Raw genomic sequence first — 144,179 nt, forward strand, 5'->3', positions numbered from 1 at the left:
GGATCAAGGACTTGTTGTTCTAGGTGTTTTGTAGACACAAAGAGAAGCTGGTCCCTGCCCCAAAGTATATGATGAGAAACAACTGGTAGACATAACAAACAGATGTGGAGGAATACAAGGAAACAGTGAGACAATTATGACTGGTGTAGTAAGCAGCGGTCACAGCACACGAGCTTCACTATCAACTCCCCATAAGGCCATTTTACCATATACACTTCAGAACTAAATCAGGCTGTGGTTGGAGAATAGTGTTAAGCATAGCCCTGTGAAATACTGATAGAGAAATGTGAAACCAGGCAAAATCACCAAGGTCTGGAGTTTTCCTGCAAACACAAAACTCATGTAAGTTTGCAAACAGCCTGCAAATTGAGTACACTTGGGTTGATTTTTTGTGCGTGGAAACTGTAAAACGACAAGGCGAGATGTGGCAGTTCAGCTTTGTGTTTTGGAGCTTTCAGTAGTAGATTGGCACCTTACCTCTGGGTTGCAGTGTGAGACGACGGATTCTGTCCTGCCAACTTGTGCATTGTTTTAATAGTAGAATCATAGAATATCAGGGTTGGAAGGGACCTCAGGAGGTCATCTAGTCCAAACCCCTGCTCAAAGCAGGACCAATCCCCCAATTTTTGCCCCAGATCCCTAAATGGCCCCCTCAAGGACTGAACTCACAACCCTGGATTTAGCAGGCCAATGCCAGTGAAAGCTCTTCTTCAGTCTCTGAATAAAAAAGTCACCGTTGTGCAATAAGGCACTGAGCCATCTGATTTGACTCTGCAAACCTTTTAAGTACGTGCTTAACTTTAAGTGTGTGATTAGTTGCAAAGAAGCCAATGGGGCTACTCATATGCTTAAAGTAATTTGCTAAACTGGAGCGGAGAGCTGACCCTCTTACGGGATGAAGTTGCCCGTTTTATGCTAGCAGTTCCTCACTTTCATGAGCAACAAATGCAAACCTATCCCATGCCCTTTTAGAATTTGAAGTAGTTTCCAAGAAAGAGCTTACAAGTTAAACAGGTAATAAAACTGGGTAATAGAGCAATGAGAAATCAGTGGAACAGCAGAAGTACTGAGAAAGCTGATAAGCAGCTCAACTAAAATTACTTTACACAAAAAAAGTGTAAAAAAAAAAATCCACAAATATTGGGCCTGATCCCACATTTCTTGTTGCACCCAAATCTCCTGTTGAACACTAAAGGAGAGTTTCAGCTGTGCATGGAATGTGGAATCAGGCCCTTATTGTGCAAAGAACACAGAGTATTTTGCAAGTAGAATAAATGAAGGAAATTAAGAAGAAAGAAATATTATCGAAGTTAAACTTCTCCATAGGAATCTCTGTTCATTTGGCTTTTCTTCATGTCTTCTAAACTATCAGACTGTTTTGATCTGCATTATACAGTGCAAAGCACAGACAGTTAAGTTAATAAATGACCATCAGTTATATGGCCTAACTAAAAGTGTAACTTTTTCTTACTCATTTACAGGGGTGAAAGTAAAATGCAGTGGTCATAAAAATAAAAGAGAAGGGTAACCACCTTTCTGTATACAGTGCTATAAAATCCCTCCTGGCCAGAGGTAAAACCCTTTCACCTGTAAAGGGTTAAGAAGCTAAGATAACCTCGATGGCACCTGACCAAAATGACCAATGAGGAGATATGATACTTTCAAATCGGGGGAGGGGAGGAAACAAAGGTTTCGTCTATCTGTGTGATGCTTTTGCCGGGAACAGATCAGGAATGGAGTCTCAGAACTTCTGTTAGTTAGTAAGTAATTTAGCTAGAAATGCGTTAGATTTCTTTTGTTTAATGGCTGGTAAAATAAGCTGTGCTGGGTGAAATGTATATTCCTGTTTTTGTGTCTTTTTGTAACTTAAGGTTTTGCCTAGAGGGATTCTGTATGTTTTTAATCTGATTACCCTGTAAGTTATTTACCATCCTGATTTTACAGAGGTGATTCTTTTACCTTTTCTTTAATTAAAATTCTTCTTTTAAGAACCTGATTGATTTTTCATTGTTCTTAAGATCCAAGGGTTTGGGTCTGTGTTCACCTGTACAAATTGGTGAGGATTTTTATCAAGCCTTCCCCAGGAAAGGGGTGTAGGGCTTGGGGGGATATTTTGGGGGAAGATGTCTCTAAGTTGGCTCTTTCCCTGTTCTTTGTTTAACACACTTGGTGGTGGCAGCATATGGTTTGAGGACAAGGCAAAGTTTGTACCTTGGGGAAATTTTTAAACCTAAGCTGGTAAGAATAAGCTTAGGGGGTCTTTCCTGCAGGTCCCCACATCTGTACCTTAGAGTTCAGAGTGGGGAAGGAACCTTGACAGCAGCTCTTACTGGTATGGGGCTGCTCTGGCCCCCCTAGAAGGGGTGGGGGGTCAGCGTCCCCCAGCCAGTCATCTGCGCTCCCTGGCCTGCGCTGCCAGGGGCTCCAGCAGCAATTTAAAGGGCCCAGGGCTACCGCAGCAGCAGTGGCCGGAGCCCCGGGCCCTTGTAAATCGCAGCCCCGGGGCAGCTACTTCGGCAGCTGAGGGGAGGGTGAGGCGCGGCAAAAGGGGCGGCGCTTTAACATCGCTGCCCCTTTTGCACCTCCCATCTAGGGTGACCAGACAGCAAATGTGAAAAATCAGGATAGGGGTTGGGGGGTAATATGAGCCTATATAAGAAAAAAGATCCCAAAATCAGGACTCTCCCTATAAAATCGGGACATCTGGTCACCCTACTCTCATTGGCTGCCTTACTGGGTCATCGCTGCCCCTTTTGCACCACCCCCCATTGGCAGCCCTGCTGGTAGGGACCTGGCAGCACAGCCGCTCGGGGGTGCAAAAGGGGCAGCAATGTTAAAGCGTTGCTGCGGCAGCGCTTTAAAGTCAGTGGTATGGGCTGGTACTGGCAGCTACCTTTTACCTGTACGCCGTACCGGCCTGTACCCCCTTACTTCCACCCCTGCTCATTTATAATATTATACTCTATTCCACAATTTTGTGGCTGGAGAATTTGCAACAGCATCTATTCATTACTGCAGAATCACTTATTTAACAAAACAAATTTCTAGTCCTTAAGGCTCTGAAGAAAAATGACTTGCCCCATAAAGTCTGACTCTGAAAATGAAAGATGATAATATTAAATGTCATCTTGTAGCCTCAAGATGAGCAGTGCAAATTTATTAATTGGTACACCAGCCTTTGTAAACCTGAGCAAACACCCTTAGCAAACACTTCATGCAAACTCACTGGTAAAGTTAAACAGTTAAACAGATTTATTGACTACAAAAAGATAGATTTTAAGTGATTATATGTGATAGGCAAAAAGTTAGAGTTAGTTACCAAAAGAAAATAAAACATAAGTACAGTCTAAACTCTCAACCCTATTAGACTGGGCAACATCTAGATTAAGCAGTTTTTTTTTTCTCACCCCACGGGATATTGCAGTTCATAGTATCCAGGTTTCACTCCTGAAACCTGGGCCGGTTCCCTCTGTTGGAGTCTTCAGTCTTTGAGTGTCCTTGTTGTTTGCAGCATAGGTGGGGGGAAGGAGAAAGGCCAAGCATGTGCCCACTGTGTTCTGTTTTATACCCTTAGTCCAGGGGTGGGCAAACTTTTTGGCCCGAGGGCCACATCCGGGTATAGAAATTGTATGGCAGGCCATGAATGCTCATGAAATTGGGGGGTTGGGTACGGGAGGGGGTGAGGGCTCTGTGGTGGGTCCAGTGTGCAGGAAGGGGCTCTGGGCTGGGGCAGGGGGTTGGGATGTGTGTGGGGGGGGGTGAGGGCTCCGGCTGGGGGTACAGGCTCTGCGGTGGGGCTGGGGATGAGGGTTTGGGGTGCAGGAGGATGCTCCAAGCTGGGACCAAGGGGTTCAGCGCATGGAGGGGGCCAGGGGTGCAGACTCCAGGCGGCGCTTACCTCAAGCAGCTCCCAGAAGCAGCGGCATGTCCCCCCTCTGGCTCCTATGTGGAGGCATAGCCAGGCAGCTCTGCACACTGCCCCATCCACAGGCACCGCCCCTGCAAGTCCCATTGGCTGTGGTTCCTGGCCAATGGGAGCAGCAGGAGTGGCACTTGGGGTAGGGGCAGCATGCGGAGCCCACTGCCCCTACATGTAGGAGCTAGAGGGGGACATGCTGCTGCTTCCAGGAGCCACGCAGAGCGGGAGAAACCCCCAACTCTGCTCCCTGACTGGAGTGCCAGAGTGGGGCAAGCCCCAGACCCTACTCCCTGGCAGGAGCTTGAGGGCCAGATTAAAATGTCTGAAGGGCCGAATGCAGCCCCCAGGCCATAGTTTGCCCATCCCTGCCTTAGTCCATGTGCTTGGAGAACACAAGTCCAGACATGTCTGGTGGGTATTGCGGAGTCACAAGGTGAAGCAATATCCTGGTGACTCTCCTGTGAGTGAGAGTCACTGAATTGTAACTCCTCTGCTGGACAATTGCTGGAGATGTCTGTTCAGCACCCACCTGGGTGTTGGTTACCTCCCTTGATATTGTCTCTGGAGAGCTAGTATCTGGGTGCCTCCCAAACCCACAGCATATTTTAGTGACAACCATACAACACATTCTCATAACTTCATATGCATTAATGATAGAAATATTTAGATAGAAAAATTACTTTCAGCAGATCATAACCTTTCCCCTGATACCTCACACTGCCTGCTATATATGCAATATCACAATTGTATATAAATGAGGAATATGCGGGTTACAGGATGCTCCCCCAAGGTATAGAATATTACACACTCTGAAGCACCTAGCATTGAAGAATAAATGGACACAAATCTGACATCAGGAATCATAACATTCAAAAACCAGTAGGAGAACACTTCAATCTCTCTGGTCACTCAACAACAGACCTAAAAGTGGCAATTCTTCAACAAAAAATCTTCAAAGAGAGACTTCAACGTGAAGCTGCAGAACTGGAATTAATTTGCAAACTGGATACCATCAGATTAGGCCTGAATAGAGACTGGGAGTGGTCGGGTCATTACAAAACCTAAACTTAATTTCCCCAATACTAATTTCTCCCTACTGTTACTCACACCTTCTTGTCAACTGTCTGTAACGGGCCACTCTCTTACCACTTCAAAAAAGTTATTTCTCCTCCCTTGGTATCCTGCTGTTAATTGATTTATCTCGTTAGACTGACCTCACACTTGGTAAAGCAACCCCCATCCTTTCATGTATTTATACCTGCTCCTGTATTTTCACTCCATGCATCTGATGAAGTAGGTTCTAACCCACGAAAGCTTATGCCCAGATAAATTTCTTAGTCTCTAAGGTGCCACAAGGACTCGTTACTTTTGCTGATACAGACTAACACAGCTACCACTCAAACCTATCGGAAGACAGGATCATTGGTCTGACCCAGTATGGCCATCCTTATGTTTTTATTGCAAAATATAGATCCAAGTTGCCTCTGATACAGGGGACCTCGGTCACGGTTTCTTTGATATGTAATAAAAAGCTAGGATGTACTTGTGGGGGGAGGGGTAGAACAACGAAAAAACCAGAAAGCCTAATATTTTGGGGGAATTATGTCTGTGACATACTTAGAGAGATTAAACACCACCCAGTAAGAAATATATAAATAAAAGGTATATTAAGGCCCATTAAACATCCATCATCAAGCTTGGGGAGTCTTTCAGGCAGATGTTCTGTTATGAATTATTGTTTGTATCAAAATCAGGTGACTCTAGAGGTTACCGTAAGTCTGCTCTTTCCAGATGAAACCAGATGTTGAGTGTGAATTACTGGTAGATGAAGAGGATAGTGTAAAATGGGGGTAAGATTATTTGTTTACCAGTCATAAATGGATATTCTGAGGATTAGATCATGTTTGTACATTGCTTAAAATTTAAGTAGCACTTTATGTCTTCAAAAGTATCATTATAAGACAAACAGACCCTGAACTAGTGGGTTTTTAAAGTATGAAAATTAGTTGTCAATTGGAGGAACTGTTAGCTGAAAATATTGGCACCAATCCTGAAAGATGCCAAGTCCTCTCAATTCTAACACTTTAGAAGGGATGTCCCTTCAATGGAAACCTTAAAATGTACACGAGGGCCACTTACAACCTCAGAGAAGGCAATATCTAAAGAAAGAGTAAGGATGATGGGACTGGAGAGCGGGAGGGAGGTGATGCTCATTATTTCCACTGTGATTTGTAAGGCTGGCTGGAAATCCTGCCCACTGATGGAAAAATTTGACTTTTTATAAAAATAAAAATCAAGATGTGACAATTTTCAGCCACAACCCCAAAAAAACAACCTTTCATCCAAAATCCCAAAATTTAAATTCAGACATATCATGGTGCCTCATAGGAGGTCTAGTTCAGATACCTCATGTCCCCATTCTCCTCTATGACCTGGGCTCCCTGGCCGGGCTACAACAACTAAGACACATCACAGTCTCCCATCTTCATTATCTGCTGAAGTGTATCATGGGAGATGTAGTCTGTCTGAGGAACCCTGCCAATTGAGGAGAGTGATAAACCCAAATTACAACTCCCATAACGCATCACAGTGGCAATTCCAAAACAGAAAATGTTCAGGTTTTGGCCCAAAATCAAACATGTTATAGTTTTTGGGTATTTGGTTATTCAATTAAAAGTTGAAATTTTCCACAGAAAAGCAACTTTCACAAAACAAATTTGCATTTAGTCAAAAACCCAACATTTTCATCAGACAACTTTCCACCAACCCAAGCAATTATATTCCCAGACAAAAACTATGTTAAAGATACAGGTAGGTTGAGCATATAGATCAATAATTTAGGGTAAAATGTATTACAGGAATGATGTAATAATCACAAAACCAAGCATCATCAATCCAGAGTTAAGGTTAAAATTTAAAAGAAATCCACACATGTTAAAGAGATAGTGATTTGGGGTGCCCATTTGAGATGATCTGACACTTTAAAGGGGTCTGTGATTCAGAAAGAGCTGAATAACCATGTTCTAAAAAATCAGGCCGTTTGTAGTGTCTTAAGTTAGGACGCCAAATCACTAATAGGTTTTGAAATTATTGATCCGATATATATATATATGTTACACAGACACCCCCCCCCCATATATTCATATAATACACAAAACACTGTAAAAACATTAAAGGTTGAAAAGTCAAGTCCTCAAAAGCTAGGAAATGTCAGTATTAAAGTTACCTGGGCAACCTTAATTTGTGCCCTTGTGCATATGCATATGATACAGTCTTCAGTTACATGATCACATTCTAGTGTTTCTACAGAACTGCCTTATTCAGTGCATAGGATGGACAGTGCTCATTTAATAGGCAACTACTCAATGTTTTGTTTTATCCTCATTTTTCCATGTGTGGCCTCATGCCTTATTTCTTGCACACTATTCACCCCTTCCTTATGGGATTTTCTCTGGCATTCATCAGTATAGTATCTGAATGCTTCAGAAACAATTTATCTTCATAAAACCCCTTTGAGGTGACAGAACATTATTATCCACCTTTTACAGATGAGTGGAGGAACGGAAATTAGAGTCAAAAGCATCACAAATTTTGGGTGCCTGATGTGAGATACCTAGGACCTGATTTTTTTGGAGTACTTAGTATTACGTTCAGCATACAGCTCCCATTGACATCAGATGGAGTTGTGTAAGTGCGCAGAGCTTCTGCAAATCAGACCCTCATGGTCTGACGTCAAACACACACAAAATGAGAAACTTACAATTAATGACCACCTCTGAAAAGTCTGGTTTAAGTGACTTGACACACAGGAACAGCGTGGCAGAGACAAGGTTAGAATCCAATTTCTCAGAGCAGCATTCAACTGCCTTAACCATGAGACCAACTTTTCTTCTTTCTGTAGTTCCCTGCCTCATTCACTACACAGCTTCCATCTTATGCAATAAATAAAGCAAGGGTTCAGTCAGACAACAGTCTCCTTCACTACACAACCTTGATCCATCCTGAAAGCCTGAAAGAAAATGTTCTTCTAACATTTTTCCTGTGAAGTGTCCTAGATTTTCATAAAAGCAAACTGAAAAAAAACAAACAAACAAAAAAACCACCACAGGAATTCCATCATGTGGCATCTTATTGACACTTACATGGATCATCAGCAGGGTTCGAACCTTTAGATCCAAGGCACAGTCCTCCACTTGAGATTTTGAGCTAATGGAGACTTGAGCTAAAGGAGAAAATGATAGGAATAGTAGGTTATCATTCTCCATGTGGACTGGCACTAGCGTGGGATGGGGCACACACATTGCCACTGGGTTTCACAGATATTTGCTCCCAGCAGAGCAATGGAGAGACTCAGGCATCTTGGGGTCCGCTCCAGGGGGGAGTGTGCTCTAGTTAACACAGACCTTTTGCTCATTTTTCCAAAATTCTGTCCCTTTTTATTCCATCCCCTCCAATTTGTCCCTGTCCTAGGCTTGTCTCTTCCCCACACCAGCTTCCTGTCCCAGTCTACCCAGTCCTATTCACCTCCTTCAGTCTCTTGTCCTCCCTTTTCCAATACCGGCCTTTTTGCCCAGCCAGTTCCATTTCTCCCCTGCTGCTACTCAGACCTCTCTCTTCTCCTCCCCCTCTGCTCGTTCTTGATCACAGTCTCCCTGACCAGCCAGGCCCAGTTTCCTCCCTCCAACTGTCAGTCATAGTTTCTCTCCCTAGGGTTGCCAACCCTTCCGGATTGTTCTGGAGTCTCCAGGAATTAATGATTGTCATATGATGAAACCTCCAGGAATAGATCCAACCAAAATTGGCAACACTATTTCTTCCTCTCTTTCCACCCTAATCTCATTAGAACCCTTTTCCAAATCTACTTCTTTCCCTCTCTTACATGGCTTCCTGCTCCATACTGCCTGGGTGCTAGCAGGGATAGCAGATCATTGAGAACACAGGGTCGACAGGCTCCTTATTCTCTGTGCCTGGCCGTTACCAGGAGCAGCTGGTAGCAGCAATTACAGGACAAGTCCTGCTTCATCTCTGTAGCCGTGGTCTGGAGCATATTCAGTTGCTCATGTGCAGTCTGGTCAGCTGAGAGGATGGACTTTGCAGATTTTAAGCTGTTAAAACTAAGAAATGTCTAGGCATGTGCAAATTGTGATTTTTCAAAAGCTTATAACTTGTCAAAATTGGGACAGATCTTTGTGGGGATGGCAAAAGGCACATCCATGATACAAAGGTCACCCCACCCTACCGATTTTCCAGTCCTTACTCTAAAACAGAGGACCCTTCAGTATTTCAAGTAAAAGGTCATTTTTAAAAAAAAAACATGTATTTTTCCCTGGCCTTATTCTTGGAACCAGCTGAAGTCTTCTAAAACAAATTCAGCCTGAGGCAGGCATCCAGCAAGGAAAATTTTAGCCCAGCCCATAAAAATTTAGCAAAGTTATGAGCAACTGAGAACAGGGTCTTATAATGGGAAGTGTCAGGCAACCCTAACAGGAAATGCTACCAGCCCCGCCTATAACTTCATTTTATAAATACACACAGAGCTTCTTAACAGAGAATCCTAGTGTCTCTTACACATTCAGAATACCAGAGATGTGCGTGTGTGTGTAAACACAAGTTATGACAGACCTTGGTCTCCTTTGAAGCATGTTTAACTGTTGTATCAGGGGATAATGGTTTCACTAATTCACACCTATATTATATTTTCCCATCTTAAAAATTTCGGTATTTTATAAATCTGGAGTTTTTTAAAAACAATTGTAATACAAAATTGCACCTTTCAACAACAAATTTGCACCTCTTCCTCTGAATTCTACATTGCTGAGCATACTGACATCTGATGAAGTGAGCTGTAGCTCACGAAAGCTTATGCTCAAATAAATTTGTTAGTCTAAGGTGCCACAAGTTCTCCTTTTCTTTTTGCGAATACAGACTAACACGGCTGCTACTCTGAAACCTGACCATTCTAAATGATTCATAATCACTGACTGAATAGCGAAGGCAGTACTTGTTTACTGAAGGACCCTACCCTGAGTCCTAACACTAGCCTGAGCTCTAAGCCAACTATTTCAAAAAGCAGCTTTACTTACAATCAATGTTTTGTTAAATCCCTTTCTTTGTTCATATCTAAACTTTATTTACATAAAAAATCCCAGCCCTTGACAAGATGGACAGTAAATAAAGAAGTAAATATTTTAAAATCTGTACTATTTTCTTAGCTTCACATAGTGCTTTTCATCTTAAAGATTGCTAAAAGTACTCACTACATATTTGCCCAAACACATACAAAACCTGAAGTTTGCTTATTGTGCCAAATTCACTCACTCAGTTATATGTCAATGAAGTTACTAAAGAGACACCAATGTAACTAAGAGCAGATTTGACCCATTGACATTTTTAACCTAGATAAATATAAACATGCAAAGGCAGAGGACCCAAAACTGTTAGAAAATGAAATTTTGAATCAAAATCTCTTGTGACTACTTAGTATCCATTTTCATCAGGTCCTTCAAAAAGGACTCTCAGCTGTTGCCTTGCTCAATAATTTTGCATTGGTAAAGCACAACCAAAGCGCTTTACAGCTTTTTACTTCAAGAAAGGAAGAGATAGGAATAACTTTGACAACTACTGAAGAACAGCTACCCCGATGTGAACCACATTTGTTTAGCAGTACCCTGCAACACTACACAATAGCTTAAGATGGGAAGTGAAGATTGCAGTACCAAAATAAAATAGCAGGAGAAATTTACAATGGCAAAATGTAATTATTACAGTTGGAATTTGTCGAGAACATACAGTTTAAAGCAGTTTGATAAGTACTAAATGTTGAAGTCCTTTTCATTCAAGGTTCATATAAAACAAAAGAAGTTCTTATTTAGTGTAGTAACTAAAGATAAAAAGGAGTCATGTGATTTTTATGGCTGGTTTCATGTTTAAGTTGATAAGAGTTCCAAGTGTACTTACATCTGTGAGAGGATCTGGGATTATGCACGAGGCAGGTGCTTGAATGACGTTGCAGTTAACATTTGGCATCACCTTCTCGTTGGTCAAATCCTTTCACACCCTTCTTAAACAAAGAGCTGGCACTAGACTGCACTATATTGCATAACTAGCTGAGATTATGTATTTTTCAGAAAACCCCATGTGCTAGCAGGAAGCTCTGTAAAGGAAAAAGGTTTCCGTCTGTCAGTAAGGTGCAATAAAGGATCATCACTGAGTCAACTCACGGACACTCTAGGCCTAGCCCTGCAGCCCTTGGAGTTGGGGCAGTGAGGGATGGCTCCCAGATGAGTCAATGGAAATTTTGCCTAAATGAATACCACAGTATCAGGCCCTAAAAGTTATGTCTAGGTCAACAAGGGTTTTAAAATTCAAGAACACATTTAACCAAGATTGAAAAGGAAATAATAAATGCATAATAAATATTAGGCATTAAAATCTAAACTGTCTCAATTCCACTGTGCCATGGGGCTGGCAGAGATAGCTCCATGTTACCATAAGTACAATAAAAACACCATGTTTCAACACAAGCTATTTTTTGAAATTCACTTTACGAAAATGTTCCTGTTGATATTAGGACTTGCACTTAAAAAAAAAAAATCTTAAATTTCAAGGCATAAATTACCAGAGAATGACACTTTGAACTTTAATAAGCCAGTGCAGATAAAGGTTTAAGTTTACCACCAATTCAACATACTAAAACAACCTGCATTTTGCTCACTCCTGCTTTGAATTCAGAACAATTGTTTTTATTATTGTCGGTGTTGTGTTCCACATTATTAACTTAGTCAGTCTCCATGGAGTAAATAGTTGCAATCCCCACAGAGACGCATAATACGAGAGAGTTCAGATTCCTGCTGTTAAGTAAAAGAAGAAAATGATAGTGGTGTGGGTGGAGACACCCTCTCAAAGGAAAAAAAAGAAAGCATTTTCACCGATTTCTATGCAGTCCTGGATGTGTCCAGGAGGCAGCCAGAACTTGCGCTGCTGGAACAAATCCCCCTTCAATTGCATACCACGGCAGCTTTCCTGTGGACACAGTTATCCTCTTTTATTAAACAGCTTTGTCATCAGCTAAGCAGATGAGGATGGAGAGAGTCAATGGAAATCAATACAAAAGCCTCCAAAGCAAGTTCAAAGTGACATTGAATAAATGCTTTAAAAAGCTTTCACTAGCTCTTTGGAGATACATATTAATGCAGGAGTGGCTTGAAAATACATTCCTTGCACACTCCAAACTCCCTCTGAAATGGAGGGGGGAGGGACAAAGAAGACAGGATAGGGCCCAAGAATAAGAAAGTCAGTAGAGCTCAATTTTAAACTTTCATCCATTTCTTTTATGATGCAAAGCTAAACATCTTATGTGGGCCAGACCCAGACCATGAGGAATTAGCGAATGAGGCACAGTATGCAGAGCCTGGGTCTTGCATGCTCTACACCTATGTGCTATGGTAATAGTAGTGTTAAAGTTACTTAACAGACTGATAATTACTTGTGTTGAGCAGAATGTACATTCCCAAAGGAAGGATTTCAGAGTTTTATTCCTTATAAGTGAGTTTTTGTGGCATTCAGGTTACACCAACATTTTTGCATTGCTTAGCTGTTTTAACACTATAACAAGATAGAGGGGTGAAGGCAGTTTAAAGATAGAATCAGAGACTCTCTAGTATAAGTCCATCTGTGACTGCTGTTCACAAATAAACATCACCTACACAAAGATCTCAGGCTTCTAGATTTTCTGGTTTAAATTCTTCCCAAAAGGATTTACAATCTTTACATATGTATTTAAAGAGCTGATGTATTTCTAAATTACTTTCCTGTTTTCTGTAGATTTTTTCAGTTTCAAAGTAATGTATGAGATGAACATGAAGGCAGGAATAATCTATTGAAAACAGCATTTGATGAAATTGTAAATTTTACAGAAAAGTAGTAAAGAATTTCCCTGCTAATTAGAGCCTAGGGAATCCAACATGGGAGAGAGAGTCAGAAACTCCTGCGTTCTACTTCAACTTCTGGTACTGACCTAGTATATGGCCTTAGACTGTCCTAAACAGTTTAAAATTAGGTACCTAAACCCATATAGACACCTCAGTGAATGGACTTATTTGCAGATCTGAAGATCCCATAACATTTTACCTCATTAACACAACTTTAAGGGTTGTATTTTGCTTTACTTGTCCTGTTGAAAGTGCTTTTTGTCATCTGGATGGTCTTTTAAACATTGGATCGGTTCCCTTTAAATATTTATAGTGACCCATATAGAGCCCCCAGGGTAGTACGCAGTACCAATATCTGGAAAGGGGCAAGGGAGAAGTGGTAGAGTAAAGAAAATTTGCAATAGTGGATTCTCCTGTTGGCATAGGTAATCCACCTCCCTGAGAGGCAGTAGGTAGGTTGACAGAAGAATTCTTCTGTCAATCTAGCACGGTCTACACTGTGATTAAAATTGACTTAACTTTGCCATTCAGACATGTGGATTTTTCACACCCCTGAGCAATGTAGTTATGCCAACCTACTATTCTAGTGTGGACCAGGCCTAAAGGGGACTGGGAAAATTGCTGCAAACAGAACATTTTGAGTTGAGCTACTGAAAGCAATGGTTTTGTAGAATCTGTGACAAAAAGTGAAGTCCTCCTTTATTAGATCAAGCTGTAATGCTTTATACATGTTAAAGTAATTTAGGTTCTGACTAAGTGCTGAGAGACACTCTTGCTTTGAGCTTGTAATGCATGAATATTGATTTTTCCCCCCTCATGTTGTGAAGTACTGTTTTGTTAACTACATAAAAGAATGTAAACCATTCCATGCTGAGTGGGAGTGTGATGTGCAACACAGAATTAGGTAGGGCAAAGGCAGATGGGAAAAAATGAAGATAATTTCTTTGCTCTGAAGTATGTTTATTTCCTCCACTGAAAATTAGAGTTTTGAACACGGTGCTCCATAGATTTAGTGTTTTACTGTTTTTCCTTTGCTTTCCTACATCCTTACTGTAGATTGCAGCAATACGATTACTTTATTAATAGATAAATGTGGAAATATTGCTGAATTTTTAAACTAATATGGTTTAAAATAGGCCTACAATCTAGTTACTCAACCTGGATATTCTTCCATCTTTCTAGCTGCATCTACACCAGAAATTAGATTGGCTAAACTCCAGGGCTTGATACCACTGAGTGACATAACTAGCTTGAGCTAAAATTTTAAGTGTACACTAGGACTTAGAGACAGCAAAGGACCACATTGCTTTGCTTCTAGGCTGTCTGCTTGGTTTTATCTCTGTGCGCTCTCTTTGTCCCTGCATGTCACTCCTTGTGCTGTCTGTTCCATATACCTATCCAAACAATACCCAGCTAAGCCCCACTGCTCAGCAGTGCAAATGCCTGGGCAGACTTCATTATGCTTTGTTTTAGGTGGGGCTTCTTAACAGTCTCTTACAGCGGTCTTAAATGAAGCACACATTCACACCCATCAGTTTCAATGCGGTTTAACAGAACCCATGACAAGATTTAACCAACTCACAATAATATTTTACAACATTGGAGTAGACCGATAGCAAACTTCACATCTGACCAATCTTACATCCACGGGCAGCGGGTGACCCGCCGGCTTGGGGAAGCTAGCCCCTGGCCGGCCCCAACCCACCCTCTACCCCCGCCAGAGCCCAGAGTTTCCCCCGGCCCCTGAGTGCCAGCGGGCAGCCCCAGCAGTCTTCCTCCTTCCCCCCCCCCAAGCATCAGGTGGCACAGCCCCAGAACCCAGGGGGGCCCCCAGCGCTAGGTGACCCCAGTCACCCCAAGTTCCGTCCTGGCTGGCTCCGGCCACTCTAGCCCTATGCTTAGGCCCAACCAGCATACTCCCCTTAAGAGGAGCAGCCATCCTGCGTGGGCTGGGACCAAGGGGGAAGAGCAAGCAGGACAGGAGGGGGCCTTCCGGACAGAGTGTAGGCAGGGCCATGCTGGGCTGTTTGTGGGAGGCATAGCTTCCTGCAGTCTACGATACATGCTGCCCGTGCTTACATCACACCTTATTTGGCTTATTGCACTGTCCATTTAACTGCAATGTCAAATTGAACCACGCACACAGGTTTTGGAACAAACTTCCACAAAACCTACCTGCTATAGAGAGGTTTCATTTAAAAAGAAAAACAATTCCAATTAAACAATTATTGAACAAATAAACATGCTCCTGTGTCACAGACTGTACCCTTACATTCACCACTTCTACAAGACTCTGATACATTTTGTACAAAGAATGCCTTGTGAGGTATCCTTTGAAAACTCAATCTACCGGACACTACTATCCTGGTAAAATGTGAGTAGCAACACTGCAAGTAAAGTTATAAGATTTTACTGTAGGACATTGCTGAGACATGTTCCAAGTTTAGAAAAGCAGGCACAGACCAGTTCCTCAAAGGCAAAAGGTTAGCCATCACCTCAGCGAGGTGTCAACATAATCAAATGGATTATTATTGGGTTGAGCAGGAAGAAGGGTGTGAGCGAGAAATTTACATCTGGGCAGCCAGACTTGCTATCGCCTGAACCTCAGTTGGAGAGGATTCTTAAAGAAGAGAAATGCTATAACAAGGGAGAACAGAGAACACAAGTCACCTCTGTCCCCTCATCTCTACTCACGGCATCCAAAATGTTTGAAAGACAAAAGAAGAATCACTGAACTGGGGGACTGTCCTGGCTGAAAGATCCAGCCAGACTGCTGTAAGCATATAGTGAGAGAAATATTAGCTTTGAGTTCACTTAGCTTGATAAATTAGGTATTAGTTTTACATTTTTTTTCTTTGTAACCAATTCTTTTATGCCTCATTACTTGTAATCACTTAAAATCTATCTGTAGTTACTAAACTTGTTTTATCGAAGCAAATCTGTTTGGATTGAAGGGCTTGGGAACCTCCATTTGAGAAACAAGGTTTGTGAATACCATTTTCTACTAATGAAATGACGGACTTGCTATGAGCTGGTAGTGCATAGAAGGAAAGAGCTGGGCAGTACAAGATGCACATTTCTGGGGACAAGTCTCGGACTGGGAATTTGCCGATGTCACTCTGTAATACGATTCAGGAATGGCTGGCTAGAAGCACTCCTATTCAGCTGAGAGTGATTTTGCGTGCTAGAGGCTGTGTGAGAACAGAGCAGGAATGGTTGTTCTCACCGCCAACCAGTGTAAAAGGCACCTCAGATTGGAGAGTTGGAGGAGACACAGCTGTTCAACAACCCAGATTGTACCCTGGGGAATGTCACACCCAGTAGCCCAAATACTGCAACATTTTGTTCATGAAGAAAAATGTAATTCACTCAAAAAAAAAAGTAAACTAGACTAGTCTATTTGCATTGATTGAGCTCAGAGAAATGCAAGAGTTTAACAAACATTTAAAAATGCTTGCAGTTTTAATGATCTGAACTGTTTAAATAACAGGTTAGGACTTTAAAAAAAACAGGTTTAAAATAGTACAAATGTCACAATACGTGTAGTATTTACTATAATTCCAAATGTATTTTATTGGTAGATTTTCCCATGGCATTTATCTGAGCACGTCTCAATGACTTTAGCCTCACAACATCCCTGTGAGCCCACAAAGATTCAGTGGTTTTCTCAAAGTCACAAAAAATAGAACGGAACCAAGAATAAAAGCCAGGTGTGTTCCAGTACCTTACCCACAAGTAGGGTGACCAGATATCCCGTTTTTATAGGGACAGTCCCGTTTTTTGGGACTTTTTCTTTTATAGGCACCTATTGCCCCACACCCCCGTCCCGTTTTTTCACAATTGCTATCTGGTCACCCTACCAAGGCCATCCTTCAAATAACAAAGAACAAAGGGATCAGCCTGCAGCTCATTGACACCAGAGTTCTGTCTGTCAGAAGAAATCATCAAAGTATCCCACTAAACGGTTGACAAAGGTTACAATACACTGTCGTCCTCCCCCCCCCCCAACAAAAAAAAAAATCAAGAAATCTTGTTCAGCAAGTTAAAAAAAAGAATGAGGTTTATTAAGTGATCATAAAACCATATTTAAAATACTAGTGTTTTAAATATCCAGATCAGAAAGTTCATGGAGCTTCATGGGAAAGGGAAAAGAGAATAATAATCAGTGTCAATTTGAAACTTTTGCCATGCATCTCCTTCCTCATTTCTACTTATAGCTTTGAAGCTGAACTTTCATCCCACAATATCCATTTCTGAGCTTCAAATGCAGCCTTGCTGGGTAAGGAATGGTGACTCTTGCATCCATTGCTGTAACCATGGTTATCACTTTGTAACTGAAGACTGTTGTTTCTATGGATTTGAGAGCTCATTCATCTCTGTAGGTCCAGATTCTCAGCTAAATTGCCGTAGCCCCATTGAAGTGAAGTCCAGTTTATATCAACCGATGATCTAGCTCAGAGTCAAATTTCTGACGTACATGTTCTGCCAGAAGCTGGTGTGCTGATGAAGGTGGCAAGGTTGGTACTCTGGCTTTGGCTCCTTTTGTGGACCACTTTGATCTGGTCATACAGCTTGCCATTTGCAAACTGTTTTCAGACTCTTCCCAGAGGATAGAAGAAAGTTATCACCCCAGTGACTTACTATTTGACAGGTTAGAGGTAGTAGTAATAATAACTGGACATATTTAACTACCCCAGCCTGTCAGGTGACTAATGCAGAGGTGCAATCGTGGGGAGAAGAAAGGGGGTGCTGAGGAAAAAGTAGCTGAGAATCAGAAGGTGCCATGGGTACTGTTCAGGCTGTTTTGAGCTTGATGAGAATGTCAGCATCTGCTATATCTCAGAAAGGTGTTTGGAGGTTTACTATTCGTGAATCATAAGCAAAACTAGTACATGGACAATATAGAATCTGTTACATTTTCTCTGTTATGTGAGTTTTGGCTTTGAAAACTGGGTTAATACCATAAGTCCTTTAATTATAACCTGCTTTGAATCAATCATATAAAAAAAGGATATAGTTTGCTCAAGAAGTCCCCCCCCCCCCAGAGAGTAGATGCTGTAGGGCCAATAAATGCCTGGTGTGGATGGAGGCAGCAAAATCTAGTGGATTAGAACACAGGGCTGGGCCTCAGAAGACCCATGTTTTATTCCCAGCTGCAGCCCGACTTAATGTGAGAGCTTGGGTAAGTCATTTAATGTCTCCTAGATTCAGTTTCTTCATCTGTACATTAAGGAGGAGAATATACTTATCCTTAATTTTGCATTTCCTCTGTAACAGTGCAACTATCCCATTTCACATACTGTACTTTCCTTTGTAGGAGCTTTGAGGCATTCCTCTGTTTACAACGATGTATCAGCTTACTGTTGAAAACTGGCAGTATTTCATCATAATGGCAAGAACGTGTTGCACCGTCACCATCCATGATTCCCAGTATCTATATGTGCTGCACTTAAAAACTTGATTTTCAAGTAGTTCCAGTTTCTCACTTCATTCCATCATCATCAGGTACTTTGAGAAAGGTCTTGTAGTAAAAGACATGTCCCATGCCTGCGTTTCTTTTCTCTTTTTTTTTTTTGCCAAATCCCAGTGAGATGTGGTCAATACGCTCTGAAAAACATCATTGCCTCAAGCTACACAGATTTGACAGGCAGAACTTCTGAGGTTCTGTCCTGATCCCAGGGCAAGTCTTGAAGCTGTGGTAAAAAGTTAACACTCCGGCTTGTATAACTTAGGTATAGTTCTGAATTTCCAAGTCAACTCATACTTGACTAGTCAAGGGATGGTTTCCACAGGCTAGGGAGGAAGGGAGCATAGCAGAAGATGGACTGTGAATTGGAGAGTGCCAAACAAAGACTATACTTCAGCAGAAGAGCTTGCACTTGAATTCTGTCTATGCAGCCATCTTTTAATATAGATACACACTAGACTGGAGAGGACTGGATTGCCCTGCACTTTTCATCTTCAGTTCACTGGTTCACATGTGGCATAGGTTGGTAGCAAAGAAAAGTTGTTACCATTGGCAAGCTGTGGTCCTTAAAAGGATTCTCCGATCAGATAAGAGTGCATGTGGGCATTGTGATGGTGCCATTCTTGTGAATGCTGCCACTGGCCATTATATTACCTAACAAACTTATCAAGCATTTCTTACAAGACAACATAAATTAACTCTCCACATCTAATAAGATTTGAGATGATCACAGAGGGGTTATTTTTATGAGAAAAGTTCAAATCCACTGTGAAATGCTTTGAAGTTCACAAATGTTTTAGGCACCTCCTCATCCATAATATAAGACTAGATAATGACAGTTATCCTCCTTGGTAAAATGCTTTGAGATAGATGGGCAAGTGTAATAAGAGTTACAGTATTATTCAATATTTCTGCCCACTTGCCATTATAAAATAGGTGGGACAATCAGCAAGACCTCTGGAAGGATGTATCCTAGTTTCTAACCACCACTGAACATTCATTGGACTGCACTGAATTAACTGAATGTGAAGAGTAGAGAGTGATGTCATCTGCCATTTTTTGTTTTATAGATGCCAAGAAAAGCACCAAACTGAAGCATCAGGAAGTACATGGGATTTAACAAAGCTGAAAAATTATTGAAAGTTCCTAAATAAACAGCTAAAATCACCAACACTAAATCATTGCAATAAAAAACTTTGTCAGTAGTTACCAGTATGTTGCACTGTTTTCAGAAACAAATCCTTGTTTTTGTTCCTGCACTATTTTCCCTCCAATCTGCACCTCTTTTTTGCAAGACAAGCAAGGCAAGAAAGCAACTGGGTTTGCCTTGTTCCATGTCACTGATTCCACGTCTGATTTTGGAAATGTGAAGTATTCCTCTAGTGCTACAAACTAGCAGGACAAAGTCCATTCTTTTGCCATGGCTGGTGATAAACACTGGCTACAAATCAGGAAAAGTTGGATTCCTAGCATATTTATTTTAAAAGTAGTCCCCAAGTATTTCATGCTTTGAGTTCTCACTGCACAGAAATCTGTGAGCAATATGCTACTCCTAGGTGGACTTCCTTATGTAGATGCCAGGAACCACCATTAGAACTTCTCCCTGATTTTCCCTTCTGGGTACAATAAGTAGTGTGATTGTTCCTTCCTCAGCACACCTGGCAGAGGTTCTACCTTCTGAGTTAGTAACTAGCCCAAGGAGCATGTGGATTTGGGGACATTGATGTACATGGAACACAAAGAACGCCTGGAGGCTCTGGGCCTCAGCACAGTTCCTTTAATGCTCCCTTCTACTATGGCAACATGGGTCTTGGAAATCAAGCTACCATGCATTCCCATTATCAGTGGCAGGGAAAAAACATACCTGGTAGAGAGGGAGAGTTGCAGATACATAGGCTGTTATTGCAAGTCACTGCAGCTGCAACTTACAGGTGGGTTTGAGACTGACTCATTATGGACTCTAAAGTAGCATGCCATAGAAACCAGCTGCTCCTCAGCTCCCCAAACCTGTAAAGATATTGACCAAATGGTGGAAGTTAAGAGACGAGCAAGAGAAATGATCCAGGGACTGGAGCGTGATATATGAAGAAATGATTAAGAGAGAAATATGCATAGCTTGGTTACAAAATGATCAACAGAGAATGGGGGGGCAGAAAGAAGAGGAACGTGTACAAGAGTCTACAAAAAGAAAAGGCGTACTTGTGGCACCTTAGAGACTAACCAATTTATTTGAGCATGAGCTTTCGTGAGCTACAGCAAGTGAGCTGTAGCTCACGAAAGCTCATGCTCAAATAAATTGGTTAGTCTCTAAGGTGCCACAAGTACTCCTTTTCTTTTTGCGAATACAGACTAACACAGCTGTTACTCTGAAAAGAGTCTTCAACTAATTTAAAGCAAGGAAAGTGATTACATAGCTCTAGCAGTAATGGACCTAATCCAAAGGCCAATGAAGTCAGTGGAAAGATCCCCATTGAATTCAATAGGCTTTAGAATCACCCTCTTAGGAAGACACTGGTGACAGTGAGATCTATTAGGACATGTAATATTCTCCCAGTGAAAAAGAGATGGAAGCACTATGACTTGTGTGTTTTAAACAAAAAAAATAGACAAGGTACTTGTCCATGGACTGTAGGGATCTAAGTCTGCACTGAAATGGAGATTGATAGATTTAACATGCCCATTGTCTGTAAAATTGTATATCTGATGTACATCTATAGAAATATGGTTGAAGACAGAAGCCCTTCTACAGACTTCTCTATGTAAAAAATTATGGGAGACATGTTATTTTAGGAGATACATTATATTATAGTGATGCTGTGATACCTAAAATAGCCTTCGAGACCAATCCCACTTTCATTGAATGCGATGGAAGTTGTGTCAAGGATTTTGATGGGATATAGACTGGGATCTCACTGTAAGCTAGATAAAAGAATGTAAGCCATCAAAAGCAATGTTTGTAGAACATGGTGCTGCTCTTAGCAATGTTTTTTTCCCATGCACCAAGCATCAGATCACGTACAGGGTTGTATTTACATTGTGATGTAATTTTACACAGAAGCTGGAAAAACAAGAAAGGTGACTCAGCATAAATCATACTGGACAGGTTTTCTGGCTGCAAAACAAACTCATAACTCAGAGCTAAAGCTATGTGTGTCAGACAAATGTCAAGTTAAGCAGCATGTGTATTTATTTTAATGTTTAGAAATTACCTCGTTACATATACATGTCTTGCCAGCAAAGAAAGGAGCTGGTGTTATCAAATGGATTTTCCAGGACAGAAAATTACAAGCTATTATTTCCCTAAATATAAACACAATCAATTACCTAAGGAGTTGAGGGTTTTTTAAAATATATTATGATTTATAAGCTCAGTACAACATTCATCCATCTTTAAAATAAGAATCTTGCATTGTTTTCTCAAAGGAACACCATCAAATTGAAATCTAGAGAGTTAAATGCATTTTTATGGGCCTGGTCTAGAAGCAACTCTACATCAACTAAAAGTTTATTTTAAACTGATTTAGTTAAACAGGTGCAACTTTATGTATGTACATTCTTAAGAGTCTGTTTAAACCTGGTGTATAGCCAGTGTTAAACTGAAAAGTGTGCCCAGGCAGGTGTCTGTGCCTGTTCAATTAGGTCTGTTTTCAAACTGATTTAAGTTGTACTGGTGCAACCTCTGAGTTAAGACAAGGCCATGCACTTGTAACCCACTGGTCAATGCACGATACAGATCTCCCTCTATGCTGATCCTCATAGGGAATAAGCTCATGTCTGGGAACCAAGCTACTGTGGGCCTCAGACCCTTTGGATGAACTTCCTTTGTCCAGAAGTAGTATGTGTGTGTAAACATGTCCCTGGGTGTGTAAACATGTCCCTATCTACCCAACCCACAGAAGATATGGGTCTGTTAGAGTGACAGCTACCAATCCCTGGCTCCTTATCTCTGTGAGTAAGGGCAATTTCCTGGACAAACCTTAGTGAAGTAAGTTAAACCATGTGGAATGAAATTTAAGTATTTTGGGAGCTGGTTGCATTACAAATGCAAATGTTCACTTACTATTGTGGGATATATGGAACTACTTTTGGAGGAAGACAGGATTAAGGCAATATTTGGGGTATTGTGAACTTCAAAACAAGACTATGTTGAACAACATAGCAGACAACTGACCTTTTGGGACAATGTGTGAAGTGGCATTCTTAGGAAATTCTGGGTTTCGTGGGGGAGGGATTGTAAACCCCCACTTGAACAGCCTTTGAAGGGGGAGACCTTTTGTCTGCTGAATATCTGTTACATAAGGATAGTTCAAAGACTCAAACTGGATTCTCCAAGGACCAACAGACAAAGAAAGGACTTCTGAATAAGTAGCCTGAGTTTAAGCTGACTCAGGGCCTTCTTTCTGATACGGCAGATGAACAGGACCTCTGGTCCACGGAGGGTTCCAATCCTTAGGGAAGGTTTGGAAGGACTTTGACCTTTGGAGGCCCTCATAAGACTGAGTTTTTCTTCTAAGCAAAAGGTGTGATTAACTTGAAATCACAGGAAAACCCTTGGGTGGGGTGTTGAAGAACTGCTCCTTCCAGAGCCCATGTTGGAGGGGGTTATCTCTGGTAAGCTTATTAGTATGCATGGAAGTTTTTACTGTTTTCAGTACATTTCCTCTGTAGTGCTTTTACCTTAATAAAAGAGGCTTGCATAGGAAATGATGTTTGGTACCTTATAACTGTAGCAATCACACTGTGTACCATCTCTGAGGAAAAAAGTGAAACGGGTCAGCTGAGGCAGACCCTCTTTAGCACAGTGAAGGCAGGGAACTGATCAGTCTGGAGATACTCCATTCAGGAGGGAGACACACAGGTCTCCACCCAAGAAAGGCAACAGCTGACACCTGAGAGCAGGTGCTCTTGCTTGGCTACAGAGAGGGACATTGTTGATAAGCTAAGCTGTGGAGGTCCCCAGGCCAAACCCTGGTGTGTCCTCGAAGATGCCCTGAAATTCTCTTCCCATTGTTTGTGGTTTTACAGCTACATTTTGAAAAGTTTTTCTCTACCCCTTGTTGCTGTGAGAGAATCAAACTAACATATAGGAGAAATGGACTATTCAGGAGAAATGGTGAAAGTGATTATACACCACCTATTGCCAAATGCACAAAGTAAATTAACTGAAATAAAAGAGAAATATTTTCTCTAGCCTTTTCAGTGATAGCCAGCTTGGGCGTTACTTGTAACCAAAGTAGTTTTAAAAAATGTTCATATGCAAGAGTGATTTCTTTAGGTTGCCCCTTTAAGCAAAGCTCTTTGCTACATTTTCCCTTCTCCTCCATCTTTTTTGGATGGTCAGAAGTAGACATCAAGTGTACATGCGACTTCACTAACTGGTGTCAGAAGATTGCTCCTAAGGTGATGGCTATTTTTCCACTATTGCAGCTTTATGGGTGAAATCCTGGCCCTCATTGAAGTCTGTGGGTGATTTGCTATCAACTTCAGTGGGGTCATTGTCTCACACAAGTCTTGATAGCATGGCAGCTACCAGCTCTTCAAGAAAAGAAGCAGAATTTCTTACCGTAGGTGCTGGAACTAGCGGTGTGAGGGGTGCTGCCGCACTCCCAAAGTGGTTTCCATTATATACAGGGTTTTCAGTTTGGTTCAATGGCTCTCCGTACCCCTATTATAAAAATTGTTCCAGCACCCCCAGCTCTCACACGACAGGTAGTCACACTGCTCTCAGTAACTGATTCACCTTAACTTCTTTACAATATACAAGACAAGCTGAGGAAGAGGATCTATTAAAAAACACAAAACAAAAAAACCCCGCACATTAGGGATTAATTTCTTTTGCATATGATTTAGAGCATTCTCCTGCAAAGCAGTGCTTAATTTGTGCTGCAGCTATCCAGGGCCGAGACTGGGCTTGGCAGTTCATAACTCTGGTACCTCAGGGCTTGCTGCATCAGTTTTGAAAGTAAATTAAATTGCTTGAGCCTCAGCACCTCTTTCATTACAAATTGCTGCAAAGAGCCAAACTTTCAGGAGCTCAACGTATACATATATGAGAAGTTACCTGGGGTGTCAGCTGATCTCTTATTAACATTGCAATAACTTGTAAATGCTTTTGAGGCCTATGTGTGGATGAAGACAAAGGACAAACTCCTGCTTCGGCTGAAATCAATAGTAGTTTTATTGCTGATTTCATTGGGAGGAAATTCAGGATCTAGGTCAGGCCCAGAGGCACCAAAATTTTGCTCAACTCCGCTAGTGTACGTCAAGCCTTTCTACGCAGATATTTCCTTGTGGTCCTGACTCCACACCCTCAGTCTCTGATCTCCGATCCCCATGCTGCCTCCCTAAGCAGACTTCCCATCTAGTCTACATTGCTGATGGAGTCCTTGATCAGCCACCTCCCAGTTGATTCATGGTTTATCATGGGTTAGCTGCTACTGCATCTGCTCCAAGGACCTTGAATGAATCCCCCCTGGCTGAGAACTGAGTTATTGGCATTTTATAATACCACAGTTTGTTGCCTTTTTTGTTTTAAACAGGAAGCACTCAAAAAACATTTCCACTTCAGGGTGTTATGTCCCCTGGGTAAAATACTTCTTCCCTATCCAGTCAGCACCACACACTTCTCCCATTCCCAACAATAAAAATCTACTCCATACTTTCAAATGCATCAGTTCTTCCCTACCCCAATCCTCTGTCCCAGTACCTTCCAACCCACTGTATTCTTTCCCCTTCCCAGCACCTCATGGAAGCTCCTGTAGGTAACTCCCTTACCTGGTAGCTGTTCTTTGAGACCCTCAGCAGTGTTGTCAGGTGGGTCATCCTGCAGTCTCTGGCTTGTGTTGGGTGAGCAGCTTTCTTACCTGGTTGCATCTGGATCATCACTCAAGTGGTGGGTGATTGCGGGGGGGAAAGAGATGAGAAGATTCTTGAGGTTACACTCCCAATTCAACTAATCTATTTTACACAAAAAAAGCAAGCAAGGGAGAGAGAGAGGGAGGAAGAAAATATATTTCACCCCTTTCTCCTCCTTCTCCCCCATTTTCCTGCTGCAGAGGAATCCTATAGCTCTCAATTTCTTTCAAATCTCATCATGTTGCATTGCTTATATATTCTGCATTGCTTATATATTCTAGGCTACCTTGGCAATGAAGAGAGATCCAGATCTAATTTTAAATGAGAGATCTTTCTTTTCAGAACCCAAACGAGTAGTCCTTTAACATAGGACTCATGTGATGCCCCTCCAGTTTGTCGGTGGAAAAAAATACTGAAGCTGGAAAATATTAATTGCTGTATGTGGTTAATGGGATTTTCTTTCTAGATGGTAGAAAACCTTGTCATCTAATTTCTCTCTCTCACACACACACACACACACTTCTACCCCCACAAACCTCCTTCTGAACATTATTGTTTCAAGAGACTTGCAGAGAGTCCTCTTTACCCTATAAAGTAGTGTTATATTGTGCTACAAAAGGGAGTCCAATAATTGTTTTTACACCCTATCCTTTTGTGCTTGAAGCTTAGACTGGACAGTCCTACAACAGATCAAGAAAGCCGAAAAAGGCATGTGTAACATTGCTAAATTTTCCTACTTTCCATGTACGAAGAACAGAACAAAGCACCACTGAAAGGAAATGTATAAAGCAGTTGACAGCACAGGGAAGCTTCATCTAGAAACAGGTTGAGGACTGATTGTCAGTGTCAGGGCTTCTGAGTGCCTATAACTGCCATAGAGTTCAGTTAGGGCTGTGGGTGCTCAACTGCTCTTAAATATATATTTAAAAAAAAATCAGACCCACAGAAACCTTTTGCCCCCCCCCCCCTTTTTTAAAAGGTAGTCTTAGATCTTCATTCTGTAGTTAAGAAGCTCATCTATGCTAAGGGTCTGGAAGCAGTTGAGGACGTAGTCAAGAAATTGTGTTGGGAAGGGGTAGAGAGATGGTGTTTCCATGCATTTTAGTTAGTTTCTGAGTCTTACCAAATCAGTTCCACATAGATGATGCTGTAAAACCCCTACTCCATGATGGTTAAGTGACTTCACAGAAGTAATGTTCCTTAAGGTCAACAGTGGAGTTCACTGCTCTGTTCATCTTCCTAGCTGCTAAAAATGTTATGCGACTGTTACACAATAGTACGAAGAGCCTTAAGTACAGCTCTTGAAAGCTCTGGGTCATTTTGTGAGGGCCAAGGGGATCAGTACATTCTACATAGACACTTATGCTACTGCTTTGATAGCTGAGCAGCTGCTCAAAAATGCAGAGACCACACACAACTGCAGTTGTAATATAAATACACCTTTTTTAATTAAAAACAACCCCTCACAAATTACCAAGCTGAAAGGAGTTTTGTAGAGAAAAATGTAGGAATTGTACTGGAGTATGAAGGGCTAAGTAAGCATTAGAGAAACCAACAACAACAAAAATCAGATGTAAACACACTGTTTATTACTTATGTATATAGAATAAATGTTAACGTAAAGGTATATACTAAAATGTCAACATAGCAAGAAGGGAACATGACCAGTTATGTTTTAAACAAGGCTCAGTGTCTGAAGTAATTTTATTATAAAGTCTTCTCTAAAGAGGAGTGTTTAAATTGTGGCTTCCAAAATGTTGGAACATTCCTTGCCCTTCTCCTTCCCTCCCCCAGTAGTAGTGCTGACCAGGCCTGCGCAAAGCAACAGATACTCAGCTTACAATACTTTTGTTATCATGAAAGGAGATACATCGGACATATTAAAATAGAGAGATTACAGAAAGAGCAGCGAAGGCTAGATTCTGTTCTCACTGAAGTCAGCAGGTCAAATTGATCAGACATAAATCAGTACTATAACCTAGGATGAGTTTGGCCCCATGAGAATTTTGCCACTGACATCAGTGGGAGCAGGATTCAACCTTTGCCTCTGAGGATCCAGGGCTAAAATATTAAAAACCTGGTTTTAGTTGTTTTCTGGAGCTGGTGAAAAAAGTGGAAATACACACACACACACACAAATCTTCGCATTCTCCCCACGTTTGTTTTTTGCTCAAATGTCATTGAAAATTTGCTGAAATTTGAAAAGTTTCAGCCAACAATATAGCTGGTCAAAAAACTGGAAAGACATTCATGAAAATCCTTCCCTGCATCAAACTGTAAACAAATATTACAGGACTGTATCTACAAGGTGTGTGTTCTTCCATTAAATTATTTTTTCTGGCCCTCAGCTGTTCCTTCTCACAGCCTCTCTCTCCTCTAAGAAGAGCATATTCCAAAAACATTCTCATTCAAATCCAAATATGCAAACCCATCGTGTGTGAGTGGATTTGAAGTTAACCAATAAGGTAACTTCATTTTGTCTATCTTTTTAGAGTACGCAGACAGTGTCTGTGCACTCTGTATAGGTAGCGAATAAGGAACTGGTAAGGGATGAGTGATCGTGTAAATACTTATTTACAGATTTATTTCTTAACAATCCAATAGTTGCAGGTGCGCAAAAAGGTTTGTGGGTTTTAGATGTCTGTATATTATACATGCAGCTTATTTATCAAATTAAAGCCCAGAGTGAAAATTCTTCTTCATAAACAGCTATGTGAAGATATGGAATGAAAAGAAGCTAGATTTAACTATTGTGTGGCCACGGTGGCACCACAAAAAATCATTGGTGCCATTTGTACCGAAGATGTACCTCAGATTGTTACTCTTCCGATTCTTAGAGCTGTATTAAAATTTACTCTCACTTTCGGCCTACCGCTTAAATAAAACTTGAGTCCTACGGTGTGCTGTGTTCTAATGAACATTTTATAAGCACTTCTAGATCAGTAAATATTTGCCTGTTCCACAGTACAGGTTAGTCTGGCTTTCAAAAAATGTAAGTAAACACTACAACATCATTGATTAGACAGGAAGTGGTTTATGTTATAAAAAATACAAATGGAGAAATTTATCCACAAATACTGGCCCCAATCCCAGGCCTTGCTCTGGCCACTTTTCACCATTTCACCAGCACAAAGCAGCCCTAAAGCAAACAGATCCAGCCCCTGCAGTACCTCACCTGCATAGGGAGATCTTTGGGTGGCACAGAGTAGCCATAGTAACTCTTACAGCACTATTCCACTCCCTGTGTCAGAATAGCAGGGGCAGCTGGGAGGAAGGAGGGTCCATGCCCCACCGCTATCCCTGGTTGTTTTAATGGCCCTTTGTGGCTGCTGCCAGCTGGCACAGGGTAGAGTAGTCTTTGAGCTCTGACTGCTGCGTGGGGTGACCCCAGGATCCCCGTGTGTTCCCCACTCCTTAGCTGTGCTAAGTGCTCCAAGGACGCAGCTGAGGCTCTACCCCATGAAGTTTGCTCATTTGTAGAGATGTTCATTTCATTCTGTTCAAAGGAAGTCAACACTCATGTGACCCCTTGATTTTAATGAAGGGGCCCCACTAATGTCAACGTGAGCCTGCCCAACTAAAGGTCTCACATGTAGACCCATAACAGAGAACAATGGGGAAAAATCAGAATCAAGTTTCTGCTTTCAGAGACTGGATACCAACATTGTTACAGACTGCAAGGAAAAAAAAAAAATGTTTGTTGCCTCTTTTACTTAAAAAAGTAGAAAAATGTGGCCTAAAAGGGGTTTGTTCATTTTTTAAATTCTGCTGCTTTTGTGTTGTTTTTAAAATATCAGTAATATCAGGTCTTCATTTCCCTGATTTTGTGAAAGTCTCAGGAGGATGGGAACATTCTCAAGCCTTAATGGAAGTGTTGTGATGTTGCATCTTTTCTACTGTTTAATCAGGAGTTACTGACAAAAAGTTTCACTTGCTTGATATCAAAAATATAATCCTGCCAGTTCTCCAGTCATCTATCGACACTTCCAGGGAAGATGAGAACTGGGTTTCTATTGTTACTAAAAAGTTCAGAGGAATCCTTTTGGGAAAAGCCCAAAGCAAAACCAAAACTACACACAAACCCCCTTTCCAGCCTTCTATAAAGAAGTTTAAAATGCACGAGGGCATGAGCTCAATTCCACACACTCCCTTTTAAAATATGCTTTAAATGTACATGAGCACTATATTATAGAATCCTTCTTGGAAAAACTACAGCAACAACTGTTCACTTCTCAAGGTGGTGTTTTACTTCAGCATACAGTTTCACTAATTCCCACTTGTTATCATACCAGTATTTTGCCAGCAGTACTCTGTGAAAGCTCTGATCCCTTTTCCTTTTGGCTTTTTCCAGTTAACAATATGTGATGCAAGCCCAGACTCCATTCGAGTAGGCAGTATTTTCCCTTTTCTTATCTGTATTAGTTCATTTTAAGAGTGCAGGAGTTTCTTGTAGCAAGTCCATATCAGTACTGAATTCATCTGACATCTTCAGGATGGATTTATGTTATGCCATTTAATGACAACCTTTTCGGGGTTTGTGATTGTATCTCTCCACTGATCTGCAGCTTCACTATTACTGCTATTAGAGCTTAGCCAGACCTGTGGTAAGAAAAGAACAAACAACACACCACAGCTGAGTTGTCATACAGATCACATTACTGGCAGCCTCAGCCAACCCCCTCAACATTGCTGATAATATGCTTGCTTTCATTATATGCATGCACAATAACTCGTCAGAAGCAGAGTATAATAAAAATCTGTCATAGTTAGTATGGTCTGGCCCTGGGAGCACAGGGTGTTAAAATACTGAGTTCAATTTCTGCCTCGGACAGTGACTAGGAGTTTGGTGGACTCATCATAGGCAACAACATACATATCTCCACTTTGCATCATGCAGCCAGTTGAGCATCATTTGCCATCTCCGAGTTCCATGGCTGCTGCAAGTCAACACTCAGGGGAAGTCTCAGAACCCATTAGGACTGGGAATGGCTCTACAGAACTTGCACAATACATTTACATTCACAATTAAAAAACAGATATGGCCTAACTGTGCACTCCATTGAACTCAATGGATTTCTTGCCCAAATGACCAGGTGGGTGAGGTAATCTCTTTTATGGGACCAACTTCTGGTGGTGAAAGACTAAGAGACAAGCTTTCAAGCTACACAGAGCTCTTCTTCAGATCTTGGAAAGAAACTCAACGAGTCTCAACTAAAGGCAAGGTGGAACAGATTGTTTAGCATAAGTGGTTAACACACAATCTAAAAGACCATTCCAGGTGAAGTGGCCAAAACAACACATGAAGGAATGTGCCCATACCATGTATAATCACGAGAGAAAAATCAGTTTGTCAGCAGTGTTCAAGTAATAGACAGCAGATACAAAATGAAGTGCAGAGCAAAGGAGGAAGTTTCTGTCTAATCATCTCTCTCCCACATACCACCCCCCTTCCATTAACAAAAGTTATTGGGATAAACAGAACTCTATCAATATTTATGAAGGCTTTTCCTTCTTTTCTCTGTGCTTCAGAGGACTATCTTTCTAATACAAATCCCAATGATTAAAATGTGATTTTTTTGGTCAAAATACACTATGCATGCCCAATGTTGGCTCTCAGGGTAGTCAGTGGGAATTTTGCCAGGCAGAGGACTGAAGGATTGGATCCCTTGTATACATAAGATCACTAAATAAACTCCTTTATGCATTAAAATGGTCATGCTTATGATCAAAGACATACCTACAAACAGCACAGTCTAAGCTTTAAGTTGTCTTCTAAGAATGTCATCCAATTAAATATCACAGTCTCTTAAAGAATGAAATTTCTGGACGTGGCTATATTCTTCTTTTTCCAGCTCTGCAGCCAAGTGCTCGCAGTACATTTTTCCTATGGCCATGTTTTGAGTCTGCCTGTTTCAGCCTAAACAAGCCTTTCCAAATCAGCTCTAAAGAGCAGAGGTAGTGCACTTCCCCCCCTCCCCTCAAAAATAAGATTTATTATTAAAAGCACAAATCAAGATGAAGTGACGAAGCTTGATAACTGCAGCATCATGCACATGTTATTATTTAACCCAAATTAAAATAGCTAGAAAGCACATGCCTATTTTTTTCCTTTTGTAATATAGTTTTACTAACAGGATCACAATGAGATCCAGTACACATGTGGAATGTTGCTCTGTCCAGCATGGGGAAGCTCACCTTACAATCACTCATGCTAGAATAGGACTTCCATAGCACTTACAGCTCTTCAGTAACTGTGCACGTTTAAAATGTCATAAGCCGAAGGTATACTGATACAATGGTAAGTTACATGTTTACTGTGATTAAGAGCATAGGACCTCAGTGGGATGTGAACATTATAAAGGTGGCGAGGCTCTCAAAAAAACCCAGACATTTTGGGGTTCTAAAATTTAGGTGCATGTGTTATTTAATGGCTCTCAGAGAGACAACTACCACTACCTAGCATTGAGGGCTCTGGAACAGATCAGACAGCACTGATAGTGGGTTATCAAGACTGACCTGTGATCCACGAGAGAAAGAAAGGAGGACAGAAGAGACAGGAAGTTGGGAGGGGAGATTTTAAAAAGCCAAACTAAAAACTCTTAGTTACTAAAATAATTGTGGCCACACGGTACCTTCAGGAAGGTGCAATGGAAACCACCAACTTTACCATAAAGAAAATATTGCATTCCCCTCAAGCATTTTATTTAACAGAAAAACAAATATCATTACGAGGTTCAAGATAACAACAGAACTGTGATTAGGTCTTGTGTACTCAGAACTGAGCTAGTTTCAACATCCATTGCAATAGATTCCTGAGTTTCCTGCTTCCCTTTCAGGGACTTGAAAGGGAAGCAAAGGTAACATTTAATGTTTAATAGTAGGGGACGAGAGGGAAGGCAGTCATTTAAGCTCTTGACATTTCCTTCTCTGCATACTTGCGTAAGCACTGCAAGCTGATACACCCTCTTTTTCTAGAGGCTATTCAGAGCCGCAGTGCTCCTGTGAATGCCGGATTTGCTTTACTTTAGAAAGTCTAAGCTATTGTCTACTCTACCAACCTTACAGTCGCACAGCTATGCTGCTGTAAGGTCTCCCATGTAGATGCTCTATGCCAGTGGGAGAGAGCTCTCCCATGAACATAATTAAACCACCCTAAACAAGCGACGGTAGCTATGTTGGTAGGAGAGCGTCTCCAGCCGACATAGCGCTGACCACACCAGCCCCTTTGTCAGTGAAACTTTTGTGGGTTAGGAGGGCCCCCACACCAACAAAAGAGGTAGTGTAGACAAAGCCTTAGTCGGTTAGGTATTCAGCAAGGAGGAGTTTATCTGTATGTATGTGAGTGAGAGAGAAAGAGGTATTTCACATGGTGGGACTCTGGGGGAAGAAAAATCAATGAGCCCAATCCTGTGAGGTACAAAGTGTCTTCTGAGGGGCAATGAGCACCCTCAACTACAACTGCATGGGCACTGTAGGAGCACAGCACCACTCAGGAAATGCTCAGGAAATGTAGGACAGGGCCCAAAGCTGCTACTGGCTGTTTAATCTCTGAATGTCGACCATTTTGTTCAATACATAATTTAGCTAAGCAGTGATCCTGTCAAGTAAATTTTTAACCTCTAGATTTCATGCTAGTTACCGGGGGTGGGGGAGTGGGGGGCAGAGAATAAAAACCAACCTGTCCCAGGAAGTGTTTTCTTCTCACTGAGGTCCTGCTGTAGAGTTTGATGAGAAAATTAATTCCTTGTTCATTCGGGCTAACTGGAAAAGTCATTGTTTCTCCCCACTTCACTCGTCCATTGGTGGGTTTCAATAGACGCGTCTTTTTCTTATAAATCAATCCTTCTGTACTAAACATTGAAACCTTCACAATGAAATCTAGGATAAAGGAAAAATGTGAGACACACAAAGCGGTTAGTCCACTAAAACCTGACAAGATCCAAGTGTGTAGTTTATAGTCTAATAATTACCTAAAAGCTGGGCCAAATGTGTTCATATTTACTTAACCATCGCAAGAACCATACAATAGCTTTCATTAAAATCACACATGCCTAATATATTCAACAACATTGAACTGATTAACACAGCATCCAAATGGCAAGGGCAGGCTAATGCTCTTGCATGTCCGAAATAATATTAGGACAAAAGAAAAACCCCAAACACACAAACACAGCATCAAACCAAACAACAAATTTAATCTAGTTTGACATCTATGGAAACGAATCTTGGCAATGGAAATCTACTGTGCTATGTAGTATTAGCTCGAGGTTTGTGTGGAATGCTATGAATTGCCAAGTCATTCAAGCAGTACTCTACCTGTTACAAATGCTTCTAGACAGGAGGTATGAGACAGCTGATGTACTTACTTAAAGAGAGCGGTGTGGATGAGCTTGGGAGGCTTTGGGCTTCAAGAATCTGTAACTGAATCCTGTTGTTTATTGCTTGAAAACAGGTTCCTATTTGAAGTTCTGCATTGCATACCTATAAAAAGAAGAATGTTGCTTTAATATCTGGATTAAGTTGCATATAAACTCATAAGTAAATGCATGTGTTTTATGTGGATATTGAAATAGAAACCAGATTTATTCCACCAGCACCCAAAACATTCTTTGGTGACCCTTTCCTCATGCATTTCTGTATACTGAGGTATAGACAGAAAAATATCACTTTATTCCATAAATACCCTGACACTTACCCAATGTGTTTATGGATGACCAGAGGCTTTGGGGTTTTACTATGTAGAATTTATTTCTTCCATGAACAAACAGTGTAAATGTAATAAGATCTCGGAGTTTAACGAACACTACACAAATGAAATGCTCAGGACAAACTTTAAGACTTGTTGGAGTATCTTAGGAAGCTCTATAAAAATAATGCTTATGATTATACATTATTTGCAGCATCTCTCCCTATTTTGAATTATTAGGCTGGAACTTCATGAACACAATTTGGAAGCTGCTACAGAATTCCTCCTGAAATACAAACCTCAGGAGTTGGCTCTTTGTGGGGCTGCTTGTGTTTAAGAGTTCATCTGACTCCTACTACTAATTTTTTAATGCTCTCTGATGTCACTCACACACAGAAGATTATCGAGTCATGTGAAGAATGAGGAGCATTTATGGTTATTCAATAATGATATCTACACAGGGCAAGTACCATTTACATTGGAACATTGCAGATTTATTCAGATGCAGTTTGCTTCCAAATTCATTAATTCAAATTTGATTTATAGAAAACATTAGCATCTGGGCACATTTTCACGTCAAACATATTTAGGGGGGAAAATCCCACAATGAAAATTAAGATGATCCTGCTGTTATGACACAGAGTTCTGTAAGAACTGCCATACTGTGGGTTTCAGAGTAGCACCATGTTAGTCTGTATCTGCAAAAAGAACAGGCATACTTGTGGCACCTTAGAGACTAACAAATTTATTTGAGCATAAGCTTTCGTGGGCTACAGCCCACCTCATCAGATGCGCAGAATGGAACATATAGTAAGAATACATATATTTTATACACACACACACACACCATGAAAAGGTTTGAATAGAGACTGGGAATAGCTGGGTCATTACACATTGAATCTATTTCCCCATGTTAAGTATCCTCACACCTTCTTGTCAACTGTCTAACTGGGCCATCTTGACCATCACTACAAAAGTTTTTTTCTCCTGCTGATAATAGCTCATCTTAATTAGCCTCTTACTCCACCTTTTCATGGTGTGTGTGTGTGTGTGTTCACATATATTCTTGCTATACGTTCCATTCTATGCATCCAATGAAATGGGCTCTAGCCCACAAAAGCTTATAATAAATAAATGTGTTAGTCTCCAAGGTGCCACAAGTACTCCCATACTGTGGGTGTGACACTGCACTGGGCTTGGGAATAACAAGTAAACAAACCCTTTATTGCATTTCTCAAAAGATCGCTTTACTGTAGTTTCTGATTTAGTTGGTCCTATAAATTAACCCAGGTTTTATTATTCTTTCCTGTAACACTTAACAACCACCTGCTGTTTATTGCTAAGTTAACTGCCTGAATTATTCTATTCAAGCTGCATGGTCTGGAGCAAACACATTTACATGGTAAAAATATCAATAAAGAGCAAGTAATGCTACTTAGTACTTTTAATCCATAAGAATTCAGGCCCTGTCTACTTTGTGTGAACAATAAAGATCCGAGGGATGAGAATTTGTCATTGGTCAAAAATTTCCCCAGTTGCCACAGTGTGTGTTGTTCTGTGTAACACCTGGTTGCAGCCCTTCACCTCAGAAGCAGCTGAGTTTCAGGAGCTTAGTTATAAAAAGCGTACAGTTGTAAAGTCTTTTGGAATGAAATACAAAGTGAAGGAAGATATTAATTATAACACTCATATTTCTAGAATTAGCCTTATACTTGTGATTTTACTTTTCTTCCCATTAATTTTCAGCTCTCTTTCTAGTGTATGTGATAACACTAGCTACCATGGTATATGGTGTGTAACTGGTGATCAGTCACTTACTGAAACTTTGGAAGCAGGCATTATATCCAGCCAATGATCCGATTCCTGTGAATTGAGCTCTCGTAGTGGCAGGGCACACTCTCCAATTGTTTTCTTCCGAGGAGTCTGAGTTTGGATTTTAAACACTAGTCTTACAGTCTGCAGAATTTGCAATTTGATAGTAAACACAAAGGTTTCCATGAATTCAATGTTCTAGAAGAAAGGACACATATGTAATAGAACAGTACAATCAAAACAATAAAGAGCCCTATACAGCATGAAACCCAGGAAAAAAAAATTCTGAGTCCTACAAAAGGTGTAATTGGAGATATTCTTAGGCTGTGTCTTTATTACCTAAAGAGGTGTTCTTTTATAGCTAGATAACTAACATGGACTACCTATCTTGTGTAAAATCCTAATGGAGACAACGCTCTGGATTTTTTACTGCAGTGTAACTAGGCAAGGTCAACTGCACATGAGAGACCAATCGTGTGATACACTGCAGTAAAAACTACATGCACCAAGTCTCACTGTAAAATTCTAGGAGACAATTAAAACTCCTTGGTTATCTCATCATAAAAAACACACCTTTTTTGGCAGTGAAGACAGAGCCTTACAAAGTTCTCAGTGAGGACATTCTCTGCCTGGTGCTGATTGGCTGTTTGCGCTAATCCCTCCCACCCCATCTCTCTCATTCTTTTCACTTCAGCCTCACTCAACCTGCCCTCCACACTCCCCTCTCTGCCCCACCTGTCTTTACCATCTCCGATGACTTTCTATATAGCTAATGCCCTCCTTACCAAGCTCCCAAAAGGAATTCAACAACAAAAGCAAACAAACAAAGACATTGTGGCACCAACATGGATGTTTACAAACCATTCCTCTGCTTGTATGTTACACTTCTGACTCCTTCCAGGTGTCTGACCTCTCTTTTAGACTATGAATCCTTCAGGACAGGGACTACCTACTACTCTGCCTATCCAGTGCCCAGCACAGTGGGGTCCCATTCTCAGTTGGCCTCTAGATGGTACCACAACATATCATTATGCTCTCACCGAAGTCAGTAGGAGTTTGAGGATTGGCTTCCACAAAGTAGGCCCCTAACTTTAGGTTTTCTAACCCCTTTGCACAAGCAAGGTGAGAGAAAGACAGGCCTAAATTCATGTAACCCTAAAAGAGAAAAGGAACCCTCCTGACAGGTTGAAGTGGACCCTCGGTCATTAATCAGCCAGTAGGACCCCCACACTTGAGAAATGCAGAGTAAAATTTAAGGCACCAAATGATACAGTCCCCAATTCATATTTGTACAAAGAAGCAGGGAGAAGGGAACTCAGAAAAAGGGTTAAATTGCACATTTCTCCAGAAGGGTTGGGATGATCTAGATGTGTTGGGTAACATTTCAAACTATGCCACTTTCTCCCTTCATGCCCAATTTTAATAATCAAATGTCACCAAAGATAGTCATGGTGAGAGAGGCAACCTTTTGAGCTTACACAGAGCTCTTCTTCAGGTCTGGGGAAAGTTCTCAGAGTGTCACAGCTACATATAAGGTGGACCAGATTGTTTAACATAAGTAGTTAATACATATTTCAAGGGACCATTCCAGGTGAAGTAGCCCGTTTAAGGCACCAAATGATACAGTCCCCAATTCAAGGCACCAAATGATAACACTTCCAATCATAAGGGAAAAAGGAAGGGGGTGGGAAAGAACCTGGCTTAGGGGGAGTTGCTAGTGGATTATAAATTGTTGTAATAAACCCTAAATCCAGTGTCTCTGTTCAGTTCATGATTTTTAGTGTCTAGCAGAGTTATGAATTTAAGTTCCATGGCTTGTCTTTTGAAAGTGGCGTGCAGGTTTCCTTTGAGCTTGTCTCTCTCACCAACAGAAGTTGGTCCAATAAAATACTCCTGGGAGAATTCTGTGCCAAACAATTAAAAATTCTGCTCACAATATTTTAAAATTCTGCACATTTCATTTCTCAAACTAATGCAAAATAATCACGCCGGTTTCAATCATTTTGGTAATTTATTTAAAACTACAATACAATGGATGGAGAATGGGAGGAAATCTCCAACCCCCCTTTGCCTACTAGTAATGTAGCTAGGTTTGACCCTTTACTTCTAAGCATTAGTCAACAAATATATGCAGCCACATGCTCAGTGTTACTTCACAGGCAACTGAAGAGCAAGTGAGGGCTAGGAAATGAAACAATTTATATGGGCTAGTGACCATCTCCAGAAAGGTCAGCAGCAAACAGTTCATGGAGCACATTTTGATAGGAAATTTTTTCAGTACAAAAATTTAGACCAATTCTAATCACTAAAGCACCATAAGCATTTATAAGGCTACACTATCCTTTACAATAAGGCTCCTTTACACTACTCTGGCAATGTAAAGGAGCCTTAAAACTTTTACATCTGTTTTATACTCTGGGGGGAAATTCACTAAGACAGGCTGCTACATTCTGCTCTGCCTGAGGGGATAGAGCCTGCCCCATGCCCACGTCCCCCACGCCTACCCCTCCCCTCAGAGTGTGCTGCAATAGCAAGTGAGAGGGACAGAATGTCTTGTCTGTCTCTCTCTCTCTCTCTCACACACACACACACACACACACCTGCCTGCTCTGCCTCCCCTGGTTGTGGTTTACGTCTCTACTGGCTGCTCTGGGCGCCTGAACCGATGTGCCTGCACTGCCGGGGAAGGGTGCATGACTACTGTTGTGTCTGCTCTTTCCTTTCCCGTCAGGGGTCATTTTTCTGCGTGGAAACAAAGAAATCTGCAGATAACATGAATTCTGCTTGTGTGCAGTGGCACAGAATTCTCCCAGGAGTAAATAAAAGCTATTACCTCACCCACCTTCTCTCTCTAATATCCTAGGACTGATACAACTATGACAACACTGCCTACAAAGATAATCATGTCTTGCCCCTTCGCTTCCCCCCCACCCAATACTAGTTCATATTTTCCAAAGTGTACTGTTAATTGTCACACTTCGGGCCAAATTCTTGTTCTTTGTACAGAGGCAGAGTTAACAGGTTTGCACAGGGACCTGTGCAGAGATAGGGGTGAACTGAAACCTCCACTTTGCTCCCCAAGCCAGAGCCAACATGAGGAGAATCATGAGAGCCATGTACACACTCCAAGGTAGTGTCTTAGCTAGTGGATATATGTAACAACTACACCCATTGGCCACGTGCCTACACTTCTCCTGACCTCTCTTCTGAACTGCTGCAGAGAAAGGCACTGCAGATTAGTGTTCTATGGTTTAGTCCCCTGTCACTCGAACTCCATCTCCACATTCGGAGCAGGAACAGGACCACAACAATTCTGCTGTTTTTCAGCATTTTCTACATCTGCAAAATGCGGGTGGATGAAGAAGAGGAATGATGAGAGAAACAAGATTTTCCCCTTTTTAACCTCTTAGAAGCCTATAATGATAATGTCCTGACACTAAACAATTCTTATGGAAAACATGGTGCAAAGAAACAGGATCAAAATAATTTACATTTGCTGGGAAAAAAAAATATTGATGTTTTTCTGCCACCACTTACATTGGAACCTTCTTTGGCTGAAGATTTGAACTGCACTGGCTTAGGCAGCATCAGAATTCCTTTGACAGAAATATAAGGATTTTCTCCACAACTAGAAGGCCAGCTCAGATCTTTGCACTACAGCATTGAAAACAAAGTCACTTTAGACAGCAAAAGCCCCTTGCTTTAGGCTAACACAGAAGCACACATTCTTGTTTACTGTATGGCGTAAGGAAAAAGCTTCAGGATATATTTTTAAGGTAAATCAGAGCAAGTGTGATGTCCATGTTGCTTTAGAGTTTAATTTTTGAAGTATTTGATAATCAATTTCTGCAGCAAGGTAGAATAGCTATCCAGGAAACTTTAGTGAATTAATGATATGACATTACAATAGTAATCAGTCAGGAAAATGCCCTTAAGGCAGTGTGTATTGTTCCATGCAAAGTTGCAGGGTCCCTGGCTATTCAAAATTCCACTACCACAACATCATTCACAGTTCATGGAATTGTATAAACACTTGCTGCACATGCAAATAGAAAAGCCACAAGAAGTTACATCCCATAATTTACCGGTGTTGTAGTTTTGCCACTGAAGTATTGGCAGAATTAAACATTGCTTCACTGCATCTTATTTCAAGAGCAAAGCAATCACATAGGGCCTGATTCTGCCACTCTTGCACACTACCTTACTCCACAAGCAGTCATACTATCCAGAATGACAAACCATGGCTAAGGCTACGTTTTAGATACAGGGATTTTTAGTAAAAGTCATGGGACAGGTCATGGGCAGTAAACAAAAATTCATGGCCCATGATCTGTCCATGACTTGTTATATACCTCTGACTAAATCTTGGGGGGTGGGGACAGGGATGCCATGGGTGCTCGGGATGGGGGCAGCCCATAGCCCGGGACCCCCTGCTGGTGCTGGGGTGGGGTAGACAGTCTCTCTACCCGGCTCCTTGCAGCTCCTCAGAAGCGGCAACGTGTCCCTCCCTCAGCTCCTAGCTCTGTGCCCTGCTCCCACCCCAAGCGCTGGCTCAGCAGCTCCCATTGGCTGGGAACTGGAGTCACACCAGCCACTGCAGAAGTCACGGATGTCTGGGAAAGTCATGGAATCTGACTTCCATGACCTCCGTGACAAACTCACGGCCTTAACCATGGCAGAAAGAAATCCATTAGTGATTAAAACATTAAGAATCCAGGAGGAGATGACATCTTGAAAGAAGCAAGGAAAGGTGTATCACATTTAGGCCAAACTGAGGGTATATTTTGATACTTCAGTTCTGAGATAGTTTTACAGAAGCAAAAGAGTCCAATCTAGCTGGGAGAACTGATGCCACAGATTACTAAGTACAATAAAGTCTCCATTTGAGTCAGTTATACAAGCCCAGCAATATTCTCTTACATGCAAGATTGTGATCCAGATCTGTTCTGCAGAAGGAATATAACACAGTTTCACATTCATTCTTCCAAAGTCTCGTTCGTCACCTGATAACGTAATGGTATCTGGGGAAAAAGCCAACCAGTCTTTTTAAAAGCCTTGCAGTATCTTCCAGCCCATTCTGAAAAGCAGGGATGCTGTTCAGTTTTGTGACCCGCATATTTTAAAACTCTCAAACTGAGTTTGAAATATCTCAGCACAGATTTTAAGGCCAGGAGGGACCAACAGATCTTCAATTTGACCCCTTGTATATTACAGGGCATTAAATGTCACCCATTTGCCCTGTATTCAGCCTAATAATGTATATTTGATTAAAACATATCCTCCAGAAATGCAACTAGTATTGATTTGAAGCCATCAAGAGACAGAGACTCCACCACCTATCTTGGTAGTCTGTTCCAGTGGTTAATCATCTTCACTGTTAATTCTGTGCCTTATTTCGAATTTGAATTGGTCTGGCTTCTGCTTTCAGCCATTTGTTCTTGTTATGCCTTTTTCTGCTCGACTAAAGAGACATTTACTAGCTGGTATTTTCTCCCCATGAATGTACTTTATACATAAAGGCTAAGATTTTGTCTCACATATTTTTAGTGAAAAAGTCATGGACAGGTCACGGGTAATAAGGACAAATTCATGGGAGCCCATGACCTGTTGGTGACTTTTACTAAAAATATCTGCGAAAAAATGGGGAGGGAGAAGGTTCCTGCACCCATCGCTACTGAGGCTCCCCACTGCCTGTGGTGGCCAGGGAGCTGCAGGGGAGTCACCCCAGCTGACAGCTCCAGCCCTACCACCCCAAGACTGCAGTCATGGAGGTCTCTGGAAGTAACGGATTCTGTGACTTCTGCAACCTCTGTAACAAAATTGCAGCCTTACTTATACACTGTAATTAAGTCACCTCTCAATCTTTTACATAAACTAAACAAATTGGGCTCTCAGTATCTTACTACAAAGGCATTTTCTCCAATCCTCAAATAATTTCTGTGGCTCTTTTCTGCACCCTCTCCAGGTTTTCACCATCCTTTTTAAAAATGTTTACACTAGAACTGTATAGAGTATTCCACTATCAGTTTCAACAATAATAGTGGTATTGGATTGCGAGTTTCTCCATTAGAAGAGGAGGAGAAAGGACCAGAGCTATTACCATGATACTTCCCTTTCCCCCTGCCCTCAACAGAGTTGACTAATATCCTAATTAACCGGCGAGTTAACTCAGGGTGGGATTTTCCAGAGCACTAAAACTTGTGCTCCTGTCGGTAGATCTATACTGTAGATCACAGGGTGCGACTACAGCTTGAGCTGACATATCCGAGTTAGCTTTAATCTAGCTAGCTCAGATCCTGGAGCAGTGAAGCTGTGGCAACACATGCTTCAGCAGGGGCTGTACAAGCACGCCTGGACCTCTGGGTGATTACTCACAGGGCTAGCCCATGCTGAAGCTTGTGCTGCCACAGCTTTGCCAATTTAGCTAGCTTTAATCACACACAGTGCAATTACAGCATCTCCATACCTTGGATCACTAAGGTGCTCTTAAAAATCCCATGTTCAATCTCTTTCAATAGGAAAGTTGCAGATGGAGGACTGAGTAAAGTAGGCATCTTACACTTCAAGTTACAAACTACCCACCAATTGTTTTGCTCCTCGATACCACTCCATAAAAATCACTGTCTGCAGTAATACAGTAATATTTTAGATATCACTGTGTAAAGGAAACTATTCCATTGCTGGTTACAAAACAAACAATTATTACCCAGGCTCCTGTTACTGCCTTGCGAATCCTTCTTCGAGGAGGTACTACTGGGTACACTGGAGACTGAATCATATCTCTGCAAAGAAAATGCCTCTTTAGTGGTGAGTGTGACAAAGAGCCCAGCAAGTTCTGATCATAAAAGATGGGACACTGTGATAACTGGGAGGATGTAAATTGAAGTTCTCTCATTCGTTACTAACCCCTTGAAGCTGGTAGTGCGGAATTCCTTGGCGGTGGGATTTAAACATAAAATGCATTCACAGTTGGCATTGATTTTTTTCCCCTACTGATGCATGAAGGTTTTTTCCCCATTCGCATAAATGGAAATTAGTAACATCTTTATTTCCTGCTGCACCAATGGAAAACTAACTCCTTACATCACCCCATTGTCCAGTTTTATACTTGTGCAAGACAGGGAACCACAGCTGCTTATACTTAGAATCATAGAATATCAGGGTTGGAAGGGACCTCAGGAGGTGATCTAGTCCAACCCCCTGCTCAAAGCAGGACCAATCCCCAACTAAATCCCAGCCTGACCTTAAAAACCTCTAAGGAAGGAGAATCCACCACCTCCCTATGTAACGCATTCCAGTGCTTCACCACCCTCCTAGCGAAAAGGTTTTTCATAATATCCAACCTAAATCTCCCCTACTGCAACTTGAGACCATTGCTTCTTGTTCTGTCATCTGCCACCACTGAGAACAGCCTAGATTTATCTCTTTGGAACCCCATTTAAGGTAGTTGAAAGCCGCTCTCAAACCCCCCCTCATTCTTCTCTTCTGCAGAAGAAATAATTCCAGTTCCCTCAGCTTCTCCTCAAATCATGTGCTCCAGCCCCCTAATCATTTTTGTTGCCCTCCGCTGGACTTTCTAATTTTTCCACATCCTTCTTGTAGCGTGGGGCCCAAAACTGGACACAGTACTCCAGATGAGGCCTCACCAATGCCGAATAGAGGGGAATGATCATATCCCTCGATCTGCAGGCAATGCTCCTACTTATACAGGCCAAAATGCTGTTTGCCTTCTTGGCAACAAGGGCACGCCGTTGACTCATATCCAGCTTCTCATCTGATAACCAACTGACTCAAGTTTCCCAACTATACTGTGGGGGGAGAAGGGAGGAATTAGGAAAAAACCTAGTGAAATTATTTACTATTTTGAACTTTTTCCTCAAGCTCTTCTACTGCATATCAAAATGGCCCTTAAAATGTTTACTCTTGAACTGTGATGGTATCAGGCACAGGTACACAAAAGAAAATGAGTGCTGCGTATAGCCTAAGTTATTAAAAGAACTCACCTGGATGACACGATGGGGTGGATTTGTGAGATCAAACAGGGAATGGCTTAAACCAGGTGATCCAGGAAGTGTGCTACTCCTTAAATCACAAACTGAAACAGAAAGGGACAAACATATTCACTTTGAACAGCAGGAATAACATTAACATTTTTATTGGCAAGAAAAGAAAAGAGGAGAAAGTAGTTCTTAGTAAATGCCAGATTCAAAGCCAAGTTAATCAGATGTCTGTCCATCCCTAAACTTGCTTCTTTCACCCAGTCTTGAGCCAAACAATTACGGGTTTGAAAACACTCCTAACAATTTAGGTGCATGTGGATGTTCTGCATAGTAGAGCGCGCACACTCCAGAGCCAATCCCAAATCACTGCAACTTTTAATATATTAACTACAGGGTTACACATTGTAACTGCAAAGGGCATGAAAAATAACTTTCATAGTGATATTAATTACAGCATAAAATACACTTTGCTACAAAACAAAGTCTAGGTTAGTGACAGCTCATACCTGGAGCAGGAAAAAAAAAACGTGTCTGTGGCTTTTGCTGAACAAGTTAATATAACCCTTAAGAGATAGTTCATTAAAAGTGCCTAGGGGGTGGGAGGAATCATGAAAAATTGCAAAGATGTTTCCATTTTGAAAAGTTAAGACCCAGCTCCCTTTCATTTTTAAAGATCAGCATTTTTACCAAAAAGGGGTACTGAAAATGGAGTTTTGACTGAAAGAGTCAGTGATTTATGAATTTTGTTTTGGGGAGGAAAAAAGAGCCCATTGCTGGATGAGAAAGCTTTACATTTGAAAAAACGATGCCCAGCTCTATTTATAACTTAATAAATCACTAAGAAAGAGACATAAGGAAATGAGAATTTCCAGAAGCTTTTTCAGCTTTTATTTTACTATTAAATTCAAGAAGCCATTAGGTGCTCTGCAAATCCAGTCAGGCTACATGCACAAGTGTCATAGTTTACACTGTAAGCAATAAGGAAGTGCAAGAGTTAAGGTTTCAGCAGCAAAGTTGACTCTGCTGCATTGCACACATCCTCCAAATTTTAAAAGATCAAAGAGCAATATACAGAACTACATATATAACCAGAAAAAGGGAAATGATAGATGCCTTAGAAATACCTATGTGCCAAATACCAAACTGACTTCCCCTTCTGCCTCCTTATTTCTTCATGCACTTCTCTCTTCTCCTTAATGGCAGGAAGTAGCATTGTTTATGGAATGCCTTAGCAAAGAGATGGGTCTTATCTTTAGATCTGGTCACGGTTGGGGTTCAGGCTGACCTCGTTAGTTAAGGTTTTCCACAACAAGGGTCTCATCACCAAGAATGCTTTGTCTTCTGCACCCAGGAGTCTTATCTTATCCTTGGCTGTGCTTGCTGCAGTGTCCCTGTAGATCATAATTGTGTTGCTGGGTCACAGATGGGAAACTGGTCTCAACTGTCCAGTTCCTAGTGCGTTTTGTAGATTAGAACTAGGACTATAAAGTCAGTCTGGAGGCCATACTGGCACAGAGAACCAGTGACGTAATTTATCATCAACCTTTCTCGCTAAATGGGCAGACTGCTTCATAGTGCAGTTTTCATATTGCATCTACATTTAACTTCAGGTAGATCAAGTTGCAATAGTTTAACTGGGAGGTGACAAAAAAGAAGTGTATTATATCACAATAGCAAGGTCCTCATTTGAGAGGAAGAGCAGAGTCTCCTGGCTAGCTGGAGATAGTTGAAGACAGTACTCATCACTGTTGGCATCCTTTTTTGCCCAGAAGCCATGCAGAGAGGCTGTGCACCAGCCAAATACCCCAACATTGATAACAGAAAATACACCTTAACATGCGTGAGTTACTGTCACTGTTTTTCAGAAGCTTTTCAACTCCATCCCAATATCAGTGTTCAAGAGGCCTGCAAATACCTCTAACTCCACCAGGTTGACTAATCTCCGATTTTAAACCTACTAGAAGGCCACTTGTCACGCTGCACTGGTTTCCTTACTGCTTGGTCTGTATTTTCCAATATTTCAAGAGATTTCCATTATTCACAGTTCAAAAGGAGGAAGCAATGAAAATCTGGATGTTGTCGATTTCAGTTGCCTCCTCACTACCTCCGAATGGAAATAATCAGTTTTGCTTAGTATGAGCTGTCATGACAGAGTAATGCTCTTCCTGAGAGGGAGAAAGAGAAGCAAAAAGGAAAAAAATAGTTCTGACTTGGCTTGAAGGAGGGAGGGGAAAGCAATAACAGTATTCAGATACATTTTAGTGAAGATCTGTCAGTCTGGGATCACTTCCAAATTATCTTTCTTTGTTTCAAAGAGAGAGAGACAGGACTTCTGGTCTGTTTATAAAATCTTACACAGAAATACTGTGTTACAGAAACAAGCAAGCCCTTGAAACACAGTTTTGATGTAATGGAAGCAAATGAGCTGAGGCAAGCCCATAACTTGATTCAATAAAAAGTGAAAATATAATTTACTGAAATATAATCCATATGCAAAACCGAGAGGGAAACTATTGGGAAACTGTTATCCAGCTGTTTACTCTTCTAGCTAAAGAAAAGGATTACAAATCAGTTGGACGTTTTGAAAATGGCATATTTACAGTATATTTCTTGGACAGATGGTTGACATCTTTCAGATGAATAGACTGACAAAAGAGTGGCTTTTTCCAAAACCAAAAATGTTCACAAACAATTGGTAACCACAATTTAAAATTTCGTAAAATTTCATTTTATAAAAAACAAAATTTTGATTAACCAATTTTTTAAAACTGTTTATTTTGAACCCTATGAAGTGAAAAATTTCAAAAATAATTTTTCCCTTCTACACTTTTTAAATAAGCTCTAGTTTTAAGTTCACAAGCATGCAACACAGTGGCACTTCTAGGTGCTGCAGCACAGCAGGCTTAGGAGAGTGCCAGCTAGATTTTGAAAGAGGTGGCAGAAACCTTGCAAGGGAAAAACGTATATAAAGTCATTAATAATGCAGTTCTCCTGTTACATCTACATATAACTTCAGGTAGATTGTGTTGAAATAGTTTAATTGGGAGGCGACAAAGTGTGATATCACAATAGCAAGGTCCTCATTTGAGGAAGAGCAGAGTCTCCTGGTTAGCTGGAAATGGTTAAAGACAGTACTCATCACTGTTGGCATCTTTTTATTGGGACAACTTCTGTTAGTGAAAAAAGATAAGTTTTCAGGCTTACATAGAGCTCTTCTTCAGCTCTGTGTAAGCTCGAAAGCTTGTCTCTTTCACCAACAGAAGTTGCTCCAATAATAAATAGTCTCAACTCTTTCACTTAAGTGTCTCGTGAACAATAGTACTTGCTCTCAGGTTTATTAATATTAAAGATCAAGTGTCAAATATTTTCTTAGTGTGTACCAAAGATTGTATATGAGGTGTTTTAGGCCATGAAGAGGCAAGAAGCAAGCAGAGTAGTTGGGAACAAGGAGGAACCAGTACTGGATGACCAGCTAGTTCTGGGACCAACAGATCACCGTTTGAGAATTGCTGTATTCAGACATACCTTCCATATTCCCAATGTGCGCGCTCTCCTGCATTTAAACCTTCTGGTCAGAAAGGAGAGAGAACAGGATGAGTTCTTACCTGATCCATATAATCTCACATCTGATTTTTCTGGGAAGCGCCTAGTCATATCCGGTGAAATATGCTGCTGCCTATAGAATGGATTATACACCACATCACCATGGGGTCTTTGCTGGTATATATTGGAAAGTTCTGCTTTCCTGTCACCAACAAAAGCTCTGGCAGATCCTGTGAAACACAACATAAACCACATGTAAGAGTCTTAGCAGTTAATGAACATATTGCCATGGTTCATGAAGCAAGCAACATGTCTTTCAGGCAAAGGATACTTTGCTACCTGCTTAGGAAAAACTAACAGGTTATGTCAGATTTCAGCACTCTTAGGAATTACTGGCACAAATTTGAAACTTTACATTGAGAAGTCATGCACACACACCCCTTGGAGTTCCTTAATATAAACCTAACCTGATTTATACATAGATAGTTCCAAAGACTGAGAGCAAGTCAAATATTCAAAGGAAACTGGGTCATGTGTGCAGAGAACCTGTGCTTTCACGTTGGTTCTAACCCAGTGGGGTGTCCCACTTTGCTATAGTAGCCCCAGAACCTTCAGCAGGGTCTAGGAAGGAGAGAGAATATAGCCTGTGGCTTTGTATACTCTGCTTAATTTCCATAGGATACCTATCAGTACAGAGAAGTAAAACAGACTTGCCCAAGATCACTTGCTTGTTGGCTGAATCAGGAATAGACCATAGAATGCCTGTCTCCCAGCTGCAAGCTCAGTCCATTAGACCTACTTTTCTTTCCTCTCCTTCTAATGAGTTCAGGCAACATATTAAGGTCTTGGTAAACAGAACAGTAAAAAAAGATTGACATTTCATTTTATTTATCAAAGCCCCCCATCCATTCCTCTAGGTGGTGGTGTCAGAATGAATAAAAAAAAGAGAATAAACTAAAAGAATCATATGTAACAAAGAGATGATCATTCAGGAATTCAAGTGTGATGGAAGCAGTAACACAAGAAAGTTAAATTAGTTCAGAGCATTCAGCCATTTAGATAAATATTAATATTAACATTAACATATGTGGTCAGAAACTGATATTTCCTTTCGCTAGCTTAGCTTCTCATGTAAGACCATGAGAAACAAACTGTTGCAAGCCTTGCAAAGAAAATTTGCCAAAGCATAATAGAAAATGGTGTTGCATTAAAAGCAGAGTTTGGACTGTTATGGCTGTTTACCAAGAGTCTGAAAATCAGGTAGAATCAGAGAATATCAAGGTTGGAAGGGTCCTCAGGAGGTCATCTAGTCCAACCCCCTGCTCAAAGCAGGGTTAATCCTCAACTAAATCAAATGGTACTCTAATGGTTCTCTTTAACATGCTAGTGCTTTAGTTAGTATTACATTATAGTGAAGAAGGAATTGTAGCACATTTCTCTAAATTCAATAAATCTTCCAAAAAAAGTAGTTTGCCTTTAACACAAATAGCTTTCACAACTCTTAAAAGCTATTTGTCCTTTCCAAATACAAATATACAGTTTTACTGCTAAAAATTAACATAATCATTTCAGAAAGACACAGCTTCTTATTTGCTGTAAGAATTATACTTAAGCTTAAATTAAATGCTTACTCATGAGGCATATTTGTGAAGAGACACTTTTCTTATCATGAGCTCTCCAGAAAACAATGATCCAAGACTCCAATGAACAAAAGTACCGCTTAATAAACCACTTTTTAAAACTGGGCAGAACAGCAAGAGGGTGGCGAGCAGGAAGTCACATGATAGTAGCATAATGTATAGTAAAAAGAAAAAAGTCTAAATGTCTATACTTTTGCAAAAGCACTATGCTTACAAAATAAGGAATTTAGGACAACCCCATGCAGTATCTTTGGGGACCACTGTATTAAATTTATGAATGGTTTATGTAGGATTGTGTTCTACTCCAATGGTGAGCAAACTTTCCCTTATCATTAACGGAATCTGTCCATGGCACGCCTCCATTACCGCACAGCCAAGGCTTCCTCAGCAGCCAGGCTGCACTCCTAGGGCAGGACCAATATCTGCCCCTTCTCCCTCGGGTTTCCAGAGTGGGGGCGGGGGGGGGGAAAGGTGCATGTGACGGTCTCTGGGGGTGGAGCCAGCGCTGGGCACGGAGGCTGACAGGAGCAGAAATTGGTGCAGCCCACGGACCCACAGGCTAGGTGGCCCCCTGCAGTCAGTCAGTCAGGGTGGAGATGGCACTCCCTCCCTGTCTCTGGTGGGGGATGGTTCAGGCCCTGCCACATGGGGCTGGCACGAGCTGCTTGGTGCCGCCACTCGCCCCCCCGGATGTTCCTTCATGCCCCACAGTTTGCGCACCACTGTTCTACTTCATGGGGGAGGGTTAGCACAGCTCCTCCAAGTTCCCGGGGCGAGGGCGTGATTAAGATAAGTTGCCAAGACTGAACAGTACCAGAGAGGTACTCCCCGACATGTGGTTTACATATATTCACTCAAACTGGGTTCTCCAGCAACTAGGAGATAAGAATTGTGCTTTTGGTATAAAAAGCTGAATTTAAACAGACTTTCTGATCCAGCAAATGGATGTAAGCTTTCTTCCAATTCTGCTGAAAGGTTGGAAGGCCATTCACCTACTGAACTCTCCACATGGAAGATGGGTGATTCCTGGCACGTTTAGTAGGTATATAGGACATTTTATGGTTTTCTCTGTGCGCTTTTGTCATTAAAATAAATGTGCTTGCTTTGGAGAGCTGTGTGGTAACTTGTAAATGCTTGCACACACTGATCATTGCTTGGAGAGAAAGCCACTGAGTCACTACTGCTGCCGGTGAGTCTCAGCACCCCATTCCTTACATGGGAAGTTTGGCTGGTGTGGATGTCTTCAGCCTTTTCTGGTCTCCAAGACCTTACAGAACTGCCTTTTCACACTGCTTTTTTTTGCAGGTAACTCATTTTCCTCCAGGTGTCCTTCTCTACTCGGAGTGAAACTTGAGACTTGGGGGCTTTGTTGATTGATGTCGACTTTGAACATTTCTCATCTTGCAGAATGAGTGGGTTCCATACTGTGAAAGTCTTCCTCAAAGCAGCTCTTGTGGAGGGCAAGAGAGCAGTGACTGAGGAAAAAGGCAGGAGACTGGGCTTCTGGAGAAATTCTTAATCTCAGAATCTGCCATGAATATTTACAGAAGGGGCATTCAGCATCTTTGGTTTCCCCAAGATGTAACAATGGCTGAACAGCAGTTTCTGGGACCTATATATTAACTATTACCTAATTTCTAGATGCATGGATTTTTACTAAGAATGTGAAAAAAGCCAAAATAAAACACCAAACCCTCATTTTGCTATAGTGCCAGGATAAAATTAGTTTAAACATTAGAAACAGAGTGTCTAAAACCAAAATTCCTGGACCTACCTTCAAATTTTGGTTAGGCAGGAAGGTTGGGAAGCATTGGAATCCAAACCAGCATCTGGAGCAGAGATGGACAAACTATGGCCCATGGGCAATATCCAACCCACAGGAGTGTCCTGCCCGGCCCCTGAGCTCCCGGTCCTGAAGGCTAGCCCCCGGCCCCTCCCCAGCTATCCCCCCTTCCCCACAGCCTCAGCTTGCCATGACGCCAGCACTCTGGGCTGCTGCTCCTCCTGGGTGGCGTGGCTGGCTCGTGGCTGGCTCTGGGACAAGGAGCAGGGCGGTTGGATAGGTGTGGGAGTGGATAGGGGTCGGGACAATCAGGGGACTGGGAGCAGAGGGGGTTGGATAGGGGGTGCAGTCCCAGGGGGCAATTAGGGGTGAGGGATCCCAGGAGGGGGTGATCAGGGGACAAGGAGCAGGTGGGGTTGGATAGGTTGGGGGCTCAGAGGGGGGGCAGGAAGGGGCCAGGCTATTCAGGGAGGCACAGCCTTCCCTACCCGGCCCTCCATACAGTTTCACAACCCCGATGTGGCCCTCGGGCCAAAAAGTTTGCCCACCCCAATCTAGAGACTGGTCCGATTTACATCGCTTGGGCAAAGACCTAATTAAAGTATCTAATGAAATGCTGCCATTTTTCTGCTGGGTTTTTTTGGCGCTATTTCACCATTATGATTTTTAAATTTACCTTGAATTCCCCCAACGTGCGACCAACTGCCAAGGTTCTTGGGTTGTATGTAAGCTAGTTTAAGCTGAGGGAGCACAAATGGGACCTCCCTGCCATCCGATGGCAGTTTCGCAAGGAGATAATCCTCGGAACAGCCAACTTGACGCTTCACTGACACAGAAGACAATGGAGGTTTCTCCACAATGCTTTGCCTGTTTTTGGCTGCAGCTTCAGATTCCTTCTCCATGGAAACTGTTAAAAAAAATAAAGTGCATTCAGTCTGAAGAGATTTTTGTGTTTAACGGGATCAAGGATTCACAGGGTTTCCTTACGGTCATTGCATATAGGAGCAGCACTGGAAAGTTTACTGATTCTGGAAGCATTTGTACTGGCCCAAAATGTGTTGCCACCCAGACTTTATTGTAATAAGCACCTTGCTTTCACTTCAGCTCTTACAAGACTTCACCACACAGTGTATCATGATCCAGTAGGAAAAGTGATTAATACACTATACCCATTGAAAGCTGTGATTACAAGCTTGCAGAAAGTAAAGCACTGCATTCTAGCCTGTTATTTGAGAGGTAAGACCTTTACATGACCCTTGGTGTAACAATGGTTTTGGTTTTTGCTAGTATTCCAGGGCCAAATACAACACGCTGCAGACTTCGTACAATTGTCTTTTTTCCATCTCTGATTAATAATGTTAATCAGCATATGCTAATGTTCAAATCGAGGCTATAGTTTGGATGCTGTAAAATAATTCAAGTTAATCCAAAAGAAGTGGATGATTTAGCATTTTATCCCCAGGAAGTATTAATGAAGCTTCAATTTCAAAACTATTAACAGGCATGTTTATTATTATGGTGTGGAACTCACAGTCATTCTTTTCCTTCTCCATGTAGAAACACCCTTTGCAGCAGTTCTTTAGGCATTCTTTTGCCATAGCTTCTAATATTTCAAACTTAAGTGAAACACAAACAAGGCTCCAGTGCAGAAGTCAACCCTGAAAACATACACAACATGAGAGTAGCAGAAATTAAAATGCAACACCATTATTTTATAAATACTGTCACATCACATCCCGAGGCCAACACCATTGACTTAAATGGGAGCAAGAGCAGCACCATTAGGTTTATCTTATTTTAACTAGTTTCTCTTATACATAAAGCATGGAGGTGGAGAAAAATATCATAAGATTTGGTGTTTCTAAGGCTGGGACACTGAAGATAAACAAAATGGTTCTTTTCAAGAGTGCTAATTCTCTCCTCACACTCATATCAGCCACTAAGCTCCACAGAGTTTATTAGCATTAGTCAAGTCAGTTACAAGATGTTTCTTTTTATCCAACTTTGTTCACATAGTCCTTTCATTGTCTAATATTTTCACACAACTTTACGTTACTCAGTGTAAATTCCATGCTTTACATATTAACATGCAATATTTATGCATGATACCAAAATTAGTTTTTCCATGGAACTACTGCTTTCTCAGGTTGTTTATGTATTGAATGGAAGACCCATTTCATATACAACTGTGTCCTCCACACATACAGAAGAGTGGAAATTGCTGACAGCTTCTAGGAAACTAAGTGGAGAGGAATAAAAGCAAACCTATAACAGTCGGTTAACGTTAAAAAGTACTTTGACAGTAATAAATGGCCTCTTATTTAAATGTCCTTTTACTTATAATCTCTTTTCAGAGAGACACAGCTGCACTGCCTCCTGTCGAACAGTCTAGCTGCCTTATTATTTACACACATCTCAGATGTGAGGTACTTTACAGAACATAGTGAAGAGACAATCCCCTCCCTTTGGAGCTACAAGATGAGGCCAAACAGAACGTGGAGACAAGCAGAAGGGGTGGGAAAGACAACAAAGAGAAAAGATGGGAGTTAACCAACCATAAGTCTGCTTTTTGTACATCTTAGTCACAGGAAATTATGCTGAACGTTTTCATGCTCCAGTATAGACTACTCCCATGTGTGCTTTGAACAGTTTGGTCTTTTTCTGTATGCAAAGAGAGACACCTAGGGAGCACCACACACTTTAATCAAATGGTTTTATTGCTAAATGTTAATTCTATTAACAAATACTGTTTCTATTGGATACCACCAAATATTCCAATAAATTCCTTTTGGAGCCATTGTAAATTTGTACACATTTCATCTAAGTAAAAAACACAAGCGTTTTGCCATATGTGACTTTTCTCTCAACTGTACCTATCAGTGGGAAATAAGCAATCAGTAGGTACCTAATTATACTAATGGCAAGTATGGAATATATTCCGCAAACACAAGGCCCCTCTTTGGTATGGAATAGTTATAATGCACTGTACCTTGTGTTTTAATTTGTTAGCCATGATCATGCATAACCCACATGTGGCTTCACTTAGAAGGCTGTGAATTACATGAGTTCAAGATGGCAATATAAGTGAAAAGTAAATGGAAATGTCTTCTCTCTAGATAAAGGTTTGTCATTATTACAATTGCTGCATAAAAGTTCCAGAATGGTCTATTGCAAATGGATATTGCTTCACCAACTCTCTCTCTCTCAACGGGGAGCTGTGGTGGTGAACTGACTAAAGGGAAATACGTGTCACACATAGCCCTCTTGCTTTTAGTTTCAGGTGTTTGAAACCCTACTAAGTCACAAAAGCGAATGTTCCACCAGCATGGCAAGAGCCTATGGTAATTTTAATTTACTTTAACTTCTCTGAAGGGTTGTGGTTATTTTCAGGAAAGAAGCTGGGGACCACAACTTCATCTAATATGGTTTCTTATCTATTTCCCTTCATGCTCAAGATCTCACTGTGGGCCAAGGAGATAAAACACCAGTAGTCCAGTGATTATATAGTCAAATATGGTAACTATTATTGGCTCAGAAGCAGCCTGAATATGGGACATGTTTTGCTGAAAGAATGCTACCCAGGAAACTGGAGAACATTCTGCTCTTTTGGAAAAGTTGTTATGGGATCTCTAACTTTCAGCAATAGGCAGGACCTTGGTTTAATATCCCATTCTAAAGAGGACACTTCTCATTGAGGAAGTGATATATACTGTAGGAAGTGGCCTCAGAATCATTCATGAGCTCATTTTATCATGTGGGATTTGAATCTACAATCTCCAGAGGTGGGAACACTACCAATGGATTACACCAATAGATTTTCTGCAAATCAGTTAAAAAGATGTACAATATAAGAATTTAACTGCTTATCTGGTTGATGAAGGAAAGCAAGATGCTATATAATGTCAAATCTACTGAACTGCCCCTACCCCTCAGGCCCATATTACCTCTTGGCTAAGCATTGTGGAATTAGAGGTTTACTTTACTGATTTTCCTTCCCAGTTTTTATTAGTACAGAACTGGAGCCTATATGCTTTTCTCTTTTTCACAGTGTTTAAACTGGGCTTGTAACAGCTGCTAAGTTTGCTCTAACATCTGTAACAATGGTACCTAAGAGTTGATGACAGTTTGCTTGGGCATAACATTCTCTATCTCAGAATGCCCAGGTTGAATTTATCGCCACCACTAGCACAGAGACCACAAATCTTTTGGAACTTCCCAGGCTTCCAAGGGCAGGAAAACTAATTTTCCACATATGTACCAGAAATGGTTCAGTACATGGGCCATCTTGATTATCACTACAAAAGTTTTTCCCCCCTCCTGCTGACAATAGCTCATGTTAATTAATTAGCCTCTTAGAGTTGGTAGGGCAACTTCCACCTTTTCATGTTCTCTGTATGTATATATGTGTGTGTGTGTATATTATATATATCTTCTTACTATATGTTCCATTCTATGCATCTGATGAAGCAGGATGTAGCCCACGAAAGCTTATGCTCAAATAAATTTGTTAGTCTCTAAGATGCCACAAGTCCTCCTGTTCTTTTAGTTCAGTACATGACAGCTAGAACAGATCTAGTAACTCATACTCCTAACATACTGAACAAGACTCACTGTGATACAGAAATAGTTACGCCCCATTTTCTACCCCAATGACGAATTACCTCCTTTTCATCACTGTGCTAAGTCCTTTGCTGGGAAGAAGGACGTAAGCATTGTTTTAATGGACTTTATAATAACAGTAGTAGTATCTTATTTCTGCATCCTAGGCAGATTTTTGTTTTTAAATAATAAAAGCAGGCCACTTTCTGTTAAAATTAAAACAAACTGTACTTTATCATTTGATTAATGAAAACAAGAGGTCAAGTCCAGTGTGGGACCAGCCATACATTTCTATAGTGTAAGTATGTACAAGAGTAATTCATCATCTACTGAACAAAAACAAACATGCTCAGATAATGCTATTTACACATTAATGTTTTACTGGCATAGAAATATCAATGGCAAGCTGCAGAGTATATAGACACGTACGTAGCAGTGTCTACGTCACAGCATTAGTTTAAATTAGACTTTTTTAAAAAGAAAATTCCCAGAGCAAATGGGTAACTAAAAGCCATGTTTGGGCTAGCATTTTTTGTGTTAAAGAACATAATGGTTTCAAAGCAGGTGGCATGTTTTGGATGCAGTTTTGAAGCCTCTGCTTGTGCCACAAACACATTACAGAAGCATGTTGAAGGCTTGCTGTGGGACTGATCATCTAAAACATGGGTTTGACTTACGTTGCTTAGCATGTCTGATATGGTTCCTGCATGATAAAGTGGATGCTCTAAAAACTACTTTTTAAAGCTAACCATGAACAAAATACCCTGAATATAGTGAAAGGCTTTACTCTCAAATTCAGATGTTACAGCCCCTTGTTTCCACTTTAGAAACTGAGTAGCAGTTAAATTATTCAGAATAATTTATCTACCAGTCCCCAGTGCACTTAGCTTCTCACTCCTACATTTTCAAGGAGCCATATAGGATTAGCCACACAACTGCTACTGATTTTATGCATCTAGTAGTAGTGAAGTTATGTAGGATAGAGATTTGTTTAACAGGTTCCAGCATTGCCAACTCCCACAATTTTATCAGGACTCTAGCAATTCTGGCATGTTTTTAACTTATCTCATGAAAACCTGATCAAAAGCTGCCAACTCATGGATCTTCTCTTATTCAAAATTGCAAGTATCTTATGTTACTGCCCATGGGGCTGAGGACAGTAAGATGGCCGACACTTCCCTACAGTCTGTGTGCACATGGAAGCGAGGCTGCCCGAGAAAGTTGGTTGAGACCTCCCACTGTTTCCAGTGAGATTGAAGCCATGTCCACAGGCAAAATGGCTGCCACTGCAGGGTTCACAGGGCTAGACAAGACACCGGGGCTGTGAGCAGTGGAGACTCTGAAAGGAAAATGGGGAGAATGGAGGGAGCTTATCATGGAATTGCAGGGGAATGGTGGGAGCAGAGAATAGTGAAGGCGATCTGATGGGAGCTCTCCCAGCCTGGTGGTAGGCAAAGTCACAGTATTTTGGCACCTGCAGGAAGAGTTATCATTATGGTGTGAGTAGCTCCTTCTATCTCACAATTTTCAGGGCTGGGCATGCGGGCAGAGCTATGTGTGTGAATCCCGGGGCTGAGGGCACAGACCTGTCCTGCCACTGAGCCCTACTTTCAGGTATGGTCCTAGAGCAGAGAGAGGGGCCTGGGGCAGTAGAATGGGGGAAGGGTGATGCTGGTGGATCCTGGATGGAGAAGTCCCAGACAGTAATAAGAAATGGATGTCTGTTCCCCTCTCATAGGGTTGAGGGCAGGAGTCACCACCTGAGCAGCTAGGGAGAGGTGTATATTTGTGTTTGTACTAAAGGTTAACTTTTCAACCTGAAATTCTCACACGCAGGGGCAGAGGAATAGAGAGAAGTCAAAAGACTTAAAAAAACAAAACAAAAAAAACACACACATGGATTTGTTTGTTTCAATTTTAGAGGGTTCTGATTCATGATTTGGTTCTCTTAAGATTGGCAATACTGAAGTTCTGTTGTATACATGGATTATTTAAAAAAAATCCTGCTGGGGACTCGTATAGGACCGTCCTTATAGGTTCCAATAGTTATCAAGTACTGCATGATTTAGGTGCTGGCTCTAGGAAGGATGGATTCTGTAAACCAGAACCCTTTGCTCAGACATCTAGTCACGAATTTTCAGTTCAGTAACTCACTACTGTACTCACATATGAATGAGGGCCAATCTATATTTAGTCTCAATTAAAACAAATACTTATAAAATAGCAAAACTCTATGTTAAGCACACAAGAGATTGATGTCCCACTGCACCGCAGAAAATCTGTGTCAGCCTCAGGAATCCTGCGCTTCTTTATCTTCCAATCACTGAGCTTGGAGCCCCATTTTGATCTATACATACAAACATACATACATAGAGAGTCCATGCTGTGAAGAGCTTACAGTGTAAAAATAGACAAGACAAAGTTATTATCCCCAATTTACAGATGAAGAACAGAGAAATTAAGTGACTTGCCCAAGGTCACACAGGAAGACTGTAGAAGAGCAGAAACTGAACCCAGCTCTGAGTGCCAGTCCAGTGCTTTATCCACAAAGTCCAATCTTTCCTCGCACCACATCTCAATATGAATTTGGCTCTGGTAAGCCCCGATCATCCAACCGTTGGATAATCAAATATAGCTCAGTGATAGCCCTCTAACAAAAACATAAGTGAAAGGGAAAGTCCAATTATTCCCCTAATAACATGGAAGACAAGATGAAAGAATATAGTTAAAAAAACCCACACACAATCCAGAGAATTAAATCACTGCTATTTTAATGTATTTAGACCAGAGAAGATTACCTTAATGATTTTCAGGTTTCTCAGACAGAAATTTTGAATGAGTTAAATCAGATAAACTGGATATCAAAGACTTCACTGCCAGATGCTTTCAGAATAATTGCAAGACATGAGACAAATGTTTGGACAGAGATGCAAATCTTTTCAACAACTCATTAAATAAACTAAACAGGATCGGAAATAGCTGAACATAGTATAAATACTCAAGGCTGGAAGTGGTCTCAAAGAAATGTCAGATGTGTTATTGTCCCATGATGCAAATATATGGTTTAAAAAAATTAGAGCTAGAATAGCTTGTTTATTTAATACCGCCACTGCTTCTTTGGAGGTGGACAGGTGTTTTTAAATGAAGATAAAAGTTAAGCATTCTGATCCTTGACAGATCTGCCATACTGCAGTTTGCCAAAGGATTACATTTAGAAGACATGCCAAAACAGTTATGAGATTTATTTCTAGCCTGAAATACATACAACTCATTCCCAGACCTCCGTTCCGCAAGTACATTATAGCACCACTGCAAATAGCAACGTGTCCTGACAAAATAGGAAGTATTCAGCAAAATAACTAGGAAGAGGAATGGCCAGTACCGATTAGCCTTTGGGGGCTAATGCTCAGCTGACATAGGTAGTCATAGCTCTACTGACTTCATCGGCGCTGGGAGCCTTTACACCAGCTGACCATCAGCCCCTTGAACAGTGCCACTTTGGACTTCACCACTTCCAGGTACTGATCACTCAAGCCTGTTTTTTCCTGTTGGCTGGATCTCAATCCTAGGAGACCCTGTCCACTTTAAGCCTTGTAAATCCTGCAGAGAGCATAGCTGTAACACCACACATCACTGGAGGTCTAACAAAACACACTACAGCAAAAGCTGCTTCCGCTGCAGGCTGGAAAGGCTCTCTCAGACACTCAGTGCATGTCTTAACAGGACCAACTGGTTGCAGCCGAATGTCGGGTGGGTTATTGGGAGTAGTTGCGTAAGGGACGCTGGGCTGGGGAGACTCTGTGATTTGAAAGGGGAGGCTCCTAGATTAAAATATCGAGAAACTGGAGGAACAGCGCAAATGGTTTTGAGAAGTTTGCCTTCAGACAAAGATATTTTGTGACAGTAGCAGCAAGGTAAGCACACATATTCATTGTTCACCACATCTAAGCACCAAAGTGAGTGTGTGGTTAAAAAACAAAGTCTTGCTTTTTCAGTTCTGTAGCTAGGTCTGGCTGGTTCAGACCATACAGGTAGAATATGCGGTCACTTAGGGAAACTCTAAACTTGACTTTTAATTGTGTACAAACAATTGTTAATAGGCCAGACAAATATTTGTTCCTAGCTGAGTTTAACCCTAGGCAGCAGCAGGTTGTTTGAGTAGGAATAGACACTTGTGTCCTGTCTAAGTTACCATTACTCAATTCTAGTGAATGCAAGTTAAACAACTAAAAATTTAAGTGTATAGACTACTAAATTCTGCTGGTAGAAGTTACTGGGTATGTAACTACAGCCTGGTAGGGAGGGATGCTGGCAGGTTTGCCTGGAGTAGCAGAACTACAGCCAGTAATGCTTATAGCAAGCTAGTGGTTAAGTATCTACTCACCAAGGACCCTATTCTTCCCTACATAGATATAACTTAAGAGCGTGGAAATCTTGGGAGTTTGCATACAGAGTCTCTTCCCAATTCTTATGTCTTTTGGGAAAATGCAGGGAGGGCATTTGTACCCATCCCCAGAAGGAGATAGGAGATGTAGCCCCTCAAACCAATGGATCTTGGAAGAGACACCAAAAGGGTTACAGTAGAAATAGAAAGTTCCAGAGAAGGGCAATGAAAATTATTACGGGCAGAAAGCCTCTTCCTCAGAGGGAAGTCTATGTGACAAAGTATTACATAATGAACAGAGTAAATCTGGCTTTGCTATTAAGCCTCTCATAATACAAGATGACACCCCATAAAAGAAAAAATTTCCAATATATATACACACACACACAAAGCTATGATGGAGTCTCACAAAACAGTACTGAGGCAAAGAGCATAGCAGGGCTTAAAAAATTCCCATTTAAATATGAGTAATAAAAATATAATTACACAGGGTAAGATAAAATGGCATGCTGCAAACAAACCACTAACTGCCTGGGGCTAGGAAGAAATGTCCCACTTGCTTAGGTTATTGTGTAATGGTCCAGTGTGGGGGCTTTATACCTTCATGTAAAGCATTTGGTACTGGCAATGGTCAGAGACAGGATACAGAACTAGATGGAATATTGGTCTGCAGCAGCATGGCAATTTCCATGTTCCTCAGTGCCTCTCTTGTATCAAGGATACCCGGACATTGGAAATGAATGCCCTTGACTGTGAGATGTAGATCTGATCTACTAGATCAGATTCACTGCTGGGGCTCTACTCTCCCACTGCAGGATATGAGTAACATTGCCTGAAGTCAGCAGGAGTTACTTACATCCTGCAATGAGGAAAACTGGGGCCCCTGGCTACCTCAGCCTTTGATCTTCTGGAAGTGCTGCTTTGGTGCTTGCTGAGCAGCTGCTGTAGGGGGACCAGACAGTAAATATGAAAAAAATCGGGACGGGGTGGTGGTGGTGGGGGGGGTAATAGGAGCCTATATAAGAAAAAGATGCAAAAATTGGGACTGTCCCTATAAAAATCGGGACATCTGGTCACCCGACGCTGCCAGGACATAGACAGTTACATATTTGTATCAGAAACTTAAGTGCCAGCCACTGTGATGAGTCAACCAGAGCCATCTCACAACCTCAGGGTCAGAGGAGGAAGGAGGCTGAACCATAGAAACAGAGGGAACATTCTGATTTGATTTAGTTTTCAAGACTGGCAGGGGCAAGAAGAAATTGATGCAGGGCTGGAGGGTCCATATTACTCCCAGTGCTTTTTCTTTTGAGCCTGACAAGTGTCAGGCTCCTTCTGGGGCCTGACCGCAAAGAAGATATTTTCTCCTTCTGTGCATGCAAGCAGTTGGATTTCCCAGGTTGTGCAGCAGGACATAGCTTTGATAGTCTTCAGCATTCCCACCATTCTGTTTCTCTTCTTAATCAGCGTACATCCCACCCATCATGTTTCCACTGGCGAGTCCTCTGCTTGAAACTTGCAAAAGAAAAAACAAACAAAAAAAAACCCAACACTTTCCTCCAAGCACTAGACTTTCCTCTCCAGAATGCTTCCCAATCATAATAGAATCATGGATTTTAATGCCAAAGGGACCACTCCAATCATCTAGTCTGACCCTCTATATAATACAAGTCAGAGAATTTCATCCAGTTATACTGCACTTGATGCAGGAATATGACTGAACTGGGGCAAATCTTTCAGCAAGATGGAGTTTTTATATCAAGACTGGACAACAGAATCAACCATTGGAACATAGAATCAAAGGATGTGGTAAATTATCTTCACTGTTGAACATTTTCAGTTTCAAATTTTTTCCCATCTTTAAACTTCCAGCCATTGGATCTTTTATGTCTTTGCCCACTAGATTAACAGAAATCTTAACTATCAGATATCTTCTCCCCACATAGGCACTTATAGACCAAATAACCTCCTACCTTCTCTCTGATAAGTAGATTGAGCTCCTTAGGTCTCCCATGTAAGTTTAAACCTACAATTGGGTGAATAACTGATTTTTTTGATTTGCTAGCAGTGCCCTATTTAAAAAAATATATATATTTGGTTCAACCCAAACCAAATCCAAAAATTGCAATAAAAAAGGTGAATCGAACACTCACCTGGGCTGTAGAAGACCTGTGTTCAACCTTCTGCCTGATGTGGAGAAGGGATTACTCTCCACTTTGTAGGAGAGTACGCTAGCCATAGGGCTAGGGGATATTCTGGCAGAGAGCTCCCTCCAACTCTCCCATTGACGCTGTTCCACGGTGTGTAAATAAAGAGTCATTGGAGCATTTACTTGAACGTGGGTTTCCCCACATCCTAGGTGACTGTCCTAACCACCAGGCTAGAGAGTCATTTTTACACTCATTCCCTAGCCCAGTGACCCCATTGCCATTATGAATGATCTCTAATCTCCCCCATCCCTCCATTACCAGCCTCATACAGAGCCTTCAGATTGGGCTGACTGCTATGCTCACCAGGGGAGGACAGCCACAGCTAAAATTAAACTTTAAAAAGTATTCGTGACCAACAGGTTTGTCCTGCATTTTGTTGCTAGCATTCAGGATGTGTCTAGGAAGTACTGCTATTATTACCAACTTTAGCAGGTTGCCAGCCAAGGTGGAGGAAGAGTATCAGCTCAGGAAGCAGTCTTTAGCTGGGGTATAATACATAAGTAAGCTCTATGTTGCTATTCTGCCACAGAGCTAGTAATAGGCAACTAAAAATCACAAGCCAGATACAGATACTACAGTTCCCTGTACTGCAGAAACGATTTCAGGTTTTCTAGCATCCCATTTCTTAACAGTCAAACCCAGAGGCCCCATTTAAAATGTCCACATCATTCCAGATGGATAATGTCACACAACAGTTCGTTCAGCAATGCAACAAAAGCAGAAATGTTCTTAAAGAAAGTTTTCTGTGCAATCCTTGAATGGGAGACTCTTGTAGACTCTTGATGACCCTACTCTGAGCAAATCTGTAGTGCACTGGTTCTCAACCTTTCCAGACACCTGTTACCCCTTCTAGGAGTCAGATTTGTCTTGCATACCTCCAAGTTTCACCTCACTTAAAAACTACTTCTTTACAAAATCAGACATAAAAATACAAAAGCTTCACAGACCACTTGCTCAAAAATTGCTTGCTTTCTCCTTTTTACCATATTATAAAATAAATCAATTGGAATATAAATATTGTACTTACATTTCAGTGTATAGTACATAGAGCAGTATAAACAAGTAATTGTATGAAATTTTAGTTTGTACTGACTTCACTAATGCTTTTTATGTAGCCTGTTGTAAAAGTAGGCAAATATCTAGATGAGTTGATGTACCCCCGGAAGACCTTTGCGTACTCCCGTGGGTACACGCACCCCTGTTTGAGAACCACTGGTCTAAGGCACTACATACAAGAAGATGTTACATTGGATTAATTCACTGTTCCTAGAGTGAACAAATTAACTATACTGAACTGAACTTCCACTGCTTTGTTTTGCTGGTTTAAAGTACTTCCCTTATGAATCACTGTGTATGTAATGCCGACAGACCCCAGTTGTCAGTGGGCAGGATTGAACCGGGGACCGCTGGAGCTTAGTGCATGAGCCTCTACTGCATGAGCTAAAAGCCAACTGCCTGTTAGCTGAGGTTATAGAACAGACTCATTTTATCTCTCTTTAAGTGATCTCACTGCCACTAGATGGGACAGAACACCACACCCAGAAGGTGTGTCGGTTACGTGTACACAGCTATATGCTTGTTCAAACTAACTATGAAGTATTCTGGGCAGATATCCCATGGTACAACGTTCTGCCACTCAGCTGTGTACAGTGATAGTCTCGCAGTGCATTGTGGGATGCCTACTAGAACTTACAGGAATTCTGGGACGTAGTGTCAAACAAACTCCCATCATTCCTCTCCTGGTATCTGTATTTTGCCAGTGCCATTTTCACATTGCTGTCAGGCAGCATGGAAGATGTGCACTGTGATCAGGATGATGCATGTGTATTGTCAGGCAGCCATGTGAGACTGATGTAGGGAGCTGTTACTCAAACTTTTTCAGCAGAGTTATTAACAAAACCAAACAAAAAAAACAAAAAACAAAACACATTTACAAGTTTCATAGGTAACAGATAACATTGCTTGAGTTTAAAAAAATAACCAAGAACATAGCTCAAACACAAAACCAATGGAGCTGTGGCATGCTCAAAGTGTAGTGTGCTCACACGCTCCTGTGAACTATTTTCTCCAGGGGGAGGTGGATTGCAGTGGGAAAAGCCTGAAATTTAGTTGCTTGAAAGGGTGATCCCAGTGTGGTATGTTCCCCATAGTTTGCAGGACAGTACTAGGATCAGGTGCTGTGCTTGATCTTTGTAACAGAAGGTGCTGCATTGCAGCTACTGCCTCTGCACTGGCTGCATCACATCATTTTCCAGGGCCACACACTCCCTTTTGAGCCTCTGAGTGTACTCCAAGAAGCGATTCCCTCCACATTTCTGGCCTTCCCAGCCCCCTGTTGGGCTGCAGTCATTCATCCTTTGAACACTGCCTCTTGCCTTCTTCTCCTGCTGAGGTTTGTCCTGCTCTCAGCAGGTGATAAGTCCCCTGTATGTGCAAGCTGGGGCATTGCAGGTGCTGAGGGAAGTCAGAAAAAGCCCAAGTATTTATCTTCCCAATCCTAGTTGCTGTGCCAACACTGATAAAGGGCTGCTTTCCCCACCATTTTGGGAAGCCATTCCCATCTCCTCTTCCCATGCTGGGGTTTGCTTTGGGACGATATGATGTTTTCCAAGTTTCCTCCGCCTTGTACAGCACTGTAAAAAAAACATTGGGTGGGTGGAGGCAGGCTAGTAGTTATATGTGCACCTCTGCAGGCTGTCATATGTCCCTCTGAGACAAACTCCCCAAGAGACACAGAAGGGTCTTATTCAAAAAGGCAATGGGAAAACCAGGAAGCTACACAGCCCTGCTATTGGCTAGGAGGGTGATGCTCCAGTTGCAGCAGGAGTGGAAGGAGGGAAAAAACATTAGCTATATACAGGTGTCCCAGAAGAGGTACATTGCCTTTGGTCTTAGGAATGTATATAGCCCCTATCACAATAGTATCAAATGCCTCAACACCCCTGTGGAGATAGAGGATTACTCTTATTCCCATTTCGCAGATGGGGAACTGAGACACAGAGAAGCTAAGTGACTAGGCCAAGGTCGCATGGGAAGTCTGTGGTGGGGCAGGGAACTCAAATTAGTGTGTCTCAAATCCTTAGGGCCCTAACTATTGGACCATCCAATCTCTCTATCCTTCCATGTAATTTGTGTGCACCAAGAGAGCACTGTCCGCGTCTTAAATTCTCTTTATGACACTCTCCCCTCAGCATAAGGTGCACTGCAAAATAAATAAAACTGCAGTAATTCTTCTGAACCCAAGAGTTCCAGATAGCCAGGAATGAATGCCTTGTGGCTTAAAAATGTATTCTGAAATATCTTTGAAGGCTGGTTGGGGGAATTTCTCAAAATCTCAAGTTAACTAAAAGCTGAGGGCATTTATAGAACTTTGAGTCAAGCTACTTTTTCTACTGCCATTTCTCTGACTATCTGCCATGCAAAGCATTTGATTTTTAATCACCATAGTGCTGACATCTTGAGTGGTGAGAGGGGGTCCACAACAGCAAGCAGCTCAGGAAGGGGGCTTGCAGGTGGCAAAAGTGTGGCCAGTGGTTGTGGGATTTGATAGCGTTGATTCTCTGGTGTAGATGCCATTTTGAGCATAGTTGGGGTGGGGGTTAAAATGCAAAGCGGCTGGAGAGAGCCTCCTAGCTCCATCGAACATGGTGGAGGACAGCTGGTACCCAGAAAAGATTGTTTTGTAATACAGCCCATAATATTGACTGCTACAGCTCCTCTTTTCAGCATTTTCAGGCTGGCTGCTGGTAGAGCTATGTTCCACTGCATGGGGTTCCTGTGTAACCTCTGAATCTGTTGGGTCATACAGTTCTTGCCTGCCCAGAAAAAAAAAAAAACCAAAAAAACCCCCAAAACCCCTCCTACTTGGATCCCAGGGCAGTCAAAAGCACCTTCTGTGGATTTTGGTTGCTTTCTGGAAAGTGTTCCATCGCATCATTTTTGTGTGGTGCGAGTGGTATCCCTTCAAAAAAATGCAGTCCAGGTATGAATGTTATGGGCAGGAGTGGGAGCATTACTAGAGGTCCTGTTCTGGTCCTTTGCCTTGAGCCAGTGCTCCTGGGCTTTGAGTCAGCACTGGCCCCACCTCCAGGAACATCCCCTCATCTTCATTTGCTCAGAAAGCAGCTGGCAGATGTCTGCATTCTGGTGACTTCTCCAGATGGGACGGAGCATGCAGCTCTCCAAATTTGGCAGTTAATTCCAAGAGCTTTGCAAAGGTCTACATGCAAGCAGAGGCGGGGGAGCACAGCTGCTATATGAGTGGATGTGTGAACTCACCACTATCTGGTATCCATAAGGGGCACACCTAGCTAAGTGCTAAGGTAACCCATACACCTCCTCGGTGTGGTGTTCTCAGTGCCACAAGATGGGACAGATGAGAGAGAGAAAAAGGAGAGAAATAAAATGAGTCTGCTCTACAGCCTTAGCTAACAGCCAGGTGGCTCTCAGCTTATTCAGTAGAGGCTCATGCACTAAGCTCCAGAGGTCCCCCATTCGATCCTGCCTGCCGATGACTGGGGTCTGGTGGCATTACACTAACATTTAAACAGAGAGATGACACCCAATTAAGACGACCTTGGAGCAGTGGAAGGTACATGGGCAGGCTGATTTAGGTGTGATGCAGGGCAGCGTGGGATAGCATTGGGAAGACTGACAGCAGTGGAATAGTTAGGAAAGGGACCACATGTACCTTAAAGTGAATAAACTCAATGCGAACGTAGTTACTCCTATTCCAAGAGGGATTATTTGCTGCAGCCTAAGACGCCAAAGAATTTTTTTTTTTTTTTTTTAAAGAAGAGTTGTGTTGGACACAAGGCACTGTGAAGCAAACAAACTACAGTTACTCTGATGTAACATCCATGTGCAGACAAGCCCCAAAGGAAGCTGGTTTGTTGATAACAGAAATATGGCTCACTGTGGTTCCAATACTCATTTCACTGGCTCCTGTGCTGAGGGAGGGATAGAGGTATGGCTGAACTACCATAGAGGCCTGCGAATGGGGCTTTGCCTCTAGCAGAATAGCCAACATCTCCCGACTGCCGTGCTTGGCCAACAGTAACTTGTTCAGATGTCTCCACCCTTCTAAAGAAGATCTACATACACGTCTCCCTCCAGGCACTCTGCAGGATGAACACTTGTGTAATCTAGCTTCAGCAACTGCATCACCAGGCAGAGAGCTCAGATACTGAGGAAGGCAGACAAAACACCTCACCAGCCCACCCCAGAAGTGAAAGTAAGCTAGTACGGCATACCGGTAAGAGCTGGTGCGCTGTACCGGGACCAGCTTTCCCAGACGGCAATTTAAAGCCCTGGGGTAGCAGCAGTGGGGCTGCGGTGGGGATTTAAACGGCTCAGGCAGCCACCACCACAGCGGAGCCCCAGGCCCTTTAAAGCTCTGCCAGAGCTCAGAGCCCTGGGGTAGCGGTGGCAGCCGGGAGCCCCCAGGGCTCCTCAGTGATTTAAAGGGCCTGGGACTCCACTACAGTAGCTGCAGCTGGAGCCCTGAGCCCTTTAAATTGCCGCTGAGCCCCGGGGTTCCCAGCCGCCTCTGCAGCTGGTAGCTCAGGGATGATTTAAAGGGCCCCAGGCTCCCAGCCGCCACTACCGCAGCTGGAGCCCTGGCCCTTTAAAATCAAGATTTAAAGGGCCCAGGGATTTAAGGCCCTGCCTCTTCTGGTTAAGGCCACACCCCCTTCTCAGGACTCTGGCATACCTGTAAATCCTCTAACTTACTTTCACCCCTGGCCCACCCCAAACCAATACATCTGTGCACAGAGCCCAGGAACAGACCACCAACATAGAAGTAAGGCACAAAGTAAAACTGCAATTGCTGCTGGCTACTTCCCTGAAGAAAAATAAAGTTGAGCAGGTGTGCGTTTGAACCTTTGCAGCTGTAGGAACAATTGCCTCTGCTCTAAAGACACCCCTTGGAGAAAGGGGAAGTAAACTTTGGCAGGAGAACACAATGGGCAGTTGTTTCTGTGACATGGCCCCAAATGACAACTCTGCTTTGACCCACACACCCCTTCCCTGCACCTCAATAATCACAAGAAAGGAGACAACCTTCCCCTGATGCTGGGCCAGTGTGCTTTGGAAAGACAAAAATTAATTGAAAAAAGTGAAAGAGCATCTTAAACTAAGACATTTTTAAAAAGCTCCTTGGAGAAAAACATTGCAGCAACAGGAGTCTCCAATGAGTTGAGCAGCTGTTTGCTGATGTCCAAATCACTTTCTTTTTTTAGTTAGCATTCTAGTCTTGCACCTGCAGTTCTTAAATGCAGTCATCATCCAAGTCCTAGTAAGCAGATGATTAATATAGCTTAAAAAGGGCCAAAAGCATAATATCCATAAATCTCAGCCAATTCTTCACATGCAAGATTAGCTCAAATATAAAGGAAAGGACATTATAAAGTGGCCCCATGATAAAGCTTAAAACCTATTTTTTTTAAATGTACTGAAATGCACACACCCCAGCCATGGCCTGTAATAGCTGTTAGAGGTACTATATCCATGTGCCTAACACAGCATTAGGTAAGTACCACTGCAATTATTGTATTGATAACAATGTTCCTGAGAGCTGGAGATATGTTCACTGATTCGGACAAGAAAGGATAATAAAATAAGTTGTGGAGGTGGTTAATGCAAATGAGTGAAGCCATTATGTTGGATTGCATGATCATTTGGATTCAGATGGGGGCTGGAAATGAAAGAAGACTCTAAGCCCTGGTCTACACTAGGACTTTAGGTCGAATTTAGCAGCGTTAAATAGATGTAAACCTGCACCCGTCCACACGATGAAGCCATTATCCATATACTGCTGGATAATGCGTGTGGTGTTGAATGTGCTCCTAATTGCCAAAGTGAGCTGAGCGGCCTCCATGCTTGCCTTGGTATGGCGTCCGCACAGAAAAAAAGGTGCGGAACGATTGTCTGCCGTTGCTCTGACGGAGGGAGGGGCGACTGACGACATGGCTTACAGGGTTGGCTTCATGGAGCTAAAATCAACAAAGGAGGTGGCTTTACATCAAGGAGTATTTCAGGCAGGATTTCACGGAGGGTTCCAATAAGAAATGGTGCACCTAAGTTATTGTCGTTATTGGAACAAGAAGGTTAGCCTGGCCTCTGATTGATACATGGCTAGATTTACCTCGCTGCACCTTCTCTGTGAGTGACTACAGTGTGACCTAGAGGAATGAGTCCCCTAGACAGGGGAGGGGGGGGGGAGAAGCAAACGAGTACAAAACAAATCTGGTCTATTTCTTGTTTTGATCCACTCCATCTATCTTTTACATCTTTGGCTGGCAGCAGACAGTGCAGAAGGACTGCATGCCATCCACATCTCATGGCTGCTCGGCAGAAGATGGTACAGTACAACTGCTAGCCATCCTCATCTCTTGCCTGCCCAGCAGAAGATGGTACAGTATGACTGCTAGCAATCTGTATCGCCTGCCTGCTCATCACAAGACGGTTCAATAGGACTGACTGCAGGACTAAAGAGAATGACCTGGTCAAGTCACTCCAAATTTAGTCCCTGAGCCCACGTCTGCCCAAGTGCTCCCGGCCGACGTGGCCAGGAGCACGTCGGACACGACGATGACGGCTACCAGTCGTATTGCACCGTCTGCTGCCAGAAGGCAAGGGGTTGCTGCTACTGTGTAGCAATGCCGTACCGCGTCTGCCAGCACCCAGGAGACATACGGTGACGGTTACCTGAGCGGGCTCCATGCTTGCCGTGGTATGGCGTCTGCACAGGTAACTCAGGAAAAAAGGCGTGAAACGATTGTCTGCCCTTGCTTTCACGGAGGGAGGGAGGGAGGAAAGGGGAGCCTGACAATATGTACCCAGAACCACCCGCGACAATGTTTTAGCCCCATCAGGCATTGGGATCTCAACCCAGAATTCCAATGGGCAGCGGAGACTGCGGGATAGCTACCCACAGTGCAACGCTCTCGAAGTCGACTCTAGCCTCGGTACTGTGGAAGCACTCCGCCGAGTTAATACACTTAATGCACTTAGAGCATTTTCTGTGGGGACACACACACTCGAATATATAAAACCGATTTCTAAAAAACGACTTCTATAAATTCGACCTTATTCCGTAGTGTTGACATACCCCGAGAATGAAACTTCTGCAAGAAGAACGTGACTTTTAGTGAAAATGTGGCAGTAGTTCCAACATGAAAGACTTCATCCATTCTAACCCAGAAGAATATTGAATTTATCCTAGTCATCAACAGTTACTTTATAATCTAGTTTAAGTATAAGAGGTTTCCTTTATCTAACATGTTCTAAAATTTATTGTGATTCCAAGATGTTTTTGCACCCAGAAGTCTCTCTCCTCTTTCTTACGTGAGATGGAAGAAGAGTAGCGAGAGAACAGAACTATCAGGTATTCTGCTATGCCTTTGATACTTGAAGAACTGGAGTCATTTGTAAGTATTCACAAACACTATAACCAGGAGAGAATACCATAGGCAGAAGAGATCTTATCACTTCGGTGTCTTAGGCTAGATTGAGGGCTCAACTTTGAAAATGTGTCCCTTAGTGACTTGCTCAAAGAAACACACTAAGCAGAGCATTGAATAGAATCCAGATCTCTTGAGCGCCAAGACTATGTAAGACACACTTAAGATATTTTTGGTGTATGGACAGACAGCTCATGAAAATGAACTCTTCGCTAGAGCTGGTCAAATATTTTCAATTTTCACTAGAGTACAGAATTTCAGAACAAAAGCAAGGGTGCAATCCAGAGAGAAGATAAGCATCAGCATTTATAGTGAGGGTGGTTTTAGGGTTTTAAATAGTAATAATAATAATAAAGCACTGACAAGGTAACACCTAGCTAAGATGACTGTCAGACAAACACACATACTAAGCAGAAGAGATGTGACCTAGCTAATTCTGTATGTTCTGATGTGCTAGGAGACATTATGCAATACTGATAGGTTCAAACCAAACCCAGGATCTAACTCTCTTCCTAGTTTAGGCTCCAGTCCTACATATATTTATGCTCACGTTTAACTATATTCACATGACAACAAAGTGGGTATTCACCCATGAAAGCTTATGCTCCAGTACGCCTGTTAGTCTACAAGGTGCCACAGGACTCTTTGCTGCTACATTCACATGAGTAAGTCTTGGAAGTTCAATGGAACTACTCCTATGAGTAAAGTTAAGAATGTGCTTAACTATTTGCAGGATCAGGACCTCTGGGAAATCCATAAGCAGATTCTTATTCAGAATCCACACACACACACTTACTTTGAAGCCACTGCCTCTCATATTTACATAAAATGTATTCAGAGTTCATTATGTATCCCCAATCGCTGATTGTTCTCTCTAAGGGTCCCAATTAAAATCTTAGATGTGTGTTTGCTATCCAAGTAAAATATATTTAGAACATTTTAACTGTAACACCTCCCCATTATCATTAACAATTCTCTCACCATCTAGATGGCTGGAGGAAGAGGGGGATCATCCATTGATGCAACCATCAGGCTACCAGGGAAACCGAGTAGTATTATTCACTGGGAGGATAACAGGATTTAACACAAAGCTCTCTTTGAAGTCAGTGAGAGTTTGACCCTTGACTTCAAAAGGAACAGGTCCCAAATTCTGTGTTTGGGGAGTTAGGGATTTGTCTGAGGAAGATTAGAGTGAGGATATTTACCAGATTTAAGGCATCTGAAGAAATATACTAGCTTGCTCGCTCTAAATACAGTTAGCTGGGTTGCAAAATTAAATAAAAGCCTAAAGAAAGAAGGGAATGAGTAGTTTTGCTAATGGTCAGACAAGACCCACTGATTAACTGAAATAAACAGTGCCATCTCAATTAAGCAAAGTCCAAGTTAAAAGAGTATTATTGTCAGTTTAACCCAGAGTGCAGGAATGAACATCTTTGAACACAAACTACTTCTACTATTGGTTGCTAGATTTGCTAGTGAGGAAAGGCCAGGGCCTAGTTCTCCTCCTCTCATTGTTACAACTCCATTGACTTCAGTGGAGTTACTGCCAATTTACACCAGTATAAATTAAAGGAGATTCAGTGCCACAATATTTGCCCTTTCATTCTTAACTAGTGAAATGTGTTGCCTTCAGTATGGCAGCATGCCTAATGCTTAAAGAAAGTTATAAGATGAGCTTAATTACAACCAGTCTTTATTCTTACAGTGCTACTTTAATGACGAGAGTATCTGAACACACCCAGTAACCCAAACACACAGAATGCATTAACAAAAGTACAGCCTGGCTTTAGAACAGGATGTTTTGAAGCCACTTCTAATTCACAAATGATACTTGGAGTTTAATAGACCAGAGTTAAGAGACAAAGCATATTATAACTTAGAATATGTTGATTTGAGGTGTAATAAAAACAAAAGCCCCAATCTTGCAAGCTGTTGCACATAGATGGATCCCTTCAGAGTCCCACTGTCTCAATTTGACTTCCCACTCAAGTCAATGGAAATTGTGGGTGCTCAGACCCTCTCATGAGCAGATCCTTAGCCATTACTAATATCTACAACTGATACTTTGCCAGCTGAAATTACACTGAACTCTCTTTATCCCATTAGCAAAAGTGACAAAGATTCAGTGAAGTTATAAAAACTAATGCCCTGATCTAGCAAACACTTATGCATGTCTTTAACTTTACACACATGAACAGTCTCATACATAAAGTTAAGCATACACAACAGTTTGCAGGATCAGTGCATTAGTTTGTTTTACTTGCACAGGAGCCTTGTCTATATCAGCATGGAATGATAATCTGCACTCTAATATTTTACATTTTGTATGTGCATCAGGTTTATATACATATATGTCAATTCACACCCCAATCAGCTCTTAATATTTACATTTTTAAATACCAACAAACCAAATGGTTACAGTTAAAGGCCCTAATCAGAATTTCTTCAACACCTTCTCCTAACTCTGTTCCTAGTCACTCTTAGGTAACACTTGTTGCAATAGCCAGGCACAGCATGAATTACAGAGCAGGTTGCTGTGGCAGTGTGGGTTTACAATAATGCAGTTCTTGTGAAACCTGTGACGCTAAACTTTAGTCTTCAGATTAGTGGTTACCTAAGGGGGGACATCAACTCAACTGTTTCTAGAGCCCACCACTTACTTGTGGGGATTGTCTGACACTCCTTCAAAATAAGTGCTTTATCGGTTATGTAGCTACATTGCCAACTCACTCCTGCAATTTGCCGAAGAGAGCGGGCTGGCTGCATCTGGCAAAGAGAAGGCACCGTCACAATATACGGCCCTGGAAACTTTCCCTAATGTTAGAGTGCAACAATGCAAGACATGGGGTTGAGGTTGGCAGGGGCCTGTGGGTTTCTTTATTAGGCCTTTGAAGGACAGAGCAACTTCATTCACTAACACCGAGTAGTTTGTTTGAAAGGGAGCACATGTTCAGAAGACCTCTGCCCGGGTTTTCAGAGTGGGTAAGTAACCAAGCACATGCTGCTGCCAGCCCCTTACAGAGGGGTCATGTTTCAGTTAGGGGCTTCCGCTGCGCTTTTTAGCTACGATTAGTGCAACAGGAAAACCCTTTAACCCGTTGTCGCATCCCCTTGAGAGTTAAAAGGGCCGGCGAGGCTGGGACAGGCGGAGCGCGGGAGAGCCCAGAACTCTGGCGCCTGCTCAAACAGACCAGCAAGATCCCCCGCGTCAGGCGAGTCTGCACCGAAGATCCCAAAGAGAGGGGCTGCCCCGCAGGGAAACCCCCGGGCGCCAGCTGCTGGGGTTCCCGTTCTGACCCCGCGCCGATACCGCTGGCGGTCCCGGGGACTGGGCTGCTTACCTCGGCAGTCTCCCCCCGGGCAGGGCGGCTCCTCATCCTCCTCCCGGCGGGGCTAGGCAGAGGCTGGGGGCTGACTACTGTGCGAGACTCGCCGCCAACTTCTCCCCTCCTCACAGGGGCCGGGGCTTGGCAAAACCGCTGCGGAGCTTCCTCTGGGCGGGCAGGGCACTTGGCAGCTGGGTGCCGGGCTCCCTCGCCATGCTGCAGAGCGGACGGCGCTTGCACCTGTCCTCCCCACGCCGCTCCCCCCCCCCAGTCTCCCCGGCACGCCGCTGGCTCGAGCCCTCGCCGCCTAGTGTCTCTCCCTCACTGCCCCTGCGCACAGCTGGCTCGAGCCCTCAGTGCCCAGCATTTCTCCCCCAGCCTCCTCTGCACAGCTGGCTCCTACCCCGGCACCCCGCTCCTGGACCTTGCCCCAGCTACCTGCAGGCTCAGTGCGGTTCCCTCCCAGCTTCAGCCTCTCCCCGACCCTCCTGTACACAGCTGGCTCTGAAGCTTTTATTGCCAGGGCTTCCCCCGCCTGCTCCCGTATCACGGCTGGGGCTGGGCTCAGCCGCTCCCCGCCTGTCTACCCCTGAAAGCGATCCTGGTGGCGCAGCTCTCTGCCTTCTTCGCTTGTCTCCCCGAGGCACTGGCTTCCTTACCTGCCCAGGGCTTTCCATTACACCGGCGGCAGCAGCCTTTCCCCTAGGTCCTAACGCTTCACAAGTCCAGGCTGCCAACGAGGGAGTTTCCAAGCTTGCAGTCCCGGCCCGCTGTAAAGCTCAGGTGTCCTCCCTCGGTGGAGCGGTTCCCCTTGGCGAGTGATTGATCGCTCTTGTTAGGAGAGGAGGGAGCTGGTTCTCCTGGTAAATTCCCCTCTGGGAGGCGGACCCCGCAGCTCCTCACAGGTGTGGCTGCTCATGGGATTTCTCATAGGGCCAAAACTCAGCACCCATTTCATTAAATTGGCTTCCCCCGTTACTGTGGCACATAGGTGCCCATTCTGTTTCTCACTGAAGTCAATGGCAACATTCCCAATGAACGAACTGGGACTGGGATTAGGCCCTTATTATCAGGATTGGGCCCACATACTATGGTGAGGAGTGCAATAAAACCTTTATAGAAGAGAATATTTAGGGCGGAGTGAATTATTATTTATATTGTTATGATGCCCAGAGGCCCCAGTCAGGAAACAGCTCCCCATTGTGCTAGGCCCTGTACTGTAAAGCTCCCCCTAGTCTATAAAATACTTCACAATCTATACAGTGAAGCAGTAACTCAGAATTTTCCCCAGGAACATTTGCTCATTTCTAGACTCAGTCCCTTGTTGAATGTTTTGTGAGATTCCAAAATATTTAGGTAGGTTCAGTGTTTATGTAGGTCCCCTCTTTCCCCCCACTTCCCCTTCCTCCCTTCTAGTTCTGGCAAGATTCAAAACCAGAAATGACAAAATCCCTTGAGAGAGGCTCTACTTGTGGAATTTTCAGCTGTAGAAATGGAAAATAGAGACACCCGGCACTCAGGATTTCCAGTGCAATTCTGCAGAATCTAGGAGCTTGGAAAGTTCAAAAAAATCTCCAAATTTTGAGTGATCATACTAAATGCACCTGACGTATAGCGCTTTTGAGGTTCCCCCCAGTCCTAGAATATTTAAAATTCATATTGTCACAGATCTGATACCAACTATGAATATCATCTCTGTCACCATGCTATGTGCATGGCCACATGAAATTTCAGAGCCTCAGCTCTTCCTACTCCAAAAGCCTAGGCTCTTAATCTCTGTCACCAGTATAGAGCCTGCTGCCAGATGGCTGAGCAACCCTTGTTCTCTCCAGCAGAGGGCATGCTAGTTAATATGCTACAATATTTTAAAGGCATAAAAGTAATTTGCTACTGTTTCTAAAACATCTGTTTGTCTGAAGCTTACTTTAAATAAATCTTTCAAGGCATCACTTTAAATTAATTGAGTTGAACAATATATATTTTACTGTTCATGACAACTAACAGTTGATTTCATAGACTCCAAGGCCTGAAGGGCCCACTGTAATCATCTAGTCTGACCTCCTGTATAATACAGGCCAGAGAACTTCCCAAAATAATTTCGAGAGAAGATCTTTTAGAAAAACATCCAGTCTAGATTTTAAAATAGTCAGTGATGAAGACTCCACCATGACCCTTAATAAGTGGTTATAATGGTTGTTTACTCTGATTGTTAAAATTTTTTGTTCCTTTTTTCCAGTCAGAATTTCTGTAGCTTCAACTTCAACTTCCAGCCATTGGCTCACATTATACCTTTGTGTGCTAGATTGAAGAGCCTATTATTAGATAGTTGTTCCTCATGTAGGTACTTATTGTCATCGACGATCCCTCAGGGTCAGGGATGATCTCTTTCACAGGTTTTATTTTTCATGGGTCCTTTGGTGACTGAAGAGTCTGATTCTTGAGCCACGGGCTCGTTGGCAGTCATTACAGGTGGTGTTGAAAGATAGGGTTGAGCCACAATTGCTGCATGACAGTTGCCTTTCTTTTCTAGCATATTTCTGCGACCAGGGCAAGGCAATTTTCCTCAAAAGTGGACATTCCCTCTCTGACAAGTCTTCGCCAGTTATCCCTATCCTGGGCTGCTGTCTCCCAGGGTGTGGTGTTGATGCCACATCTCTTGATTTGCATTACAGTGCAAATAAGTGATGGTCAAATAAACACTACCCTATACCGGAAACCTACTGACCGCTATACTTACCTACATGTCTCCAGCTTCCATCCAGGACACATCACATGATCCATTGTCTACAGCCAAGCCCTAAGCTACAACCGAATTTGTTCCAATCCCTCAGACAGAGACAAACACCTACAAGATCTTTATCAAGCATTCTTAAAACTACAATACCAACTTGGGGAAGTGAGGAAATAGATTGACAGAGCGAGACAGGTACCCAGAAATCACTTACGACAGGACAGGCCCAACAAGGAAAATAACAGACCACCACTGGCCATCACGTACAACCCCCAGCTAAAACCACTCCAGCACATTATCAACAATCTACAACCTATCCTGGAAAACAATCCCGCACTCTCACAGACCTTGGGAGGCAGGCCAGTCCTCGTTTACAGACAGCCCCTCAACCTGAAGCAAATACTCACCAGCAACTACACACCACACCACAGAAACACTAACCCAGGAACCAATCCCTGTAGCAAACCTTGTTGTCTACTCTGTCCCCATATCTACTCTAGCGACATCATCAGAGGACCCAACCACATCAGCCGCACCATCAGAGGCTCATTCACCAGCACATCTACTAATGTTATATATGCCATCATGTGCCAGCAGTGCCCCTCTGCCATGTACATTGGCCAAACCGGACAGTCCCTACGTAAAAGAATAAATGGACACAAATCAGACATCGAAATGGTAACATACAAAAGCCAGAGAACACTTCAATCTTCCTGAACATTCTATAACAGATTTAAAAGTAGCTATACTTGAACAAAACAAACTTCAGAAACAGACTTCAAAGAGAAACAGCAGAACTAAAATTCATTTGCAAATTTAACACCTTTAATTTGGGTCTGAATAGGGACTGGGAGTGGCTGGCTCATTACAAAAGCAGCTTTGCCTCTCCTGGAATTGGCACCTCCTCATCTATTATTAGGAGTGGACTACATCCACCCTGATCGAATTGGCCCCATCAGCACTGGTTCTCCACTTGTGAGGTAACTCCCTTCTCTTCATGTGTCAGTATAATAATGCCTGGATCTATAATTTTTACTCCATGCATCCGATGAAGTGGGTTCTAGCCCGTGAAAGCTTATGCCCAAATAAATCTGTCAGTCTTTAAGGTGCCACCAGAGTCCTTGTTGTTTTTGTGGATACAGACTAACATGGCTACCCCCTAATATTTGACACCTCTTGATGTTTACCTTGAAGGTGTCTTTAAAGCGTTTCTTTTGGCCTCCTCATTTCCTTTTTCCTTTAGTGAGTTGGGCATACAGCAGTTGTTTTGGTAAGCGTACATCAGGCATGTGCACACAGTGCCCGCTCCACCTCAGCTGGTGCTGGATAATCAGGGCCTCAACACTGAAGATGTTGGCATCTGTGAGGTCACTGACATTTGTGTAATGATCCTCCCACTTGATGTTGCGGATCTTCAGAAAAAAATGCTGGTGCTGGCATTCCAGGTTTTTCGGGTGTTTTCTGTAGGTTACCCAAGTTTCACAGCTGTAGAGGAAAGTTGGGATTACCACCGCTTTATAAACTAAAAGTTTAGTACAAATTCTGATGAAGTGATTGTTGAACACCCTGTGAGACAGTCTTCTAAAGGCAAGGCTGGCACAGCGAATTCTGTTTATATCTGCCCTCTGTGAGAGATAGCTGCCAAGATAGGCAAAGTATTCTACATTTTTCAGATCTTCTTTGTCGATATAGATCTTCCCTGCTGAGTCTGATGATTGACTGGGGATTGGCTTGTGGAGAACTTTTGTTTTGCTGATGTTCAGAGCTAGCCCTAGGCATTTGTAAGCTCCAGAGAAGCCATTAAGGGCTGTTTGAAGATCCTCCTTTGAGTGTGCAACTACAGCACAATCATCTGCGTACTGGAGTACTTATCACCTGCGTACTTATACACTGTGGTCAAGTCACCTCTGAACTTTCTTTGTTACGATCAATAGATTGAGGTCCTTGAATCTATCACTGTAAGCCATGTTTTCTAATCCTTTAATAATTCTCAAGTGTCTTCTCTGAGCCATCTCCAATTTATCAACATCCTTATTGAACTGACGACACCAGAACTGGACACTGTATTCCAGCAGTGGTCACAGCAATACCAAATACTGAGGTAAAATAACTTCTCTACTTACTCAAGATTTCCTCTGTTTATGCAAGTTGGCATTAGCCCTTTTGGCTACATCATCTCACTAGAATCTCATGTTCATGTCTGCCATGAGTCCCAAATCTCTGAGACACTGCTTCCTAGGATAGCATCTCCCATTCTGTAAGTATGACCTACATTCTTTGTATACATTTATATTTAGCCATATTAAAACACAGTGTCTGAAGGGCTAATGTGTCTGAAATATTTCAGCTCCAGGAGATAATTAAGTTCTTGTACTGATGATCAGTGTTAAACCAACTACTCTCCTGTATATTCTGGCATAGTCAGCTGACAACCATCAGCATCTATTCCTTGTCCAGCTTTCAGGATTTAAAACTAGGGCTCTGCAGGGACACACAGCAAAGGGTGCCTTTTCCACCCCAGTGCAAACTTTGCAGTTGAACAGACACCTGGCTTGCCTTCTCTGCTCATTGAGAGTTTAAACCTTTTCTCCCCCAGACACAGGTTGTGGGTCACACCCTTCATTATATAGAGCTGTCATAATTCAACCAGGGGCTATTACATTTGAGTTTCCTTTTTTCAAGTATATATTTAATTTAATACTTTCCTGACATTTCTCATTGAGAACTCTAGTTACTGTTTGTAATGGCAGCCAGATATTCAATACTGCAATGCTTCTGGAACATAAATCTAATACACTATTCAGCTGTACTGATGTGTTGTAAATGGCAGGGTTGTCTCTGAGGTAGCTGGGCCTTCTTCAAGCCCTCAAATTGGCATTGACCAGGAACTGGATGGGATGTGGAGGGCGGGGCATGTGGGACAGTAATGTGATTTGTTCTCAAGGCTGGACACTGGGTTCTGTGTAAGCTGGAGTTTCCATCTTGGCTCCATCTTCAGCCCTAGAGAATGACAAATGTATGGGTCACTGGGGGGAGATAATCATCTGAGAGGAACAGGTGCAGTTTCTTGGCAAGAAGGAGGTGGAAGAAGGCATTTCTTGCCATTGTTTCTGCCTGGGCATCCAGGATTAGTGATGAAACCAGGAAGATCATGAGATGTCATACCATCTTGATTAACAGAGGATAGGCTGATGGAGAGGTCAGTGCCATAGTTCTGGCACTGCTTAACAGTATCATTTAAGTCTTCTTTGGATTCAGTACAACCCAGCTGCTCTTCATCTGGGTACTGACCTTGTGCAGGCTTTGTGATGCCATTGTCATATCTACTGACAAGGAGATAGAACTAGATACCATCAGCATATTGTGGACAACAAAGTCCATGACATCGCAGGACCTTTTCAAGGCATCTTAAGTCTATGAGAATGTGCCAGGCAGTGGGTCTCTGACTTTAAGACCTAGTACACTACGTCTAAGAATCACAGTGGGGTCCTAGTCCACCTCTAGGGCTCCTAGGCACTATAGTAATACAAACAGTCAATAATAGTGGGCATACCACCTTTATCATTTTAATCAGTAGAGTTAAAATAGTTTCTCATTCTGATATTATATTATAAACCAAATTATGCACCACATGACTGTGCGACCTGTTCTACAATTTGCAACCACTATGCAAGGGGAAAGGAGAACCAAGTAGGAGGTTGTCGTCTACAGCTCACAGGAGGAAAGTTTTGAAACCTGAGATGTCTTTGTCGTTGTCTTTATTTCAGTGCAGATCATAGTACAGTTGGACTCTGTTCAATAGTAAGGTTACAATTGTTCCCCATATTTCAATGCTTAGGAAAAAAACAGGAAAGACCTGTTCCAGGAAAGATTATATCATTGAAAACTGCCCATAAGAACACCTGACCCTGCTATACTTTTATTTTTTTTAAATAATTTCCATGGCATCACATTAACAAACATAAAAGCCCATGAACTCTGGTATCTGAAGCAAATGTTGTTTAACATCTGGCATCTGCCACATATTCTTCCTGTGGGATAGATTGTTTGTGCAGAGCTTTATTGAATAATATTAAGAATGAATTACAAAATATTAGTGTAACCTAATAAAAAGTTATTTTATTTTTTAAGCCAGGGACATGACATAGCTCTCACAGAGCTACTTTACTTAACCTGAATCAAAGTTATGTTAAGGAACAATAGCTATAAACAAACAAGTCTTTGTGTTTTTAAGTAGTGCAGTCACAATTAGCTTGGTAATAGCAGCCCCGATTCAGGAGAGCACTTAAGTACATTCATAATCAAGGCTTAAAAAGAACCATACTCTCGCTAACATATGAACCTTTCAAGGAATACAAATGCTGGAGGTTGCTACTGAAGGAGGAAAAGAAAAGGAGAAGCTAAAGAAATAAATGCACAATATTCTCAAAAAGGAAGCAGCCTCTATTCAAGGTGGAAGCCTACCAAGAGTTTTACTACAGCCATGCCATGTTGCAGTATGGGGCCAGATCCTCAGCTGGTGTAAATCAGGATCAGCGGTGGATTACCATATGGGCCCGTGCCCAGGGGCTCTGGACAATTGGAGGGTCCCCTCTGCAAGCCAGAACTCTACCCCCCCCCCCGGGTCCTCCTCTCCCTCCTACTGGGGCCCCACTGGCTGCTCCTCCTTTCCCCCCTTAAGGCCCCAACCAAGGCGGACCAGGTGAGCACTGAGCATATTCCTCCTGTGCGAATCTGCCCCCCCCCCAAGTCCCTCCCTCCCATGTGGAGCTGCCCTCCTGAGCCACTCTCCTTCCCCCTCTCTCCTGCACAGAGCTGTCTCCCCTTCCCCTATTTTACACATGGGTACAGTGGAACACACAGAGGTTAAGTAAATTGCCTACAGTCAAGCACAAAGTGAATCAAGTATCACTGCTAGTTAGAGAACTCAAGTGTCCTGACTCCCAGTCTTCAACACTTACCAATAGATATTGTTTTAATAAAAAACCTCATGTCTCAGCTATTACAATGTTTGGCACTTTGGCAGAGTTCTCTGGCATAATGCTGTACAGTGTGTACAGACAGCTGCAGCTGTCCACACTCACCTGAAAGTACAGGCTCCAGAACTATTGCCACAAGTATCAGCAGGGTTATTAATTCAAAACCAAACCATTTATTGACAAGATAGCCACATTTTAGTGCATTGAACTGTTTATTTTCATTCCTATTTATTTCTATGTAGCCCGGGCAGCTGTCAGGAGCCCCAGATCCTCCATTTGTCCGGGGTGAGGAGCTGGGGTGCCCAAAAGCAGCCCCCAGCCTGTCCCTGGGCAGCTCTTACCATGCCCTGACTTCTGGCCAGGCCAGGAGGCAGGGCCATGGGGGAAGGGGAGGAGCTGGAGGTGGGGTGTGTGCATGGGGACCCCCAATGGGGTGTGTGCATGGGGACCCCCAATGGGGTGTGTGCATGGGGACCCCCAATGGGGTGTGTGCATGGGGACCCCCAATGTTCTTTGTGCCCAATAAATCTTAATCTGCTTCTGATCAGGATAGCTCCATTTTAAGTCCATTTCCAATTTCAATAGAGCTATGCTGATTTTTATCAGCTGAGGGTCCAGTCCATGACTGTGTCATCTCTTACAGGTTATGCAGGACTGGAGCTGGACAATATTTAGCTGAGAGCCCTATCCAAACCCTCAAGGAAAATCCAGAGTGGTGTAAGAAGTGGTGGTACTGATTCGGTAGGCAGTCCTCTTACCATTGAGTCAATATTAAACCAATAATCCATTCTTCTTCATCAACAAATTAACATTTATAGTACAACAGCACCTAGATCAAGCGAGGGATCCATTGAACTAGGTGCTGTATGTGACAGGTATGGCAAAATCCTGGACAAACTATATGTAATTAAATTCAATTTAATTCAAAAGAGTTTAAGTATTTTAGGAGTTCACTATATTAAAAATGCAAATATTTATGTATTATTGTGGAATTAAATGTAGCATCTCTATGCCTTGCTGGGGAATAACACAGTGTGTATAGGAACGGAACTGTGTAGCCTGGTAATACCCTGGTTAGGAGGGAGAGAGAGAGGTATCTCCACCCAAGATAGCTGACAGAAGACTGAGGGTGGGTGTCCTTGCTGGACCATAAAAGACAAATACAGCTGTAGTTGCCCTGAATTATGACACCATACTGACATATAACAAAACAGTCCCTGCCCCAAAAAGCTTACAATCAAGTATACAAGAAATAACATGTAGATGAGCCAAAACAGGGGGGCATGTGGGGTGAGAGGACAGGGTAAGAAAAATCACTGAGTATTGTAGCACAGATTACCTGTGTGTGCAATTCTTAGGCAACAGGAAACAGCAATCAGTAGATATTCTACTTTCTGTACAAAACTGCTGTTGATATCACCAGGACTTCCATGCAATGAATGAGGATAAACTATAGCCCATAGTGGAATGTATCCTCACCTTGATGGACAGGGTTTTACAACTCCCATTAAGCTGAATGCATAAATCCATGCTCCATGAGATGAGTGTGTATATATTTACCCAGCTCACATCAGAGACTAAACAGAGCAGGATGTGTTCCATTCATGTGTAACTTGATCTCATAACTTGAGCTGCATTATCAATTATATTCCAAACCAGTGTTAGCATAAACACTAAAAGCTGCAAATTGCAAAGCATTTATTCTTGAAAGTATTTGATTGACAGATTTCAGAGTAACAGCCGTGTTAGTCTGTCTTTGCAAAAAGAAAAGGAGTACTTGTGGTACCTTAGAGACTAACCAATTTATTTGAGCATGATCTTTCGTGAGCTACAGCTCACTTCATCGGATGCATACCGTGGAAACTGCAGTAGACATTATATACACACAGAGACCATGAAACAATACCCCCTCACACAAAAGGGTGAGAAAACCTGGATTTGTGCTGGAAATGGCCCAACTTGATGATCACTTTAGATAAGCTATTATCAGCAGGACAGTGGGGTGGGAGGGGGTATTGTTTCATGGTCTCTGTGTGTATATAATGTCTACTGAAGTTTCCATGGTATGCATCCGATGAAGTGAACTGTAGCTCACGAAAGCTCATGCTCAAATAAATTGGTTAGTCTCTAAGGTGCCACAAGTACTCCTTTTCTTTTTGATTGACAGAGTAATTCCAAACAACTGGAGGCATCAGTAAGAATTATATGTGTAATATGTATTGCAAGGAAAGGTAGCTATATTTGGTATTTATTGATGCTCTGACAGGAAACATTCATATTTACCACAAAGACTGGTCTTTTGCTAACTTTGAAACACCCATCCATTTGAACGTATTCCTATATTTTCAGCAGTCACTATTGCTTTAATTTCTTAACACCATAAGAGCCACATATGTGGTAGCAAGGCATTCTGGGGTGAAGGGTTAATCATTTTGTTGCAGCTCAAAGATTAACATCACATTAAAAACACATGTATATGTATCCAGGTGATGGGATGAAAAATGACCAGTGAGGGTGAAAGGTACTCAAACAGACAACGATGTGTTCACCGCCTATTCAAGGACTAAGTAAACTTTACTGCACACTTCTCAGTCAATGCACTGATTGCTCCCCAAGTGCTGTCGGTTAAAACAACACAGTGGCTTTGTAATCTTCAAATCTATCATTAACATGCAAAGGTCAAGCAGACTTTGCTTTGAACCCTGTTTCAGTGCTCTAGAACTTTGTGATCATCTTGAAATGATATGGTGACTGAATTATGGAAGAACCGTGGCAGGGAGAGTTATTTAAAGGTAGAATGGGAAATGAGACACCGGGAAGATCCTTACTACTCATCTTATTCTTGAATAACACCTTTCATCCAAGAGGACCTCAAAATGCTTTATAAACTATGGGATAGATTGGGAACTTCTTACTCATGCTGATGAGCAGTTACTCATATGAGTCATCCAAATGAAGGCAATAGGATTAACGGTGTGAGAAACTGCTCCCTAGTACAAATACTGGATTCACAATCTGGCTTTATAGAATTCACTTCCCCTCCCAGTAATGTAGGCCCCTGGGTACTGAAATGGAGGAAGGGGTTAACAGCATTCAGTAGCACCAGACACACAGGAGGGGAGGAATGCATACTGCCAGTGAGAGTGCAGGGGGAAATTTAGGTAGGTTGAATGCAATTCCACAACTGGGATTTAGGCAGGAAAGTTAGGTTAATACCCCTATCCTTAGGGAAAATGCAACAGGAAATGTAGTGACTACAGATTGTCAGGACCTCAGTTTTACACCTTAGCCAAAAGACGACATGTCCAGCTGTGCAGTGGCTCAGTACTGACAGAGAGAAGTGTGCAACCTCTTCATGTATTATACAGATTTCCACAGCCCTTGTGGGTTTTCCCTGAAGAAAGACAACCCCATCTGCTTTGCCTGTGAGATCATATAAAAAGGCCAGTGGAACAGTCCCTAGCAGAGGACAGCCCTTGGCCATGGAAATAAATTATCCTTGTGCTGTAAATAGGGCCAAAGGAGGGGACAGTAGTGCTATATACAAACCCAGAAGACAGTGGCACTCCTATGATTGGTTTCAGAGGAACAGCCGTGTTAGTCTGTATTCGCAAAAAGAAAAGGAGTACTTGTGGCACCTTAGAGACTAACCAATTTATTTGAGCATGAGCTTTCGTGAGCTACAGCTCACTTCATCAGATTATCAGATTAATCCTATGATTATAACAGCACTGACCTTAAAAGCACACAGGGAAACAGCTTGAGAGAGGCCACCATGTTCAAAGCTGCGAGCCTGAAGTCAGGCTTTTAAAGCCATATTCAGGCACCTGAATGGAAGTGACTTGCTTTCCACACAAGCCCCTATTCTATGGCAGTGCTTGTGAGCTGCAGATGCTCAGCAGGTTTAATAATCAGGCTATTTCTATTTAGATGCCACCATAGGGCTGCCAGAGCCTGATTTTAGGCTCCCAGTTGAAAAATTTTGGCCATGGACCATAGAACAGTGCTAACAACATTTAGCATGGGTAGATTTATTGGGACATTTGGTTCTGCTCACATGTTTCTAACCAATATTCTTGCCCTGGAGCTCCTTTCCCCTTCCCATCAACTACTGTATCATGCTCTGTCAACATCACTTGATTCAGAGTTTGCAGTGCCGTGACTTCAGTGCACTGGTGACATTGTTAAAGAGCAACATAGCTGTCAATTTGCATTTGAAACTGCTAAAGATCCTTATCAGCGCCGTGAATAGCTTGTAAGTCAACATATTCCCAATGAATGTCAAATTGACATGGCACGCATTACTGCAGTCAGCCTTAGGAGTTATTTGGTGAGAGGAAGGAAAAGCAACACTATGACCCAGCGTCATTTAGCTCCTAGACAAAGGAAATACAGTCAATGACTCAACTGCTTTTGGAATTTACTGTAATAAACAATGGGAGAACATTCCACTTGAAAGAAAACAAATTAGAGATAATTAAACCTGTCATGCAGAAAAACTGGAAATACTTTCTTGTATTAGAGCCATAAGCCATGTAGCACATGTGAGGATGAAAACTAACAACTGGTTATTGATTTAACGATCAGGAAGACCCCCTGGAACTTATGGCCACCAGACTGAGTTGTCTGATTTAGATCATATTAAGTTATTTGTTACAAAGGCTAGTTCACCGTGCAAAGCTAAGGGTGAAATTCTGACCTCAGCAGCTACATGTGCACTCTATACCTTCCCTCAAAGGCAAAGAGCCAGATTGTTGGGACAGCATGGAGTGAAACTACCCCAGGGCCCAGGAAAGTGCATCACCTCCCCACCAGGCAGCAGCAGCATACCACATGTGAGAAGGTGCAGCATGCACGCCCCCTTGCAGCTGGCTAGCTATGCTTGCCATGAGTTGGGATAGGGCCTGGCTAAGGCCCCATGGGCGCTAGCTGGAAGTGGTGCCTGCATTCAGAAGAGTGGAGGGGAGTATAAGTGATCCTGTACTTCCATGGGCAGTTTGAGGAGGAGGAAGGCCCCTTGTGCCCATCTCTCTCCCTGCACACCTGCTGAAGCGTTAATCTGTCTTAACATGAGCCTTAACAGACACAAAAATCAGTCGGAGAATAAGCTGAGACACATGCACACAAAAGCTAGTTGCAGTCTAGATGGATGTTCAAACTGTGAATCTGTGCAACAACATTAATGTCTTCTAGTTTCTTAAGGATGAAATTTTAATTATCCATGACATTCACTAATTATGGCTTATTATCTAGTACCACATGGCATATTTAAAGGAACACTGATATATAGCTATAATACTATATATTTTGTAACAGCACTTATGCCTGATAGATGTAATGATATCAAACTCACTCAATTTCCTTTGTAAAGAGGTTCCCTCAGAATGAATGCGTTAAATGGAATCAAAACCACCACTTAGAAAATGTATCACATTCAGATAGTCACAACATAGTTTAATTCAATTATAGTTTTATTGGAAATGTATTTTTATTAAAAAAGCTTTAAGAACAGTCCCACAAGTGGCAAAACAGTACACAAATTACTCTTTTTCAGATACAAATGAAGTAAGGGTTTGTACGTTAAAGTGTCACGAGCAACAGTGAAGCCATCTATTTTAAATTACAGTTATCTCTTTTGTTACAACCTAGGGTTACAAAACATAGCATGTGTTTAGAAATCTGGAAAGCCTGCATGTAAGGTTTAGGGAAATGACAGTTTAAACAGAAGCAGAAGTTTAATGGAACAGCTGCTGAGCTAGGCAGTGAATCTGTCCCTCCAGCTCTCACTAATTACATGAGAAACGGTTATACCTTTGCTATTTTGGAAGCCCTGGATGCGTTTTAGTATTAATTGTTAGATGATAGGTTGAAGCAGCAGTAGGATAAGCAAGAGACTTGGAACACCTTAAACAAAAGTAATTGAACATTTTCCTGCCCTTTTAAGGCCTGAACAGAGCTTCCTTCTGCCAAAGTTCCTAAAGGGACAGGGAAAAGATGTTCAGGCTGAGGTGGCAAGAAGCCAATCCCCACTATTCTTTCAGGATTTTGCCTTCTTCCTTCTCATCTAGCCTCTCCTGAAAGCTTATATACCCACCAGTCAGGCAATTGGCTCCTTTGTGTTCTTGTGGTGAGCACATGCACTTAATCCCTTTTAGAATAAGACAAGGGTGATTGGATGTTTGAGGTGGTGATCCCCTGCTTTCCAGAATCAGTGTGGGATCCCTTCCTCCTAGAAAGAAAAGGAGTACTTGTGGCACCTTAGAGACTAACCAATTTATTTGAGCATAAGCTTTCGTGAGCTACAGCTCACTTCATCGGATGCATACTGTGGAAACTGCAGAAGACATTATATACACAGAGACCATGAAACAATACCTCCTCCCACCCCACTCTCCTGCTGGTAATAGCTTATCTAAAGTGATCACTCTCCTTACAATGTGTATGATAATCAAGCTGGGCCATTTCCAGCACAAATCCAGGTTTTCTCACCCTCTGCCCCCCCCCCCCCGCCCACAAACTCACTCTCCTGCTGGTAATAGCCCATCCAAAGTGACCACTCTCTTTACAATGTGTATGATAATCAAGGTGGGCCATTTCCAGCATAAATCCAAGTTTAACCAGAACGTCGGGGGGGGAGGGGTAGGAAAAAACAAGGGGAAATAGTCTACCTTGCATGAGCTATTACCAGCAGGAGAGTGAGTTTGTATGTGTATGGGGTGGGGGGTGAGAAAACCTGGATTTGTGCTGGAAATGGCCCACTTGATTTTCATACACATTGTAAGGAGAGTGGTCACTTTGGATAAGCTATTACCAGCAGGAGAGTGAGTTTGTGTGTGTGGTTTTTGAAAAGGGGGGGAGGAGGGGGGAGAAAACCTGGATTTGTGCTGGAAATGGCCCACCTTGATTATCATACACATTGTAAAGAGAGTGGTCACTTTGGATGGGCTATTACCAGCAGGAGAGTGAGTTTGGGGGGGGGGGGCAGAGGGTGAGAAAACCTGGATTTGTGCTGGAAATGGCCCAACTTGATGATCACTTTAGATAAGCTTTTACCAGCAAGACAGTGGGGTGGGAGGGGGTATTGTTTCATGGTCTCTGTGTATATAATGTCTTCTGCAGTTTCCACAGTATGCATCCAATGAAGTGAGCTGTAGCTCACGAAAGCTCATGCTCAAATAAATTGGTTAGTCTCTAAGGTGCCACAAGTACTCCTTTTCTTTTTGCGGATACAGACTAACACGGCTGCTACTCTGAAACCTTCCTCCTAGAGCTGTATACAGCACCCACACATTATTCTAAAGAGATTGTCTGTCTCTCTTTGGGTGTTTATCTATGGCAGCTGCTGTGATGCTATAGACGCGGATTTGAAGGTGACGACCCCTTATTTTCATAACTCCCTGATTTAATTACAGTTTTGGCCCATCATAGTCTTCTAATCTTAGCCGATGGGTCTGATTCTTCATTGTCCTGCACCTTGTGTAGTCACTTAAACTGGTACAAAGTGCTACCAAATTAGAGTGGTAAAAATTGATACCCACTGTGTGCCAGAATAACTGATTGCACAAGGTGCAGGGCAATGGAGACTCAGGCCTGATCAGTCCTTCTGACAATGACGAAGGGGGAGATTTTTGGAAAATGCGCACCCTTCTCTTTGATGTTGCCAATCCCACCCCCACCCCTTCAAGGTTGGAATAATACCAGATTGTCAGGTCTAAAGGAGGTGGTTTTAGAAAATCAGTTACAGCAGGGTGAAAACCCTGAATCCCCTTTTTTGGCAATATTTATCCTGTCACCATATTGGTCATTTTGGCTGCATTCATGCCCATTTTGTGTTCAGTTCCCATAAACATTCTATCAAATGAGCTTTCTGGCTGGAATGCTTCTATAAAACAGCCAATTTGAAGTGAGCATTAGAGAATCTGAATTTATTGGAGCTAGAAACTTGAATCACATTTAGCCAATCAGGGAACACAAACAATGCTAGATGAGCTGTGTCTCCAGTTAAAACTAACTGATGCAACTATAATTGCACACTTTGAATACTGAATGCTCACAATGAGTGCTCATGAACAATCTCTAGACAAAGGCTCCAGTCTTGCAAAGACTTATGCACAATGCTAGACTTTACACACTGAGCAGTCCCATTGAATTCACTGAGATTACTTATAGGGTGGAAAGATAATTCAATGAATGATTTCTCTGAATGATTCTTGGGCCTGCAAAGATATGCACGTGTCCTTCACTTTATGCACTGTGAATAGTCGCACTGAGGTCTCTTCCAACCCTAATCTTCTATGATTGAGGTGAAAGGGACTTTTCCCAATGTGTCACGTTAAGCATGGGCTTGAGTCCTTGCAGAACTGGCACGCATTCACAGCAATATTTCAGTGAATAATCGGAAATATAAGAAAATCTCAAAATGCCTGAGGACATTTCCCAAACAGAAAGAGAAGCTGCAATTGTACAGCTGTTTATATTATTTACTAGAAATGAATCATTCAGCCCTAGTGTGAAAATCCTATATATCTGGATACATTTATAACTGACATTGGGACTCAAACCTTAAACTAAAACGGGGCAAAATCCAGGCCAGATGTAAGGCAGGTGGCAACTTCACTGACTTCAACGCAGTTGTGCTCACATTGCACAACGTATGAATTGGTCTAGTTGTTGTTTTCACAAACTGGGAGAACATCCAAAATGTGAAGTATCCAAATATGTATGACATGACAGTCATGTTCATACTTTTATAGGAAGCACTGAGACTCCCAAACCATCATGAGACAGTCAAAATTTCAGGAGAGAAGCAACTTGCTAGAACCACAAAGTGTTACCTTGGAAGCCAATTTTCTTTATCCTCTTCATAAAATTACATCCTGTAACCAGGTTGCTGATTGGGCAATCAATTCAAAGCTAACACTTTCCCCATGAGAGACAGGATCTGCAGCTTTACCTCACAGTAACTGCAGGGAGGACCAACCAGCTGGCAGGGCAGTGTCATGCCTGTGGTTCCAGAGGAAACATAAGAAAGAATGTTGAGAGCTTGCTGTACAAACCGTGGGTTGGGCAGCAGTGGCGGGTTTAGCCTGGGCTTTGCTGCACTCATAGAAACCCTGAAATCAAGGGTGGGAGTCAGGTAAAAACACACGTCTCCTACTCCAGTAGGGCGGGGTGGCAGTGCATGGGTCTGCCCCATGCTCACCCTGCAGCAGCAGCTCCTGTCCCACAGGTCTGGGCCTGGCTCCCCACTCCAGCCATTGTGACCTGGCGCATGGGTTGCAGAGGGAGAGAGTGTGAGGTAACTTATAGTTACGGATACATCAAAGCATGGAAAGAAATGAAAGCCTCCCAAAGGAGACTATTTAATGCCATCAGGATATATAGTTGCTAGGGGTGTCTTATGAAACGGAGCATTTTCTAGAGATCCCATTTTTACCCAGCCTGACTCTAATAATTATTTTTATGCATTCATATTGACTTGTTTGCATCAAGGTGGATCTAAATTGGGCCAAATCCATCCCTGATGTGACTCCTGTAATGTCAATGGAGTTCACACTAGGGATTAAGTTGGCCCATGGATATCCATGATACAAATAGACATCAAAATTCTAACTGGTACATCCTAGGAATAGGTATAACTCCCCCCCCCCACCCCAGTAATATGTGCATTACTAGATGGAAATGTAAAATTATCAATAATAATGCAAAAAGGCAGAAGTGTTCAATAAATATTTCTGTTCTGTATTTGTGGGAAAACTCATATCATACGATAACACACTTTCCATTCCACCAGTATCTCAGGAGGATGTAAAACAGCAGACAGACATTTTAAAATCAGCAGGTCCAGATAACTTGCACTCAAGAGCTCTTAAGAAGAGCTGTCTGAGGAGCTCGCTGGACCATTAATGTTGATTTTCAATAAATCTTCTGGAACTTCCCTGGTGTTCCAAGACTGGAAGAAAGCTAATGTGCCAATATTTAAAAAAGGTAAGCAGGATGACCCAGTAATTACAAGACTGACAGTATGACATTCATCCCAGGCAAGATAATGGAGCAGCTGATACAGGACTCCATTAATAAGGATTTAAAGGAGGGTAATATAATTAATGCCAATCAACACAGGTTTATGGAAAACAGATCCCAATCAAACTAACTTGATCTTTTTGTGATGAGATTACAAGTTTGGTTGAAGAAAGTAAGTGTTTATGTAATTTGACTTGGTACCTCATGATATTTTGATTAAAAAACTAGATGGATACAAAATTAACATGGCATGCATTAAATGGCTTAAAAACTGGCTAACTGAAAGCTCTCAAAATGTAATTGTATATGAGGAATCATCATCAAACAGGGTTTCTGGGGCGATTCTGCAGGGATTGACTCTTGAACCTACCCTGGTTAACATTTTTATCAATGACCTGGAAGAAATCATCATATTATCACTGATCAAATTTGCATATAACACAAAAATTGGGGGGTGGTAAATAAGAAAGAGGACAGGTCTCTGATATAGAGCATCCTGGATTTCTTGGTAAATTGGGCTCAAGCAAACAACGTATTTTAATATGGCTAAATATAAATGTATACAAAGAATGTAGGCCACACTTATAGGATGGGGAATTCTCTCCCAGTAAGCAGTGACTCTGAAGGAGATTTGGGGCTCATGGTGGACAGTCAGCTGAATGTGAGCTCCCAGTGAAATGCTGTAGCCAAAAGTACTAATGTGATCCTGGAATACATAAACAGGGGAAATCTTGAGTAAGAAGAGAGTTTACTTTACCTCAGCAGTTGGCACTGGGGTGACTGCTTCTGGAATACCGTCTCCAGTCTGGTGTCCACAAATCAGGAAGGATGTTGATAAATTGGAGGGGGTTCAGAGAAGAACCATAAGAATGATTAAGGGATTAGAGAACATATCTTATAGTGATTGAACAATTTGAATCTATCTATTTAGCTTAACAAAGAGAAGATAAAGACTGATCAAATCAAAGTACCTACATGGGAAACAAATATTTGATAGTGGACTTTTCAATCTAGCAGAGAAAGGTATAACACATTCCGATGCTGGAACCTGAAGTTATACAAATTCAGAAGGAAATAAGGTGCACGTTTTTAACAGTGAAGGCAATTATCCACTAGAACAATCTACCATGGATTATGATGGATTCTCCATCACTGGCAATTTTAAAATCTAGATTAGATGTTTTCTAAAAGATCTGCAGTAGGAATTATTTTGGGGGAGTTCTCTGGTCTTTGTTATACAAGAGATCAGACTAGATGATGTCAATGGCCACTTCTGGCCTTTGGGTCTATGAGTATTCTGGTCAAGACCCATAGTGCAGCCTATTCATACAAAAAGTAGGAATAATTTACATAGGGATGAGGTGAGAAGAGAAGCAATTGCTGGATTAGGGGTATCCACATATAAACACTGGGGCAGGGGTGCCTACGGTGGGCTGTCGCTGGGGGTAGGTCACTCAGGCTGCAGAGCAAACTCCCTATGGAGAGGGTGAGATGTCCAAGCCCCTACCTCCACCCTGCTACCCCACTCAGCCCCAGCAGGAGGGCAGAGTATCCAAGCATGAACTCTCCAGGACCCCTGTGTACCACATCATAATGACCTGTGAAATTGCAGAGGGGCCCAAGTTAGGGCTAGCCAGTATCTGCCCCACGCTCCTACAGCTGGCCATAGGTTTGATGGCACATGGTTCTATGCAGAGCAAGCCACAATTTGACTCACAATATACAGCAGCAACATGTGGAGTAATCAAGCTATTTATGTGTACCCATTTGGGATGATCAAACACTGCTCAGTCATCTCTCTTCACCTTGCACTCTTTAGTTATGGCTATTTCCAAATGTATATATACACACCATATCATATCCAATTTTAGCCATTGTAAATTCTCTCTCAATTCATGCAGAAATGTGTAGAGAGAGAGAGAGAGAGACACACACACACACCCCCACAAATTACAGGAAGATCCTCCGTTGGTGTAATTTGTCATAGCTCTATTGAAGTCAATGGAGCTATGCCAATTTATACTAGCTGAGGATCTGCCCATGCAGTAGACAGACTTATTCGCCTTTGTACAACATTCTGCACTTAACTGTAGCAAGAATGAATCATGAGGCAGAATTAAACAACATACAAGCAAGATTCATTTCTTTTCCATGTTGCTGAGCTGTGAATTTCTTTCAGAAGGTTTTTAACACTGATAGATACTACAGAGACAAGTGCAACAGGAAATCCTAGAGACAGACTAGATTTGGGAACCATTGAACAGTGATACTGTTCCATCTATTTTTAGCTAGAGAAGACTGGATTTATTGATTGCGCTGATGCTAATGATGCACCTAAGATATAATGAAAGGTAAAGTGAGACCCAAGCTATGCTTGGGAGCAGGACCCAGGACTACATCTGAACAGAGGGACAAATCTTTCAAGAGAGGGCCAGAGAGGGCTAAAGTGGAATGTAGACTCCCATGTTGAGAACTAACAATCCTGACTTATGCATGAGCTCAGTCCTGAGAGATGCTGAAATCTCAACTCTTCTCAACCTTGGGTGTTCAGACCCTCTAGGGACAAGTTACCGTGTGACAAACCAGGGTGTGAATCTACAGCCCACCAGCTTACGCAGTAACATCCTGCATGGACTTTGCTACAGCACACTTGAAAGTCCTGGAGTATGGCTTGGCTGACTATACTTTGAAGTAGTAGCACATCAAGCCACACTCCAGGAATTTAGCTCAACGTCCACACAGGATGTTACTGTGCAGCAAGCTGTTTTACTATAGAATCACACTCTGGCTTACTGTGCAGTAATTTGCTGTGTAGACAAACCCCGAGAATTTGGTTTAATCTAAGTTAGAGGACTGATAAGTAGGTCAGTGTCAATTTTATTCAGTTAAAAATCCATGAATGGAAGCCTGGCCTGTGATTGTGTATCCCCTTGTAGGGGGATGGTCTAGAAATACTTAGTCCTGCCATGAGTTCAGGGGACTAGACTTCATGACCTCTCAAGGTCTCTTCCAATCCTATGATTCTACAGCAGGAAGCAGAATAGGAACTATGCCCAAACAAACCCTCATTTAAAAAAAAAAAAAGGGGTTCAGGTTGAAAGTATGTTTCAGTGGAGGTCAGTTAATAGAAAATAACATCCCATTTGCTGCATAAAAAGTATACCCCTAAGAAGATCCCCAAGTTGAACAGTCTGGAAATAAACAATTAGAGGATCCAGTCAGTTCCCCACTATCATATCATCCTTCACCACTCATCTGGGTAGGGGGGGGAATAGCTCAGTGGTGAGCATTGGCCTGCTAAACCCAGGGTTAGATTTGGGATCTGGGGCAAAAATTGGGGATTGGTCCTGCTTTGAGCAGGGGGTTGGACTAGATGACCTCCTGAGGTCCCTTCCAACCCTGAGATTCTATGGCACAATCTTCATTTGTCATCCTACCTGGCTCGCATCACCCCCTGTATCCATTTGTGGGAATAGATTCCCCGCTTGGTTTGTTCTGTAGTGAAGTTACTATTATTTATTTGTATTACAGTATTTTCAGGGTATGTCTACACTCCGATTAGACACCTATGGCTGGCTCGTTCCAGCTGACTCAGGATCATGGAGCTCGGGCTATTTAATTGCAGTGCAGATGTTCTGGCTCAGGTTGCAGCCCAAACTCTGGGGTCCTCCCACCCCGCAGGGTCCAAGAGCCTGAATCTACACCACAGTTGAACAGCCCCTTAGCCCAAGCCAGCTGCATGGGTCGCCCATGGATATTTAATTGCAGTGTAGCCATACCCCTAAAGGCCCCTACAGAGATTATGTTAGATACTACAAACACATAGCAAGAGAGACTTTCTGCCCCAAAGAATTTACAGTCTAAAGAGACAAGACAGTCACAGGGTGGAAGGGGAAAGAGATGCAAAGTGACTTTCCCAAGGTCACACAGCAGGTGAGTGGCAGAACCAGAAACAGACCACGGGTCTCCTGACTTCCAGTCTAGTGCCATATTCACTAGACCACGTGTGCTGCCAGCTCTATACTGTTGATTAGATCTATTGTTTATTAAATGTGCAGCAAATAGAGACATGTCAGAGTTCAGCATGACGCAGTGGGGGACTAGGAGACTAATTGTACGACTAAGACTAGAATTATGGCTCTGGCTGGTGTTATAGAAAGTTTGGAGCTGGAGGGGGTGGCAGAGCAGGGCTTCTCCCCAGTGTAACAAGCACTCATAGCGATGCCCGCACTCGCTTTAGGCCCAGTTTACTGTTCAAACTGAAGCAAACAAGAAGGTCCTCCCACTGTCCTATGGTTTCACAGCCTCCCATCCCAGGTGTCTTTAGTAATACTGCTTCCTACTACTCCATCCAGCTCCCTGCTCCACCAGTCCTCATTCGGCCAGCTCTGGTGCTCTTCTGGAAAAGCAACTCCAGGATAACCTTCCTGAGTACCTGGCTCCTTGCTCTGAGGATCTACCAGAGACATTAGCACCACTCCTCTACAGTTCCTCATTCCAGGCATAGCCTGTCATGCCTCCTCTCCCTGCCCTCTGATAGTCTTTTATAGCCACAGGTGTAGCTCTATCCCATTTAATTATCTCAACTGGACACACCTGCTCTGCTGACAGGGCCTCGTTATCTTGCGACACAGGGTTATGTAAAGGTTTGCAGAGCTTGAAAGTTTGCATTTTTAACTATCTGAATCTATAGTATGTGAAAACTAACATGTGTAGTCCTTATTTGTGAGAACTGCTATAACCTATGCTTTTGTACTAGTATATTGGAAATGGATCCTTTGAATAGAAAATGTGGGGGCATTAGATGTTGTAATCATTAGTAATTTGTTATTTTGAAGTTGGTATATAGTTTGGCAAGGTTCAGGTTGGCCAGGGTGATAGCAAGTGATAGAAGACTTTATGGCAGAGGGGAAGTGGCTGATTTTCAAGGCTTCCAGACATTTTCAGGTTTTTTTAGACACAAAGTGTTTGTGTTGAAAGTGTGATATTGTTTTATGGGCATTCCTGGGCTCTGTTGAATCACGCTTTCAACCTTACGTCTCTTTCAACAAATGTTTTGTTATGGAATTCCTCTGGTGTTTTCTTGTGCTTTAATGAATTCCAAAGGCTAGATTAAGTTCGCACAGGGTGGCCCAGAAGAAGAGACCTGCTCCAAGAGATTATATAAGGACCAACAAAGTGGGGTTTCTCTCCAGTGGGTGATATTGGGGGTGGACAGAGCAGGATTCCTTCGTGGGCTAAGGGATTAGTGGAGGGAGAAGGAGAGGAGAGGGTTTTTGCTACATAGAAAACTATAAGCATTAAAGTTTCATAACAGACAGCATTAAGAGTTAAACGTCTTTAATGCAAGACTTTGCCTTTCCCTGTCCTGCTCCCAGATCTCTTGTTTCTCACTTTTTACCTTCCCCTGTCACCTGTCAGTGCTACTCTATCCTGCCCTCCCAACCATGTCTCCCATCACCTGCCCTCCCCTTTCTTCCAAGCCTGAAGAATATGATGCTTGGACCCCTTTTGAGCCTCAGTCCCTGTTGATACTTCTCTCTATACTCCTTCCCTAGCTCCTCCAGGATGGCTGCCTGACCACATGTCTCCCTGACCTCCCATCTTTTCTTTCTGGCTCAGCACAGCCTGGCAGAAATCAGCAGGGTTGTTATATAATCATATAAAGGATTGTATATGATGGTCTGTAGACACATGAAAACAGTTCTGTCCCAGTGCGTCCCACACTGCAGCTGAGGTAACAGGAAAAGATAAAATAATAAAGAAACAAAATACAGTGTCCTGCTACTTTAAGGCACACTCTGCTCTATGCAGAGCATTTCTCTGCTCTGGTCCAATGTGCCGGGGCTTTCTTCAGGCTGATTAAAAATAAAGAGCAACCTGGTAAACAAAGGGTACTTCTGCTGGGGGAAATAAAAACCAGTCCTGAATTTGCAAAGCCTATTATAAGCAAGATAGTCAGTTTCTCCATTCCTTCATGCAATCCCTGCCTGAGAGCTTCCTGAGCCTGCAGTCCTTCTCTTTTACATCACTACACTAATGAAGCTCTAGTATACTGCTTCCCAGACTACCATAACGTGGGAGTACAAACACCTCATTCTGAGCTCTTTCAGATTATAGATCTTTGTATACCCTCTATTAGCCCTCTGAGAAACACTGGGTCACTTGTCTTCAGACAGGCCTGCACAATTTAGCCTTTGTTGGCCAAGCCCATTTGGGAGGTAAGATTAGCCAATGGAGAGGAAAAAACCTGGAAACATTGCAAATAGTCAACAAGAGAGAAACTTACAAAAACCACATCAGGGTGAAATCCTGGCCCATTAAAGTCAATGGCAAAACTCCCCTTGATTTCAACTGGGCCACACAACTTTAAAAATTCATTTTCTATTTTTTTCCCCAAAACTTTTCAGAAAAATTCTATTCTGGGAAAAGCTTTGGCATAGGTAATTTCAGGGGGATTATTTTCTTTTGGAGGAAATTGGGTTTGGCAAAATTGAATATTGGGGTTACAATGGGAAATTAGCTTTGGCCATAACCACAGAACTAGCACAAAGCACTTCAAATCTTCGCTAATTATGCACAATCATTAAAGTATGCAAAGCAGTTGAACACTCAGGACCTGATTCTCAGTTATGCTAAGGCCCCTTTATACTGTTCTGGCAGCATAAATTTATGCTCATGCTGCCTTGGTGGTATAAAGAGTAGGGCCTTGGTGAAAATAAGGATCAGGCCCTAATTATTTTAAAATACACAATCCAGTGATAGATCTCTTTGAACTCAATTATGTAGAAATATTTAATACAGTGAGGAACCCACGCAGGTGACACTTTGTTAAAAAGGAGGGCTTATAGATCCAGCAAGCATAGCACAACATGTATTTTAGAAAGAACTTACAATGACTCATCTAAAAAATGTGATCAAAAAGGACAGATGGAACTAAGACAAAGGTAGGGACAACTGAGACAGACAATTTCAGAAACAACTGGCAATGGTAGTTAGTGCTTCTCAGATTCCACTTTTGGACAGGTGAATTTTTTGTTTGTTTGCCTTCCTTTTAAAATGAAAAAAGCAAAATAGCAAAAGCCAGCTTTTTCCTCAGTTTGTTTGGTGCCTTTGCTAAGCAGTATTGCAGTTACAGAGGTGGGGAGGTTCACAGTTTTTGGAGCATGAAATCACACCCTAGAAAAGTTTTTAAAATCAACAACAACAAAAATGGTTCTTAAAACATATAATCACATATAAAATCATACGGGGTCTGATGACAATACATGTTCTGATGTCTGCATCCTGGAAAGGACTGCATATGAAGAGGCTTCTCTCATCAGATGGCATAGGCTGTTGGGGCTGTGGTAACACTGGTTAGCTTTTGAGCTGCTATATTTTTCTGAGGAAAAAGATCTGCAGAAAGGGGCTAATGTCTTTTTGTTGTTGCTTTTAACGTTTAAAGGGAATGTACTGAAGGTTTAGAACGGGTACTGTGATACGTATATCCTCAGCCGGATGACAGAGCTCCCTCTGAAGTTGATGACAGTGTTGACTGTGATCATTTCCAAGTCCAATTGAATGGTACGTGGCCCTTTCACAGGACGGGTCATCACTAGAGTAGCACTGATAGGTCCCGTTTGCTGCATGGAAAACAGAGAGAGAAGCAGGTGAGATTTCCAAAGATGACACATGAAGTTTATGATCTTAGAGTATATCACTTAATGTTTGAGTGTCTAACATCTCAAAACGATGCTTACTTAGCCCTTCCATCCATTTTGCTGAGATGGGCAAATGACATTATTCCTCTTTGACAGATGAAAAGATTTGGGCACAGAGTAGTTAAGTGAACAAAGGTCAGGCAGCAAGTCAATGGTACAGCTGAGAATTAAAGCCAGGTTTCCTGACCCCTAGTTTAGTGTCCTATACATTGTAACTCATTGACTTAGTGAGTACATGGGTGGGACACCTCCAGAGAAAACCCAGGTACTGGTGATTCAATAGGTCTCACTATTTTCTCTAAAGGTACGTACACAGCAATGGAGGTGTGATCATAGTGCAGATTAGCATAACTGTGCTAACTTTAATTTAGCTTATATGGGTAACAATAGTAGTAAAGATGTAGCAGCCTGGGCTCCAGTGGGGCTAGTACAAGCCCATGTACAAGCCCACTGGGGACCGTGGGTACATATTTGGGTTGCTAACCTGTGATGAAGCCTGTGTTGCCTTGTCTCTTCTCTCATAATTACAAGTTAGCTAGATTTACACTAGCTTTAAACACCCTTCATTTGCTGTGTAGACATACCCTGTCGTTACTGAAGCAATGCTCTAGCATAGTGGTAGAGGACACTGTGCTGCTGTGGTTGCTGTATTTTGACTGATGTATAAAACAGAGGTAATTAAAGACCCATGTCACTCACCGTAAATTCTTAAGCAGATAATTACATTCTGCCTGCCTAAATATCTCCCCCAGTCCACTTTCAATTAGAAAAGGCGCTTTGCATTTCCTGTTCTGAACTGTTGTGTATTTACATGCACTGTTGAGAGCTACTGCACTTCACCCCAGAGGTGGCTGCGTTTCAATGGTATAGGAAGTGTCACTTTGTACAGTTTTATCAGTTTGTAAAGCATGTGGGGATCCTTGCAGATGAAAGTTGTTATTGTACATATAAATCTATTGTTATTATCTGGAGAAAAAGCAAGAACATGGATTCAAGAGGTGCTGACATGTTGGGTCAGGTATTCTTTTCCTGTTTCCGTTAATTCTTAAGCTTCATGAAGTTCATTTTGGTTTGATGCAGAGAAAATTTATCCACTTAAAGAGACACTGTGGAGTGGTTTTAAGTACCAATATTTAGACTTTATTTAAAAAGAATATATTACAAAAACTTCATATGTCTAGAAAACTGTTCATGAATATTTTTCCGGTTTCAATGGAAACAGGATTGGTTTTTCATTTGCATAAGTATGTGTTGCAAAATTGGACCCTTCTGAGAGACTCCTTTAAATGTATTATACACAAAGGTGAAAGCAATGCTAGGATTGTGGGTCAGATTTTCAGATGTACTCAGCACTCATAATAAATTCATCCCTCAAGCACTTCTGAAAATCTGACTCTCATTTAGGTACCTAAATGGGGGTTCTATGCTTGATAATCTAGCCAGAATGGTTGGTTCTCAGCACTTGAAAATCTGGTCCTGTGTTGGTAAATTGAGTAGCAAATCACCATTCAGCAGAACATCACACACACAGCCTGGGACCTGTTTTACTGAGAGACATAATGCTAGCTAGAGTGCTTGGGTTAGCTCCTGCAAGGTTTTGAAAAAGTACCACAAAAATTTGAGCTGACAGTGGGATAGCTCACCAGAGATGGGCAGCATGGTCTTAAGTTTAACAACCCACCTGACTGATGGCACCTTTAACAATACAGCAGTATCTGCCTGCCCCACCCTCATCCCCCACATCTGCAACCTCTCGTTTTTATTTTATTTTTTTTCAAAACAAAGGAACAGGCACCACCTGCTGGTTATAACCTAGACACTCTGGGAATATTCTGTTACCAGTTAAAGGAAAAGTGCAACATGTCCAATAAAAGAAAGGCCTTGGGTACTTTCTGGGATAAATGAAAGACAGGAATCAGATATGAACAATGGGATTTGTCCGTGAACCCCAGACAACTTACTGATCAGCCCAGATAGGTGAAAAAATCTGGAACAATACAACTTTGCAACAGCAAAATGCTTCTAACAGGATGGAAATGATTATCTCCTGAACTGCCTGGAACCTTAAGACAAAGCTGATGCCATTTTAAAGTTCGGAATCCGATGCTACCATGAAGAATGTGAATTGGGAAATGCCAGAATCTGTTCTAATATTATTTCCTATAATGTTCTGAAAGTGTCATTTCATGTATTCCAATGAATGGCACTTGGTTTGATTATCAGGGACAGATTCTGCTTGTGGTTACTACCCAAGCTTCTGAGTCCCACCAAGCATGATGCTCCTTGTTCTAAGAATGTCAGCTGTCCAATACCTATCCAATGGAAAGGGAGGGGTGCGGGAGAGAGAAAGAGGTCAGCTGCAAATTTTGTGGGAAATTTGGACTTTGTATTGAAAATCCAAAACCCTGCAAACTGAATTTTTTTCAGTTTTTAGCCAAAAACGTTTGTGTTTTGAATGAACATTTTGAGTTTTGGATTTTCAGTTTTCTGATGAAAAAATCGAAAAGTCTTGAAGAAAACAGTCACTCTCTGCACAAACTTTCTTTTAATAGAAAACTCAGTTTTTCAGTTAAAAAAAGAAACTGACAACATTTTAAACCAGCCTCCCTCCTCAGCTATTTCAAGATGTGAGGTCACAGATCTCACTGCGCCCTATTGCCATGTATGGAATAGCACAAGTGGGGCATGCTGGGCCAGTCTGGTGAATTTCCTACACTGCCATTATCGAGGATCTTTCCCTAGGATACGTCACCTTTCTGTAGAACCAGCATCCACAGCCTTTCTGGGTTTGAGCAGCCCACTGTGATTATGGACCAGTACATTACACTACATGGCTATGGATGTAGTATGACAGACACACATCTGCCCCTATGAGAGATCTTGCGCTGAAATTTTAAATAGTATACATTAAAAACTTAGTACAGCTGTCAGAGAAGGATGTGGCAAACTATAAGATACTGGTAGGGCTCTATACAGACTTACTCACCCGCATGTAGAATTCTCTGCCCTCATTCCCTGATTTGATTTGGAAGATGTAATAGGCACCAGGGTAGCGAGTTGTTGCTTGCATTTGGAAGATGTCAGAAGGCACGGATCGTCCTGACACCACGTCCATGTCTCTGTATAGGATGGTGAATGGTTGATCTCTGCAACCGGGGTTTTCAGCTGGACACATGCAGCGACTAATGTGGACAGAATTATCATCAGTATTGAGCAAATTCTGCAACATCTAATTCACTACATGTTGCTATGAAAGCAAAAAATAATGGAGTACAAAACTTAACCGGCTTAAAGAACCAATGCAATTTTCATTTCCTTTGCTTGCATTCAGCGCTCCACCCCCATCCTGCCTATATCTCTGCCTTCATCTTCCTCCTGCTCTCCGGGCTCTGCCAAAACTGCTCTTCATACTGCAACTTTTGTCTCCTTTGATCGCTCAAAAATTTGGACTTTCTTTTCTGGCAGCTCTGCAGCTATGGCCTCCCATTGCACGATTGTCCTGGTAGGAATTTAGCCTATAAACTCTTCAGGGTAGGGACCTGCTAATTATTGGCCCAGATCATGGTGCAGAACTATGAACATCAGTTTTCAGAGTAGCAGCCATGTTAGTCTCTATTCGCAAAAAGAAAAGGAGTACTTGTGGCACCTTAGAGACTAACAAATTTATTTGAGCATAAGCTTTTGTGAGCTGTAGCTCACGAAAGCTTATGCTCAAATAAATTTGTTAGTCTCTAAGGTGCCTCAAGTACTCCTTTTCTTTTCATGAACATCAGTGGTGCTATAAGGTGTGTCTGACACCTTTTGAGTACAGGCCATAGATTAAATACAGTCAAAGAATAAATTTAAAGACTGGCCAGAGCCACAAAGCCCAATTCTTCCTAAGCCTGAGTCTGGAGTTTTGGTTCAGGCACAGCTCTAATTAAATCAGACAGTCCACAATGATGATCTAAATAGCCCCCTCTCTTTACTAGACACACCAATCGTAATCCATGAACACCCCATGGATGGTCCAAACTTGAGCAAACTCTTGCACTGACGGCCAATAAAGGTAAATTTTGTTATCAATGTTATGTTCTAATGGTCCCTGCTGGCCTTAAATTCTGTGAACATTAAAAGATCCAGCAACTTGCTTTCCTTTGATCACACTTAATCCCATTGTTCAGGCTGATGACATTACCCTAACTGCTTCCTAGAATCTCTCATGTTCCCTCTATTGAAGTAATGCTAATTTCCTTGACAGTACTTCTAAAGTAAACTCAGAGTCTGCATATATATTTTAGAGCACTTTAAAATATGGCTCTTAAAACCAGAATTTTGACCTTGGGGCAAAACTTCCAAAAGCAGCCCCTGCAGATCGCAGGCAGAGAGCAAGAAACTTGTACAAGCCACATTTGCTGAAAGTGCTCAGATTCTCAATGCATCGGTGTTGCTCAGGTTGTGACCAGAGTATGTCACCTTGAGCCACCCAGTTACTATAACTGGTGATAATAGATTGGCTGGCAACCCTTTGGATGTTAACAGAGCCCTAGTCTTGTTGCACGTCTTTTGTTCTCTTTGGCTTCAGCTACTGACATACCATCTGGAGATTTAAGCTTAATATTGAGTAACTTCCCAAGGGGGCAGCAGGTGCCATACGCCAATTGAAATAAATCCCAAGTGACTGAGATAAAACTGGGGAGAATTTCAGCCATAATTTGAGTCCCAAGTGTGTGCAAAAAAAGTTAGGAGAACCATGTGATTTTGTAAGATGCTGGGGTTTTTAGCAGGGGGATTGTATCTTGGGAACACCGGGCTCAAAGGACCCCACATGTGGACCACTAACAGTACCTAGGACCCCCAGGAGGCAAAGCAAATTTCAAGACAATGTCAGTCAGCAGGTGGATTTTACAACTCTTAGATGAGTCATCTTTTAAACAGTAAGGGACTCAATCTTAACTCTAGCAGAGCTGCCACTCCTCTCTAGTTCAGTGTGTTATGCTTTCAAAGCACTGGACAAACATTAACTAGTGAATCCTCACAACCCCCTGGATTAGGTAGGTAAGGAAGTACTATTATTAACAAATAGATTAGGTTTGATCAAGTATGATTAAAGGCAGGTGGCAATGGAGTAACTAACTTTCTTTTGTTGCATTACAACCATTATGGTCTTCTCTGCTGCACTCATTTTGGTGAGGGCTTTTCCAGCTTAACTTCCCACACAACTGAATCTCCTGCCACCTGATGACTTGGCAAGTAATTGCAATTTATCATTTTTATAAAGCTTGCTAATAATAAATGCAACACTAATGTCTGTATAGCACTTTAGATGTACTTTGCTGTCATGTTGCAGAAGTGCAATTTATTTGCCTCAAGCAGATTTACTGCCCTTCCACTTCTATGGGTCTGTTACTCACTTGTCATTGATCTGGATATAAGGATCCTCACACTTTACTGGGTCTAGACATTTGTATCCTCCTTGGATATTGAAACAGGTTTGCTGCGTAGTACAAGTGAAGTTTCTAGTCTCACATTCATTGATATCTGAAACACAAAAATGAGAGGAAAGATAATACAAGGAAAACTCTACAAGATGCCACCCTTGTAAAGTGTGGCCTAGTGGTTGGAGCAATGAACTGGGACTCAGGAGACCTGGCTTTGCCACTGACTTCCTGGATGACCTTGGGCAAGTCACGTCCCCCCTCTGTGCTCAATTTCCCGCATCTGTAAAATGGGGGCTATGACACTGACCTCCTTTATAAAGTACTTCGAGATCTATGGATGAAAACAGCTATATAATAGCTAGATTTCATTTATTATTTGTATTTTATTATAATGAAGCAACCTCCCCTATTAAGAGATTGCATCAAAGTATCACCAAACAAAGTACAACTCTGCTCCATCTGTATTAGAAGGCTACCTCTGATAAGTAAGGATGGATTACTAACCTTGTAGTAACTTGAGCTCTTGTGCTATTTAGATTGTGCATAGGCCCAGGACCAGAGATTTTTCACTAGCAGAGTCTGGGCCATGTGCGCATCCTTGTGTGCAGCATAAGGGGCGCTGCCAGATCATGGCCATCTTAGTTCCCTCTCCACCATCAGTGCCCAGCAGGGGGAGACCACGCAGTGGAGAAGGAGTGTTGGTAGTGCACTGCACAGCTCAAAGCACTCAAGTTACTGCAAGGTAAGTAATCCATCCTTCTTCTTCAAGTGGCTGTCCCTATGTGTAATGCACTTCAGATGATTTACAAACAGTGTCCGTTTCAAAGAAGTGTCTGCTTGGAGTCCTATGACACAGCAGATTGCAGAGCTGTCCTGCCAGGAGAGGCAGTAGAAGCAGCTGCTTGCACCAGTGCATATTGTCTAGCAAAGGTGTGAACAGAACTCCAAGTTTCTACTCTGCACATGTCAGCAATAGGAACGTCTCTAAAGAAAGCTACCGGTGCTGCCTGAGCTCCAGTTGAGTGAGTTCATATGATGCCCTCAAGGGACATATTGTTCAACTTCCCAGAGTAGGTGCTGGGGGAGAAGCAGGGGAGGGGTGGAAGAGGGGAGGCGGGTGACGGCCCACGGCCCAGCACCCCCACTAAGGCTGGGAGTGCGTGGCCTGGGACCCCCGCTGGTGCTGAGAGGGGGGAGGATGGGTGGTGGCGTGCGGCCCAGGACCCCTGCTGGTCCTGGAGGAGGAGGATTGGCAGGGCTGGCAGGTTCCCTACCTGGTTCCAACCAGCATGTCCCTGCAGCTCCTAGGGGAAGGGGTGCCCAGAGGGGCGCCACACGCTGCTTCTGCCACAAGTGCCAGCTCCACAGCTCCCATTGGCCGGAAACCACAGCCAATGGGAGCTGCGAGGGCAGTGGCTGCAGGCGCGGGCAGCACACAGAGCCCCCCGGACTCTCCGCCTAGGAGCTGCAGGAACATCCTGGTGGGAGCTGGGGAGCCTTCTCCCAGGTAAGCACCACCGCCATGCACCCCAACTCCCTGCCCCAGCCCCGAGCCCCCTCCCACACACCCAAACTGCTACTGCAGCCTGAGCCAGCATCAGCTGCTGCATAAGTCACAGAAAGTCATGGAATCCATCACTTCTGTGACCTCTGAGACAGACACACAGCCTTATACATAAGTACTTGTGGCCATATGACCCAACAGTGATGAGCAGGGTTTCTCTGGATGTTCTGGGGCTCAAACAGATCTGCTGTATGAGCCTGGTGATGGAGAGCAAATGGTCATCTGGTAAGTATGTTTGTAACAGCATCCAGCCTGACCCTGATAAACTCTGTCGACTGTGAGGGTTCCAGGGTAGACTTCTCCAGGTTCACTCTGAAGTCCAGCCTCTCAAACAGATGTAGAAGTATGGCAGTTGCTTCTCGTGTTTCCCTGTAAGATCACCCCTTCAGGAGCCAGTCATCTAAGTAAGGGTAAACTGTCATTCCTTGCAGATGAAAGTGAGCTGCTACCAATGAAGGTACGTTGGTGAAAACTCTAGATTCTATGAAGATCCCAAAGAGGAGATCCCTGGTAGGGGTGTTGACTGGCCACAAATCTCAGGAATCTCTGTTGTGCTAGATGAATGTCTGTATGAATGCAGACATCTTTGAGACCAAGGGCCTGAGAATCAATTGTCTGGATCTAGCACCAGAAAAGGGGATGATAGGATCACCATTCTGAACTTTGGGTGGTGAATGAACTTGTTTGTTCCCTGAGGTCCACAGTGGGTCTCTATCCCCCAGTCTTCTTGGGAATGTGGAAATACCTTGAGTAGACAATCCCTTTCTCCTTGCTGTTGGAGATATTAGTTCTATTGCCTCCATTTAAAGGTGCGACTCTACCTCCTGCAGAAGAATGCGCTTGTGCTTTATGAAAAGGAGGACTTGTGGCACCTTAGAGACTAACAAATTTATTTGAGCATAAGCTTTTGTGAGCTACAGCTCACTTCATTGGATGACATGTCCATGTGCTTGTGAGAATGTGCTTGAAAGAGGACAGGGAGGGCCATTGGGGAGGAAAGAGAACTGAATAGTGTATCCCAAGGAGACAACCTCTAGGATCCATCTGTCCATTGTGATTTCTGTCCAGGCAGATAGTGGGAAAGTCAACCTCCAAAGGGAGGGAAAGATCTGAGAGTTTGTGCAGATCTGGAGGGACAGTTAGTGTCTGGCTTTTGCAGGTCCTGTCAAAATACCAGTCCAGATGGTGGAAGATAGTTGACCTTGGGCACCCTTTCTATGTGTCCCCTGCTGCTTGTGTGGTAGCTCATACTCCCACTAGTGATAAAAGGCAGGTGGGGTTGGTCATCTGCACTGTGGCTCACTGGGCTTCTTCTTCACTGCACATGTGTAAATACCCAGCAATCAAAGTGTGGCTCTGGGGTCTTTCAACAAACTGAGAGATTCATCTGTCTTAGCACTGAATAGAGTGTCACACTCAAACAGAAGGTGTTTCGGCATCATCTGAACTTCCTTTGGGATTCCTGAGAAGGGCATGACGGGTGTCTCATCATGGCAGTAGTGGCCATGAATCTCTCCACCATGTCCGCTGCAACTAAGGTATCTGGAGTGCCAATCTTGTTACCAACCCTCCTTCATCAAGTAGAGTCTGGAAGTGGTCTCTAATATCCTGAAGAACCAAAAGCTGGTCAGCTTGTCATAAATAGTAAAATCATATTTGACCATCAGAGCTTGGCAGTTTGAGACTTGGAATTGCAGAGAGGCCAAGGAATGAGACTTTCTGCCAAAGAGGTCAAGCCTCTTCACTTCTTTCTCATGAAGCATTGACTAAGCCTGTCTCTGTCAACTATGCTCAGTGGCTGTTGAAACTACCAACAATTTGGGAGGCCAGTGAGAAAATAACTACTGTGACCCTTTTGCAGGCACTAAATACCTCTCCTCAGCCTGCTTGGACACTGGTGGGATTGTCATGGTTGTCTGCCAGAGAGTCCTGGGGGGTTTGAGGATTGCCTCATTAATAGGGAGCACCACTGCTCTGGTCCAGTTTATGCAAAATGTCTAGCAGTTTGTGTGGTGCTTTCTGGACCTCTTCCAGGGGGATGTGAAGTGACAGCCACTCTCTTGAGTAAGTCTTGGAAGGCCTTTGGGGTGCATAGGGGAATCTGTAATCACAGCATCATCTGGGGAAGAGGAGGACAAGGTCACAGGCACAAAATCCTCCTTATGATGCTCTTCATCCTCCTGCTGCTGGAGTTGAGGCTCTTGGGCAGGCTAAGGAAGTTCTTCCTCCACCCTGGGATCCATTATCTCCTTAGGTCCTGTATGTCTTAAGGTGGGTATATTGGATTGGATGGTCCCTGAAGAGCCTTGAGACTTAATACCATCACTGCATGACATTGTAGCCCCTCAGTAATGGACGCTGGGGTGCTGGGTACCAGTGAGTATATGGGGGAGAGGGTATCCTCTAGTACAAGAGTAGTGAGATACTGTGGAGACTCTCAATATTTTATCAGGGCTCAATCCTCTGCAGGAGTCCCGAGGGACATAGTCTGGGACAGGTGCCTGCTGTAGTTCTCTTCTGACTTTCTGGATCTGAGGTCAGAATCCTCAAAGGGAGGCTCTTCATGTTGCAGGAGGTGGTCGTGATCTGCCTTTACTCGTTGATGGTATCGGAGACAGTCTGCCTCATCCCCAACTTGTTGGTGGGGATTGGAAAGTGGTACCACAGAGAAAGTGGCATCAGTTGAAGTCTTGGTGCCAGGTGTTGAGGTCTGGAAAGGAGGAGTGACTCCAGTTCTAGGAATAGCAGAAGATTTTCTGGAATCAGAAAGCCAGACAGAGTTGATGGGGATGTCTCCACAGCTCAGGCCACTGAATAAGAGGTCACTAAATCCGATGGTACCAATGAGGGTTTTGGTGATGAAGAAGCAGTCCCCAGTACTGGAAGGTGCTGCAGTTTTGCCCTTTGAAGAAGTCCCAGTCTGTTCCTTCTCAGTACTGTATGGTCCTGCTCTGAAGTACAAATCTCCCAGTGACTTGGAATGGGGCAGGGATTTCTGCCTCTTCTTAGATTTGAATGGGGAATCTTCCCTCTTGTCCTTATGAACGCACTTGCGTCTCCCTTCCCTTCCCTGCTCTCCTGAGCCTCTCTGAGCTGGTGAGGGGTGGAGGTCTTGGAACTGCCCAGGGACCGAGGAAGAGGGGCCAATCCTACCTTCTTCAAGTTGGTGTACAGGGGCATTCCCCTCACTTTCATGTACTCCTCAAAGAGAAACTTTTGGAGCTGAAACTCCCTGGACTGCTTTTTCCTACTCAGAAATGACCTGCAGAATACTGGAAAGGACATTGGCTTCCCCCAGGAAGTACAGACAGATAACGCAATAGTCGGTGACCAGGAAGGGCTTGGAGCATATATTGCAATTTTTGAAACCAGAGATTCTTGGCATACTCCCCACAACCATTGGGTGGGTGGGTGTGGGTGTGTATACAGCAATGACTTCCCACCATTGGAAAGGGTTTCCAAAAATAGGGAACCAGACCCCTAAATCTATTGCTTAACTATACTATAAAACTATCTAACTATGAAAATTCTCACAACTTTGAAAACTATTTACAGAGAGAATCTGAAGAAGTCAGCATGAACACTGATGCTCCCTCCTAGCCCACGTGCAGTAAAAAGGAACTTAAAGGTAACAAACTAAGAGATAAGAGGGTGGCTGTCTAGCAGCCCCTCTCATCTCTTTGGGATGGCACACAAGGAAAGTGGGGATGCATACGTAGACCACACAGCCACTGCTAAAGACAGTTCCCCAGTCACGGGTACAAAGAGCGTATGCCCAACCCGAAGTGCACTACACAGAGGGACAATCACTCTAAGGAGAAACGTTTTTTCATCCATCCCTCTTTTAAGCCAGGTTTCATTATATTATTAATAGTTTATTTCTCAGTTTCTGGCAGAGCCCACACAGTGATAGGCACTGCACAAATATAAAAGGAGTCATGGCCCCTGCCCCAAAGAGCTTGCAATCTAAAAAGTTAAACAGACACAGGGGAGGGAAGGGGAGTATAACATGCCCATATACTGATAATGCAAAGTTTTCTGAAAGAATTGTTGGACATACAATGTCCCCATTTGCCCCTCAACCTTGCTCTTCTTAGCCAGCTAATAAATGAAACATTCAGAATACAGGGCACTGATCCAGTGCCGTTCAGTATGGGGTCAGGTACACTCTGCTATTGGAAGTGCCATTTGCGGGGAACGAGGGGTTTGGGCATTAAAAATTTCAAACCACACCTTACTCCATGAATGCTGCTACTGAGACGATTAAAAAAAATCTCTGTATTGATCAACCCCGCATAACATCTCAACCCTGCAGGATTTATTTTTCAGTGATTGTACAGAGGGTGCACATTAAAGAAAGAGCAGACTGCTCCTATGCTCACAGCCAGCTTAAAACTGGCCGAGAAGCCACAGGCAGAAAGCTGTATCGAAAGGGAGAAGTGAGTCCAGCAGCTATGGTACAACCACTGCTACAGCTTAATGCAGAACATACAGAACAATAAGTGGAGATACAATAAAAAAGAAAATGCCCCAGGCACACAGTCATGGCAGTCAGTTGATCACTTTCTGATCCTATAGTGCAGGACACACCTATAGATGCAGGGACCAGTGCTCTAGGTTTGAGATTAGCTCTACTCAGTAATATACTTTAATGAGTTAATAGCATTTCAAAAGCTCCAGAGTAAAGTAGGGGCTGGCAGTGGACCCAATCCTCATTTCCCCCATTGGAGTCAGTAGGTGTTTTGCCACTGTCTTCAGGGAGAGAAAAACTGGCCCATTAGGTACCTTTCTGTGCAACCCTTACTCACAATAGTGAGCACTTACTCATGCAAATAACCCCATTTATCTTAATAGGATCACTCATGGGAGTAAGTACTCACCAGCATATGCACAATACACCCCCTAAGAATATTTCCTATCTTTTGCAATGCCAAAATCAGGCAAACATCTCAAGTCTTGATTCTCAGTGAATCAGCTTAATTTTCCTTCCAGAACTATGAGCTATTTACTGTTTGGTTGGGTTTTAGTTCACGGTTGGAATGTTCTTACCTTGGCAGCTTCTGTTATCATCAAGCAGAACATAACCAGGGGGGCAGGAGCAGTAGTAAGAACCGGGCTCATTCACACATTGGTGCTGGCAAAGGAACTCTGAGAAGCTGCACTCATCCATGTCTGCAGTTGTAGAATGAAGTTTAGAATGCTTTGTGTTAAAGGAAAAAGGACTTTCCCCTAAACAGAAGTCCGTCCTAACTACAATGCCTGTCACAACAAAAGTTCATAGAGCTATAAGATCATGGTGTTTGCTATTCAGCTCAGTTTAATAAGCCAGATTCAACTTTGATGTCAATCCACTGACTTTACTGAAGTTATACCAGGGTGAATATGGCTCATGGTAGCTAGGAATGAATGTAAATTATTACTTTACTTGAAAAAGGAAAATGATCCAATTTACTATTGTTTACGAAGCCTCACCTATGTCAAGCCAGGCCTACAACTATTAATAAATGATAATGAAACCCACTCTCAGGAGATATACCTGCTCGGTGTGTGTAATCAGTCAGGGTGGCTTACTTGACTGATTGAAATAACCTTCTAGTGTTTCTTACTCTTGTTAGCCCTGCAGAGCCAACACAGCTAAGAGAGAGTTAACTGGATTTTATTCCTTTTTATGCATCATCAAGAGAATTGTTTAAGTTCCAGTCAGTTACTTGTCACGCAGGGTATAGTTTGGCCTGCAGAAGCTTTATTACTGGTGATGATGGAAGGAACTTGACTCTCAGGTCCCCAGATAAAAAATTTTTAAAATTGTTTTAATTTTAAACTGACATCTGTGATCTGGGTCATGACAGACATGGAACTCCAGGGGGCCATTTTTAAATAGCTACTTTTTAGAATAAAGTACCAGGGAAGACCATTCAGCCCCAAGTAGCCCCAAGGCTACTACGCCATTTTAATTCAGGATCATCTCTACTATGCAACTGAATGTTGCAGGTCATGGAAGTCAAGGGGGTGGGGTGGCCTATGATAGGTTTCTCTATATTTTTAAAAATACAACCTGTTTTGTTAATTCTTCTGGAAGACTATGGCAAAACTGGCATTGCCTTCAGAAGTCCAGTGCAATTTTCTAAAGCTCTTTGCTATGCCAAATTCTGCCGTGTCACCAGATTATTTATGCTCCTTAGGGCCCACTCCTGCATGCCTGGTACATTCAAAGGCTCCTGTTGACTTCAGGGAGGGTTTTTGGTGGGCGAGAAACACAGAGTCAGGCCCATAATGACTTGCTGACAGTTCTCTGTGCAGCTATATAGGGGACTAGCTCTCCTCCTGTAGGGAGCTGAGTGCCTCACGTCCCATTGATGGCAGCTGAAGGTGAATGCATTCAGCACATTTTCAGCTCTGGCTCTCAGTAGCAGAAGTACACCCTCCGCTAACCTGCATGGACAAGGGGAGGGTTTGGGTGTAGAGCAGAGGCTTTGCAAATAACGGAGTCCGTCTATGTCATCTATTCTGTTTGATACATCAGTGCATCCAACTGAAATGTTACTTCCCAACTTTTTAATTAAGCTTTCTCTACAGGTGAGGTAGCATTGAATGAGAAGCTGGAGAGTAAAAGGATACATTCCTCTTATTTCCTTATTATCAGAAAACCTGTTTCTAATTGTCCATGTGGTTGGCCATTCACTTACATCTTGCTTCACAGGTAGAACTACATAGGTATGTTTCCATGATCCAGATGTTACAGACCTGACCTAGCTCTAATCTAAGGCACAGAAGGTCTGAATCCCTTTCTTTATAATTAGGCTTGCAAAGAACAATGGCTGAACATACACTGCACGTCATGTTTTTTCTTTCAAACACAGCCCTTTACATCTGTTTAGTGTAAATTAAAAAACAAAGCTTTTCCAGTGAGGTTTTTTCCTTCCAAGAAATATTGGCTGGATTCTCTCATTTAAACAGACTGTGGGGACACACACCAAAGAAGTAAGCCTAACTATTCTTTTTCAATTAAGCAAAATAAAGCAACAAAATGAAAATGAGAGAGGGGAAAAAAACAATGTTGTCACAATTTTCCAATAATACTGCTACATGGTGGATGGATCACTCCTATCTGATTAAATTCAACAGTGCTCATGAGGATGTTTCTTGTTTCTTTAAATCTGTAGCAGGCAGGTGGGGCTGGAAAATGTTTGGGGACGTTCTGCAGTAAAGCAGGGCAAGACGGATAACGTGCTTAAGTACCTGTTGAATTAAGGTAAGCTATTTAGTATATCAGGGCAAGAGTAGATTTTGGAATAATGTTATTTTATTTATGCCAATAAAGTTCCTTGGTGAGTGTTAGAAGAAAGCAACTCTTTTCTGTGGTTCTTTACCATTGTCACAGAACAGTTCTAATGCTTAGTCTATTTCTTTAAAACCATTATGAGAAAAAAAGAAACACCACCACTGATTTTTGTGTGGTTTCTTGCTTTTACCTTCCTGTTTAACTGAAATTAGGAAGAGATGAATTGCTCTACTGGATTGGATAGGTAGATATATCCTACTTCTAACAGTGGACCATACTTGAAACTTCAGAGGAAGGCATATAAAAAAGAATACATTACAAAGAATGATTTAAATACAGTTAACTCCCTCCCCGCACCAAATCACAGAAGACAGTTACCGCTGCAGCTAATTCCATCAGCTTCCAGTTCATAGCCAGGATCACAGCGACAGAGAAAAGAGCCATATGTGTTGACGCAGTTTTGCACACAAGGGTTCTGGGTTGTACATTCATTCACATCTACAGGAAACCAATACTCAGTTTATCAATGACTTCTCCCAAGGCACTGCTTCTAATTAATTACTATTACAATCAAACATTAGAAAGGACTTAATAGTACAGGCATAGCAGTTTCGTCTGGTTCTCTTGCAAAGGTTTGACTCAGTTTGTATTGTTGGTATTTAAGGCTGATGAATTGTAAGGAAAAAAGTGGTTGGAAACACAGGCCATGCTGTATGTAAAGCAATTGGGAACATCTTCCCTAATGCTGTTGCTGAGGCACTTGATAGCATTGAATATGAGATCAGAGAGTCTGATATTTAACAAGTCTGCCAAGTCTTGAACCTACCCCTGCTGAAGGAAGAGGGTCACTTACAACTGAGACTTCTTGGGGAAAAAGCTGCTTGATCTGTCTATGATCAGAAAATAACAAGAAAGACTGGGATAAACTATTTACTGCAGATGCTTCCTTGTTTATCTAGTAATTTTAAGATTCTCCGACTGATTTAATCTGAGCAAGACCAGGCCCAAAGCAGCAGGATAAATCTAGGGAATGCTGATGTAATGAGGAAACACTCCTTATACAATCCTGTGGTTACCATAAAGCAAAGACTTTCCTTTTAGGACACTTGCAACTCCTGGCAAGTCTTTATCCCATTAACACTGAGACATTCCCTGAGAGCTGCTTTGAAGTATTTTACTGTTCAAAAACAGACATATAACATTGATCGTGAGATCATAGAGGCTCTGATCCGGTAAGGCACTTAAACACACTGGAGAGGAAGAATGGTCCAATAGGGCATTAATCTGGGACTTCGGAGACCTGGATTCAATTTCCTGCTCTGCCACAGACTTCCTATGCAATTTTGGGCAAGTCACTTCATCTCTCTGAGTCTATTCTCCATATGGAAACTGAAGCTAATGGTACTGTCCTACCTCACAGGGGTGTCGTAAGTATAAATATGGTAATGACTAAAAGGTGCTCAGATACTACCGTGGTGGGAGTCATATGAGTACCTACAGGAACCTTTACCCTGAAAGCTGAAATTCCAGCACGAGGAGACATACCTGCAGGATCGAGCTAGCATGCTAAAAACAGAGTGCGGTTGTGGCAGGTTGCCCTGAGCATGTGCCTAACAGCTTGGACAGAGATGTACCTGGGACGGCTAGCTGCTCACACCGCAGTGGCTACGCTCTATTTTTAGCACACTAGCTCAATCAGAGCTAGCACAGCTGTGTCTCCTCCAGCTCAAAGTGTAGCCATACCCTATAACAGACAGTACAACACATGTGAACTCAGCCGGATATTCATTTTCTTAAAGTTACACACATGCTTAAGTGCTCTGCTGGGCTGGAGCCAACACTGCAGTAGTTATTGCCTGTATACAGTACCTTGGCATGATCGTCCATCATCATTAAGGGTAAAACCTGGATTGCATGTACAGGAGTAGGAACCAGGTACATTGGCACACAGCTGCTGACAGTAGCCATAGCGACATTCATCTATGTCTAAAAATAAAAAAAGATGCAAAGTACAGACACGATTGTAGTTGTACTTGTCCTACATAGCATTAGATGAACTCATGTAACCGTAGGACTAAAATCTACTCATAACGAGGGGGGAAGGGATTAATATACGATATTCTGACTCCAGATCTCGAACAGCCAAAGTCTGAAGCATTCAGATGGAAGGTTGCTCGAGTCCATCTCTCCCCAAGACAACACAGCAATACATTTTGTTCTAAGTAGCTGAAATGTAACCATGGGAGCTGATTGGTTCCATGGTCAGTTGTAAAAGATTCTGCTCAATGCTACATTATCAAAAAGCCCAGGTCACACACCATCAGTAGCTACTCTTGAATTGTGTCTATTCGCATATAGTACAAAATATTATACTGTATTTTTGTAATGGTTAGGTTGTACTCCCGATCACTTACACACACATATCAGGGCTACTCACATAGTAAGGTGAGCAGGATTTGGCCCCAAAAGCTGCTTTTAGTCTTAGACGTGGCAATCTTTTTATCATCCTGAAAACTATTTTTATGGGTCTGTTTTCACTGGTTTATGAGGAAACTTTAAAATATAAGAATTCATAGCGTCACTAAAATAACTTTTTTGTTGTTGAACTGCAGCATTAACAATCATTGCATTTGACTGTCATGAGCAAGAGACAAGATTGAAAGACACAAGTATAATGTAAATTTGCTCTCTGATGGCACTGGAACCTAATAAACATAATTATAAAAGTTAGGAAGAGTTTTAATCCTTGCTTCAGAGCAGAAATAAAACACCTGATGAATTGTCTCTTTTGTGGCTATTCATTTTCTTTCGGATCAGCTGCCTTCTAATTTATGGGGTTTGTTTTTTGGCTATCCTCAAAACTTCATATCCTTCCAACAGTGAGTAAAAGTTTATGACCCTGCTTAGATTTTTCTTTATGGGTGATTCAAATAAGCTCTCAGAGCAAATACTGCATTGATATTCAACTTCTATCTCTAGTGACAGCCCAAGCCTTGTAGTGACAGCACATGGGAAAGATGATCTTGGAAGACGTTCCCTATATGAGTGCTTCCTGTAAACAAGGCCATGGGTGAATAGTTTACTGGAATAGCAACTCATTCTTCTCTCACTCTCTCTCTCTTTTGTTTTTTTTGTTTGAGCTGGAAAGTACTGCTGTGTTTGGAAAAACTATAATTATATAAAAGTCTGTGGTGATCTGGAAAAATAACAACTCAGTTTGATGAAAGCTTAACAGACTTGCACTTGGAGAACCAGACCTGAGCTTCCTCAAAACTGCATCCCTAAGACACTCCGGTGCAATATTAAATGATAACATCCAGCCAGTGAAACACTACGACATACACAGAAAACCAGTCAAACAAACACTTCCTTGAGTGAGGGGATGATTCTTGGCTGAATGTCCAGTGGTGCTGAGAACCTGCAACTTTCATGGAGTTCAGTGCAAATTGCTGGTGCTGACCACCTCTGAAAATCAGGCCATATGTTTCCAGCAACTTTTGAAAGCTGCATTTTCTGAATTTGATTTTCTAGGTTGACTCTTGCTCCCCTTACTCACAAGGCTATAACCACTGGGCCTGAGTCTTCTCTCTGCCATACCAGTTCCATGCTGGTGCAACTCCTTTGATGTGAATGGAGCTCCACTGGCATAAGCCAATCAGACTTGTTGTCTTCCATCTATTTACTAGGGTGAGTAAGGAAAGCAGGATTTGCTCTTTATGGTGTCAGGTATATCAGAAGTGTCTCCAGAAGCTCCAACACATGCGAAAATCAGAATACAGATAGTTTCAGTTTTGTCTCGGTCACACACAAATGTACAAATAGCAGTTCGTCGTTTGTCATTTATCATGTACTTTTTGTCATAATATAGGCATTCTCTGACGTCTTACTTCAAATTGGTTATGTTCCCGGTTTGGATTTTAAAGAAGAAATTTGGTGTTAAAGACTATTTCATCCAATGGAATATTTGAATAGTTTGAATATTGAGGTGATTTTATATTACCACGAAGAATGGACCACACTGGGTAGCTGCTAGCTAGCTATATCCAGTTTATCATGTTTAAGTTTTGGGGTTTGTGTGGCAATTTTGTCAAAGAAATGGCTGAGGAAGCTAAGTTAAACAGGACAAAAGTAATGGAAATATGTTTAAAAGGGGCACTGATTTTCACCTTTAATAGATTTATTTTCTGTTTTAGTCCAATGCCAAGATGACCCACATACTAGTGACAGGTGTGTCATACAAACATCGGCATAGATAGGTTAAGCCCTAATCCTGCAAAGTTTTAGTTGCGTTCTCAACTTTAAGCATGTCAGTACGTCTGTTCTCCTTAGTGGCACCACTCACAGCACTGAAAACATAGTGCATGCTGTGACCAAGTTCCTGCTCTATCTCGGTGGGTCTTGCGCTTATTGGCGGATTTGCTCGCCTCGGAGCTTCACGCCAACCCTCAGTTTGGCCGTTTTCGTGAACCCACGGTCCAGGTCGACTCCTCCTGTGTCTGACAAGGAGTTGGGAGGTTTAGGAGGACCTGGGCCTGCCCTCTACTCCAGGTTCCAGCCCAGGGCCCTGTGGAATGCAGCTGTCTAGAGTGCCTCCTGGAACAGCTGTGCGACAGCTACAATTCCCTGGGCTACTTCCCCATGGCCTCCTCCCAACACCTTCTTTGTCCTCACCATGGGACCTTCCTCCTGGTGTCTGATAATGCTTGTACACCTCAGTCCTCCAACAGTCCACGTTCTCACTCTCAGCTCCTAGCGCCTCTTGCTCAGTGCCAAAATCTTAGCAACCGGTTCCCTCCTCACCCCATGAGGGGGTTGCGGCCCACCCCCGCCCCCTGGACTTCTGCCTCATCTACCCCCCTCCCCTGTCCCCTGACTGCCCCCAGAACCGGGCCAGAGGGTCTCGTGGGCCACTGTAGTGGGTTCCCACCCCATCCCTAAGAGCCAGAGGGACCTGCTGGGGCGAGGTGGGGAGTCCCGGCAGTGCTTACCTGGGGCAGCTCCCGGGAAGCATCCAGCAGGTCCCTCTGGCTCCTAGGGGCGGGGGAGCGGCCGCTTCCCCCACTGATCACATTGAAAGTGGCGCCTTAGGCGCCGACTCCCTGGGTGCTCCAGGGCTGGAGCCCCCACGGGAAAAATTTGGTGGGTGCAGAGCACCCACTGGTAGCTCCCCGCCCCGTGCCCGGCCCCAGCTCACCTCACCTCTGCACTGCCTCCTCCCCTGAACGTACCGCCCTGCTCTGCTTCTCCTCCACCGCCTCCCCCAGCTTCCCGCAAATCAGCTGTTCGCGTGGGAAGCCAAGGAGGGTTGAGACGCAGGCGGCGGCTTCGTGCTCAGGCCCAGGGAGGCGGAGGCGGAGCAGAGGTGAGCTGGGGTGGGGAGTGGTTCCCCTGCACGGCGCCCCCCCCAGGTTACCAGCTGTGGCACGGGCGGCTCTCCTCATGCCCCCCTGCCCTAGCTCACCTCCGTCTCCCTGGGCCTGAGCGCGAAGCTGCCGCCTGCTTCTCAGCCCTCCCAGGCTTCCTGCGCAAACAGCTGAGTCGTGGGAAGCCGGGGGGGCGGAGAAGCAGAGCAGGGCAGCGCATTCAGGGGAGGAGGCGGAGTGGAGGTGAAGTGAGCTGGAGCCGGGCGGGGAGCTGCTGGTGGGTGCTGAGCACCCTTTTTTTTCCCCCATGGGTGCTACAGCCCCGGAGCACCCACAGAGTTGGCACCTAAGGTGCCACTTTTGGCCAGTGGTTAAATTTAGAAGCCCTTTTAGAACTAGTTCTCCCTCGCAGGACAACCGGTTCTAAAAGGGCTTCTAAATTTAACAACCGGTTCTAATGAACCCGTGCGAACCAGCTCCAGCTCACCACTGCTCTTGCTCCCAGCTCCTAACACACACACCACAAACTGAAGTGAGCTCCTTTTTAAACCCAGGTGCCCTGATTAGCCTGCCTTAATTGATTCTAGCAGCTTCTTGATTGGCTGCAGGTGTTCCAATCAGCCTGTCTGTCTTAATTGTTTCCAGAAGGTTCCTGATTGTTCTGGAACCTTCCCTGTTACCTTACCCAGGGAAAAGGGACCTACTTAACCTGGGGCTAATATATCTGCCTTCTATCACTCTCCTGTAGCCATCTGGCCCGACCCTGTCACAATGCTTAAGTCCTTGCAGGATCAGGACCTACAACTGTAAAATCTCCAAGACAAGGACTTTGTTTTTGCAGGAACCTTTTTTCCTGACTGGCCCCTCTTGGCACCACTGTGTAACTACTGTGCTGGCACTTACTGGCTAAATGTTAAATAGCACCACCAACCACAACTTGGTTAGACAGATGTGCTGTTCTTACTAGCAGTGAAGAAATGTACCAACAGAGACTGCCTTCGTAAACTCAACCCAGCCCTCCAAATATGTTTAAATTATCTTTTTTTTTTTTGTCATGTGCCCACTGGAAATGGATTCTCCAGGGCCTGTGGAAAAGTACAGAAAACCGAGAAGACTCTTTCTGACATTTTTGGAAAAATGCAGAGGAGTTTTTTCAGCACAGCTTTTCTTGTTACATCCCTGCATTGCTTTGTAGTGATCTTCCCCACCCTTACTCACAGTTACCTAAATCAACCATTGAGATGTTACTGTCTCTTTAAAATAGCATAAACAGATATTCTTGGGCAACCTCAGCTCAGCAGGGCAGTCACTGTGGGTCTCTAATACTTACACCAAGCATCAAAGTGCTTGAATTCTGACTCAGGGCCAAATCCTGGTTCTTGCACATAGCTCATGTACTTGGGTTGTGCACAGGGGAACTACATGGGGATTGTTACATGACAGGGCATGGTGCAGAACACCCACACAACCCCATGCACAAGAATCCATAATATCACAGATCACTCACTAGCCCCAACTCCCCACCTCAAGAGGCAGGCTGAGGAGTCACACAGAAAGCATATAGGCTTCCTGAATGGCCTATCTGTGACATCTTCTATCCCAGGAGGCAGAATGACTCAATTTCCACTGAAAATAGGATTTTCTGTGGCCCTTACTAAACCAGAGAATTTAGCACTCTGTCTTCTGTTTCCCAGGTCTCTAGGAGAATAGGAGTTACAGGAACCTGCACTAGAATTAAAGGCGCAGGGGACTTGCTAACTTCATACCACCCCCAGGTGAGTTACACAACAGCTTTTAGCAGCAGTTAAAAAAGCAGCCATGCAATCCCTCATTCCAATTGCTAGACAGGAGGAGGAGGAGATGAGAAATAAATTCCAAGGAAAATTCCAAGGACAAATTCCAAGGAAAATGAGCCGGGAAATCCCATTCTCCTTCCAGCTGAGGTGGTATGACACTGAAGTCCCATTATGGAGAACAGGTGAGCAAACAGCCTGTGCTGAGAGGGGGAAAAAAGCAGGGAGAGAGTGTAACGAGAACATTAAAAACACATTCAGTCATGTCTCTGACTTAGATAACTTGGCCTAAAATTAAAGCCCATGTCAGTGCCTGTGACTACTGATTGAGGGGAGTGGGTGGGGCGTGGGGGAAGTGGTGGAGTTTGCACCTTTGCTGTTGCTGCTGTTTGATAGGGTTTGGTTTTTCACATTGCAGGGCATTGCAGACACTGAGAGATTAATTGACTCTCTGCAGCTGACAGAGAGAAGAGCTCTGAATCTGCTGAAACAGCACTGGTTTCAGACTCACATGTTTGCTTATGTCCAAGATTTTCCAGTGGGTTCACTGCTCTGTTTCTTGATGTTATTATTACTGAGCTCCTGCTCTCTAGTAATGTAAGCACCTTAGATCAGGATTGTGACCAGGTGAAAAGGACATGTGTTGCTGGTGTGTCATATTTTTGTGAACTAGAATATACAAAAGGGGCTGCTTTCATAGTGCAAGTCAGTAACATGGATGCCAGTCATATGGCATTGCCATTTTGTTCCATGTGGGAGTCTTTTGCCAAGAATACTATTGGCACTTAACAAATGAGAAAGATGTTAGCTTTCCACATAGGCCAAGGGTGAGCTCTGTATTTGACAAAGACTCTCAGTGATGTCAGTTCACCTCTGTACCACCATGCACACATCAGAATCCTAATTGTCCAAAATGATGGAAGATTTTTAACACAGAAGAAATATTAAAATTATGGAATTTGGAAGACCCATGTTAACAATCCAACTTTAATTATCATCAAAACATTGGGGAGACAGAAAGAGACTATAATCATGACTAAAATGAATTGGATTCATCAAATGGACACTGATTTTCCAGAATCACTCTAGAGAATGTATATCAACACTCCAGAAGAACATACCTAAACACTGGCCTTCTAAGAGCCAATAGCCCTCAGTGCAGGAGCAGGTGTATCCTCCTTCAGTGTTTATGCAGATCTGGGTGGGGTTACACTGGTGTGACTCGGAAGCACATTCATCAATATCTGAAATATAGAAATGTACCAACAAAGCTTTATATAATTATTAAAACAAATGCTGAGTTTATTTTAATTGTATGCACACTTGAAATATATCAGAGGATGAATCTGAGAAGAAATCAAAGGAAGTTGGACTAGATGGAGTGATTTCGAACATACTCAGTGTTTGAGGCATTGCATAGAAATTCATAGAAAACTCCAAGTTGCAAGGTGCGGGAGTCAGTGGGGAAGGTACTCTACACCTCTCAGAAGGTACTCAGATCCCTGCAGGATCAATCCCACAAAAGTGATTGTTTCCTAGAGCTGATCAAAAAAGTGGAATTTCCATCCCACAGGAAATTTTCGGTGGCTCCGTTGCGAAGATTAATATCAACCTACCCAAAACAAAACATTTCATTTCAATTTCCCTGATTTCTTGTTGAAAATTTCAGTGAAACCCTATTTTCCAAGAGGAAGAAGAGTTCAGTGTATGCTCCAAATCTTCTCTCTCACCAACAGAAGTTGGTCCAATAAAAGGTATTACACTTTACTCACTTGTCTTTCTAATAGGAAAATGTGTCACTCAAAAAACATTAACCAGCCTTATTATTTTCAATGCATTTGGCATTTTATTACCACCTTCTTTGGGGGTTTTTTTGTTTGCAAATAACACTTTGATATTCATATAAACTGGGATACTGTAACCTAATTGATTAAAAAATTGCATCACTGGAGCCCTCAAGTTGCCACCATCACCTTGGTTGCCGGTGTTGTCACATGTTGCTCCCCCATCCATTCACTGCGATGCCTCAACGCTTTGAGAATTCCAGCAGATCATAGAAAACGAATGTGTCCACATCCACTGGGACCTTAACAACGTCCCTCACCACCACTTGAAGTCCCAAAGCCCTTTTGGACCCATGTGTTTAACCTTCATCAATGCAATTTCAACTCTGAAGCTTGGAAAGTCAAATGGAGTTCACAAAAAGTTACAAACACTTTGTGAAAGACCCAGTGCAGAAGATCCCTGGCTTTGATTTCCTGTGAAGCTCATAGGCAACCCTAAACTGCATCCGCACAAACCATGGCAGATGCAGATACTTGCTGCACAAATGGAAAATTAAAGTCTCTCCAGTGTGTAACTGTGGTCACCCAGAACAGACCATGGAACATATAACAATTCAATGCCCGATTCACAGATATGAAGGAGGCATCAGTGTGATACCCTCCGCTAATCTTGACACAATTATCTGGCTTACCCATCTGAATGTAAAATTATAGTTGTTGCTCTACATCTACATCAGCCATACAAAGAAGAAGATTGATTAACACTGCCTTTCAGTCATAAGTTCAATTTGAACCCCTCCTTGTCTGATATCTTTCCCAATGTTTTTGGCATTGCTTTTGGCTCTAGAGATCAGAAATGGAATAGTCAGATGATAAATGGTGACATTCTTTCAGCCAACTTAGATATCTATGTTTTATTGATGATTTTAAAATTATTCTTGATTCCATCATACTGTGTGCTGGCCTTTGTTGAGTTATCATGGCATCATATTGATGCTACTCCCTCAAACCCTCCCTTGATGTTTTGTTAACCCCAACTTTGTAGTGTCATGACTGAAATCTGCGTGTAAGCCGTGGATCACATCTGTGCATCTATCTTGTGAGGCATCTAGTGCACTCTGGATGTTGTAAAAGAACAATAGCAATAGAATTACTGAGCCACGCAGACTCAGTGTATTTAATGTATACTTATATAAATTGTACACTTTCCGCACCCGTCATGTGTTATTTGTCTTTGTATATTGAGAACCCTTGATGGTAGGGATTGTATATTCTTCTGCATGTAGACAGCACATTGTGGGTATCAGCCAAATACAGATAACAGATAATTATGGTAATGTGTTTTTCATCAAAATGCTTTCTGTTTTTTACTTACACTTTTTATTTTAAGAGCAGGAACATGGGACCCTACCAGCCATGACTGCTGTGCCCACAGTAAGTTCTTGGTGGGGCTTGGCCCTGCGCCTCACAAAAGGCTGCATTCAGGCCATGCCCTCATTCCATGCTCACAACTTCCAGTGCCATTAATGGCAGAGGCACAGTGTGATCGAAAATGAGGGCAGGAGCAGGATCTCAAGGTATTATGTGGTGCAAATAGTGTTTGAAGAGTATTGACCTTCCTTCACTGTTTTCTCTTCATTCTTTATGCACAGTAGCTCCCCTTCCTCTCTAAACTCAGGTACTTGAAGCGGGTATAAGACTTGCCTTCACCTAAAGCAGTGGGCTGCTCTGAGATCAGCTCTGCTTTATGTGTTGGCCTTGTGAGGAGATTGCTAAAGAGTTACATGGAATGAACCTACTTCTAGAAATGAAGGCATCACTGCTGTTGTCTCCACTACCTACTGGGAAGAGTCCTTAGCTTACTTTCAAACCATTGTCTTCCGCCATGGTAGAGAAGATAATTCAACCTCTATTTCCATTTGAAAGCAAAATTTGGACAGCGAGGGCTACCAGCAATGCTTCTGCCACCTTAGGAAAACTGGCCAATTTCCACTTCTACAAATGTGCAGTCACTCACCCAAATCATTTTGCTGCCCCTTATATTTTGCTACCCATGGGGGTCACCTGATTGACTTGCACAGTAAGACTAGCCTTGCACACAGAAGGCAGGTATGAACTGTATGGGGCAGCAACATAATGGGCCATGGAAATTGTAAGCATAATGGGCAGCTTCTTAGCCCTGGACCAGGCCTTAATGTAAACATTCAATCTTTACGTTCCACCTCACTGGCTGGTTTCCTCCACCGACGATTCACATTTAAAACTTTGAAAGCCCCAGTCAGGGGAATAAAATAAATATTATTGGGCAAGTCGCCTTCTCAGTTCAAATATATAGAGTAATTCCAGTATAATATGTAATGCTCATGTCTGCCAGCATGTATTTACATGGTGTTGGCTTGTTAAGTGATGGATGACAGTTATACCCTGGGAAAAATATCTGCCCAGGCATTCAGTAACCTTTGCCTATATCCTTGAAAGAAGATGGGGCAGGGAGATGGCGGGTGCAGAGGGACTGGCAACACTGCACCAGCTGACACCTGCTTCCTGTTAGCACAGGGGCACATGCAGTGAGAACTCCACATCATCTGTCAGATTGGTGCTCTGATAAAGATGAAATTAAACAGTTAGTAGGAAAAAAGCAAACCAACCGGGGCAAAAACTACCTATAAAACATAGTGACCCATAGACAGGTTGCCCACACTGAATACATTGGACCTAAAATACCTGCAGGAAAAATACATTCAACCACGCCAAGGACATTCTTTGGCATCCTTTGGTACAGTGGAAAATTAAAAGTAAAAGTAATATAACTGTAGTGCATTCTGTAAAAATCACTTCCTTTTCTGGTTGGAGAGCATGTTATTTCTATCCCATTCTCAATACAAGGGTAAATGGCTAGGTGCGTGCTCCCCGGGCTTTTTCCTGGCATCTCTGCACATCAGGATGACTATAGAAGCAATAATATCTAACACTTTGCTAGTGATTTTCCTTTCAAGATACTTTATAAAGTGTGACTTAATTAAAGGGGAGATGGTGAGTTTTGTGGTTAAGCCACTGGACTGGGCCTGGAGGACACGGACTTAATACTCTGCTTTAGTGCAATCCCCTTGTTATCTTGGTCAATTTATTTAGGCCCCATCCTGAAAGGTAATTGGGCATCTAATGTGCATTTATTTCAATGGACGTTAGATGCCTAAATACCTGTGAGGCTCTGGGCCTGAATCTCTCTGGGCTTCACTTCCCATTTGTAAAGTGAAGCTAATAATATTTCCTGTCTCTCACAACTTGTCTCTCTTGTTCGTTTACTGCGAGCTCTTTAGGGCAGGAATTCTCCCTCCACCCCCGTTCAGCACCTGTGCACAATGAGATTTGCTTTTGAATGGCCCCTCTAAGTGATACTGGAATACTGATTATACTGCTAGTCCTCACGGAGCCCTCTTAGATGGGTCAACATTACTACCCCCATTTTACAAATGGAAAAAGTGAGGCTGAGAAGTTGAAGGATCGCACAAACGGAACTGGGATCAGGACTCAGAAGTTCCGTGCTCTCAGTCCTTTCGCTTAGACCACACACTCTCTCTCACGTGTCTCAAAAAATGCAGGAGCTGATTTCCTACGATATGGTAAACGGCAATACAAGTGATGCATCAGACTGCAGGATCGAATGGTACATGAGAATCCACAGCTATTATGTGTCAAGTTCCCCTATAAAAGTTCAACCAAGTTCAAATGCTTTACCAGTGCAACGATTGCTTCTTCTATGCGACACACAGTATTTATATCCCACCCACCTGGAATACCGGAGTCCAAGTCTCTGAGCCAAATCAGGCAGCGCAGGGATTTGAAAACAGGTCTCACATTTCAGGCCAGTGCCCTATCCACCAGGATTTGAGTGGGGTGAGTGCCTCTCTGGTTTTTCACAAGAAAGGACTGACCTGGCTTAGGTGCCTGACTCTAGGAGACTCTGACCAGAGACAGGTGCCTCCCTCCAGCCTGTCACCCAGATCAATGGGAGTTAGGTGTCTAAGTCCCTTTGTGGATCTGGACCTTAAATCCTAACTCAGTCCTCTGCATTTTACTCCTGGATCAGCTTAGGCAGCTCTCTGCTCAATGTGTGCTGGCTCCTGAGAATCCCTTTCTTAGGCACCTAACTCTCCCCATGCATTGTCTAGGGGAGTTTGGGCACATAACTCAAGGCCATGGATTACACTGGGCAGCAAAGTCTCTGAAGAGTTAGGTAATGAGACACTGAGCGTTGCAGTGTCTAAGTCCCCTTTGTGAATCGAGCTCCGGGCTGCTGTGGATACTAGAAATTAACAACATTATAATATAATGAATAAAATGTTGTATTCACTTCCATAATTCAAATGAACATTAACTCTCTGGGTTTTTATTAAAAAAAGGAATGCATGCAAACACGTAAAAACATAAAAAAAAGAGTAAATATAAAAAGGAAAACATAGCAATCAAACAAGAAGCTGCTATCATCCCTCCCTAGTGATGCTACTCATCAACAGAATGCATGATGATTATTTTATGGTCTCAGATGCACAAAGAACACAGGATTGGGTCTAAGATCACTTGTAACATCAATATAACAAGACATCACAGCACAGAGAGAAAACCCCCCAATAAAAGCGTCAGGGAGAATAGGATAATGTCAGTTAAGCATTATAGAAAATCAATGTAGCCCATATTAAATGGATTAAAAACTAGTTAACTGATAGATCTCAAAAGTAATTGTAAATGGTGAATCATCAGCCAGTGGGAGTGTTTCTTGTGGGGCCCTTCACAGCTCTGTTCTCGGCTCAGTGTTACTTAACAATTTTATCAATGATCCAGAAGAAAATATAAAATCACTGGAGAAGGCCAATGACACAAATTGGTGTAGTAGTAATAATGGTCGGGCGAGGTCAGTTATACAGACTGCTTGGTAAGGTGAGCTAATCGGAACCACCCGGGTTAACACAGATATATGCAAGGTCATACATCTAGGAACAAAGAACCCACGTCATTCCCACAAGATGGGAGACCATATCCTGGAATGCAATGACACTGGAAAGAGTAATGGTAGACAACCATCTGAACAAGAGCTCCCAGTAAAATGCTATAGGTAAGAGGGTGAATGTGATCCTTGGATGCTGCTGGGGAATATCAAGTTAGGATTAGCAGGGTGGGATTATCTCTGTATATAATATTAGCGAGGCCATTACTGGAATACTGTGTCCAATTCTGGTATCAATACTTCAAAAAAGAAGTTGAAAAATTGAAAAGGGTTGAGAAAAGAGCAGAGGTGAAAGTAAGCCGGTACACCCCGGTACAGCGTACCGGTAAGAGCCGGTGCGCCGTACCGGGACCGGCTTTCCCAGAGGGCAATTTAAAGCCCTAGGGTAGTGGCAGCAGTGGCGGGGCTGCAGCGCGGATGTAAAGGGCCCCGGAGCTCCAGCCCCTGCTACCCCCCCCGGCCCTTTAAATCCCTGCCGTCGCTACCCCAGGGCTCGGGCAGCAGGGCTCAGGCGAGGATTTAAAGGGCCCCAGAGCTCCAACTGCTGCTAACTCTGCAGTGCCCTTTAAATCCCCGCCTGAGCCCTGCTGCCCGAGCCCTGGGGTAGTGGCGGTGGGGATTTAAAGGGCCGGGATGGTAGCGGGGGCTGGAGCTCCGGGGCCCTTTAAGTCCCCACTGCAGCTGCCACTACCCTAGGGCTCGGGCAGCAGGACTCAGGCAGGGATTAAAGGGCCCCGGGGCAGTAGCAGTGGCTGGAGCTTTGGGGCCCTTTAAATCCCCGCCAGAGCCCCACCGCTACTACCCCAGGGCTCAGGCAGCAGGGCTCAGGCGGGGATTTAAAGGGCGCCAGGGGGGTAGCAGAGGCTGGAGCTCTTGGGCCCTTTATATCCCCACCTGAGCCCTGCTGCCCGAGCCCTGGGGTAGCGGCAGCAGGGATTTAAAGGGCCGGATTTAAAGGGCCTGGGGCTCTGCTGTAGTAGTGGCCCCGGGGCCCTTTAAATCCCCGATGGAGCCTGGCCGCCGCTACCCCAGGGCTCGCACAGCAGGGCTCAGGCAGGGATTTAAAGGGCTCGGGGCTCCAGCAGCTGCTACCACAGCGGAGCCCCAGGCCCTTTAAAGCTCTGCCAGAGCCCAGAGCCCCGGGGTAGCGGTGGCAGCCGGGAGCCCCCAGGGCTCCTCAGTGATTTAAAGGGCCCAGGGCTCCGCTGCAGTAGCGGCAGCTGGAGCCCTGGGCCCTTTAAATCGCCCCCGAGCCCCGGCGTTCCCAGCTGCCTCTGCAGTTGGTAGCTCGGGAGTGATTTAAAGGGCCCCGGGCTCCCAGCCACCACTACCGCAGCTGGAGCCCTGGCCCTTTAAATCAAGATTTAAAGGCCTGGGGATTTAAGGCCCTGCCTCTGCCAGGTAAGGCCACGCCTCTTCTGGTTGAGGCCACTCCCCCTGCTCAGGACTCTGGCATACCGGTAAGTCCTCTAACTTACTTTCACCCCTGGAAAAGAAGCACAAGAATAATCTGACAGCTGGAAAGCACGCCTTACAGTGAGAGACTTCAGATCGCCACCTATTTCCTTTATCCAAAAGAAAATTAAGAGGAGACTTGATCACAGTCTACAAGTACCTGTGCAGGGAAGAGGTTTCTGATAGAAGATGGCTCTTCAATCTGTTAGAAAAAGGCATAGAGAGATCCAATGGCTAGAAGCTGAAGCTAGACGAATTCAGAATAGAAATAAGGTGAAAATTTCTAACACTGAGGCTCATTAACCATCAGAACAACTTAGCTAGGTGGATTCTCCATTGCTTGAAATTTTAAAGTCAAGACAGACTATCTTTGTAATAGATCTGCTATAGCTCAGTTACAAACCATGGGTTTGATGTAGAAATTATTGGTGAGGTTCTACAGCTTGTGCAATGCAGGAGGTTAGACTAGATTATTGTAATGGTCCCTTCTGATTTAAAATTAATGAATCAATTACCATCAATTAATGACTCAGTTACCACCGTTATCTACCTAGGTACCCAGGAGCCCCATCACCATAATATCTGAGCTCCACTGGAAGATTCAGAAATAGACATAACAATTACCCTCTCTTTCTTCCTTTTCCAGCCTAGAAAACTTTGAAAATCAGAAAATGCTGATAATATTGTTATTCTGGAAGATGTTAATGGCTGCCCTTAATCCTAGACCTGGTTAAAGCCAATGGATATTCTAAACACCCTTCTTTCCGGCAGAAGGGAAGGAGCAACAAAGCCCCTTAATGGAAAGAGGTAGCTGAAGACAATAGAAGCTACTGCCATAGGCAATTCGCTGCATGGGAAATCCTGAGCAGGGTTAAGTCATGTAGTCTGAGGGGATATCCCTGGAACTAGTTACAAACGCAGGACCTAAGGAATTGTTTTAGCAAGTGTTGTATGTGTGTGAGAAAATTAGAGAGCAGGAGAGGCCGTTATGAGAGCGGCACTGAAACGGAACAGTGATATGGAGAGATTTGGAGAAGATCCTCATTTCGTATCATACAGCAATGGGATAATATCAATGCCCTTTTACTAGCAGTATGTCCCAAGACACTGAAATAATTAATATTGTGGTTGTCTGTGCAACTTTGGATTCCAACTGCAACCTCTTTCAGCTTCCATTGCAGATGCAATAGAAACGCTTGTTCAGTAAATAACTTCACAGCGGCTGGGAGTATTCTATCCAAACACGCATCTGGCTCCCATCGCTGCAGTATTCAGTACAGACCTAGGAGTCCTGGGGAGATATACTTATAGAAGTGTCATACATTAAAACACAAAATTTACATGGTATTTATTCAGCTGAATAAATACAATTTGCTGCTGCTGAAGATGCTGCTGTTGTTTGTTCTATGGCATTCAGGGAAACAGGACTTTGTGCACATTCTTTGTAAATGAACAAGGCTGTTCCCAAGAAACACCTGCTAATGGAAACAGCTTGTTAAGGCCCTGACTATTGCCTAAATTGCTCAGGTCAACGGGACAACAATATCAACAATTTTTAATGAAAACTTCTGGTTCTGAGAGAGGGCCAATTTTGGAAGAAAAAAATATTTTCACACAAAAAACGATTAGCTCCTCTGCTGATCAGTTTGTTTTAGGGAGAGAAAGCGTGAGTGTGTGTGTGACTGGGTGTGGCCCAGTCATCCAAGTGGGGATGTCTTGTGTAGCGGTGGATGTATGTTCTAGAGAAGACAAGTGCAGTCTGACTTTTCCTTCTTCAGTGGTTCTCAAACTTTTGTACTGGTGACCCCTTTCACATAGCAAACCTCTGACTGCAACCCCCCTTATACATTCAAAACACATTTTTATATATTTAACACCATTATAAATGCTGGAGGCAAAGCAGGGTTTGGGATGGAGGCTGACAGCTCGTGACCCCCCATGTAATAACCTTGCAACCCCCTGAGAGGTCCCAACGCCCAGTTTGAAAACTCCTGTCTAGATGTTTTGGTTCAGGGATGTCTTATTTTCTTCTCTTCCCCGCCCACTCCCTACCATTAAACCAACATAGCCACGGTAGCTTACCCAGGTTCTAGGGAAGCATCTTCCAGTGATCTTGCAACAAGTTGAGGAACTGCAGGTTCCCAGCATCATTTCCCACCTCCCTAACTAATGGAGCTGGTTTGGTAATTTAAAACACTGGCAGCTCACTTTTAGAACGATAAATAGAATGAATGTCTTCTTATTGTTTATAGGAATAATCGCAAGCCAGGACTAAACAGCCGAGCTCTGGGACATGGGTATTGGTTCCAAGATTATTTGGAACAAAGCTCTTTCCCTAAATGTCTCCACCATTCCTTTTTTGGACACTGAGAAAATAATTTCCTTGGTAGTAGATTTTTACACAGTGAAATCACATGTTTTCTCAGAAGGTTTTTTTCTCATGATAATTACATTTGATAAGAAAGGGGAAAATAACAATGCCACATTCCTAAAGTGCAGACTGAAGCCAACTTCAAACTGCTGCTGTGTGGGGTCAGTGCTATTTTCTAAGGACAGCCAGCCCAGCTGAGATTGGAAACTATCCAAGACCAACTCCCTGTACACCTGTTTAATTGCAAATTTCAGTGTCTGAGAACTGGCCCTTGACTGTTGAACTCATTTTAGCTCTGCATCCCATTTACATTATAGCAACAGTTGATTGCTAGGGCTAAAGCAGTTTTATATATAGATGGTCAGCCTGAGTTTGGTCACTGAATATTGGTAATCATTCATGTGTAGCACTGCTCCTACTGGCTAATATAAGAACTGCTTGACTGTGTGTCATAGGCTCAATATCTCTGACAGCTAATGGAGAGTCTCCTTTAGCTAGCACCCTTTCAGCTCTGAAGAAATAATGATGATAATAAGCAGTAGCTCAACTGGTAGGAGGCTGTGCTTTCACAGTGGCGTTCTAGCCCTGCGGCTGGTGTTACGTATATTACAATGGTGCTTGGAGGTCCCAACCAGGATGGGGCCCATTGCGTACAAATGCACAACAAGCGGCAGTCCTTGCCCACCAAAAAAGCTCACACTTGTGCAGTTCTGTGTCACCACAGATTTGTTATAACAAGGTAGGAAATTATTTGAAACCCAGGTTATCCGGGAAGATTTTTGTCTAAATAAGAGAGTATGTAATAAACTGGCTAGAGTGCAGGCATGCCATTAGTCTGGAGTAGATGGAATCTGAATACCGTCTCTCTGTGTTACAGGGATTGGACTTTAGCTCAAGTGCTAGTGGCCTAGTTTTGGAGCACAAGAATCTTACTTATTTCCCTGCTCTCCCTGTGAAGTTCTGAGTAGCCACAATGTGACAGAACAGTAGGGAGCAGGATGTCCTGTGGGGGTGGGGACCATTTATTATAATATTCAGTGTACCAATCCCATTAAATGAATTAGCAGAAAATTTGCATCTCCATATTTTCATCTTCATCACCAACAAATTGTATTTATCCAGCTGAATAAATACATCAATTTTGTGTCATAATGTATGACACTTACATAAGAATATCACTACAGGACTCCAAGGTCCGTACTGAATACTTCAGCGATGGGAGCCAGATGCGTGCTTGGATAGAATACTCCCAGCTGCTGTGAAGTTATTTACTGAACGACAGTTTCTATTGCATCAGCAATGGTAGCCGAAAGAGGTTGCAGCTGGAATCCAAAATTGCACAGACAACCACAATATTAATTATTTCAGTGTCTTGGGACATACTGCTAGCAAAAGGGCATTGATATTATCCCATTGCTGTATGGTAAGAAATGTGGGTCTGGATACAAAGAAAAACCAACCCATATAGAAAAGTCCTATAGAACTCTATAGAAAAATGTTAGCTTTTCTATAGCTTTTAATTATAGCTTTACTATTGAATTCTATAGGATGGTTTTCAAAGAACCTATGGAAACCTCTGTTAAATATATAGGCTGTTAGAGTAACATGTATAAAACCCTTTTATATTTGCATAGAATCCTACTGACAATCACCTATTGAAATCTATAAGACTTTTCCATTAGGGACTAGGACATGAGGAAACTGGGGGGGGGGGGGGGGGGAAGGAGGGAATGGAACAGAATTGCTATTACTGCTCTCAAGCTCAGGGAGCCTGGAGGAATCACTAGCACAAACCGCTCAGCCAGCTGATTTAGCCAATTGGTGGTCAGTTTACATTTCCTGTAAGGAGTGAACTTCTTGACCGTACTTTTAACTGAATCATTAAGAGCTCCTTTTCCAAGAGTTCCTTTGGCAGATGAAAGATGATAGAGGCTGTTGATAGATCACAATAGCCAGTGAAAAGGGAAGTAAACATGTTTTTAAGTATAGTTTATGAGAAGAAGCCAACCCAAAGGAGACATTAAACAGAAATTAAGGTACTAAAGAAAACAGATGTGTGCAAATATCCAGTTGCAACTAATGATCATGGTATATTTCACCCTGGTGGACCCTGCCACTGAAATGCAGCCACTTCTGGGATGAAATGTGCCAGCTGTTTTAAACATTGTGCAGGAATAGTACCTAGCCATTTAGCTGGATATTGAATGAGTGAGTCCATTAAAAATGCAAGAGAAATTTCGGGTATGCAGCATGTAATTACCCACATTAGAAATTCATTCTGGATGTTGAGGCTACTGTCCCAGAAAGTGCCATGGGGTCTTTAATGTTCACAAGAGATCAGGACCTCAGGTACAGATGCAAACTACAGGGGCCACTGTAATGCTGGAAGTTCTCTCTAACACAGTGGTCCTCAAATTGTGGGGTCACCCCCTCCAGGGAGCACAAAGGAATGTTTGGGGGGGCATGGTAAGGTACAGGCCAGCCTCCACAGGGGGCAGGGAGGAAGCGCCATCCAGACCCACTGTGCTCCCAAGCTCTGCTCTGGTTCCACCCACACCCCCAGACTTAGCCTTGGCCTCTGGACGCAGCTGTGCTCCCGGACATGGGTCCCACTCCCGGCCAAGGCCACAGCCCCACATCTGAAGCCCAGCTCCAGCTCTGTTCCCAGTCCTGGCTCTGGCCCTGGCCCCCACTTCTGGGGGTGGGGCATGGACAGATTCCATTACAGGTAAGGGGTGGGGGCACGACAGAAAAAGTTTTAGGATCACAGCTCTAACACCATGCTGAAAATTGGCTGTGTGATACCTAATCATGAACTTACTTCTCCCAATACTTTGGGGTTTTAGCTGGAGATATCCCATTCAAGGATTGAGTAGATCCAAAGTTGTGTAGTTATGAGATGTAAAGGGGTCCCAGCCCAAGGTGCTTTGGCTGTAGATAGCTTCACCACCCCCCTGCTCTGTGCAAGCTACCTTCATCTACGCTGAAGGTTGCAATGTTTTGTCTTCCTTTGGCAATCTGATACCTCTTGCCCTGAACCCAGCTGACAAAACCTCCATCCATCAGTGAGCATTTCGCAGTGTTCTGATGAGTTCTGAAAGGAATAAATAGCAGGCAAGTCTTTCAGGAAAGAAGGAAAATAATATAGCAGCACCCACTATGTTTGCAGGGAGGAAGGTGAGACATCTCACTTCTGGCTGGGAAGCAGCAGTTCAAATTGTCTGCAGTGCTAGCCAGTTCTAGGTGGCCTAGTGATCAGATTCTTCTGGACTGAAGTTTGATCTTCAGCCTCCACCACTAATGCTCCAGGCCTGCAGGCACTGGGAGTTTTTACAGGAGCGGTGCCCTCATTCTTGGAAAGAGTGAGCCTTGCATATCCCTCTGCAGCAGCGCCCCCTGCCAGCTGCTTTAGGAGCAGTCTTGCTGGGCTCCTAAAAGAAGGTTGTCCACTCCTGCTTGGTTGGAAGATTCTGATGCTTGGGCTTGTGGAAGTTAAGGACGTATCAGGGGAGAACATTATTTTTCAAATTTCATTTGATTTTGAGTTTGGCCATGTGCCGACGGGCTTTACAACAATACTAAAAGCACCACAAACCAAGGTAATTCTTGTCTAAACATTGTGGCCTTTTGGTTCATTTGTAAGCAAAGAACTGGTACTGGACAGAAGCCAACAGAGGAAGAAAAATCCTTGAGAATTATTCTCTGAAAATACTGGCTTCAGGCTCAGACAGCTGTGTCCTCATTACTGCTAATTGAAAAGAGCTATGCGTGTTGAGCAACATTCTCCTCTAACTCTGCACACAACAAGAACCTATTGATTTGGTTCTGCAATGGTGATAGTCGGAAAATCCCTACAATCCCAACTCAGACCAGTTCTCATCTAAGATCAGATTTAGCACGTATTGGTTTAAAGTCACTGAGCCACATGTGCTTGGAATTCCTAGCCACAGTCTACCAAAAAGTGCTGCTGGCCAAACAGGATCTAAACCTTCCCAAATAAATGAAAACTGAATGTATATGGAGTTTTTAAGCTTGTTTTAGTTTGTTGCAATGAGGATGTGCAGAGCTGATTATACCCTGCTTCCCCAATCTCAGAATAGGGGTAGGGTGGAAAAGAGACATTTCGTTTCAGTTGTTTTCCCCCCTCTACTGAACTCTCTTTAAACGGGTACATTCAAACAAAAACCCTCAAGACTTTTGGACTCGCAAGAACTGGGAGATGCTCCAAGCCTCCAGCGGCAAAGAGAGGGTACATATTACACCAACTTCCAAGGCTGCTTCCTTCTTACCCAACAGCCAGCCAGGTACAACACAGTGGTGCTAAGGAGGCTGCCAAGTTTTACATGGTAACGGAGCTCCTGTCAGGGGCGCTGGAACAATTTTTGTAGTGGGGGTGCTGAGAGCTGTTGAACCAAACTGTAAACCCTGTACATGAGGGAAACTAGGTTAAGCCAGGGGGTGCGGCCGCACTCCTCACCCCTCTATAGTTCTAGCACCTATGGCTCCTGTCAGTGCAAAGAGGTAGGGGACAGGGTTCAAAGTGCAACCAATGAAATGACTGCCTAATGAAGCTTCACTTAGGTCAGTTTGGACCAGCTTAATATCCCACAACACAAATGACTCAAAAAAGAGAGTCAGATCCTCTTCCCCTGTTCTGGTTCAGGTGTAAAATGAATCTGTTGAACACGAGGGCCTTGGTGATCCTCTCGCTCAGTATAAATCAGAAATTACTTCACTGAAGACGACATAGCTCTGCTGCTGGTAAGCCAGCATAAGCAAAAGGAGACTCAAGCCCTTCATTTCAGGTTATTGTTAATACTTCACTTTCCTGTGTCACCATCTATCTGGCAACAGTTTAGAAACAGGAAGTGACAGTGAAGTAGGAAAGTGCATTCTCCATTTTACAGATCAGGAATCTGAGGCACATATGGGTTAAATGATTTGCCCAAGGTCACACAGGAAGTCTGTGTCAGAGACAGAGAGACTCCAACTCTCCAGACTCCCCTTACTGTGCTTTAAACACTGCACCAATACATTGACTTTTCACCTTCAGAAACTAGAGGTCAAAGCTGATCAATTGCAAAGCTTTATTCCTAGCAAACTAAAAAAAAAAAAAAAAAAGGTAATTTTGATTCATCTACTCATCCAAGCCTGAGTACATTTATTTTTATTTTAAAAATTCATTTACATTTGCATGCAGATTAGGTGCCATCTTTGTGACCAATGTGGCTCCTCGGTATCACATACTTTGGGCAGCTCCTATGTAATTTATTGTTAAAGGTAAATATTTAGCAGGATTGGGGCCCCATTATGCTGTGTTCTGTAAAAATAATGATCAAGAACAAGTTCAATGGGCAAAATACAAGACAGAAACCTGAGCATTCAAGTGCTGACCTATCAAGCCACTCAGGCATGTGAATAACTTTAATAGAGGTGATTGAAAAGTGGGAAATTTTTTTCCCCCAAGAATGTTTATGAAAAGTGCCCCAAATTTAGAAATTTCCAACCAGCTCTAAATATTCAGCACACAAATGAGTCAATGAGGCTACTCACGTGCTTAAATGTGTTAATGTATTTTGCTAGATTGGGGCCTCATGTCCTAATTCTACAACTTCTCCTTGTACATTAAAAATTGGTACTTCAACCCAATTCTTTTTACATAAGTAGGTGATGGGGTGCTTAGAACACAGAAAACCTTACACAACGCAAGTGTAAGAAATTACTATGGCAGACATTTGTTTCCATTCTGATGTGGAACAAAAAGTCAATATACCAACATTTTTTGCGGAACCAAGAGTCTGAAAAATGTTGATTCTGGAACGTCCACGTTCTATTTCAGATCAGTTCAACATTTATCTCTACAATTTGTAGTTCGGTGGCCTCTAGCCCACATTCTCTTCTATTGGCTGGGCTCCCCAGCTGGACTACATCTCCCATGATGCAGTTCAGCCGGAGGGGCAGCATGGTGCATCATAGGATATATAGTTCAGCCAGGGAGCCTGGCCCCTGTGGGAGTATGGGAGCATAAGGCACATGACTGCAGCTAAGACGACTCAGGTTAATGTCAAACTGACCCAAGCCAAAATGTTTCAATTAGACAAGAGGAAATGTTTTGACTCAAGCTGACCTGAAACAAAACATTTAGATTTTCCTGCAGAAAATTTCAATTCTGCAGAAAATACATTTTCAGTTAAAAGGACTTGACAGACAATTCCTGACCAGCTCAAGTTTGGAGGTACTTGTTGACTAGACCATTTAGTGTTATTTCTGGAGCAAACTATTTTTCTGGCTCTCCCCCAGGCAGGCTGGAATTCCATACTCGCACATGTTCCATCATTATATGGGCCTGCCGTTGTCAAAACCAAACTGCATTTTCCCTTTGTCTTAGCATTTTGTTTATTAACCTCTTAGAGCTACAAGGGCTTTTGTCATAGTTATTCATGTAAAAAAGCCACCACATGCTGGGAATGCAACATCTTCAGTACAAAACAGTTCCTAGTAATTCCTTTAACACAGACACATTTCAATATTTTTAGTTCATCTTCAGTTATACTGTGCAGATAACACTAACCTCAAAGTCCAACTACACTTCAGAGGAATAAATGGATCAATGACAGACCTGAGAAATCTTATTTTATTTTAATGTTTTAACCGACTGTGTCTATTATTGGTTTGGGTGATAGATGGGGAAATTGTCTATACCGGGTTTCTAATTCAACCAATGGAAATGTAGGTATGTGCATGTTTACATTTGTTTACCTGTAACTGTCCCTTTGAATCACAAATAAATGGCTGTAAAATACCTTTTCTTTTTGCGTGTGGGATTGATTAGTTGGAATAGTTTGTTTTATGCAGAGAACACTCTGTAGATGAAAGCTATTATCCATTCAAATAGATTGATTATGCATGTACACAGAGTATACTGTGAAACTTTTGACACTATACAAAAATCAGTTATAATGGATCGTGAAAGATCCGTTACTCTAACGAATCCGTCCTATTCAGCAGCAATACTTAGGGATGGTCCACACTACTGAGTTAGCTCAGCTTAACTACATCACTCAGGTCTGTGAAAAATGTCACACCCTGTATGATGTAGTTAATCTGACCTAAACACTGCTAGGTCAACACAGAGGTTCTCAAACTTATTTGATTGTGCCCCCCTCCTTTGTGTCTGTAGTGGTTTTTTGATAACATGATAGCTAAGACACAATAGCCGACATGTTTTGAAACCTTAGCTCCACTGAAATCAATGGCAAAACTTCCATTGCACTTCAATGGGGCCAGGATTTCACCCATAGTGTAGACAGGGCAGTTTGCCAATTTAACACCTTTTAGCTGATTTAAGAGAACCCTACGTTTCAGAACCTTTGTCCTAGTGTGGACAAACTCTCTGTACCTCAATTCATCCCTTCATAGAAAGAGAAAACACAACCTTCTTCATCCCACAGGAGTTGTGAGGCATATTTGGTAAATATTTATAAAGCACTTTGAGATGAAAAGTGCTAAGTGTTGTCATCATTGTATTTTGTCTTTCATTCAAAGATCTCAAAGAGCTTCCACACGTGAGCCTGAGATTTTCGTGAAAAGAAAAGGAGTACTTGTGGCACCTTAGAGACTAACCAATTTATTTGAGCATAAGCTTTCGTGAGCTACAGCTCACTTCATTGGATGTAGCTCATGAAAGCTTATGCTCAAATAAATTGGTTAGTCTCTAAAGTGCCACAAGTACTCCTTTTCTTTTTGCGAATACAGACTAACACGGCTGTTACTCTGAAACCTGATATTTTAGTAAATCTCAGTTCGCGGATGTTCCATGATAACTTCAGGACATTTCAATTTCATATCATCTCCAGAACTAAAATGCATTTCACATGTTCTGCTTGGCCATTGGTGGGGGATCTTTGAAACTGGGCACAGACTGGTTGGCAGCTATTTAAATTTACAAGGTTTTCTACAGTCCACTTATATGTTTATATGTCAAAGTTGTCTGGCTTCAAATTTAGCCTGAGACTTTCAGAATTGCCATGGGGATTTGGACATCCAATCCCCATCCATTTTAATGGAAACTGGGCATCAAACTCCTTAGGTTTTCCACCCTAAAAATCTGTATTATGTTTTAAAATTACTCCTGACAACACTTTAACAATAACACTGCACATATAGCACCTTCCTTCTGAGAAGCTCAAAGCCCTTTGAAAATATAAATGGGCCAATTTCTGAAGTCTTTACTCAGACAAAAAATTCATTTACTTTAACAAGAGTTTTACTTGATAAGCACAGAGTATGAATGGAATAATTGTTTTGGTATTTAGCTTCACAAAACTACACCACCAAATGCAAGGACTGCAATTGGCTACTGGGTTAAAGTCCCAGCTGCAATGCTCAGTGATCCACGAGCAGCACATGCTGGGTTTATTGTTGGGCTCATCCCCCATGCATAAATTAGCATAGCCTCGAAGCTGCTCTAAGATGGGAATCTTTGTAGCTGGGCATAAGGGGATGTTACAACAGCTGGGGATTGCCAGAGACTGCAGTGCTCCAAGAACACCTCATTCCCTCTGACCTAGCTCCTACACTAGAGGCTGTGAGGAGTGGACTCTACAGCACATTGGGATTCCTCTTACACAAGAATACTCCTTAGTTAGCCACTTAGGCCAGCTTTAACAGTGGCAGAAATCTGATTTAGTGTGGACTATAATCTGGCCCAATAAGTATATAAGTTCTTTAAATGTGGAGGCTATAAAACCTGATTGTGCGCGATGAACCTTTTCTCCAGTCTCAGATTTAAAAAAGTAATTAAAAAAACATTGTCCCTATGCTTCTCCATTACCATCAGTGGTTGGAAGTACTTTCTGTTCTGTGATGTGGAACCTCCGTGCATGCAATATAATTTTTTGCTGCCATGTGATATTGTAACTTGCTGTGCATCCCAAGGCTCCTCTTCACCTTACTGCCTTCCGGAGGCAGCAGAAGCTTGCTTTCAATGGGGGTGGGTGGGAAAAAGGGCTGAGATGCATATTTGGGGTATAGGCCCTGGGAGGGAGCAGAGGGTAGCAGGGGAGGTAGTGGAGGGAGGAAGATAGGGCATTGGGGAATCTGGGGGACCTCAGATAACTCCCCACAAAGCCCCACCTCCCTATTATTTGTGCCCAGCGCCTGCTCCCCACAGAGGGCTCTGCTGTCTCAACTGCCTGCTTCCCAACCCTCAATGTCACCCGGCTTTGGGTCCTTCCTGGGCTCCCAGCAGCTCCCTCCCCAGTCCTGGCTGCAGTGTCTCCGGCTTCATCCACACTGACCCACAACTGAGCACCTCTGCCTGTGCCCAGCCCACTTAGATGATGTTCTGCAGCAACAGGGAGGGGGAGGAGCTGCCTGGCCCAAGACCAACTCCTCCCACTGGGCACTGGCACCAAGGCCCCACTCACCCCAATTCCTATTTGCTCCATCCCCAGCCCAACACACAGGGGCAGAAACATAGTTCAGCCCCCAAAATATTTCCAAATGGAGGTGCTAGGCCCTACCTCCAGCCCTGGTTCTGCCCTTCTGCTGCCTCCTACTGTCCCTGCCATTAAATAGGTGCCGTTTTGGATTCTCCTTCCCTCCCCTACATATATTTGTCCAGGTTGAATTTCCTTTTGTTAATTTCTTGCCCATAGGAAGGAAAGTGTAACACCGCTTTATAGGTATGTCTGCGCCGCATTTTAAAACCCAAGGCAGCAAGTCTTAGAGCCCAGGGCTACAGACTCAGGTTTGCCAAGCTTGTACTGTGGCACGGAAACCAGCTGTGTAGATGTCTGGGCTCATGCTGGAGCTGGGACTCGGAAGCCAAGGGATGGGGAGGGAGCTTCAGAGCCCCAGCTCCAGTCCAAGCCACAACATCTACACAGCTGTTTTTAGCGCCATCGTGCAAGCCCAAGCCTGTAAACCCGAGCTCCGAGACTCACTGCTGCAGGTTCTAATACACCGTGTAGATGTACCCTAAGGCTCCCTGGGTTATTCCCCTGCCCACAGTGTAGTTCACAAAGCCTTCCCATTTAGCGTGATCTGCAGATACAGGACCTGAGCCAGTGCCAAGGGAAAGACTCCCCTTGACTTAAGCACTGACCAATGCTGCAGCTACCCCAGGAAATAAACAGCAGCAGTACACGTCGTGACTGAGGCTGTAGGAACTTTCAGCGAAGTGGAGGCTATCGGCTGTGTGCCTTTAGCAGATCCAAAGACTCGCAAATGTACACACGCTGTAGAAGACGACCGCCAGCCATTCAAATGCCATATTTACAGCTATGTGCTGTTCGATCAATGACTAATAGGATTCCCTCTGGAGTGTGGAGCCAGCTGCAAATAATCCCAGCAACAGTGACACACAGCAATATTAGACTGGAGGAATATGACCACGGGCTGAGGATGTCCAATAAAACCATTCTGAAATCAGCGAACACTCTTTTCCACATAATTAATGAGGATATTAAATAAGACCAGACTTGATAATGGTCCCTGCAGCACCCCACTAGAAACCTCTCTCTACTCAGGTCATTGCCAAGTATCATTATCCTTTGTTTATAGCCCTTCAGCAAGCTTTCAACCCATGTGTCAGTGTTTATGTTCAAGCTAATACTAATTTGAATTAGTATTTCACAATACTGTATCAAATGTTTTACCTAATTCATCTATGGTGTAACTCCATTGGCTTCAGTGGAGTTATAGCAGGGATGAATTTGGCCTATTTTATATTAAATTATCTATCCCTCTTCTCCAGTACCATAGGCCCTATCTGTCTATCTGAGGTACTGATATGGTCCTCCTCACAACAGGATCTGAGTGCCTTACAATCTTTATTGTATTTAACCTCAACACCTGTGTGAGGTAGGGAACTCTTATCCCCATTATACAGATGGGGGAACTGAGGCATGGGCCAAGATTGTCAGAAATGGCTAGTGATTTGGGGGTGCCTAAATTGGGACACCTTCCAAGGGCCTGATTTTTCAGAAGTTCTGAGCACCTGTCCTCCGAAAATCTGGCCCCTTTAAGGTGTTAGTGTTGAATATCTGAAAATCTTGGTCTAAGTGACATGCCCAAGGTAACACAGGAAGTCTATGGCAGAGCAGGGATTTGACTCTGTCTCTCCTCGGCTAATTCCCTAACCACTGGACAGTCCTTCCTCCATGTGCCATTGTGCTCCCTTACATGACAGGAAACCTACAACCATAGATCATGGCTGTGGGAACGAGATACCAATTAGAGGCTTGTCGGGGCAAGACTGAGTAGGGACTTCTGGGTTTGACCCTTTGTTCCTGCTAGGCAGCCCCTTCAGCCCACAGCTGGAATACTAATCGGTATTCTACTGAACAGAGCTGGGACAGTATAGACCTCATGCATGTGCTAGTAAATTTATTTTCTTTAAAACTTTCTCACATCTCTTAAGTAATAAAGTGGGAAACCAGCGAACTGGTGGATGAAAAGGTTAGAGCATATTAGCCTCCACGCAACATAAGGCAGCTCTTATTTTTCTGCATTGCAGCTTCCTCATGGCCTCTTGAGTCCTAGGGACAAAACACAAGAGCAACGCCAGCACGTTTACTCTGCCTATACAGTCTGGCACGGCACATGGCTGAGCTGGCAGATTTACATTTGTGAAAGAGCCAATTCATATTTCTATATATTTTGGCCAAACATCTCGATTGTGACATATAAACTCTGGCCAATTTCAGCCTAGAGCCAAATGGAGAGAAACGAAGCTGACCCAAGAAATATAAGGCAGGAGCCAAGAACAACAATGACTTTCATGTCATGAAGAATCCTGCCATCTCTAGGCACTATAGACACACAGCCTTATGCAGGGCTGAGCACTGCATTGATACTACAATGAAAATGAATAAGGCTTTCAGTATGTTTCAGACTGAAGTTACCCATGTTATGCTGCTGGAGAGGAGAGAGAGAGATTTGTTCAGGAAACATGGAAGCCCTCAGGTCTCAATGGAATGTTGGCCAGAGTCAGTTAGAAAATGGAGAGAGGAACAAGTCCCAGACTTGATGGATTGGAGAAGAAAGACTCAGGCAGATCTTCCAAGATCAAGTCATGACTTCAAGAAAAAGAAATGCTGTAATTGGTTGGCCAGAGTGACCTGTTCATTCTTTTACTTTAAGAGCTAGCCCATAAAGCAGCGTTCATTTAATCCACTCCCAGAGCAGACAGAATTAATCGGCACATTCTGACTTTAACTGATTTGGTCCTATTGAAATCTCTGTAAGTGAGAGAAAAGTAAGATACACTGAAGGCAAACAGCCTTGCAGTCCCACATATTAAATTAGGGATTCACAAAGAGTATAAGGAATCGATTAGAGATTAACAATGTGGGTCAAATCCTGCCCTGACTGACGCAGTGCTCAGCATGTCCTCTGCTGCAGGAAAAGACATGGTGGGCTTGGGCATCAAAATGCTACTCCTCTCAATTGAAGCTGGTGTAACCTCCCACTGGCCAGTCCTTGCCGCCAATTGCAGCATACAAGCTGCTCAGTTGGGAGTCTAAAGATAGGTGACCCCTGACTCACAGATGATGCTCACTTGAGGCCATGGCATGCAAGCCAACATACTAGCCAGCACTGTGCAGAGGTTATCCCTTGCACACTGTCCAGCACTGTGGAAAGGATCTGATCTGCAGCTTGCCTGGGGCAGGGGAAATAGGTCAATGCATCATACAGCAAGGTGACTCTGGAGCTTGCAAGGGGAGAACAGGGAGTAATGAAGAAAAACAGATTCTGATGAGATTGAGAGTTCCCAGTTATGGGGGTGTGAACCTGGCTGTGACAGGATCCCTGTTTACATAGGGAAGTGCACATGCCCAACTGCCCCATATGTGCTTACAAAGCTGGGCCTGCCCAGCCTGAGTGCAGGGTCCCTTGCTGTATGCTGTGGAGTGACACCTCCCCTTTCAACCAGGGTCCCACACTCTCCTTGGTTTCATTTTGTCCTGCTCCTCAGCAGGTTCAGAAAGCAGCTCTAGCACCCGCAACCAGCTCCCCACCAACATGCTTAAAAAAACCCCCAAAACTTTTAGTCACCCACCCAATAAGCAGCTAAAGAAAC

The 144,179-nt window shown here is 42.9% G+C and overlaps 2 protein-coding genes and 1 long non-coding RNA gene across 5 annotated transcripts in view; 1 reads left to right on the forward strand and 2 right to left on the reverse strand.

The window, feature by feature from the left end:
• Window positions 1–1,675: 1,675 nt before the first annotated feature.
• Window positions 1,676–19,509, forward strand: LOC140913894 (uncharacterized). The gene is made up of 3 exons (XR_012159689.2): window positions 1,676–1,760; window positions 18,167–18,354; window positions 19,387–19,509. It is a non-coding gene; the product is annotated as an uncharacterized LOC140913894 (long non-coding RNA).
• Window positions 19,510–27,518: 8,009 nt separating this feature from the next.
• TC2N (tandem C2 domains, nuclear) lies at window positions 27,519–74,368 on the reverse strand. 3 transcript variants are annotated; one of them, XM_073349446.2, is made up of 12 exons: window positions 74,279–74,368; window positions 52,167–52,293; window positions 51,312–51,542; window positions 47,275–47,442; window positions 43,673–43,764; window positions 42,376–42,451; window positions 40,590–40,690; window positions 39,207–39,323; window positions 35,676–35,867; window positions 33,538–33,652; window positions 32,850–33,049; window positions 27,519–29,770 (listed from the first exon to the last, which is right to left on the reverse strand). In XM_073349446.2, the coding sequence occupies exons 2-12, from the start codon at window positions 52,231–52,233 to the stop codon at window positions 29,660–29,662; spliced, it is 1,470 nt and encodes a 489-aa protein (XP_073205547.1). In that variant the 5' UTR covers window positions 52,234–52,293; window positions 74,279–74,368; the 3' UTR covers window positions 27,519–29,659. The 3 variants fall into 3 exon arrangements, with proteins under 3 accessions (XP_073205547.1, XP_073205549.1, XP_073205546.1); XM_073349448.2 differs by lacking the exon at window positions 74,279–74,368 and adding an exon at window positions 73,635–74,252 and having other exon boundaries at window positions 35,676–35,813; XM_073349445.2 differs by lacking the exon at window positions 74,279–74,368 and adding an exon at window positions 73,635–74,252.
• A 23,806-nt stretch (window positions 74,369–98,174) lies between these two features.
• FBLN5 (fibulin 5) overlaps window positions 98,175–144,179 on the reverse strand; it is a 54,041-nt gene continuing 8,036 nt past the window's right edge. The window contains exons 2-8 of the mRNA XM_073350702.2: window positions 121,599–121,721; window positions 115,191–115,307; window positions 113,700–113,819; window positions 111,089–111,211; window positions 104,449–104,575; window positions 102,042–102,237; window positions 98,175–98,977 (exon numbers count right to left, since the gene is read on the reverse strand). Coding sequence (XP_073206803.1) covers window positions 98,816–98,977; window positions 102,042–102,237; window positions 104,449–104,575; window positions 111,089–111,211; window positions 113,700–113,819; window positions 115,191–115,307; window positions 121,599–121,721 — 968 coding nt within the window. The 3' untranslated portion in view covers window positions 98,175–98,815. The remainder of the gene's footprint in view (window positions 98,978–102,041; window positions 102,238–104,448; window positions 104,576–111,088; window positions 111,212–113,699; window positions 113,820–115,190; window positions 115,308–121,598; window positions 121,722–144,179) is intronic.

The sequence above is a fragment of the Lepidochelys kempii genome, chromosome 6, assembly GCF_965140285.1.
Source record: "Lepidochelys kempii isolate rLepKem1 chromosome 6, rLepKem1.hap1, whole genome shotgun sequence".
In the NCBI taxonomy this organism is placed as follows: Eukaryota; Metazoa; Chordata; order Testudines; family Cheloniidae; genus Lepidochelys; species Lepidochelys kempii.

Excerpts from the sequence above, each read along its gene's own strand:
- TC2N (XM_073349446.2), bottom strand. The coding sequence starts at position 52,233 with ATGGCAAAAGAATGCCTAAAGAACTGCTGCAAAGGGTGTTTCTACATG. Across the intron at positions 47,443-51,311 it reads GCACGTTGGGGGAATTCAAG|GATCTGCCAGAGCTTTTGTT; the intron begins GTAAATTTAAAA and ends TGTGTTTCACAG. Across the intron at positions 35,868-39,206 it reads CAGCCAAAGAAGGTTCCAAT|AACATTGAATTCATGGAAAC; the intron begins GTAAGTGGTGGC and ends CCTTTCTTCTAG.